The 116,417-nt window shown below is 40.8% G+C and overlaps 1 protein-coding gene across 2 annotated transcripts; it reads right to left on the bottom strand.

Annotated features, from left to right (window-relative positions):
• Positions 1 to 51,503: 51,503 nt before the first annotated feature.
• LOC117528287 (neurabin-2-like) lies at positions 51,504 to 116,144 on the bottom strand. 2 transcript variants are annotated; one of them, XM_034190902.1, is made up of 15 exons: positions 115,993 to 116,144; positions 102,101 to 102,505; positions 100,663 to 100,871; positions 100,256 to 100,579; positions 99,347 to 100,027; positions 75,746 to 75,878; positions 75,335 to 75,455; positions 74,073 to 74,177; positions 72,823 to 72,958; positions 68,358 to 68,501; positions 66,244 to 66,297; positions 65,932 to 66,063; positions 65,690 to 65,787; positions 54,236 to 54,332; positions 51,504 to 52,197 (listed from the first exon to the last, which is right to left on the bottom strand). In XM_034190902.1, the coding sequence occupies exons 2-15, from the start codon at positions 102,417 to 102,419 to the stop codon at positions 52,144 to 52,146; spliced, it is 2,607 nt and encodes an 868-aa protein (XP_034046793.1). In that variant the 5' UTR covers positions 102,420 to 102,505; positions 115,993 to 116,144; the 3' UTR covers positions 51,504 to 52,143. The 2 variants fall into 2 exon arrangements, with proteins under 2 accessions (XP_034046793.1, XP_034046792.1); XM_034190901.1 differs by having other exon boundaries at positions 100,663 to 100,895.
• Between the last annotated feature and the right edge of the window lie 273 nt (positions 116,145 to 116,417).

The raw sequence follows: 116,417 nt of genomic DNA on the forward strand, positions 1-116,417 counted from the left end.
ACACAACTGTGTTCAGCCACATAATTTCACTCTTCTTACTAAATTTTTATATGCTATTTATATTCTTGAAAATGTATGTTAACTTCATAGAGCATAAAAGATGAGGTCTAGTGGAGAAATGTCTACTTTTGTAGGACTGGCTTTTTTTTTCTTTTTTCTTTTCTAGATGTATAAAAGAGATGTAGATTTGAAAGTATTGAGAAGCTGTATAAAGAACGCTGTGAATCCCCCCCATACAAAAATGACAGACGACATTTCAGGGATTTAACACATCAACACCCCCCCCCCCCCCCCCAAAAAAAAAACATAAACTAAAAATAATAAATAAATAAATATTTCCCACATACACAACATGGCCTTTTGCACATTCTCACTGTCCGTTTCCACCCTACTTGGTGTCTGTGTAATTAGGAAAACAAACAGGTCACATTTTCATCAACATTTTGGACTCTTTATGAAACAATCCTTTTTTTTCTTTTTTGTTTTTCTGCAACAACAGGATTCTTTTTCTAAAGCTTGTGAGGTCTGAATAGCTTCAGTCTCTATAAATTAGATGTTTGTCCAATGGTACTTGTCTCCAGGTTTGAGACCCCTCTGTCCCAATCACACAACAAATAATTTTTCTCCCCACATTTAGAGCATTTTTCGTCACAATTTACAGTTATATTCGTTTGGTTTTACTGTTTTATAGTAAGAAATGTTGCCTTAAGAGTGTATGTTTTCCCTATGTGATTAATATATATATATATTTTTTAGGGGGGGTTTAACATCTAAGGACTGATTTGTCTTTCATCTGTGTGTTTTTATTATCTTCTTTTTTGTTGAGCCCTTCATCAGAGAGGTATGAAGTCATTTCACTGTCAGCTAGACACACTATAAACTTGTTTATTTCAAAAGATTCTGACAAACGTTTCGTACCAGGTCTCAATAAACTGTGTTGAAATGCATGACTGACTGGGAGAACTCAGTTTTCCGTGTTTGCAACTGCAGGGTGTAGGCGGTTTGGTTGGTTTTAATTTAATGGCTGAAGCTGAAATGATTAGTTGATTAACAGAGAAATAACCAAATATTTTGATAATCCATCAAATCAGTTTGTCATTCTAAAAAGTTAAATTATGAAAAACATGCTCATTTTATCTCATATATGAGAGGGGTGGCTTTTAAACCAGTTTGAACTTCTTTTGAACTGGTTTAAGATATATTATTGTTTTATTGAGATTAAACTGCTCTAAACCAAAAATAAAATGTTGAATGCAGTGAAATGAAAGGTATTCTAGTTTTACTGGGTTACATGACGTTCTACACCAAAGATGGGCTCCTTAAAAGTGCTTTTGATGTGCTTTAAAATGATTATTAAAACTGCACATCAGTTGGATTTAGCAGCTGTGCAACTATCTGTAAACTGTATTTAATTTTGCGATAAAATAGTTTTGACTGCATATGTTTTTTTGGAGTGTTGGTTTGAGAAAATAATTTCTGGGAAATTGTGATTACCATTTTATCCAGTTTTCTGACACTTTATACAAGCCAAATTGATTATTCATAAAAATTGATCGGTTGTGAAGTGCCAGTTACAGCCTTAGATGTGAGCTTTGAATATTTCATATATTTAATACTAATAGGTTAGTAACTCAAGTCTCCCTAGTATGGTAAGTGTCCCTTTAATCTGTGTAAATATACAAATCTTGATGGCGTTCCAAACACTACTGATGTACTTTTAAGCTTCAGCAGACATAAGTGATGTGACCCCGCATTAAATGTTTCCTGCATGAATAATTGCAGTGCCTTTGATTATGGTAGAGTGGGATAAGATTCCGAGCTACCAGTATGTGGACCTGGATTCGATTCCTTATCGTGCTACCTAACAGTTGATCTGCCTTGTCCCAGTCTACCCAGCTGTAAATGGGGAAGTACTGTATTTTCTGGAGTATAAATTGCACCTGTCAATAAAATGCCTCTTGGGGAGGTGTCACACTTTTTTCTGTATTATCAGCTCTTTAATTTGTAACTTTATTACATTGTCATAATGTATGTTTTATTGTTTATTAATTTATTATTGAGCTTATTTTGTGTAGTGCTTTGATCTCAGAAAGTCTGATAATAGTTAAGAACAAATGTGATTTTTTTTTTTTTTTTTTTTTTTTTCTTTTTGTCTCCCCCCCCCTTTGAGTTAGAAGTTGCAAGTATGGGTCTGAGCACCTCCAAATGAGCAGAAAAACCACAACTTATACTGCAGAAAATATGGTAACCTGTATTGGACTGGCCTCCCATCCAGGGGGAGTCAGATTCTAATCCACCTCGCGCTCCGCTATTGGGGCATAAGCGCCAGTACCATCTGGCCTCAGGGCCTGTATAGGAATTAAAGACAGTTACATACTGTTCAATCGACCTCAAAGGTGAGGAACGTTATGAAATTAAGGCCAGACAAACTAGTTCTACACGCAGCAATGGTATGAGTCAAAAACCAAATTAACAATTTTTCCTTCACTGAAAAAAATGCCTCAAATTCCAAACAAAACAAAAACCTGCATTTTTTTTATACCACAAATCTGTCTTTTGTTTGAACAGTTAATTTTATAGTGAAGCAATTCATGTTTAATCACCTTCCAGGATCTGCCCCACTGTTGTACTGTTTGTCTTCACTTCACTGCTTTCTGCTACGTTTAGAGCAGCAATGCACAAAAGTAGCATGTTGTCAGTATGTAGCTCAGTTGTGTTTTAACACCTGCTTCCCTCCTTTCTCCCTCTTCAATAAATTAAATGATGATGCACATGGTGACAGTGTCTGGTGGGTTTTCCTGCAAAAAGCATGAGTACCACAGGAGATTCTCAGCAGGACGGTTGTTTTGTCCTCATCACTTCCAGATTATTTTAGTCTGCCACAGTAGTACAGATCCACATTTTAGCATATTTCAGTTTAGCCAGTACAGTGCACCATGAGTGACTACTGGCTACATTTAAACTTAACACTAAAGCATTTTAAAAGCCATGCAGAATTTGCTTTGACTGGCGTTGCTAAACACAGAGCAGGCTGATTGATGAGATTAAGTATTTTTCAGTTAATTTCTCCACAATTAATATACTGATTTATTAGTTGGATTGAAGTCCAACATTCTTATTATCTATATACCTCTGGAGTTGCACAATGAAGCACATCCTGCATAAAACGTGTGCCAAATTGGTATGTGGATCCAAAGCAGATTCGCTGTGGCAACCCCAAGCAAAACTGGAGGAGCCAAGAGAAATTAATTTTAGTCATACTAATGACAATTGTGTGATAGTTGGGGGCAACGGGCTGGAGAGTAATTGCCATCTGTCTGGTAAACAATTTCCGAATTATAACTAAAGATCTGCTATAGGTATTGATCCCAAATTTGTATGATGGGTCTGGGATGAGTAGAGGAAGGCACCTATTGAAATTCAGATGTCACTCAACAAAGATGGCTGCTGTGACAACCATTTTGAATTCCGCATGGTAACTAAGGAATTGCTGGAGGAATTGGTCTGAAGTTTCTGCCGTAAATCTTTGGCGGATACAGGAAGACACCTATTGAACACCTGTGCCATCGCCCCACCACCAAGATGGCTATTGACAACCATTTAGAATTTTATAGTCCCTTAACTCAAAAATGGCATCACAGGTCATCACCACTTTTGTTGTGGATCTTTGGGCTACGTATCTACACAAACCTACCTAGGTTTGTGCCATGCATTTCCAATTCAGACATCTCTCACACACACACACACTAAAGGAGGTGCTGAGGGGTACCGGCCGGGAGAATGAGGCTATTTTATTCATCAGATCAATCTGGGAAGCTGCTGTACAGTCAAACACATTTTACTGTCAGACCAGCTAAAATTACTAGAGAGCACAAAAGAATATTCCAAACTAAAAACATTGATGTATTTTATTCTGCAATCAGAAAATAAGAACAAAAAAGCAACATAATATGTTTTTTTTAAAAAAGGTTTTATTCATAGATCTACAGTGGACTTTTCCAGTTACCATGAGGTATTATTTGGTGTGGCACCAACCCAACATATGAATACATAAATCATATTTTAAAAGAACAAACTTGACACACAGGATGTATGAGCAAATATTTAAGAGAACATCAATAATTTCCACCGTTTGCAGCAGATTGTGAATTTCAGTTGGTTAGGTCATCTCCTCTGCTCAGATTATGTCGTCCCATAAAGGCGGATCACACGGCAGGTCAGTCAAAATTTGAACTTGACATTAAACCTGTTGCTACTGATTTTAGTTTCAGATTGGATTTTTAATAAGAGTTAAACTCCTCTTCCACACCTGGAATGCAAAGGAAAGGTGCAAAACATTAAACGCACATTCAAATCAAAGAATTCTTTATCTTTGTGTTCTTGCTTTTGTTTGTGAATCCAATGAACATTTCAACACTTGAACATATCTGAGATTTGTATGTACATTGTGAGATTTGTATGTACAGTCAGCTGCTGAGCGACAGCGTTTGTGAAGATGATGCGAAGTTTTCACAAGCAAATAATGCAGAACAAATGTCTATTCCAGATGTAGCACTTTGCAGGTGGAAAACAGTATTTATTTTTTATTATACACAGTCACAGTGGTCATACTGTAAAAGAAGCAAACCAGGATGTTCTTGCAAACTGAGCTGCATTACCTTCACCTAAACTCCTTCGGCCCATGAGCCCCACAAACATCTCCCCTTTATTTCCTGATGAAAAGACATGTATTTTTATAAGCATGTGGGGCGAAAAACATCCAAACATTATTTAAAGGATCATAATCTAAACAAAAACAAGCAAAATACTCACGTTTCCTGCCCAGTCTCATTACCTGTGATGCCCCTGAATAAAAGGAGGGATAAAAGGTTTGCGATGATACTGAAAAGTGCACACTACAGCAGGAACACAATGGATACAGGAACCACAAGACACTGTAAAACTGCACAATCACTACAAAGTACAGATCGTCCATTTACCTGAACTTCTTCCCATCAGCCCATGAAACTGCTGTGCTTTGGACCTCTTGATGAGGTCTGCAAGCTGGATGGTTATTCCTCTATTCAGCGGGTAACCCTGCAGTAGACAGAACAAAGGTGGGTTGTTAAATCTCATCCTGCATCACCTCTGTCCGTGGTGCTGAAACCTAATATTTATTCCATTTATGTATTATAGTTTTGAAAAAAAAAAAATCCTCTGTAAGACCACCTGAAATTCCAATAACTTGCAGAATACCTCAGATTCCACATTAGAAGTGGGTTGGTTTCATTGTGTCACTTGTTTTAATTCATTTTATACTCTTAAGCTCAAGTTTAAAATAAATAAACCAGTAAAAAGTGTTGACATCTATCACCCAATTATTTCATTTAACACTTTAAACACTGGCTATAAGCAGCCCTTAAACATGTAAAAATGGTATAATAGTAACAGTGACCTTGTAGGTTGCATTTTTAACCACATCTGTTGGATTGTGGGCAGCACAACTAAAAATGTTTTCAGCTCATTTCCATGTTCACTGGCAGAATTATTACTTTTATAGGGTGTCTCAAAAAATGTACCCAAAAGTGTTTTGACAGCACAATATTATCAGACATTTTCAGCAGGACCATGTGGCCAAAGCATGTAATTTTTCTCCACAATGCACAGTTTTTAGTTCAGTCTATCCTTTTTGATATTTTAACCCTTTATCTTTTACACCACATGATCAGATGATTTGTTTCCCAAGAAACAAATCATCTGTCTCCAGTTTTCTGAAAACCACCGAGTAAATTCAAGTCTCCTCACCATTTGCTGGGGAGTTAGTTCGCTCTGAGACTGAATTTTGTATGGAAAGAGATGCAAGTCAGCCCTTAGGTTGCGTTACACAGAACTTGACAATTTTTGTTCTTTGAATTAGGGTCAACTGCATTTTCCCCTGGACTTTAATGTCTTGCAGACAAACTTCAGGGTTCCTGAAATTAGAAAAACAAAATTATTTCCCAGTAAAACCAATTGCTATTCATATTTCAGAGTACTTTTGGGTACTTTTTTGTTCCTGAAATTAGAAAAACAAAATTATTTCCCAGTAAAACCAATTGCTATTCATATTTCAGAGTACTTTTGGGTACTTTTTTTTTTTTTGAGACACCCTATATAATGTAGTAGATCCTGATAGATTTGGATCAGGATGTGAATTCAGTGTCCTTTTTCTTCTTTACAAAGTAAAATGGAACATTTTTCAGCACTTTAATCAATTTCTTAAAGGTTTTTCGGCTGATTAGTACAAATCTTTGTAGAATATTGGTTGGTTTTGTTATGCAGTTTTTTGCTTCTTTTTAATTTATCTTCTGTGTGATGAATTTACATCAACTGAGTGCATATTGTAATATGAACCAATCAATCAATCTGTCCATCTATCGGGATGCCATTGAGTGAGTGTTGCTCTCCATTGTGCTGAAATATTACAGTTTTACTTTTTACAGTTTGAACGTAAATCTGAGATAATTCTGAGAAAAATCAGAGAATGACAATGTTGAACAAACTGTCAGAAGACATTCAGAGTAATAACAGAATACAGAATGACAAAATAAAGAAAAATCTCTGCAAGTTTTCCAACTGAAATATTTCAAAAAAGTAGTTGAATTAGGTTGATAAAATAACAGCAAAATTCTACATCTGCATTTGAGTCTGAATATGACTTTTTTGTTATTAGCGGGAAAAGATTTTATGATGAAAGCACCAACATTTACAGACATTTGATATGATTTAAAAAATGGACATCATGTCAAGTTCTTTTCTGAAATCGATGTAACTACGGTTGGAATGAATCCAGTCCAGCCGCAATTACACTAATTACATTTTTTTGTAATTGATCTTGGCCTGAGATGTATTTATTATGTATCAAATAATGTCTTAGCAAACTGTGCTTCCTTCACCATAAAACGTGTTTTCCACATATCTGCCAATATTTCTAAAGAATCTGATAAAGTTCACACACTTGCGCAGGATTTTATTGATTCACAGACTTATTTGTTCACACATTTTAGTCGCTTTTTTGATTTTTTACCTGCCAGTTTTCCATGGTCCAAATGTCACCGCCCCCGTCTTCGTTTGAGAGCGGACCTCCCAGTGCGCAAAAAATCTGCACAAAAACGACCAGCAACAGCAAAACTACAAACTTCAGAGTTTCCATGTTGACTTCTACGAGTGCCAAAGGTAGTGATCAAGCAAAGTCTCCTATATTTGAACTGATACAGCAGCCCAAACACAAAAAAAGCCTTCTTTCCCTGCGCGCTGTCGGTGCGTAAATCCAGAGTGGAGCTCTCCGTTTGCGCTTATAAATTCCTTTCTCCTCGCTCCTCCCCGCTGCCTCCATCACGGAGTGTCTCCTGCGGCAGACTTTTTTTTTTTTTTAACATTATTTGTCTGACTCAGAGGTGAGTAAATTTCACATTATCTAACACCACCCGATGCGTTTCCCAAACTGTGAGTGATGGATGAATGGATTCGTTTGATGACGTCGTTTGATCACTCAGCCGTAATTGATCGGCTCATTAAGAAGTTTAACAGTGTGATCTTAAAAGATGACGTGTGAGACTATAGTGCGCCTTTGAGTTATGAGGTCAATGACAGAAGAGAAAAAAATGACCACAGGCCCATTTTTATATAGTTTTAGAGAAGGCAACATATCAAAAATAAATAGTAATCTGAGACTGGATGTTAATTCTCAGGCCAACGTCCTGTTTTATATCATAATAATGATTTGCATCACATTTAGTAGCATTTTAACTTTCTAAGAGAAGCCTGCGTTTGCATCGTGTTGCCTGCAGGGGCGCAATAACATGATGGTGTTGGAACAACCCAATCTCACTGCAGTTTGTGATGGGATTACGAAAAGTACATTAATGTATGGCTTTGTGATACTGTCACAAAAATGGGGCACTGTTGGTGGCGGGGGGATGAAATGAGTGGTGTTAGGGAAGGGAGATACTTATGTTAGCATTAGGAGAAGGGAGAGGATTAGAAATAGTAAAATTAAGAAAACTGCGCCATGAAAATGTGACTAATTTCATGACGGTGGCACGGAAAAAGGCATGAGACTGGGCTGTGTTGGAACTAAGAGTCCCTAGAGTGCACTACTGTGGAGTTCTGTGCTAAAATGAACAACACTAACCATGTTTACATAACCATAATCTGATAATTTGGAGTAATCTGATAACAGTAATAATCTGATCTGTCGTCCTGGCACATGGGCAGGGAGGAAATATGACGTCATGCTTTTAGCCCATGGCAATCTCCACTCAAATCCAGCATATGTGTCTATAAACTGCATAAATCACCGATAAATTAGTTCTTTAGAATGCTGGAACAACGCACAAGGGACACTGAAGCAGCCTTTGTGTAACCTGCCAAATTTTTTGAAGACACATCGGACTCTCAGAACTTTGGGATCTGATGAAGGATGAGCCTCAACAAGACATCCGACATTACCTCTGGAAATGTCCCATTAGGGGTGGCCAGAGCAGAGCAAACATTTCCATCTCACTCTGTCCTCTGTATCTTCCTCTGTCACACCAACCACCTGCATGTACATCCCTAGCTGTCTACATCACCATATCTGCAGTATATCTGTTCCAGTTGTCCAAAATTGCTTCCCCTCCATACAGTGCCTCTCTCATCTGTCCACTGAATTTCACACAACAGTCTTCCTCCTTCAGCTTCCACCATCTGATCCTTTGTGGAGCTCTCACTCTCTTCTTCTTCTTCACCTCTAAAGTCATCCTACAAACCACCATCCTATGCTGTCTGCACTCTCTCCTGCCACCACCTTACAGTCTCTGATTTCTTTTAGCTTGCATCTCCTACAAAGAATGTAGTCCACCTGTGTGCACCTTCATCCACTCTTATGTCACCCTGTGCTCCTCCTTTTTCCTAAAGTAGGTATTCACCACAGCCTTTTCTGTCTTTTTTGCAAAATCAGCTACCATCTGGTCTTCCATATTCCTGTCCTTGATACCATATCTACCCATTACTTCCTCATCATCTCTGTTCCCATCGCCAACATACCCATTGAAGTCCGTTCCTGTCACCACTCTTTCATGCTTGGGCACACTCTCCACAGACTTATCTAACTCACTCCAGAAATCTTCTTTTTCCTTCATCTCGCAACTTACTTGCGGGGCATATGCACTGATGATATTCATCATCACCCCTTCAATTTCCAACTTGACACTCATCACCCTGTCAGACAGACACTCACTTAACCTCCAACACACTCTTAACATACTCTTCCTTTAAAATGACCCCAACACCATTTCTCTTCCTGTCCTCATCATGGTAGAACAACTTGAACCCACCACCTATGCTCCTGCTCTTACTTCCCTTCCACTTGGTCTCTTGCACACACAATATGTCTACCTTTCTCCTCTCCATCATATCAGTCAGCTCTCTCCCTTTACCAGCCATACTGCCAACATTCAAAGTCCCGACTCTCACTTCCACCTTTCCTCTTCTCCTACTGTCTGTGGACACGTTCTGCTCTTCTTTTTCTTCGCTTAGCAGTAGCCCAATTTCTGCTGGCACCCTGTTGAGCAATGGTACCGGTGACAGTCGTTCTTTATGCGGGCATTGACTGGTCCGGTATGGAGATTCGATTTGTACACTACATGTTTGGGTTGGCTTGTTTTACACTGGATGCCCTTCGTGATGCAACCCTACTCATTTATCTTGGCTTGGGACCAGCACTCAGAATATATTGGCTGCACACCCCATGTGGCTGAGTTTGCTGTACCTCTGGAAATGTGAGTGGCAATTACTTTTACGCATATGCAAATGTAAAAGAACAAAATAAATCAGATTCATGGCATACATGTGTACAGACCATCTGGAAGGTATTCACAGTGCTTCACTTTGTCCACATTTTATGTTACAGCCTTATTCATAAATGGCATAAATTCAGTTTTTCCTCTCAAACCTCTACTCACAACACCCCATAATGACAATCTAAAAAAAAAAAAAAATTATATTTGCACATTTCTTAAAAATAAAAAACTAATAAATCACAAGTTCATAAGTATTCACACCCTTTGCTCAATACTTTGTTGATGCACCTTTGGCAGCAATTACAGCCTCAAGTCTTCTTGAATATGATGCCACAAGCTTGGTGCATCTATCTTTAGGCAGTTTTGTCCATTCCTCTTTGCAGCACTTCTCAAGCTCCATCAGGTTGGATGGGGAGTGTTGGTGCACAACCATTTTCAGATCTCTCCAGAGATGTTCAATCGGATTCAGGTCTGGGCTCTGGCTGGGCCACTCAAGAACATTCACAGAGTTGTCCTGAAGCCACTCCTTTGATATACTGGCTGTGTGCTTAGGGTCATTCTCCTGTTGAAAGATGAATCATTGCCGCAGTCTGAGGTGACAAGCGCTCTGGAGGAGGTTTTCATCCAGGATGTCTCTGTACATTGATGCATTCATCTTTCCCTCAATCCTGACTAGTCTCCCAGTTCCTGCCGCTGAAAAACATCCAAATAGTATGATGCTGCCACCACCATGCTTCACTATAGGGATGGTACCTCCTTTCCTCCAAACATGATATCTGGTATCCACACCAAAGAGTTCAATCTTTGACTAAGACCCTTCTCACCTGATCACTGTTTAGATGGGCGGCCAGCTCTAGGAAGAGTCCTGATGGATCCAAACATCTTCCATTTTCATAAGGGAGGCCACTGTGCTCAGTGAGACCTTCAAAGCTATTGAATCCCTGCAGAAAGCCTTTGTTGTTCAGCACAAATTATTTCAGCAGAAACTAGTTTTCAATGCAAGTAATAAGTTTATGTTGTTTTATAATTCTAAGAAGTGGCCAAATGATTCCAGCAGTGACCGCTCTTTAGGGAAATTAAATTGAGGTGGTTCTCACGTATAAATACCTGGGTGTCTTGATTGATGACTCCCTCACTTTCAAGCCACAAGTGTAGAAACTTGTGAAGAAGCTGAGGATTAAATTGGGTTTTTATTTTCAAAACAAGCAGTGTTTTTCTTTTAATTTAAAAAGCGGCTTATCGCTGCAACTTTTTTATTTGTGTTGGATTATGGAAATCTTTTATATATGAATGCTCTTGCTCAGTGTCTTCGAACAGTAGACACTGCTTACCATGCTTCTCTGAGGTTGATTACAAACTGCAAAGTGTTGACACACCACTGTGAATTATACTCTCGGGGAGGGGTGGAGGGATGTTCTGCTCTGGTCACCAGAAGGACCAGTCATTGCTATACATATAAAGTAGTATTCGGACTGTTACCTTCCTACATTTGTGCCTTAATTGTGAAGAGAAGTGCTGGTCCTTATTCTTTCCGCTCAGAAGATTACTTGTTGCTTTCTGTTCCATTTGACCGCACTGAACGTTTGTCCACTTCACACCCTTTGCTTGGCATATGATGCAAAAGTAGTGGAAATTAACAGCATTAATTTCACTGAGCATTTTTAAATCCAAATTGAGAGTATTTAAAGCCACCTTCACAACATGCACTTGTTTTGTTTATAAAATGCTTGTAATTTAATCGTTTTGTCTTTTATTTGTGTAACTGTGTTTTTGTATTTGCTGCTGTCTATCTTGGCCAGGTCTCCCTTGAAAAAGAGGTTCTTAATCTCAACAGGATTTTCCTGGTTAAATAAAGACTAGACTGATTTATGACACTGAGCCCTGGTGGATCTGAACCTCTTCCATTTAGAGATGATGGAAGCCACTGTGCTCATTGGGACCTTTCAGAGCAGCAGAAATGTTTCTGTACTCTTCCCCAGATTTGTGCCTCAAGACAATCCTGTCTGAGGTCTTAAGACAATTCCTTTGACTTCATGCTTGGTTTGTGCTCTAACATGCAGCTGTGGGACCTTATATGTAGACAGGTGTGTGTCTTTCCAAATCATATCCAATCAACTGAATTTACCCCTGGTGGACTCCAATTAAGCTTTAGAAACATCTCAAGCATGATCAGTGGAGACAGGATGCACCTGAGCTCAATTTTGTGCTTTATGGCAAAGGCTGTGAATACTTACGTACATGCGATTTCTTAGCCTTTTTATTACGTCCGACGAGGACGTTATAAAAACATCTGCATTTATTTATTTGTCTGTTAGCAATATTACATCAAACCTACTACATGGATTTTGACGAATGTTTCACCGCAGATAGATATTAGGCCAAGGAAATCTCCATTAAATTTTGGAAGTGATCTGGATCCGGATTATGGATCAAGATTTCACTTTATATAGACTACGTTGCCTTACATTTTGCCAAATCTACAGAGAGCATGTTCAGCGGTGGGTGTGGCAAAAAAGCTCTGGTGCCATGGGTGTTGACTCCTGCGGCCTGTAGGTTACAGAAAATTTAAACAGCCACACTGATATTAACACCAAAGATTTATTGTTCTGAAAAACCGTGGGTTCAACAGTCAGAATACAAATTTCTGATCAAAAATGCTCTGAATTACTGAATCATATAATCCAAAAATACACTCTGGCTGGTGTCTGAATTTATTTGTTTTTGGATCTTACAGCGTGTAACACTTCATTTTCTAACAGTGTTCCATTTGAGCGAATATAAACTTGCATCTTGCAAATAATTAGAGATTAACAGATCATGAGATATGGCAGAATGTCAATGGAAGCACAATGGAATTGCAGTAACTGTAACAAGGAAGGGTTATAGTGCACGAATAATCCTGTCTGTGTGCTGAAATGTCCTCAAGTTACACACTGAAAGTATCTTCTATAGAAGCTCCTGTCATCAGTGTGTAACTGTTATTCGTTTGAGTTAGTTGTTAGTTATCATAGCAGAACAAAATGAGAAACATAAATTTCTTTTAGGCCAAAGGCTTCATAAACAAATCCAGAACCTTTAACTTTTACATAATTTAGTTGTGAACTGCACTTCAAAACAAATATGTTAATCTTATTTGTCCATCTCTGAAACCTCATTCAGAAGATATTTCAGACAATAACTTGCTCATGGAAAAGACATGTTGTTGGACGTACATTTTGAGGAATATCTTGTGATTACATATTGTGTGAATACATTTTGAGGAAACTCTTACTTGATTATTTTCTACGTGCAAAAATGAATAAATAAGAAAGAAAGAAATAATGTTACATCATCTCCTCCATAGTGATGGGCTGTGCTTTTTATACCTAGGCTTTTAGAGCCATTTCCCCACAAAAAGTTGGATCAGTATAGAAAATGCAGAACAAACAAACCAAGCAAAAAACAAACAAACAAACAGCCCAAAACAAAACCAAACAAAAACCTCCAGCAGTTATATTACATTTACTTTGACTTCTGTTTCATTGTAGACTACATGAACACAAAATATTCCATGTTTTCTTCTAATATACATCCACTCCCATATTTCATCCCTGCAAGACATTTAAAAAAGTGGAACTTGGGGCAATTTAGAGCTAGTGATTAGATTTTTAAAAATAAATAATAATGTTTTTTCAAACTGGGGATTGAAATCATGATTTGGTCAAAAAGCAGTATCCGCAAAAAGCTGAGAAGATAAAATAGGCAGTGAATCTCCAGTCTGTCAATAAATACATGAGAGTTACTGAAAAACAATGTTCTTTAAAGAAAGATGGGAAAAGATCTCTCTCTGGTGCATAATATCATTATGATTCAAGGAATCTGGAGGAATTTCAGTGCCTACAGGGGAAGGGCACAAGCCTAAGCTGAACACCCTTGATCTCCTAACCCTTAGAAGGCACTGCATCAAGAACTACCATTCATCAATAGCTGAAATAATGACATGGGCAATGGATTACTTTGGGAAACCTTTGTCAAGCACTACAATATGGAGTTACAAATACCACTCAACCTTGTCCAGAAGCAGCATCAAGTTTTCTGGGCTCACAGGCCTCTGAGTTGGACCATCACACAGTGGAAATGTGTACTGTGGTCAAGCAAATCAGTTGGAAGAAATAAACATCGTGTGCTCTAGGCCAAAGATGTAATAGTTAAAACAGAGTTGTTATGTGCCGACGCGGGTTGAGGAGTGGACCTGCGTCTGACTGAACCCAGTGCTAAATAACCAGAAAGCGGCTCCAAAAACAAAACAGTTTTTTTCCCCCTTTTGTGCAATCTCAGTGTACAAACATAAGGCGCGTTTGTCTGGCGGAGTGAAGGACGGCGCGCTCTCCAGTGCCCAAAGGGATCGAAGCCCGGCGCTTCTGGACTCACGTTCACCGCCAAACACCCCCCAGGTGGACACGACAAACTGACTCTGTGAAGGATAGAAAAAGGTGAGGTAAGTCAGCAGCTACAACTAATATCCTTCAAAGGCACACACTATCAGCAACACATTCAGGTCTGAATTTAAGCTTTATGTAAATGAGCAGCTTCTCACAACAGGTGGAGGATCATCTGTCCGCACGCCATGGCTGTGAGAAGCGAGCTGCACAACTCTCATCAATATTCACATATACTGCGTAACAAAATACCAAATTACTGTTAACACTTATTCAGACAATTAATCACCTCTGATGTGTGCTGACAGCATGTGTCCCTCACCCGTCCTCCTTCACAGGCACGATGTGTCAAACCCAGGCGCGGTCCTCAGCGTCTCACAAACGAACATCACAAGGTCGAGTTCCCGGCAATTCTGCTCCAATCACACATGGCTTAAATGCAGAATGCCATCTCATTATCTGCCTCAGCTGAAAGTCTTTAAGGTTGCACGTGAGCATCATCCACAGGTGCTGCATATCACACTGATGAGGGTGAAGGACTCTTCTGCCAGCACCTTCTCCACAGACAAAAAACCAGTTTGCATACCACCTGGAGAGCAAAGAAAAGAAAAGAACACCAAAATGTCCAGCCAAACCCCCCCAACACACAACAGTACCCCCCCTTCAACGGGAAGCCTCCCGGCGACCGAACAGACCAGGTCCGAGAACAGCACCTCCCTCCGGGGTCCTCGTCAGGAAGCAGACAGCGTAACGCTCCCAAGGTCCACCGCAGACAGCAGGACAGGGCACCGCAGCTGGAAGGCCGGCTGGCATCAACAAAAACCCCAAAAGAGTCCCAAGTACCAACCTAACATACAAGAAAAACACAAAACCCACCCAAAACCTCCCCAGGGGACCGTCCCATCCAACCCTGGGAAGAAAAGAAAAACACCCAAACGCAAAAACCCAACACAGCCCCAACAACACAATACAAACATAAATTCACAAAGAAAAATAACAAACAACCCCCCCAGAACGACTTGCAGAGCCCAACACCCCCCAGAAGACCTTTACCGCCAGTTCCGGGAGAAACAGCCAAAGCCGGAATCCCACAGAGGTCCCCAGGTACACATGGAGCAACCGCGCCCTCCAGAGGACCGTACCATCAAACCCCAGGAGGCACCCTCCCCACAACCCAGGAACCCCAGACCCGGCCACACTTGGTTAGTCGGCCCCACAAGCCAATTCCCTCCCAGAGGACCGTCCCATCAAACCCTGGAGGTGGAACCTGGAAGGAAACAAAAGAAACACAAAAATCCAACCCCCGGTGGACTTCATTAAACTACCCCGGGGGCAAATAAAACAACCGACAAACCCTGTTACCTCCCCCAGCACCCCGAAAGACCCCAGATCACTCCCAGAGCCCTTCGTCGGCTCAATTTTGGTGAACAGCACAAAATTACTAAGCCGGGGAAGGAAACAGGAAAAACTAACCCGGCCCCAACCCCGAAGCGCAGCGGAAAACCGGAAATACGTCCGGTGCCCCAACCTGACCATACCCCCAGCCTATCGGGAGGGGTGGAACTACCGAAATGGCGAACGGCAAACAGATCGGCCCACCCCTCCGACTGAGGTATGTTCCCGCTGCACCACACCCCGGCAACACCAATGACGAACAGTCAAAGGTGTTGTATGGCTGGGGGGCCTGGCTGCCTTTTTGTTTCTGTCTTTTGTTTTTCCTTCCAGGTGGCTTGCATTTGGGACTGAGTGGCTGTGTTGCTGAGGTTATCAGGACCTCACCCTGATCACCTGCGGCTCGTCAGGACTCACAGCTGAGGTGCATCTATATGGATTGGAACATGGTGGCATTTAAGACTGGAGTATACAGTGTGTATTTGCCAGAGACTCGACCTTGTGACCAGACGGGTGAGATCGTTGTCTCGGGAGCCATCTCATCATCAGTGGATGCAGAGAACGTCCAGGGTTTGATGCACAGTCTGTGAAAGAGGAGAGGGTGAGGTCTCACGCTCGTCAGCACACTTCCTGAGGTACGTTAGATTTTATGACTAACATTTATACAGTCAGTAAATGTGGTGTCCCTCACACCTTTTTATATTGAGCTGTATGTTAGTCATGTATCGGCTTCCACTGCAGTGGAGTTTTGTGAACTGGATGTTCCATGCCTGCAGGTTGGGAAGCTGATTAGTAATCAAGCCAGGAAGTGTTTGCTGTTTGTACACCTTTAAGTGTTCTCTCTGTGTGTAGAGTGTGGACTCACATAATGGCTCCTTCTTTCACAGACTCGGTTTGTTGCGGCCACCTGGGGGGTGTCGGCGGGGTCCTTGGGTCCAAACAGCTTCTGGCTCCGGACCGTTAGCGCTGCTGGGAGCGCACCACGCCAGACCGCACTTTCTTTTGTTGTTTTTTGTATCACTGTTATGTATTAAATTCAGTCAGCCTTTGTACCGTGCTCTGCTTATTTCATACTGGGTCCTTCAAACGCTGGTCGGTTCTCCGAGCTGCGTCCGACACATAACAAAAGGCCCACCGAGGCTGGAGTGGAACCGGGCCCTAACCAAACCAAAAAAAACGCTCCACAGGTGCTGCATATCACACTGATGAGGGTAAAGGTCTCTTCTGCCAGCACCTTCTCCACAGACAAAAAACCAGTTTGCATACCACCTGGAGAGCAAAGAAAAGAAAAGAACACCAAAATGTCCAGCCAACCCCCCCAACACACAACAAGAGTTAAGAATTATTAGAATTATTATTATTTTCTCCATGGGTTGTGTACCCGTGGAGATTCATTGGTGAATGAGTGCTGTCTATGGTGACCCCTGTGTGGATGTCAGTAGTCAGGAGATGGCCAAGGTGTTTGAAGGGCAAAAACCCGGTTTGCATGACCAGGCCTGCAGTGGGCGAGTAACAGCCACAGATGCATAGCATCAAGTGTACAATGGCATAGTCCTCTCAGAATTTTTGGAACACAGCAACATTGTCAACTCTGACCAAAAGCTACAGATTAACTTGAAGCAGGTCTTTCTCAGAAAGTTTGTCAACACACAGGATGCATTGCAGTAGCTCAAATCTTACTACATCTGCTGTACAGTCTGGATCTGGCACCCTCTGACTTTTTCCATTTTCTCAAGCTGAAAGAACACCTAAAAGGGACACCATTAAACTAATGATACTGTGATGCAAACACATGTGCCTCACTGGTGCTTGTACGGCACTGGCGCAAGTGTGTGGAAAGGGAAGGTTACTATGTGGAAAAGTAATACCATTGTATATCTTGCTTTTTACTGAAATAATCGCATGGGAGGTAGAACCTTTCAGCTGACCCTTGAATTAAATTTTTAAAGTATATTTTCTCACACTGACAATATCTAAGCCAGCACAGAAGGTATTGCTGCCCCTGATGATCCATCACTGATATACTGGCATGTCAAATGAAGTTGAGCAACACTAACAGAATTAATTTAAACTATGACAGAGTTGATTTATTGCAATTTGGAATGGGACTAAATGCACTTGCTGTGGTGTTAGTGTCTTAGAGCAGAATATCTCTTGGATCCTCAAGATTTTCTTTATTGTCATTCTGAACCGAGTATAAATTCTCTAACCGCTCACATTTCCAGAGGTACAGTGAAGTCAGCCACATGGCATGTGCAGCCAACATGTTCTGACTGCCACCGGTGCTGTTGGCCAACAGGGTGCCAGCGGAAATTGGGCTACTGCTGGGAAAAGAAGAAAAGAGGTGGAAAAGGTGTCCAGAGACAGCGGGAGAAGAGGAAAATTAGAAGGGTGGAAGTGAGAGTCAGGACTTTGAATGTTGGCAGTATGACTGGTAAAGGGAGAGAGCTGGGTGATATGATGGAGAGGAGAAAGGTAGACATATTGTGTATATAACAGACCAAGTAGAAGGGAAGTAAGAGCAGGAGCACAGGTGGTGGGTTCAAGTTGTGTATCATGGTGTCATGAAGAGAAAATGGTGTTGGGGTCATTTTAAGTTAGAGTATATTAAGAGTGTGCTGGTGGTTAAGAGAGGGTCTAACAGGGTGATGAGTGTGAAGTTGAAAATTGAAGGGTTAATTATAAATATCATCATTGCATATGCACCACAGGTAGGTTGCGAGATGCAGGAGAAAGAAGATTTCTGGAGTGATTTAGATGAGGTGGTGGAAATTGTGCCCAAGCATGAAAGAGGCATCAATGGGCATGTTGGTGAAGGGAACAGAGGTGATGAGGAAGTAATGGGTAGATATGGTATCAAGAACAGGAATGTGGAAGGACAGATGGTAGTTGATTTTGCAAAAAGGATGGAAATGGCTATGGTCAACACCTACTTTAAGAAAAGGGAGGAGCACAGGGTGACATATAAGGGAAGCATAATAGCCCCTATTGATGGTCTGTCCCTTCTGGACATAGCCCACCGTTATGATGCCCTCAGCCTTCCAGAAGACAGAGGCCATGACCTTTCTTTGGCCTACTTCAGCAGGGAAGAACCCACATTTCCATTGTGTCGTCTGTTGTTTGGACTCCAGTTCGAAGTGATGGACCCAGGTTTCACCTATGGTCATAAATCGCATGAAGTTATCCGGATCTCTTTCAAAAATCCAAAGATTCTCCCTGGATATCTTGAACCTCATGCACTTTTATCGGCTGTGAGAAGCTTTTGAACCCATTGTGCTAAAAGTTTTGTCATTTCCAGTTCTGAATGAATGCTTTCCTGGGGAATGCCTACAGTACTTGCTAGGTGACCCTCACCTACTCTTCTGTCAGCGAGGACCATATCATGGATCTTCTGGATCATAGTGGTTGAGGTGACATTTCTGGGTCTTCCTGATCAGCCCCCATCTTCAGTTCTGCCCCTCTTGAATTCAACTGACCAGCTTTTAACTGTATCATAAGACGGGGCGTCTTCCCTAATGTCATTACCATGTCCTCACAGATCTCCTTTGGAGACATGCCCTTTTTCATCAGATACTGAATCACAGCACTTCCACTACCTTTGTCCATTTACCCAGTCTGACGCACCCCAACTCACTCCACTGAAATATTGTGTCTGCAACATTGCACCCGGTAAGTCAAAATTTCACACATTCTTTAGAGAAATATTGGTTGCTCAGAATGCAAAATATGGAGAACCACGTCCTACTTTTTCTGGGTCAGGCTCAAAACTTTTCAATCATTCCTCTTATAATGATTTCAGGTTTGTTTTTTCTATGAATGTTATATGTTCACCAAATTATTTAAATGTTACAATCACATCTGTGTAACTCTCTTAAACTGAAACAAGAGTCACTAAATGATCTTCCACCTTTTCAGTTTCACATTAAAAAATATATAATGAATAAAGTCACTTCTGCATCACTGCATTGTATTTCGGGATATTTACTTAAAGGTGAAGCATGAGATGAGACGAATGGGACGGTGAGACAAATAGAAGCTGATTGAATCTGCAGAATAATTACAGACTGTCTGCCTCTTGTGCACATTCTGAACCAGAGTGAAAAAACAAACCCTTTTCATAAAATAAATGTCCAATGTGCAGCATGAAAGGACTTTTGAATGTCTGTTGTTTGATTCTGAGTTCAGTAATCTGCTTCTATTCACCATCAACAAACCCCACAATTCTTAATCAATTGCTTTATTACAGCCGATGTGACAAACAGCATCACTTTGGCCTTCTTTAAGAAGACAAATCTGTCAGAGATGACATTTTCTCAAATTTTACTGAATTATTTTTGTGAAACTTGATGAAGAGACTGACCTGGAACAGATACTATTACATTTCAAAGAAGATCTCCGTGAAGCCTTGCATCCATGAAATAATATTTACCTCCACCAAGGCGATAATGCTTTTGTTGTCATCTGTGTATGTGGTTGTTTGTCAACAAAATATCTCACAAGGAGATGAACAGATTTCAATAAAATAAGGTGCAGAGGTAGAATTTGGGTCAAGAAAGAGTTGATTAAATTTTGGTCCAGATACGGGTCAAGGGGGGATCTTGAATACCTTTTGTTGCTTGAGCTTTGATCTTGAATCCTTTGATCTCTGATCCTGATTCCTTCTATTCAGAGATCTGGGTTGTTGATCAGTTTAGCAGTCAAGATCAAGGAGTGGATTCTGACCTTTGGTTTTACTGAAATCCTTTTGTTTTTTTTAGATAGCTTACTGGTAAACAAACACATAAACAAATGGTAAAGAAAACATTACCTCCATGGTGAAGTTCAAAGATTACAAATCAATTGTCAGTATCAAAGATGAGTGCTCAGGACCAAAGGTCAACAATCCAGATCAAAACTCACTAACAAGATTCAATGTTCAGCATTCAGAATCTAAGGGCCCTGTCCCACTGGCGTTGAGGAGGATTTGCTTATGGATTGCGCACAAAATTTGCCCATATTCGCCAAACATCCGCAATACCCGTGTAACATGCCTGTATGAGTCGGCCGTCATCCGAACACGCCCGTGATCATCCGCAGAGGCACGTATGTCCGCAGCCAGGATTTTTGAGCTGTTCAAAAATCTGGATGCGGATAATATCCGCCTTACATACTCCATATATACTCAAGTCATACACAATACATACTCTATGCGCTGTATATCTGCCATTAACCACTGATATCCGCAAGTGACGGGGATTTGCGGCTTGGCAGCGGACCAGGACAGTGTGTAAAACATATATATATATATCGTGCCTATCACGTCCACATCACAAACTAAAATATGTTGTAGCAAATGCATACAAACTGGCCACGAATAAAGTGTTTTATTACATCTGCTTTGCAGCTGATTTTCGGACAATCTGTGAATGCATAACAAACACGTCACGTAAACCCAAAGTACTATATGTGGCAGAAAGCGACATACCTGCCAGTCAGTGCCGGTCCGGCTGTGTAAATCCACAAAGATGTAGCTGCTGCAATCATGTCTCCTCCAGGACTTTTATGTAACACCAACAAAAGGAAGCGTTGCTGTTTAGCCACAATTCACACTGAAGTCTGTTTTCTGTGACACTCTAAAAAAAAAAAGTCTCACACCCCGAGCAGCTTCCCCCCTCCCGCTCCCCAAACTCATGAACAGTTAACCCTCGCATGACAAAATGAACATTAACTCTGTGATCAACTTGTCCAAGTCCAGCACTTGCTCCAGAGCCTGTATTGTTGGTGTGAGTAGTGATGCAGACGGCCCGAGTACGCTTATTTTATGACCGCAATGCAGATGCAGTGCACGCACAACACGTGCGCAATGCATTCATAATACACCCGCCATACTGCCATGATAATCTCAATGTGTCGGATCAGTTTCCTCACTACATGCATTATATAACCGTGATTGTTCATCATATATTTGCTATATATTATTAATATATCCGTAATTCATACTGGGACATTTGTCATTTTTGGGCATTTTTGTTGCGGACGACAACGGACGCCCGTAATGTGTGTACTCAATTCATGCGCAATTGATCCTCTCCCCAGTGGGACAGGGCCCTAAGTTAATTGATTAGGAAAAAATCTTAAGCAATTAGGATCAAACATGAGTGATGGAGGTCAAAGACCACAATCAAAAATGAGTGTTCAATGTCAAACATAAGGATTAAAGAAGAGCGTTTGCAGTCACAGATTTAGATCAAAGATGAGTGATTTGTATCAAAGGTGCGCCATCAATATCATAGCACCGTGATTAGGATAAAAGGTTAGGATTACAGATCAGGATCAAGACTAACAAGGATCAAAGTTCAGCAAACAGGATCGACATTTAGTGGTCAGGAATAAGTCTTTAGCAATCAGGATCAAAGATAAGTGTTCCAGATCTCATGATTATTTATTCACACCTGTGCTTTGGTTCAACAACAAAGAAAAGAAAGAAAATGTATTAACAGAAAGGTATACGTGTTTCGAGTGAGCATCTAGTTTGTCTAATATGAAAAGTACATTTTTCAATCTGTGTGAGGTGTGCTAATGTGTTCCTTCTATCTGACGACTCTTAGATTCCTCTGAAGTGACAGAGTTGCTCTCACGTAGCTGGAAACACTATTGAATTAGGTATAAATTGATTATAGAAATTTTATAGTGTGTCTCGACTTTAAGGCAGCACTTTGGTCTTTGTTATCCCTGGAGAAAGCTATAACAGCCAGAGTGATGCATCCTATTTTGTTCTGCAAAAACTGCTCCCTTGGAGGTTATGAGGATTCATGTTTAGTTATGTCTTTGTTTACTGCTGCTTTTGTTTTTTTCTGTCTCGCTCTTTTGTTTTGTTTCATTTCATTTGCCTTCGATGAGTATGCAAATACTCTGTCTGAAATGACTCCTTCTTTTGGTTGCCCCATCACAGCAGATCAGTCATTTCCATCTCACCCTGTCCTCTGTCACACCAACGACCTGCATGTCTTTGGCCTCCCGCTTCTCCTCCTGCCTGGTGGCTCCATCCTCAGCATCCTTCTTCCTATATACCCTGGGTCCCTCCTCAGCACATGTCCAAACCATCTCAGTCTCGCCTCTCTGACGTTTGTCTCCAAACTGTCCCACCTGAGCTGTCCCTCTGGTATGTTTATTCCTAATCCTGTCCATTCTTGTCACTCCCAAAGACAGTTGCAACATCTTCAGCTCTGCCTCTTGTCTTTTTCATAGTGCCAACATCTCTAAGCCGTACAATATAGCTGGTCTCACGACTGTCTTCTAAACGTTCCTCTTCACGCTTGTAGATATTCTTCAGTCACAAATCACTCCACCTTGCCTGTACTCTCTTCTTCACCTCTCTAACACACTCTCCATTACTTTGAACAGTTGACCCCAAGTATTTAAACTCATCTACTTTCACTACTTCCACTCTTGTAACTGCACTTTTTCACTAGGCTCTATCTCATTTACACACATGTACTTAGTCTTGCCTCTAGTGACTTTCATTCCCCTTCTCTCCAAAGCATTTCTCCACCTTTCCAGGCTAGACTCAACCTGCTCTCTACTCTCACTACAGATCACAACGTCATCTGCAAACATCAAAGTCCATAAAGACTCCAGTCTGATCTCATCTATCAACCTGTCCATCACCATTGCAAATATGAAAGGTCTCAGAGCTGATCCTTGGTGTAACCCCCCTCCACCTTGAATATGTTTGTCATTCCTATTGTGCATCTCACCACTGTCACACTATCCTTGTACATGTCTTGCACTACCCTTACATACTTCTCTGCCACTCCAGACTTGCTCATCCAATACCACAACTCTTCTGTTGGCACCCCATCATATGCTTTCTCTAAATCCACACACACACACACACACACACACACACACACACACACACACACACACACACACACACACACACACACACACACACACACACACACACACACACACACACACACACACACACACACACACACACACACACTCCTTCTAGCCTTCTCTATACTTCTCTATGACTGTTCTCAAAGCAAACATTGCCCCTGTAGTGCTCTTTCTCAGCATGAACCTATATTGCTGCTCACAGATCTTCACCTGTTTCTAAGCCTAGCTTCTACTACTCTTTCCCATACCTTCATGCTGTGGCTGATCAACTTTATGCCTCCGTAGTTACTGCAGCTCTGCACATCACCCTTGTTCTTAAAAATAGGAACCAGTACACTTAGTCTCCAGTCCTCAGGCATCCTCTCACTTTCCAAGATTTTATTAAACAATGCGGTTAGAAACTGGATTGCCATCTCTCCAAGACATTTCCATGCCTCCACTGGAATGACATCTGGACCAACTGCCTTTCCACTCTTCATCATTTTTCATACCTGCACTCACTTCATCCTTACTAATCCCTTGTACTTCTTGATTTACTCTCTCCACATCATCCAGCCTTTTCCCTCTCTCATTTTCTTCCTTCATGAGCGCCTCATAATATTCCCTCCACGTTCACAACACACTCTCCCAGCTTGTCAGCACATTGCCATCTGCATATTCTACCACCCTAACCTGCTGCACATCTGTAGTAAGGTGAAGTCCAGATTGAAAAGATGTTCCCACTAGCTTGGCTAACAGGGAATTCCCCTTTGGCTGACGTGGTAGAGTTCTGGTCTTTAGTTTGAGCAGCCTGGGGTTCGATCCCACCGCTGTCCTGGTCACAAAGGTCCTCTGGTCACACATCCTTTCCAGCTCTGTCCTTTTGTCTGGCCAATCGGTACAAGCCCTTTTCTCCTTCCTTACTATTCAACTTCTTGTACAGCTTGCTAAATGCCTTTCCTTAGCTTTTGTCACGTCTCATTTCGCCTTATGCTGCATCCCCTTGTAATCCTGTTTACTTTTTCATCACTCCGACTATCCCAATTCTTTTTGCCAACCTCTTTCTCCTTATGCTTTCCTGGACATTGTTCCACCACCAAATCTCCTCGTCTTCCTTGTGCTGTTCAGATGTCACACCCGTACCTTCCTAGCTGTCTCCCTCACCACATCTGCAGTACTTTTCCAGTTGTCCAAAATTGCTTCCCCTCCATACAGTGCTTCTCTCACCTGCTTCCTCCTTTAGCTTCCACCATCTAACCCTTTGTTGAGCTCTCACTCTCTTCTTCTTCTTCACCTCTAAAGTCATCCTACAAACCATCATCCTTTGCTAACTACACTTTCTCCTTCCACCACCTTACAGTCTCCAATTTCTTTTTGTTTGTATCTCTACACAGAAGTGGCGTGAAATAAACCATCGAGGTGTTCTGGTTCACCAGGACAATGCCCTGGTCCACACTGGATCATCACATTGGCTGCAGCATGAATGTGGCTTTGAACTTGTTCCATATCCACCTTATTCCCCTTCGGGCTTCAGTCTGTTTCAAAACATGAAAAGGCATCTAGCTGGAACTCAATATAATACTGATAATGATGCCATGTCTGCAGTGGATGACTTCCTTGAGCTCCTCCTATCATGAGAACGGTATTAAGGTACTGCAGCAACGTTGGAAAAAGTGTGTGTGGATCTACATGGGGATTATGTTGAACAATAAAGCATTACATTAATTCAGTTATGGTTTCTTTTTGGACAGGCTCAAAACTTTTCAATCACCCCTCGTATATAGAAACTCAGAAAAAATGTATTGTTCATGTTCATTAATTTTAGAAGCTCCAGTAAACAGATTATGCATTTTGTTTTTACATCCTATTGAAAGGGGAGGTGCAGTGGCTGAGAGAGAGACCACAACAATGGCACACAGAAAATACTTACATATACAACAACAAAAAATATCCACATCGATTCCAAAAAAATGTCCTACAAATTAAAAAAAAAAAAAAAACAAACTAAAATGTTTACTAACACAGAGAACACAAATACATCCTCCAGAATATCTCATGTCATCTTCAACTGCTCATCCTGGATCATGTCGTGGGGTCCTACAGAATATCCAGAAATTTAATTTGAGAATGTCTGCCACAAATTCGCAGAACAAGCTGCAAAAGTCCATGACACAACATAAATACGAACAGCACAAAAATACATTTCAAATCTTGACTAAAATCATATTTGTTCTCTGTTTCCTATAATCATTAATGGATACCAAAATCTAACCCGTCGTCTGCATTATGACACCTGGGTAATGCATCAAGTAGCAGATTGCCTGTTGGTGTGAACCTTGTGTGCCCCATGGCCACTATGGTAGCGTGAAGCTGAACATGAGACGGCTGGTGAATCAAGAAGTCCTCAACAGCGGATCAGGCAGAGGAGGTGATGGCTTGTAAACCCAACAGCTGTGAAGGCAAATGATGCCACAGCAGTTCCTCATACCCCAATCATGTGGAATTTCCCAGCCATCGGACCAGTGTAATGATCTGTTGAGGACAGTGTGTTTGCCAACGTGCAAACGCATGCCCTCGGTAAACAAACCCATGCACAGGTATCTCTAGATTGACTCAGTGTAGTCTTTCGCTGATTGGTAAAGAGTGACGGGGTGGGACTGTGAATCTGGAAGCACTTATCTCTGGCCTGACGTGGAAGTGACAGATGTGTGATTCGGTTGTCAGACTCTCAGAAGGAGCAGGAGGGTTTTTCAGTAGCTGCATCTGCGACTGAGCAGTCCTATCTAGAACTGCTCTGCTCACTCTGAACAAGGAGGCTAGAAAAGGTGCCCTAAACATAGTCTGCTTGACCTTAACCTGCCTGGATTACTGCATCTAGAGGGTCACCAGCTCTGCATTAGAAAAACGAAAACACAAGTGATGAAATTTGGTACATGGAACATACGAACCTTGATAGACAACAAATAGTCAGGTCAACCGGAAAGGCAAACAGTTTTCATCTCTCATGAACTCCAGAAACCTGATCTTGACATCATCTTCTTGATTGTAACAAGAAGAAGGCCAACTATGAGAGGAGCAAGTGGGCTACACTTTCTCACCTTCCAAAACTGACTGAATTCCTGGTGGGTGTTAGTGAATGACTGATAACAGTCCATCTCCAACATGCAAGTGAACGCCATGCCACCATCAGTGATAATGCCCCAACACTTTATGTCGACCATGAAGAGAAGGTAATGTCTATGCCAAGCTGGACACCATTCTATACTCAACAAAAATATAAACGCAACACTTTTGGTTTTGCTCCCATTTTGTATGAGATTAACTCAACGATCTAAAACTTTTTCCACATACACAATATCACTATTTCCCTCAAATACTGTGCACAAACCAGTCTAAATCTGTGATAGTGAGCACTTCTCCTTTGCTGAGATAATCCATCCCACCTCACAGGTGTGCCATACCAAGATGCTGATTAGACACCATGATTAGTGCACAGGTGTGCCTTAGACTGCCCACAATAAAAGGCCACTCTGAAAGGTGCAGTTTTGTTTTATTGGGGGGGATACCAGTCAGTATCTGGTGTGACCACCATTTGCCTCATGCAGTGCAACACATCTCCTTCACATCATCCGTGAAGAGAACACCTCTCCAACGTGCCAAACGGCAGCAAATGTGAGCATTTGCCCACTCAAGTCGGTTACGACGACGAACTGGAGTCAGGTCGAGACCCCGATGAGGACGACGAGCATGCAGATGAGCTTCCCTGAGACAGTTTCTGACAGTTTGTGCAGAAATTCTTTGGTTATGCAAACAGATTGTTTCAGCAGCTGTCCGAGTGGCTGGTCTCAGATGATCTTGGAGGTGAACATGCTGGATGTGGAGGTCCTGGGCTGGTGTGGTTACACATGGTCTGCGGTTGTGAGGCTGGTTGGATGTACTGCTAAATTCTCTGAAACGCCTTTGGAGACGGCTTGTGGTAGAGACATGAACATTCAATACACGAGCAACAGTTCTGGTTGACATTCCTGCTGTCAGCATGCCAATTGCACGCTCCTTCAAAGCTTGCGACATCTGTGGCATTGTGCTGTGTGATAAAACTGCACCTTTCAGAGTGGCCTTTTATTGTGGGCAGTCTAAGGCACACCTGTGCACTAATCATGGTGTCTAATCAGCATCTTGATATGGCACACCTGTGAGGTGGGATGGATTATCTCAACAAAGGAGAAGTGCTCACTATCACAGATTTAGAGTGGTTTGTGAACAATATTTGAGAGAAATGGTGATATTGTATATGTGGACAAAGTTTTCGGTCTTTGAGTTCATCTCATACAAAATGGGAGCAAAACCAAAAGTGTTGCGTTTATATTTTTGTTGAGTGTATGTGTTACGGCTTTGTTTTAAAGAATTGCAGACTGTCAAGAAATGAGGTGTGTGTCAAAACCTGAGTGATTTATTGGCTGAGCCAGAAGCAAACAGTTTGTGCGGTGACAGGTGAACAAAAGGAAAGTCAACAATAAGGTGATGGTACAAAACCGCAAGACTGCAGAAAGAAAGAAAAAACTAACACCAAACCTAAAACTCAATGTCCACAGATAATTCACAGAGATCATCACAATACTCACAGACAGCGTGGGGAGCAGACAAAGGACTGAATCTGCAAAGCCTGACAAACAGGTGAGAGCTTAAATACCAAATAACTGATGATAACAGGTGTACAAAATCAATGCAAGAACAAAAGATACACATGGAAATAAACAGAACACTAGGTGACTAAACACTAATCAGGCAATAGCTGCTGCAAAACAACACAACATACGCGTACATCTAAGGGTGAGTGGAACAAAATAAAATATAACCAAGAACACAGACATTCCCAACACTACACTACCCCATGCAAAAACAAAACGTGGGACTCAAACTTGTACAAACTGAACCAGTACAAAACAAACTTAAAGAAATAAGAAAACAAGCAATACAACAAGACATCCATAAACAGAAAACCAGTGTGGAACTAAAACATGTGAAGGAGTGCGACAAGAAAACAATACACATGATGGACCAGGGGAGACACACCCACACTTAGGGTGCGGGGGGGGGGGGGGGGGGGAACACACATTCACACACATACAGGAGACACGAGACAAACATGTAATGCTACACCTACAGGACAGATCTCAAGAAAACCCCAAAAATATAACCAAAGAATGAAAAACCACAGCCAAATGGGCCGAAACTGCCACACTATGTGCTATCCCAACAACTGACAAGATCATCATCCTCTGTGACTTCAATGCTGGAGTCAGAAAAGATCACCAGCACTGGAACAGAACCATCAAGAGAAATGGAGCCAGCAAGTGCAACATCAGCTGCACCCTTATTGTAGCTGCCATCAAAGGCAACTTTTATATATTGTTTTAATACTTTAAAACAATACTTAATACTTTAAGAAGACAGTAAATGCATATTATTTCATTTAAAATGTTCAAGAATAAATAAGTAATTTCAAGTAAATTCATGTAAACAAAGTTTATTCATTTTGTTAAGAACACTTTGAGAAGAAGTGGAACTTATGTTTTGTTCCGCATACACACGTTCTAATTGGTGCACATTTGGAGCCACGTGAGGTGGAGGGGTGTGTTCTGTTGAGAAGAATCTGTGTGAAGTCATCTTTATTCCTTTTCAGTAAATGCAGCCAATGAGGTAAATTTTTGTTGGTTTCTGTGGTGCTGCTTTATTCATTTGCTTATGTGAATTTCTATTTTATTTTGTGTAAATCCTCTATTTTTGTGAGCTAATTTATGTTTTTATATTTCTATCTTAGTTCTGATGGCATTATTGGGGCATGTGAAGGCATGATGGCCAAAATAAATGACTGTTAAAACCCAAGAAGGATGTTGAGCCTTGATGGAACTCAAATAGAGTAACACTTATTTTCACGAAATGTGCCAAACACGATCTTGCCACCACCAATAACATTTTCAGGCAAAAGCAAAACTGTAAAGTCTCCTGGTGTTACGCCCGGGCCTTTAAAGTATACTTAAAGTATACAACAATATATACTGTCAATGTACTTGGTATATGCCTAAAGTATACCACACGTACACCTATCAGTGTACTTGATATATGCCTCTCCTATGCTTAAAGTATACAACAAATGCAAAGTGCACTTATCGATATACTGTATACTAAAGTCCTTCCTTGTCAAAAAAGGTAAAAGAAAAGTGCGAACCTTTGGAACCAAAAATAAATAACTACATAGAAAAAAAAATCTGTACTTTTATGATTTCTTTTCAGTTACTTGAGTCAATGGCTTGACTTAGTATATCTTGCTCCAAGTGCATAAAATGTGTTAGTACTTTGTGGCAGAAAGATGTAAAAAGTATACTAAAGTATAAGTATAAGTTTTAATATAAAAGTATAAGTGTAAGTCTTAGTATTAATGTACTTAGTCTTAGACTTTGTTTATCTTTTTCAGTATAAGCCAAGTATACTTCACTACTACTACGTGAGGCAGTTTGAGTCTGTGGACATTTTTAAGTCAAGACTCAAACCTATTTTTATTCTCTTTCTTATGGATAGTTTTTATTTTTATTTGTTTTATTCTTTTACTTCTGTTTTTATTTATGTATTTGAATTTTTTATTCATTTTTAATTATTTATTCAATTTTATGTTGACTTGTTTTATGTAAGGCGCCTTGAGACAGCTTTTGCTGTGATTTGGCGCATTATAAGCTAATTAAATTAATATACTATTCTTAAGTATATAAAATATAGTTTATAAAAATTCACCTTCAAGTATACTTCCTCAATTTTAATAAAAAAATAAGTATACTCATAGTACACTTGAATAAACTTCTTTTTGCTAAGGGAAGTTTATTTTTTACTTTTTTAGTTACAGTTACTTACAGTAACTTAGTTACAGCAGATTTATGCAATTACTTTATTAGGAGCTGCCGACAACTTGCAACTACTGAGTAATGTAACTAATGATGTAACTACAAGATGCTGATTAGACACCATGATTAGTGCACAGGTGTGCCTTAGACTGCCCACAATAAAAGGCCACTCTGAAAGGTGCAGTTTTATCACACAGCACAATGCCACAGATGTCACAAGATTTGAGGGAGCGTGCAGTTGGCATGCTGACAGCAGGAAAGTCAACCAGAACTGTTGCTCGTGTATTGAATGTTCATTTCTCTACCATAAGCCGTCTCCAAAGGCATTTCAGAGAATTTGGCAGTACATCCAACCAGCCTCACAACCGCAGACCACGTGTAACCACACCAGCCCAGGACCTCCACATCCAGCATGTTCACCTCCAAGATCATCTGAGACCAGCCACTCGGACAGCTGCTGAAACAATCGGTTTGCATAACCAAAGAATTCTGCAGAAACTGTCAGAAACCGTCTCAGGGAAGCTCATCTGCATGCTCGTCGTCCTCATCGGGGTCTCGACCTGACTCCAGTTCGTCGTCGTAACCGACTTGAGTGGGCAAATGCTCACATTCGCTGGCGTTTGGCACATTGGAGAGGTGTTCTCTTCACGGATGAATCCCGGTTCACACTGTCCAGGGCAGATGGCAGACAGCGTGTGTGGCGTCGTGTGGGTGAGCGGTTTTCTGATGTCAATGTTGTGGATCGAGTGGCCCATGGTGGCGGTGGGGTTATGGTATGGGCAGGCGTCTGTTATGGATGAAGAACACAGGTGCATTTTATTGATGGCATTTTGAATGCACAGAGGTACCGTGACGAGATCCTGAGGCCCACTGTTGTGCCATACATCCAAGAACATCACCTCATGTTGCAGCAGGATAACGCACGGCCCCATGTTGCAAGGATCTGTACACAATTCTTGGAAGCTGAAAATGTCCCAGTTCTTGCATGGCCGGCATACTCACCGGACATGTCACCCATTGAGCATGTTTGGAATGTTCTGGACCGGCGTATACGACAGCGTGTACCAGTTCCTGCCAATATCCAGCAACTTCGCACAGCCATTGAAGAGGAGTGGACCAACATTCCACAGGCCACAATTGACAACCTGATCAACTCTATGCGAAGGAGATGTGTTGCACTGCATGAGGCAAATGGTGGTCACACCAGATACTGACTGGTATCCCCCCCCAATAAAACAAAACTGCACCTTTCAGAGTGGCCTTTTATTGTGGACAGTCTAAGGCACACCTGTGCACTAATCATGGTGTCTAATCAGCATCTTGATATGGCACACCTGTGAGGTGGGATGGATTATCTCAGCAAAGGAGAAGTGCTCACTATCACAGATTTAGACTGGTTTGTGAACAATATTTGAGGGAAATGGTGATATTGTGTATGTGGAAAAAGTTTTAGATCTTTGAGTTCATCTCATACAAACTGGGAGCAAAACCAAAAGTGTTGCGTTTATATTTTTGTTGAGTAACTTGGTTACTCTTAAGATTGAGTAATCAGCAAAGTAACTTAGTTACTTTTCTGAGTACTCAAGTTAGATACTTTATTAGTTACTTTATTAGTTATATTCAGCAGCTGCCGACTGATTAGATAAGACTGATCAGAACAGCGCAACAAGCCAACGTGTGTTTAGCAGCAGTATCACGCAGAATAGTGACAGACACTTGGTCTGTTTCACGACCACAGTGGCACATAACCCTGCGTAATGAAAGCTTTAAACTCATCATGAGTTTGCAGATTGTTATAGCTAAGGATGGTCCCACTGAATTGAGCCCACAACAGAAGGGATTTCTATTCCAGGTTTGTTCCTTCTTCGGTACATTGGGGCACACAGGAAAGAAATGGCCTGACTCAAGGCAGTAAAAACACGTGCGCTCACCTGCGGCCGCACCATTATGCCATGATGGTTCTGGACACGTGACTTTTTATTCTCAGGAGAAACCGGAACGTCGCGGCGCAAACGCCTTTATGTGTTAGCTCAAACTCATCTGCACACACAGCAGCCTCAGCCATTGCTGCAACTTTGCACTCATTTAAATATACAACGATGCGCTCTGGCAGACATTTCTTGAATTCCTCCAATAAGATGAGCTCCTGCAGCTGTACAAAATCCTTTACTTTACTGGCACCACTTATCAAAAAGCATACTTTTCTCACACGCAAACTCTACATAAGTCTGATTAACATTTTTCTTACAATTTCTAAAATTTGTCTGCATGCCTCAGGTGTCAACTCGTAGGCACACAGCGCTGTGGACTTAACAGTGTCATAATCTAGACTTTGATCTACAGTGACAGTGGCACACACCTTTTCATTTCCTTTCATTTTCATTTATATAGCGCCAAATCACAGCAAAGCTGTCTCAAGGCGCTTCAAATAAGTAAGGTCTAACCTTACCAACCCCTAGAGCAAGCAACAGGTGACAGTGGTAAGGAAAAACTCCCTCTGATGATTTGAGGTAGAAACCTCAAGCAGACCAGACTAAAATGTCATGGTTTGTCCCTCTCCAGGCTCCTGTTATGGTTTTGCCCTCCGTCTGTGATCCTGCCCGGTGATTTTCTGTTTGGTTGTTTTCTTTTGCCTCATAGTGAGTGCCGTTTTAGTTTTGTCTCTGCTGTTTATTTACTTTGTTTTTGTTCTGCTTTTCTGTTTCTTTTCAGTCACTGATTGTACTGTCTGTTTATATAGTAGAGAAGCTTGAATCTTCGACTGGACTGGGTTGCTTGACGTGAGGACGTTTCGCTTCAAATCACAGAAGCTTCCTCAGCTAAAATTCTTGCTCTGGCAGTCTGACTTCTGTCTTGACTCTTGTAGAGAAGAATAAACCAGAAGCCAACAAAAGCTGGAGTTTTTAACCTAACCAGACCCCTCCTACCGACAGGCCGACTGCTATAGGCTAGTGACTAAACAATAGCTCTAATTAGCACCTACTGTGCTCTAGTTAGCACTCTCCTAATGATGGGATGGAAGCCTCCCTTGATGACTCTTCTGATGACGTGAATGACTCAGTCATTCACGTCATCCTCATGCAGTCGGCCTCTCGGTAGGAGGGGTCTGGTTAGGTTAAAAACTCCAGCTTTTGTTGGCTTCTGGTTTATTCTTCTCTACAAGAGTCAAGACAGAAGTCAGACAACCAGAGCAAGAATTTTAGCTGAGGAAGCTTCTGTGATTTGAAGCGAAACGTCCTCACGTCAAGCAACCCAGTCCAGTCGAAGATTCAAGCTTCTCTACTATGGAAACCACCTGGACAACTGAGAGCCTACACAGAAACATTGAGACCGTCTGTTTATATTTTCTGTTTATATTTACCACATGTAGTTCCATTCAAGTTTAGTCTTGATCTTTTTCCTTGTTAAACTTTTTGGTCTCATTTTATTTTCTAGTTTCTGTCACTGAATTCTCTACTTCTGTTTACTCAGTTTCACTTTCCTGCACTCTCTTGCCCCAGCTTTCACTCTGCTTCTGTTTACTACTCAGTTTCACTTTCCTGCACTCTCTTGCACCTGCTGAACTCATCTTTGTCACATCTCTCTACTTCTATGCCTTCACCACACCTGACTCTTATCACGTCCTGATTACCCCAGCTGCATTTAAGCCCCGTCTTTCATGTTCTCTACTGCTAGTTCGTTGTGCTCCATGCTTTGTGCTTCTGCCCTCATCCCTTTTTTTTTTTTTTTTTTTTTTTTTTTTTTTTTTTTTTTTTTTTTTTTTCTTTTGCTCTTTTTCACATCATAGTTTTCACTTTGATCTGGTAGCCTTACTGTGCATGACCCTGCTTGTGTGTTTTGGACTCTGCTCTCATCTCTGCCTGCATACTCTGTCTCACCGTGTTTTTTTGAACATTGCTTGGTTTGACTATGCCTCAGCTCAACATCTACCTGTTACATCTGTATTGTTGCCTGCCTACATGTGTACTGAGCCACTGCTTTGCCTCCAGATAAAGGCTTTTGATAATTCCCTCATCTCTGCCTGTGGGTCTGCATTTGTGTCCTCCACCTTTTGTACCACTTGTTCAAGAATCCTGACATCAAAGGGGTGACCCTCTGCTTAGGTCATACTAATAAAAAACATTTTTAACAATACAGAGGAACATCACATTTTTGAGAATTATTAAGTCCACACAGACGTCCAGGACGGCACCATTTGGTTGGAGAGGCGAGGAGAAGGGAGTGGGGATTGGGTCTTCAGATCCAGTCTTCGAGCATAGTCTGTTTTGCAACGAGTGTAGTCAATCTTCATTTGTACTCATGGGTGTAGCTGCACAGGCGTCAGCACCACAGGCAGGAGTCATATATGCTGTCAGTGGGCCTTTCACACGAAGACTGCAGCATGCAGCACCCGCCTCAGGTCTTCCACCTCCACGTCCATCCAGGCCCTTTATTTGGAATCCATCCATCTGTCGTTCGTACCTCAGACAGAGAAAAAAAGAGCAGAATCAATCAGCCAAAAAAAAAAAAAAAAAACTACACCTAAGGTATAATTCATCAGCAGTAAATCAACAGGAAAACAGAGAAATTACTAAGGTGATCGCCGGCCGCTAGCCCTGACTGCACTCACAGACCCAAAATTTAGATAAAGGTGAGGCCAAGGCCTGTTGCATTGCTAATAAAATGACTTTTAAAAGATAGGAAGCATAATACCATGCTATGCCAGTATGCTGGCCATAGGAGTGGGAGAATAGATACGTCTTAAGTCTGGACTTGAAAGTCTCCACAGAATCTATTTGTTTTTAATGACGCGGGGAGAACATTCCACAAAACAGGTGCACAATAAGAAAGCTCAGTTAGGCACACCTCCTGAGCTTTTCCCATTAGTTTGTCCTGTAGCAGCAAAGACCACACATCTTTCAGCCAGTTTAACGTGGCTGCTATAATGCTCAAAAGCGCTAAAATATGACTCCACCTCCAACTGTCTAAATGGAGGCACTAGCACAATATGCCGACTCATATCAAAACTCTCATGGGAGGAGTGCGAGGTTTGCGGATTAACAGGTGAATGGGGAGCCACACTGGGCTGGTGCTCCAGCTTCAAAGGTGCATTGCCTCTACCTCTTTAATACGGAGTGTCAGCTGGAGCTCCTCCACTGACATTCCTGATTTAAGGGGAAGATCTGCAGGGCGTGACGGGAGACTATGTCTCACGGAGCTCTAAGGTCAGTCTCCACGTGCGTGTTGGTGCGTGATATTCTTGATATTCGTGGAGCATGTTTTTTCCTGTCAAAAAATCTTCCACGAATGTCACACACCACCCTCGTTTCGTCTCACGTCGTGGAGGTCGCAACTGAGCGTATTGATCCGTCTTGATGAGTAGTGATCCTTAACAGAACATGACAACGTTCGTAGTGGTTCCTGTGATGGTTCTCGGAGCCCAAACTGTCACGCGTTATTACGAACTGACACGGAAACTGTCAAGTTTTGACACGACTTGTAATGTGGCGTCACATTTCACTGCGCGCCACGACGAATCAATTTTCTGTCACGTGCGCATAATTAAACTCGGCTCCAAATGTCGTTCCACAGTTCCTGCTGAAACTCCTCAGGACGCTCCTGCAGGTGTTCCACCTGCTGTTGTAACCAATGAGTGGGAGAACAAGTCTGAGCAACCAGAGGAGCGAGAGGAGGCTCACGTGCAGCCAGACATCTCTGCACCTCCTCCAGTCCGGCGGAGGAAGAAGCGCGCGCACGATTAAACCCTGCTGCATCACATTCGGTTTGATTGCTGACACCAAGTCGGCTAAAAGTCTAATTTCAGTGCTCTTCAGGGCGCTCCTGCAGGTGTTCCACCTGCTGCATGTGCCTGATGTTTGGGAAAATGTGCGAGACGAGACCCGCATGAAGCCACACAGCTGGCTCTGTCCTCCTCCTCTCTACGCCACTCCATGGCACAGAGCCCAACTACGCATGCAGTCACAAAGTTCTTCTGAAAAACTGGAGCGATCTGAATTCGGTTGGATGAATATGGGTGTGTGTGGAGACAATTCACTGTTCACAATGTGACAGAAGTTAACGATGCGCAATAGCGCACAACAACACGGAACACTATTCTTGACCATGCGTAATGGTTCCTGATAATTCTCCAGCAACACGTACCATTAATCGTAACGTGTGGTAACAGGTTGCAGCAGTTCCTGAGGACACCTGATGCCTCTGCCCCGAATAATCACATTCGTGATCAGCGGCCAAGAATGTGTACTTTGTGGCATTCGTGACTTGTCATCGTTATGTGTAAACGCAGCATTAAAGCATTCGCACCTGCTCAACTTGTCCAGAAGCATGATCAAAAATTTGTCCTGTCCAGCGCAGATGACTGTTGGATGGATCACTGTCTGATCTGCTCCAGGACCTCGCTGATCATCTGCCCCAAGAGGAGGCTTGGACACCGCAAACATGTCAAAATATTCAACATTGTGAAGCTTGAAGACTCTAAATCAAAAGCAGCATTTCAACAATGTCTGATGAAAGAACTCCCCATGACGTATTCAGTCTCAGCTGCTAAACATTGGTAGGAACTCAAGACAATCCTAAGAAACATTCTCATTTGATGAGAACAACCAGGTCCTCCAACAACTCATCATCCAAAAGTGAAATGCTTTCCTCAATCTTCAGAAAGATGTGACCTCACAGGGGAAAAGTCTCGACTCAACCAAAGCAAAGTGGCTCTGCAAAGTGAAAGTTGCAGACTTAAACATTCAGTGGTGGATCAACAAGGCTGCTGAAATCCAAGCCTATCTGACAGAAATCACAGCAGATGCCTTGTCAGTGTCACCAAAGCAAGCTACAGCTTGTGCACCCGAGGAAAAATGTGTCTTCGAAACAAGGCTGGCCTGAGCCTGCTGAATACCAAATATGACATCTGTGATCAGTGTAAATAACACCTTGAAGACGTCTTGAACACCAACCTAGTCACTGAGGAGGTGACAAAGTGCCGCCATTAATTGACCTTGTGTACAGAACGGATGAAAAGCTCTTTGACCTGAGTTGACTGAGAGCCAAGAACAAAACAATGACCACTTTGCTCCTGGAATTTTAGTATGTCAATGACAGCAACATGTCATCCTTTATGCATAAAGATCTTTGGGAAATCTTGACAAAGCCTACACAAATTTTGGTCTTCACATGAACCTGAAGAAGACACAGATCTTGTATCAGCCTCGAGCCAACACTGTCAATTCAAAACTTCCCGTTGTGAGACTGCATGAATAGGCAGAATATGACCCACTTTCCATACCTTGGCTGCCATGTGACATCAAACAGCAACATGGACGACGAGATGTAACACTTTCTCAAGTATGGAGAAACTGTCTTTGGCCGGCTTCACACCCGTGTTTTCAACAACAGAGACCTTCAACATGAGTTGAAAACCCTGTCCTACAAAGCCATCATTATGCCAAGCCCACTGTACAAATTTGAGATCCGAACCACCTACCATCATCACCTGAAAACCCTTGAGTGATTCTACCAACACTGCCAGAGGAGTATCCTTCACATAAGGTGGGAAGACTACCACACCAACATCAGTGTCTTGGCTGAAGCCAAGCTCCAGAGCATCAAGTGTGTCACCATCAAGAACCAGTTGGGTGGTTCACGTTTTTAGAATGGATGACATCCAAATTCCCAAGCAGATCATCTACTCCCAGCAGAGTGAAGGAAACAGTCCAGAGGAGGGCAGACGAAATGCTACAAGGTCGTCCAGAAGCTCAACCTCAAGAACTGCTTCAATGATTGGAAGACCTGGGAAAAACACATCATGCACCAAGCCAGCTGGAGTGGAATGATCCACATGAAAATTCAGTAAGGTATATCTTATATATTATATTCCAATTCTAAGGTGGAACTATGCCAGTATACAAAGGCATATCTAAAAAGGAAGTGTAAAATAGGAGAGTAGAAAAGAGTAGAGCCACTTAGGTGCCTGGTCTTGAGAACCAGGGATGGTAGGTTGCACTTACACATGGGAGTGTAAGTCTTTGGAAAAAATGCATGCGAACAACACAGAGAAGAGGAGAAAGAAGAACGAGAGAGACAGAGAGAGAGAGAGCAAGATCCTGACCAGCAGACGCTTCCTACAGCAACCAGTGCAGCTGGTGCATCCAAGGGATGGTCCACCATCCCTTCCAGGAATCAGCCAAGAGATCATCTTCCTCACCACAGAAGGATTACCACGACAATAATCACTAATGGTGGACAATTTATCTGGTTAGTGCTTTATTTCTGTTTTTATGTACTCTTATTCTTTTTTTATTTTAAATTATGTTTTAGTTATTTGTTTGATGTTGTTTGATTGCGATTTATTCTGTGAAGCACTTTGTTTGTTTGCATGGTGTTAAAGTGCTCCATGATATATCATGTGATATTATCTTTATTTGTTCCATTATTTTTGTACCATACAGCTACAGTGGGAGTCTTGCACTTAAGTAATACCCATATATTTTTCTTTGCGTAGTTTATTTCAAAATTAAAGACTTATGGGGAGGTGATGGTCTCGTAGTTAAGTGTTGGGCTTCAGACCAGAAGATCCTTGGTTCAAGACCCAGCCAGACCGGTAAATCATTAATCCCCTAGTTGCTCGCCTTACATGGCAGCACCCTGATGTGTGTGTCTGTGTGAATGTGAGGTATAATGTAAAGCACTTTGTGCTTCTGATGCAGATGGAAAAGCGCTATATAAATGCAGTTGATTTATTTTTATAAAATGTACATTAATAAGAATTTGGGGATTGCCAAAATAAACCATATTAACAATATATAATAATTTTTTTTTCTGTTTAAATTTACTGTGGAAAAAAATGTTCATGAAGCTGCTGCGGCAAAGAAACAAGCTGCAAAGTAATGAAAGCGTACTGCTCCCACATGGCTTTGTGGCTTTATGTTTGTGATTATGTGTTTTCTTAAAAGCACTGAGAAATAATGTTCCTCTTTATCACTCCCCACTGATTTAACTCCTGTAACGCTGCACCACTGTGAGTAAAGAACATGGGAATTTACTGAATGAACATGATGGATACTTTGCTGCAGTTTGTAATTAGATGATTGCATCACTTCTTCCTGAGATGTTTGGCTGGTTAGGTGTTCTGTATGTTATGCATAAGTTGTATGTGTTGAATGGTGTGTGAGTCCAGAATGTTTTTAGAGGAAGAACCCTTTTATTTCCTGTTAATTGCGTAATTTTACAATGCTAATTTGTGTTCCAAGGTTGTTACAGCCGAGGGTGGTAGTGGGGACTATCAGGCGTGGCACAAACCAGGTGGACACAAATGCAAACTCTCACAGCGAATACAGTTAGAACAGGGTTTAATGTAAGAAACAAGCAGGTGGATTCGATACACAGGTGGTCCAGCAGTGAAGCAAAGGTACAGACAGGTGTAAGGCTCAGGTTTGGTCAAACAAATAGGCTGATGTCAAAATACACGGCGTGGTGGCAATCAGGGAGAGACAAAAATGTTGCAGAGGACAAAACAAGGTCAAATACTGGCAGGCTGATCAGAAAGCAAAACAAGACAGGATGTGAGGGCTGGAAAGTGAAATACATTCAATAATCTGGCAGTGAGCTGTGAGACAGTGTGGACTTAAATGTGGAGCAAACTAATCCAGGTGATGTGGAGCAGGTGTGTAGAAGTCTCTGGAAGGGGGCGAGGCTGGGGAAAACAAAGATTGTGCGCAGTGCAAGATAATAAGGAAGGAAAACAGAGAATGGAGTGATGTAAGACACAAAGATGTGTGAGCAGGTGTAAAGAGAGTGAGTGAAGGAAAACACAAAGCAGACAGAATCCAAGTGAGAAACAGAGACACGAGGCAGGTGCAGTGGAGTGAGAACATAATCAGATGGGCGTGAGAACAAACTAAGAACAGAGCAAAAGCAGAATATAATACTACCATGAACAGGAACTAGAATCAGGCGTAAACATGAGAACTACTCAGAGAATAAATGGAAAATAAATACTAAAACTAAACAGGAACTGACTAAGAAAACAAAGTGGTAAAACAAACTATAAGAAAGACAGAGACTACATGATAACACAAGACAAAACCCGACATTACAGCATAACTGAAAACACAAATGAAATAAGCAAAATAAACAAGTGATAGACTGAAGATCAAAACACAAACCGGCTGAATAAAAATAGAACAGAACTGAACAGCTAAAGGATGAAAAGTAACAAACAGTGACAAGGCAAGATAGACCAGAGAATAAACACATTTGGTGACTACAGAATAGTGCACTAAATAAAATGAGATAACTGAAGGTAAATAATAACAAAAACCTGTGACTAAAGCATAATACAATAAATGTGATAAGCAAAATAAACTAAGACTAAAGTGACGAAGTGTGAACAAATACAAGGATGATGAAATAGAAACAAAACCAATGATAACATAAGCATGACCATAAGGAGACATGAATAAAACCCCTGAAGATCCAGAACCTCGACATTAAAGAGAACCCACAACTAAAGATGGCGTGCATCTCAAATAACCTCTGACAACCAAGTCCAGCTCCTGGCCTAGCTTAGCTTCTAAGCCCGGTGAAACTACTTCTGCTGAGAGGAGAAGGGGCAAAGGCGGGTCTCTGCCACCACAAAACAAGTTGCTTCTGGTAGATGGAACTCATCAGCTTTGGAAGGCAGTTCATGGAGAAGGAAACTCTGATTTCAAATTGCCACTGCCTTGTGGCCATATTCAATCTTGGACAAGGCTTTCAGGAGTAAACCTCAAACAAAAATCTGGAGGTGGTCTGTTGCTGAACTTCAGCACTTTCTCAGCAACTCCTGCGATGCTGCCACTGCCAAACTGCATTGGCTTCTGCCTTTCCTTTGGACTACAGTGACAGTGTGGAGAAGGGGGACCTCCTGCATGGGCAACAGTGGATCTTTCATATTAGCCTGCCAAGGCTTTGTAGCTCTACTACAGAGGACACTCCAGCAACATCGCAAGATGCCAGCACAACACGAGAAGTGGCTGTTTACCGGTTATAAGCTTGTCCATTTGCTGAAGGTAAGGAGCACCAGGGGTCACATCTGACAGTGGGAGGGATCATCGCATCTCATTGGACAGCTACCCACCTCAAGCTGGGCAGCTCCCAGCCAGTAAGGTGCTGTCTTGCCATGGCCTGCTTGTTCCACTGGGTGCGTGAAGCTTAGAGTAAACCTCAAGGCCATAAATTGTGCACCAGGCATCAAGAACTAAAGAAGAAAGAAGATTCCAGCTCGTTGTTTTGCAAGCTGGAACATCAGAACCGTGTGCCCTGGCCTCTCTGCTGATCTGCAGCAAATTGACAATGCCCAAAAAGCTTCTGTCATTGACAGGGAACTCTCACGACTAAATGTTGACATTGCCTGCCTCCAGGAAACTCACCTGGCAGACAGCGGCACCATCAAGGAAGCAAGTTACATCTTCTTTTGGCAAAGGAAGTTGTTGTGGTAGGGACCACTAGGAGACTGGATTGCAGGCAGTTGGACACAAGAGATTAGTGCAAAAACAAAGGTGTTTTAATGTCCAGGTGACAGTTATAATAGAATGGTGACAAATTCAAAAATGACAGGGTGATCAAAAGAACAAAGAAAAGCAACAGTCAACAAACAACAGTGAGACAACACTTACAGTAGTGTTCAGAATAATAGTAGTGCTATGTGTCTAAAAAGATTAATCGAGGTTTTGAGTATATTTCTTATTGTTACATGGGAAACAAGGTACCAGTAGATTCAGTAGATTCTCACAAATCCAACAAGACCAAGCATTCATAATATGCACACTCTTAAGGCTATGAAATTGGGCTGTTAGTAAAAAAAAGTAGAAAAGCGGGTGTTCACAATAATAGTAGCATCTGCTGTTCACACTACAAACTCAAAACTATTATGTTCAAACTGCTTTTTTAGCAATCCTGTGAATCACTAAACTAGTATTTAGTTGTATAACCACAGTTTTTCATGATTTCTTCACATCTGCGAGGCATTAATTTTGTTGGTTTGGAACCAAGATTTTGCTTGTTTACTAGTGTGCTTGGGGTCATAACAAAAACAGTCATAACAAAAAACAATCACAACAGATGACAGCCAAGACTTGGATGTGTCCAGTGTCCAGACAGACAGCCCGGAAGGCCGCCCGTGGCGCCATCGACAGGCCTTATCTGTCCATCCTGGGGGGGATCCCAGTCCTGAATCAGTCCACCAGAGTCTCAAGGTCCCACAGTCAACATCTCAGGACTGGGAAGGGAGGGAGGGAGGGAGGGGAGACGAGGAGCGAGGCTATCAGGAGTGTTCCTCGGGGGGAGGATTTTATCCCAGTGGCCTTGAAGGACAGCTGGTGTTTGGAAACCAAATAGATATCCAGATTAACAGACGCCTGGCAGATTCCACAGTCTGAAACTTCAGAGTGGCTCCCAAATACATCTGAATAGAGTAGATGTGGTCTTACTGACGATCAAAGCGGTTTTCCAGTGCAGCCATTCTCCCCGAGATGGATTCCAGCGTGTGGTTGACACCCGCCGACTGAGCTGACACTGCCCTTCCGATCGAATCAATCATGTGGGGCAGCCTGGATGGGCCAATTAATGCCACCTCCACCTTCTTAATTTTCCGGTAAACCAGTGCTATGGCTGCCCCACACAGCAGAAACCCGGTCACCACAGCCAAATAAGTAAACATCTTCAACGTCCTCCACAGACAACGTGTACAGGCACATGACTTGCCACCTCCGCCAGCTGTCCATCACATAACCCGCCACATGTGTCCTGGCAGGACAGGTCGGGTCCTCCGCTCCCGAGTGTCTTGTGGAAAAAATAGTGTCAACTGCGTTCAGAGACCACTTGATCAGATCTGTTTTTTTTTTTTGTCCATTTTAAAGCATTGGAAATCATTGTAGATGAACAGCCTATAATTTTTTGCACCTGCGTATAAGTTTTCCCCTCTCCGATCAACTTTTTAATCAAACTATGCTGTTCTTCTGAACAATGTCTTGAACGTCCCCTTTTCCTCAGGCTTTCAAAGAGAAAAGCATGTTCAACAGGTGCTGGCTTCGTCCTTAAATAGGGGACACCTGATTCACACCTGTTTGTTCCACAAAATTGATGAACTCACTGACTGTATGCCACACTACTATTATTGTGAACACCCCTTTTTCTACTTTTTTTTTACTAATATCCCAATTTCATAGCCTTAAGAGTGTGCACATCATGAATGCTTGGTCTTGTTGGATTTGTGAGAATCTACTGGTACCTTGTTTCCCATGTAACAATAAGAAATATACTCAAAACCTGGATTAATGTTTTTAGTCACATAGCACTACTATTATTCTGAACACTACTGTACAACTTGCAGACAGAAGGTGACTGGCAAAGGAAAGACAAACAGGTGGCTTGAAGACAACACTCTGTAACAAACTTCTGTCTTAATTTATAGTACACTACTAGCAGCTACATTTGTCAGTTGGGTACTGTTATTCTACAGTGTTACAGATGTGTTATCCTGCAGTGTTACAGAAGTGTTATTCTGCAGTGCACCTACTGTAACATACAACAGCTTATTATTTCAAAAAAAAAAAAAAAAAACAACAAACAAAAAAACAAAAACAAATGAGTGTATTGTGCCACAGTTAAGTTATAGTAAGCAGCTGTGGAGTATTCATCACAGGACGTTTGGGATCCCCATGTTAATTTTTTACTAATAGCCCAATTTCATAGCCTTAAGAGTGTGCATATCATGAATGCTTGGTCTTGTTGGATTTGTGAGAATTTACTGAATCTACTGGTACCTTGTTTCCCATGTAACAGTAAGAAATATACTCAAAACCTGGATTAATCTTTTTAGTCACATAGCACTACTATTATTCTGAACACTACTGTAGGTGCACCAAGCTTGTGGCATCATATTCAAGAATATTTGAGGCTGCAATTGCTGCCAAAAGTGCATCAACAAAGTATTGAGCAAAGGGTATGAATACTTACATACGTGTGATTTCTTTATTTATTTTTAACAAATTTGCAGAAATTTCAAAAACCCTTTTTCATGTTGTCATTATGGAGTGTTGTGTGGAGAATATTGAGGGAAAAGATGAATATACTCCATTTATGAATAAGGCTGTAACGAAATATGGAAAAAAGTGAAGCACTGTGAATACTTTGTGGATGCATTGTGCAGCGCAATAATGCATTGTTCAGTCGAACTAATCTGATATAGCCTACTCAATTCTAAACACACATTTGTCTTAATTCTTCATATTAACATGGAGTTTTGAAAAGAACCTAATTTGCCATGTGTATCCGTGGCCTAGCCTCACCTTCTGAGATCAGCTCTTTCTTCACCGTGACAGTCTGGTACAGCATCTGCATGCCCTCAATACATTTATTGAACTCATCTTACCCCCACTTGTTAAACAAAAAAAAGACCCCAAGATACGTTAATTGGGGCAATAACTCTCCCCTAACCCAGAGGGGACAATATATATTTTTAATCTATTAAACCCGAGAGTCCCCAAATTTGGGGACTTGCCCCGTTTTGGAACATTTGAATGCTCATAACTAACCAATGCTGACACCATCATACACTTATTATACATCAAAATGTCAAGTGAAGTCTCCTCGACAAACGTATCCACTTCAATCACATATCAACTAACCACAGCTCAAACACCAAGCAAATAAAGACATAAATCGGAATTCAATTTGTGGGCAAAAAACAAAACAACAAAAAAACCTCATTTACTCCTTACTTTCATTTTTTTGCATCCACAACATCCCATTGGACCTGTCTTTTAGCTGATCCAATGTTTAGCATTTTTGACCTTGTACAAGCTGAGAAATAAATCATGTGTGGGTATGTGATTTTGGGGAAATAGGCCCTAGGGCTTAAGAGTATCCTTCTATGGCAATATTGTAGACAATATAACTCATGTTTGAGGAAATAGAATACATGCAGTGGGGGGGTGGTGAGCTGTCCCAGTGGTCATTGGGTGAGAGGTGGGGTACACCCTGGACAAGCTGCCAGTCTGTCTCGGGGAAAAGGATCAAGAAAATAATTAGGGTCATTCTTTAACTAGGGGCACTATTGGCCTTGTAAATGTAATTTCCACCACACCATTGCCTTACAATATAAAGTGCCTTGGGGCAACTGTTTGTTGTGATTTGGCGCTATATACATGTGCTCTGATGTCACTGTTTATCTCCATAGAAACTACCCAATCTTTCATACAAACTGTTTAGGGACATTACAGTGTTGTGGAAATTACGGCAATAGTGTGGGACAACTACATTTTGTTTAAAAAAAAATCACAACAGTTGTATGACATTGAATACCCCAATTATGTTTTGATTATTTTACTGATATTTTAAAACATTAGAAAAAAACGTTTCTTTACCATTCATTTTTATCATTGAAGATCAAAAGTCTGGGCGTGGGACAAGCACAAAACGGCAATATTTGCATATGATGCTGAAAAAAGGTGAAAAAGTCATCATAGACTACTAGAACAAATTTCTTAACACACTTTCATTGTAAAGATAACTATAAAAGTGTGAAATTTCCCCTTTTTTGTTTTTCATACAATATGATCGAAGGACATAAGTGCCGTAGTCTAAGAATCACCCAATAATGAAGTATTTGTATGGCACTTTCTGGTTCAGATTCGACAATTCAAGGTGCTTTCACTATGAAAAACAGCCACCATAAATAAGATCTAACTGATTTGCTAGTTTAGACATTTCTGTTTTAACAATTTCCTTTTTGTTGACTTCTCACACCTGTTTCATTATCAAACTCAGTGTTTGCCTCACAGCAGCCAGATCTTTGACTCACAGTGCCACCTGGTGGTGATATGACTTCCAGCTCTTTAGCTCATGAACAGCTGAACATTTTAAAAAGAGAGCATCACAAAATTGATTAAGAAATCCAGTTTGGTGTTCAACATGTTTATTTGGGGTCATTGCTTACAGACAAATATGGAGACAAAATGAAGTGAAGAGAAGAACCAGTTTGAAAAAAAAAAATGTTTGACAATGCTCAGTCACCACCACAGGTCCAAAGGTCATCTACAACACCCAGACACACGCGTCAAAACGTACCACATCTTGTGTTTGATGACGTAAAGCCAGACATAAAAATGAAGTTCTTCCAAATGTCATGAAACAGAATATCCAGGACGGGGAATTCCAACAGAAACATATAAGGCCTTTCTTTTTCCTTGTTTGCATGTCTGTGCAACATATTACATGATAGCACAAATTTACACTGAAAACATCACAAGTGGAAATGAAGATTGCTCAAAGCCGGTGTTTTGGTCGTTCAAATGCATGCAGAACGATTGCTCACCAACGGCTACCGGATAAGCCGGTTTTCCAGGTACGTTCTCACCCTGAGCTTGCAGAAAGTCAGAGCAGCATTTCATCATTAACCCATGAGCAAGGCACAAAAGCTACCCAGCTGCAGCTACCCAGAATGTGGTACTTAATGAAGTCAGCTCTTGTTGGGTTTGTGGGTGATGGTCTGCAGACAGACACAGCGAGCAGACGTCCAAAGGCTTCTCAAAGGCAAAAACATCATGTTGACTAACAAGCAAAATGTCTCAACAAGGCAAAGTTATTGTGTCTTTATCCCTCAAAGGCTTCACAAAACACAAGCAGGAGATTGAATTAGTGATAACACAGCAAAGCTTTTAAAAAAATACTTATGGCTGATTTTCATTCCTTTAAATATGTTGCAGATGCCATTTGGCTCAAACTGACAACATAAAAAAAAAATTCTGCAACTTCCCCACAAATATAAAATATACGAAAACCAGAGACTGTGGCTCCCAGACGTAATTACATCATGGTGATCAGTACATTGTTAAATCAGGTGTTCCAGGTGCAGAGCAGCCTAAATGATTCTGAAGTTATTCATTATTATACTGCAACGCTGCAAGGTTCAAGGTCAAAGACTGCAGCCGACTCAACCTTCAGACAGCACAATATGCATGACCTTCCCAATCATTCATTTCAGACCAAAATGAAGAATTAAAAAAAGAAAAATGGGAAAAAAAAAAAGAAAAGAAGGACACACACACACACACACACAAAAACTAAAACAAATTTCATTTGAAGCTACATCTTATGGAACTTCTTATGGAATATCACTTGAACAAAAGCCACCTTGCATTTTGGAATGATCTGGTGTATCAAATTATATGTTCTTTCTCATATTAAACTGGTGGAGGTCAACTCTTTCATAAAATGCAGCAGGTTCTCAAATTATTTGCAAGATAAACTTATGTAGGCTCAAATGGAACAATATCAGAAATTAAAGCATTACCATGGTAACAGCCAAAATCAGCAAAATTCAGCCAGTAGTCAGATGTCAGTTACCTCTGAGGTTAAGCTTAAATTACTCAGAAATCCTGAATTTCTATTTGACCTGTTTGGACGTTTGATTCTGAAATCAACCTGCTCATTCCCGATTTCAGGGACCCATAATCGTTGCACATGCAGCATAATTCCGGTCTGAGCCTGCATTCATTTAGCTGCGACCAGATGTGTGACAATCGATCTCTAAAAGATTTCTGTAGCAATGCAGGTGTTGAGGAAAAGATGGAATTCCCATTATGACCTTTGACCCTGAGAAGATGAATCCTTGGTGCATTTCAGTAACAGGTCAGCAAATTTTTTTTTTTCATTGACAAGACAAACATTGATCTGCAGGGATTCGACCAGCAATACGCGTATGTGACCTTGACACGCAGAAGTTAACGTAACTAGCATTGCTGTGAAGCCAAAAGAGGTTTTAATGGCCGTAACTGCCTGCCTGCCTATCGGCCTACTGCAATATCTCTAAAATGCAACTTGGATAAATTCAGAGAACCACAGAATTGGCAAAGGTCATAGGTCCAAGATCAAACTCACATTAAAAGTTACAGTCTAAAACACATTAATGACTATATCTCAGGAAGGAGATGAGATACTGAAAAGTGGTTTTCTGCAGACAATTCTGTCCTGGGGCTAACGAATGCATCAGGCCATCAACATCAATGATGATGCAATGATATCAAGCAAAACTGAAAAAGTAGTTGGTGGTGATGAGACACAGCGATGGTCCGGATGTCTTGTTAGTTTATTATCTGGCATAATTTTTTTAAATAAAGCTAATTATTTTAATATTGTTAAAAGCCTTTTGAAGGCTGTTCACAATAAGCTCGTAAATTTTGGACTGTTCTAAACTATATTTCAGGCAGATATTTTTTAAATGCACAAAGAAACACGAGAAGTTTATCTCACCTCATAATCTCTGTATTTTAAAAATAAGAGAAAAAAATTGTCTGGAAACAAAAATAGTTGCATTCATAGTCACCATTGGCACTTGCTGAAATTTTTTTTCTTTTCCTGTATTTTCAATCAATGCAACATAATTCGAGCTCGCCAGCAAGCTGTGTTAAAAAAAAAAATACAAAGTGTAATAAAAAATAATAAACAGCATAACATAATACACAAGCTGCCAGTTCAACTCATGTGGTGAAAAATAAAACAAACTGATTGAATATCTTATAAACCAACTATCATCAATACTAGCCAGATCAAAATACTGTAATTATGTTAGTAATATTACTGTATATAGTGGAAACACAAATACTGCATTTTGTCACACTGACACAATTTCAATCTGGAGCTTCTGAAGTGCCTTTGAACTAAAACTCCTAATCGGCTTCCTGGAGCCAAACGTGACAGCTGATACATGGGTTTATTTTTCAAATAAAAAAAAATTACCAACAATTTGAGAAACAAGAATAACAAGTTAACAAGTAAGAATGTGTGTTATTTCACAACTGATCCATTTTCAGCTGATGTTTTAATTTGCATCAGCACCTTCAGCTGCTTTTCTGATGATAGTTTCAAAACTGTGACAAAAAAAGAGAGGAAACTGCAGACTTTGCTGTTGATATATTCCACTTTGTTTCCAGTAGCCAGCAGTAAAACTGGTTTTACTGGCAGCTTCCTGTGTGAATTTGTTCAGCTGTACGAAATCTTTCAAATGAACATTCGGCTCAATCAGCCATCCATCCTTCCATCCCTGCTTCTGCTTTTTTTTTTTTTTTTTTTTTTCCCCCTTCACAGTTCCCAGTTGCTCACAGTCGCCACAGAACATTGAAACAGATCTGCACTGGGATTTGGCACAAGTTTTATATTGGATGCTCTTCCTAACAGAACTCCAGTTCTACATGGAGAAACTAGCTTGCTGCTGCTGATCTGCCCAAGTGGATTCCCAGCCAAGTACTAATCAGGATCTGCTCTGCTTCTCTTCAGAGATCTGACAGGTCCAGGTGAGCCAACATTAAAAAAAGGTGCACGTTTTCTGATCGTTTTGACGCCATCTGTACAAGAATCACCTCAAACCCACATTTTGTCCATGTCACCCACATAAATCCATTTTTTTTTTCTATCATGATAATACTGCCATAGAATTACTTTTCTCTTCACAAAGTCTATTTACAGGCACCCAGTTTTCTGAATAACACTGTGCTGCACTTTTAACACCACAGCCTACACTGGAGCATCAGCATTTTACTGTGTGGCTGCACAAATGTTTCTCAGAAGCAAAACTCTCAAATGTTGGTTAAACAAATGAATGAGCAAATTGGCAATAAAACACAAATATTAATTATATATCAATAATACTGTTTCCTATACTCTTCTTTTTTCAGTTATATTCTGCACTTTTGGCAATGGGTAAGTACACAAACCCGACAGAACAGCGAGGCTTACCACTGTATCAATACTTCTGACTGCAACGTATCTTTAAAGAGGTCACACTGTGCAAAATTAGTTTCTACGTATCTTTTCCAGTTAAATGGGGCTGCAATTTCAAGTCCAGCTCCCTCAAAGTCATACCATTCTTGACTGTGCATTTAGCATTTAACTGCCACAAGCAAAATTTAGAGCCAAAGGCAGCTTGTTTTAAATGGCTGTGACAAATGTCACATGTCATGTTTGGTTTGAATAAATCAGTGACCAAAGTCAGAGGTCAATGTCAAATTTCTCCCCTCAAGCTCACTGTGTATAGGAAAACGGTTATTTTATGGAAATGAGTTCTAATATTTTATTGCTAAAAGCCTATATAAGATTTTCTATGCATACCTGGCACTTGGAAATGTGGGTGTGGCATCACTGTGCTCTCTGTGGACTTGTGATAGAGGTCATTTTGTTTTTGTGCCCATGCTTATGGGTCGTTTACACGTTCATTCATCACTACTTCCTGAAGGGAAAAGACAGCTCATAATCAGACTTTTTCGACTCGTTCATCTTGCATGTTTACTTCCTGGTCTTGGATCAGTGTATTTAGATCGTGACTTACTTATGCAACTGTTTAGATGGTTCCTCGCATATCATGCACTTGTCAGAAACACTGTGAATAAAGAAGAAGCCAAACGACCGAACACATCATAGCCTCAGACATTTGCATTTACGGGACAAACATTTCAGAGTTGAAGCTACGCCACTTGCCATGTGAGCTGCAGGCAGCGTTTGATTTCTGGAGTGTCAGAAGTGGGATCCTGATACTTCTTGTACAACGAAAGATAATTAATGGTTATAGTATGTTGTTGCTAAATAGCTAGGACACCTGGCTTAGCCAAGTGTATATTTGGAAAATATCAGGTTATTTGACAGGATAAGACCAGTATGTCCACAAAGTTGTAACTCTGGTAAAAGCTGTTGTAAACAGAAAGTAATTTTTCCCTGCACCAACTCAAGAAAGTAACACATAACTCCTGAAAAAAAGTGTGCATGTGAACCCATGGATAGTAAAGACCAAAAAATATACACCTTATTATTCACACCCTGTTTTCCTTGGATGTTTCTAAGAAACAGGTGAACCTGGTCTATCCAGGAACTATTCCACATGCCACCATGAGACTCATTCACCACTTCAGCCATGAAAATTCAGTAAGGTAAGTCAACAATGTCAACAAAATTTAAATATATGGAAAGAATATATACAAACAAACCAACAAAACCTTTTGTTTTGGGTTCAGTATGTGACCACGGTACAACCCGGACAGCACACGTCTGCCTGAGTGTTTCATAGTCTGGGTAGAAAAGTCGATGGCTGGCCCAGGTTTTTTTTCCCCCCTCAAAGTTAGCTTTTGTTGAGTTATTACAGAGGCTGGGCCGAGCCTCTGAACGTTTTCCTAGTTTATGATGAGCTAAATGCACTCGGCCACTTCTTATGAGTCCAGTGGCTATCGATGGTTAAAAGATGTATAACGGCACCCCATCAAATGTTTTTGTTCTCGTTTTTGTATCCACATATTCTGTCACTCTATAAAGCACTTTGTGATGAACTTACTTGGTAAAAGGTCTTTTTAAATAAATCCAAATCAATGTTATGAGGACAGGAGATGTGAGACCAACCTAGATCATCCAGGAATGAAGGTTTTCAGAGGGGTTTCTATGGAGACCAGCCAGTTTCCACATTGTTTGCCAAGCCAGCTGCCAAGAAAATCCACAAGGATGATGCCAGGTTTCAGACGAGGTGCACTGTGGGATGCCCAGCAATCTAGGCTGCTGGCAAAATTTCAGAACATGAGTTGTTTGTTTTTCCCCTCTTTCTCAACCACATGCTTCATTCTCGCATGATAAAAAAACCACCAACAACCACAAAAAAAAAAAAAAAAAAATCAAAGGTCATGTTGGATAAAAGACATCCCTGGTCGTTACGAAGGCAAGGGTCCTCCCCTTCCAGTCACAGATAAGAGGAAGTCGCAGCTTCTAGGAGGGTTTGGTGGTTTTCAGGGCATCCACTTTGGTCTCCAAGGCTGTAATCTGCGAAAACAACTAGTAAATAAATGGACTAAAAGCAGCTTATTTTTCCATTTAAAGCACATGCTCAGAGTGTTTTACAGTGATGCCTTATCCACACACACTGATGTCAATGAGCCACCATGCAAGGCACTCAGCATACTCCAGGAGAAACAATATTGGCTGGTTGCAGCCCCAATGAAAATGAATACATGTGTATCTCATTTGAAAATGAAAATGATAAATTAACAGCTTTGCAAAATAGAGCCGCACCTCATAAAGTGCTTATGGTAACGGTTTGAAGACATGGTGTCGCCAAACATGACATGTCCATGGCTTCCATCGTGGCCATTAATCTAAGGGGCTTTTCTTATTAGTCTCCAAATACAACCCGAATTCCATTGAAGTTGGGATGTTGTGTAAAATGTAAATAAAAACAGAATACGATGATTTGCAAATCCTCTTCAACCTATATTCAATTGAATACACCACAAAGATAAGATATTTAATGTTCAAACTGATAAACTTTATTGTTTTTGTGCAAATATTTGCTCATTTTGAAATGGATGCCTGTAACACGTTTCAAAAAAGCTGGGACAGTGGTATGTTTACCACTGTGTTACATCACCTTTCCTTCTAACAACACTCAAGCGTTTGGGAACTGAGGACACTAATTGTTGAAGCTTTGTAGGTGGAATTCTTTCTCATTCTTGCTTGATGTACGACTTCAGTTGTTCAACAGTTCGGGGTCTCCATTGTCATATTTTGTGCTTCATAATGCGCCACACATTTTCAATGGCCGACAGGTCTGGACTGCAGGCAGGCCAGTCTAGTACCCGCACTCTTTTACTACGAAGCCACGCTGTTGTAACACCTGCAGAATGTGGCTTGGCATTGTCTTGCTGAAATAAGTAGGGACGTCCCTGAAAAAGACGTTGATTGGATGGCAGCATGTGTTGCTCCAAAACCTGGATGTACCTTTCAGCATTGATGGTGCCATCACAGATGTGTAAGTTGTCCATGCCATGGGCACTAACACACCATACCATCACGGATGCTGGCTTTTGAACTTGGCGCTGGTAACAATGTGGATGGTGATTTTTCCTTTTTTGTCCGGAGGACACGATGTCCATGATTTCCAAAAACAATTTGAAATGTGGACTCATCGGACCACAGCACACTTTTCAACTTTGCGGCTGTCCATTTCAAATGAGCTCAGGCCCACAGAAGGCGGTGGTGTTTCTGGATGTTGCTGATGTATGGCTTTTGCTTTGCATGGTAGAGTTTTAACTTGCACTTGCAAATGTAGTGACAAACTGTGTTAACTGACAATGGATTTCTGAAGTGTTCCTGAGCCCACGCAGTAAGATCCTTTACACAATGATGTCGGTTTTTAATGCAGTGCCATCTAAGAGATCAAAGGTCACAGGCATTCAATGTTGGTTTTCGGCCTTGCCGCTTACATGAAGAAAGTTTGATTATACTGATTATATTATGGACTTTAGATGATGGAATTCTTAAATTCCTTGCAACTGAATGTTGAGAAACATTGTTCTTAAACTGTTGGACTATTTTTTTTTTTTTTTTAACACAGTTGTTCACAAAGTGGTGATCTTCGCCCCATCTCTGCTTGTGAACGGCTGAGACTTTTGGGGATGCTCCTTTTATACCCAATCATGACACTCACCTGTTTTCAGTTAACCTGTTCACTTGTGGAATGTTCCAAACAGGTGTTCTTTGAGCATTCATCACCTTTCCCAGTCTTTTGTTGCCCCTGTCCCAGCTTTTTTGAAATGAGTTGCAGGCATCCATTTCAAAATGAGCAGATATTTGCACAAAAACAATAAAGTTTATCAATTTGAACATTAAATATCTTGTCTTTGTGGTGTATTCAACTGAATATAGGTTGAAGAGAATTTGCAAATCATTGTATTCTGTTTTTGTTTACATTTCACACAACATCCCAACTTCATTGGAATTGGGGTTGTACCATTCCTGCAAGACTAACCACAGATCTCGACAACCCAACACCAATGTCTCACCAACTGCGACTTTCACTAACTTTTTCATGCAGACTGTACGTCTCTTCTTTGTGTGTTGCCTCGCTCTCTTCATGCGCTTGACGCTGAGCTGTCTCCTTCTTCAGGTACTCGATCTCCCTGAAAAGCACAAACACTCTTTCACACTCACACTGAGACACGTGCATCCTCTCTGTGGTCTCATGTGAGACTAGAACACGGTGTTGCTGATATGGAAAAGTTGCAGAGCTTTTCTCACCACCCACATGCATGGATATCTGCTTCTAAGGCCAAAGTGGGAGAAAATGTGACACAATTTTGGCAGCATTCCACATTCCAGTGTATTAACATGCACTCAGATCCATAAATGTCGCCTCTGTGTACCAACGTAATGGAGCTGAAATAAAACAGTCAAGATGTGGCTGGTGTACAAACTTTGAGCTTTGACACAGGGTCAGGGCAGGGAGTATGCGCCTCATCCATCACACAACCGAACCACCTTAGGTCCTGGATGACAACTGCCTGACAACTGAGATCTGTACTCACCAAATTGGTCCCAGTGTGCAGTTGAGTGACTTGCATGACAGCACCCTGACATTAGTGTGTGTGAATGGGTGAATGCGATGCATTAATGTAAAGCGCTTTGAGCTTCTGATTGAGATGGAAAAGTGCTAAATAAATGCAGTCCATTTTCCATAAAGAACTGTGCAAAATGGATGTAGACCTGGCATGTACACTTGCTGCACTTGTACAGTTGTGTTCAAACATTTACATAAACTTGTCAGAATTTTTTTTTTTTTTTTGGCCATTTTTCAGAGAATATGAAAAACTTTTTTTCACTCATGGTTTGTGGTTGGGTAAAGCCATTTATTGTCAAACAACTGTGTTTACTCTTTTTAAGACGTTCATTCATCACTCATGACTGCACCGTATTGAAGGGAGGATGGATGGGGTCATGTATTGCGAGATTTTGGCAAACAACCTCCTTTCCTCAGTAAGAGCATTGAAGATGGGTCATGGCTGGGTCTTCCAGCATGACAATGACCCCAAACACACAGCCAGAGCAACTAAGGAGGGGCTCTGTAAGAAGCATTTCAAGGTCCTGGAGTGGCCTGGCCAGTCTCCAGACCTGAACTCACTAGAAAATCTTTGGAGGGAGCTGAAACTCCAAACCTGAAAGATTTGGAGAAGATCTGTATGGAGGAGTGGACCAAAATCCCTGCTGCAGTGTGTGTGCAAACCTGGTGAAAAACTACAGGAAACGTTTGACCTCTGTAAATGCAAACAAAGGCTACTGTACCAAATATTAACATTGATTTTCACAGGTGTTGAAATACTTATGTGCAGCAGTAACATACAAACAAATTATTAAAAAAAAATCATACATTGTGATTTCCGGATTTATTTCTTTTTAGATTATGTCTCTCACAGTGGACGTGCACCTAAGATGAAAATTTCAGACCCCTCCATGATTTCTAAGTGGGAGAACTTGCAAAGTCGCAGGGTGTTCAAATACTTATTTTCCTCACTGTAAGTACGCCTCTTTGTACAGCCCACCTTCAAACACAGCCTATTATGACCATCCATGAGAAATCTAATTAAGCTCCCAATTTTCTATAGGAATACAAACTTCCTACGGGCACTGCACTAGTTTATATCAATTATTAAGAAATACAAACAGTATGGCACTCTGTGGTAAATCTGTGTGGAGTAGACTGTGCAAGAAGGAGAAGAGTGAGGAAAGCCACCAAGACACCCAGACAACCCAGATGAAGTTATAGGGTTATATGGCTGTGACTGGAGAAATTGTGCATAGTGCAAGCTTTGCACTATGAAAAAAAACCTGTGAGGTGGGCAGGGTTGGGTAGGATTACTTTGAAAGAATACATGTGGATTACATGTATGTATGTACATACATTTGGATTGCTTGTAATCTGATTACTTTTGGATTACATTTCAAAGTAATCCTACCCAACCTTGGAGGTGGGTCATCAGGAGCTCAGTCCCAACGTGGATTTTGCAAGTGAACTCGAAAGACAAACTGCAACCCATTTCTTGATATTTGCTTGGCGAAATTACTTGGCCATTTCTTATACTGTAAATAAAACACACTCATATTTCCTTGTTTCAGTTTAACATAATGTAGTGTGTTGCAGTAGCGGAAGTTGGGATTTTCCTAGCATGCACTGGCAGTGGTGGGCACAGATAACCAAAAAATTAACTTCGATAACAGATAATCAGATAACTGAAAAGTTATCTTCGATAAAGATAAAACAATAAACCGCCCAAAAATGTATCGGAAGTTACAGATAACCGATAACAGATAAATTCCAATATTATCTCTGGCATATTTACAACAACTAGTAAGACACATTTAATAGCTTCTAGTAATATTAAAAGTAACAACATACCCAAACAATGAGATCACACTTTTTTCTTTCAACATTCTGCCCCTGCTGGAAGCTCTTACTTACTACAGCGCTCCCAGCACAGAGGCACCCCGAGAGCAGCCATAAGACCAGCTCTCTATCAATTACAATGCTCCGGTCAGACGGAGGTCTTGAAAAATAAAGTCATGCTGAGTTATGGTTTTGATTTATAAATAACATTAATACCGATAGAATAACTCAATTAATGTCAATTCTGTCATTTGTACAAAGTTAAAATATAACATATATCTTTTAATGTTGAATATGCACTAATTCTGAGGTTTTGTAACAAACAGACAGATCGCAAAGGATTCTGGGTAAAAGTGCCTCTGCTAAACACTGATCGGTTCAGTCATTCATTATGTAAACCAACACGTTAATGTGACGTCTGTCGTGTGTTGATAAATGTGCTTTTGTAAAATATTCCATTTTTTTATTTGTAAAAACAGGCATTTTTACGGAGCCCTGCAAGTGTCATCGCAAAATGTTTTGCATGCGGAGAGAATGTGCGCACTTTTTATGATGTTGTAAAACGTGCTTTACACTGTGCGAGATGATTTTTCATGCAGGAATTTTTTGGACCGAGTTTCAGGTTAATCGTGCGTCCTGCATCGTGTAGTGTACGTGGAGTATCAAGCTGCGGTCAACATCTGACGACCACCTCCTGATCGCCGATCGTATGGTCGAATGAGAATCAAACCTGTTTGATATATTATTGTGGTCGGCCATCGTGAGGGTTTCCTGCTGCTGAAAGCTACAAGCATCCAAACGCTTGCACTGTGCCTGTGCAAACACTGCAGAGCTGGCTTGTAATGTTATTATTATTATTATTATTATTATTTTGCTGTTGTTTTGTTTTGTTTTTAAACTTCATTTGTAAAAAAAAAAAAAAAAAAAAAAGCCATTTGCAAAGCCAAAAATTTGATTTGACAATAGAACACTGCCATCTACTGGTTCCCAGATGCTTAGTACTTAGGGCGAATACTGCCATGAACACTGCTGGCCAGTAGATGGCAGTAGAGGCCTTGAAAACAAAATTCCAGATAATCCCTGTCTGCTACATTTAAAATGCGTGGAATTTAACAAACGCAAATACAAAACAGTCTATAAACGCAGAGAATATATTCAAGAGAGTTTTAGGCAATTAGTTTGGTTAAAATTTGAACCATAAGTTAAAAATGTATGCCTCTGGATGGTGATATTGCCAGCATATCGGTATGGTGTTAAAGGAAATGTTTTTGTTTTTTTGGCCGTTTCTCCTTTGTCTGCAGAGGATTGAGACGCTTTTCATAGAAACAGTTCTCTTCTGTTTGCAGAGGTTATAACTGTGCATCTGTTACAAAACTTTTAACAGGTGGGTGCTGAACTGCTCCCCCTCTAGCTGCCACCTTATCGTGGTGGGGGAGTTTGCGTACCCAGATGATCCTAGGAGCTATGTTGTCGGGGGCTTTGTGCTACCTGTAGGGTCTCACAAGGCAAACAGGTCCTAGGTGATGGGTCAGACTAAGGGCAGTTCAGAACCTCCATGACCAGTAAAAGATCAAGGACCGAGACGTCGCCCAGTATGGCGGAGCCGGGGTCCCACTCTGGAGCCAGGCCTGGGGTTGGGGCTCGCGTGCGAGCGCCTGGTGGTTGGGCCTTAGCCCATGGGGCCCGGCTGGGCTCAGCCCGAAAGAGCGACGTGGGCCCGCCCTTCTGTGGGTTCACCACCTGCAGAGGGGGCCATGGGGGTCGGGTGCAGAGAGGATTGGGTGACGGTTGAGGGTGGGTGGCCCGGTCCATGCTCACAGCCCCTGGCTGTTGGGACGTGGAATGTCACCTCGCTGGGGGGGGAGGAGCCTGAGCTTGTGCGGGAGGTTGAGAGATACCGACTAGAGATAGTCGGGCTCACCTCCACACACAGCTTGGGCTCTGGACGCTTCATTTTCCTGGCGTCGCCCACGGGGAGAGGCAGAGAGCTGGGGTCGCATTGCTTATTGCTCCCCAGCTCAGTCGCCAAGTGTTGGAGTTCACTCCGGTGAACGAGAGGGTCGCGTCCCTACGCCTTCGGGTCGAGGACAGGTCTCTCACCGTTGTCTCGGCCTACGGGCCGAGCAGCAGTGCAGAGTACCCGACCTTCCTGGAGTCCCTGGGAGGGGTACTAGATAGCGCTCTGACTGGGGACTCCATTGTTCTCCTGGGGGATTTCAACGCCCACGTGGGCGGCAACAGTGAGACCTGGAGGGGGGTGGTCGGGAAGCACGGCCTCCCCGATCTGAACCCGAGTGGTGTTCAGTTGTTGGACTTCTGTGCTAGTCACAGTTTGTCCATCACGAACCCCATGTTCGAGCACAATGGTGTCCATAAGTGCACATGGCACCAGGACACCCTGAGCCGGAGGTCGATGATCGACTTTGTAGTCGTATCTTCTGACCTTCGGCCACGTGTCTCAGACACTCGAGTGAAGAGAGGGGCAGAGCTGTCGACTGATCACCACCTGGTGGTGAATTGGATCCGCTGGAAGGGGAGGAAGCCGGTCAGACCTGGCAGGCCCTAACGTATCGTGAGGGTCTGCTGGGAACGACTGGCGGAACCCTCTGTCAGCGAGGTCTTCAACTCCCACCTCCGGGAGAGCTTCTCCCAGATCCCGGGGGAGGTTGGAGACATGGAGTCCGAGTGGACCATGTTCTCCACCTCCACTGTCGATGCGGCTGCTCGTAGCTGTGGTCGCAAGGTCTCTGGTGCCTGTCGTGGCGGCAATCCCCGAATCCGGTGGTGGACACCGGAAGTAAGGGATGCCATCAAGCTGAAGAAGGAGTCCTACTTATCTATGTTGGTAGGTGGGACCCCAGAGGCAGCTGACAGGTACCGGCAGGCCAAGCATGCCGCAGCCCGTGCGGTCGCAGAGGCAAAAACTCGGGTCTGAGAGGAGTTCGGGAAGGCTATGGAGGAGGACTATCGGTCAGCCTCGAAGAGATTCTGGCAAACCGTCCGATGCCTCAGGAGGCGGAAGCAGCTCTGGGGAGGAGAGCTGTTGACCCTGACTGGGGATGTTGTCGGGCAGTGGAAGGAGTACTTTGAGGATCTCCTCAATCCCATCGTCACATCTTCTGAAGAGGAAGCAGAGACTGGGGACTCAGAGGAGGACTCATCCATTACCCAGGCCGAAGTCACCAAGGTGGTTAGAAAGCTCCTCGGTGGCAAGGCTCCTGGGGTGGATGAAATCCGTCCTGAGTACCTTAAGTCTCTGGATGTTGTGGGACTGTCTTGGCTGACACGCCTCTGCAGCATCGCGTGGCGATCGGGGACAGTGTCTCTGGACTGGCAGACCGGGGTGGTGGTTCCTCTGTTTAAGAAGGGGGACCGGAGGGTGTGTTCCAACTATAGGGGGATCACATTCCTCAGCCTCCCCGGTAAGGTCTATTCCAGAGTACTGGAGAGGAGAATTCGACCGATGGTCGAACCTCGGATTCAGGAGGAGCAGTGTGGTTTTCGTCCTGGTCGCGGCACACTGGACCAGCTCTACGTGCTCCATCGGGTGCTCGAGGGTTCATGGGAGTTCGCCCAACCAGTCCACATGTGTTTTGTGGATCTGGAGAAGGCATTCGACCATGTCCCTCGGGGCACCCTGTGGGGAGTGCTCCGGGAGTACGTGGTCCGGGGTCCTTTGCTAAGGGCTATCCAGTCCCTGTACGACCACAGCAGGAGCTTGGTTCGCATTGCCGGTAGTAAGTCAAACCTGTTTCCAGTGCACGTTGGCCTCCGCCAGGGCAGCCCTTTGTCACTGGTTCTGTTCATTATTTTTATGGACAGAATTTCTAGGCGCAGCCAGGGTGTAGAGGGGGTCTGGTTTGGGAACCACAGAATCTCGTCTCTGCTGTTTGCGGACAATGTGGTTCTGTTGGCTTCGTCAAATCAGGACCTTCAGCGTGCACTGGGGCGGTTTGCAGCCGAGTGTGAAGCGTCCGGGATGAAAATCAGCACCTCCAAATCCGAGGCCATGGTTCTCGACCGGAAAAAGGTGCTTTGCCTTCTTCAGGTCGGTGGAGTGTCCTTGCCTCAAGTGGAGGAGTTTAAGTATCTTGGGGTCTTGTTCAAGAGTGAGGGATGGATGGAGCGTGAGATCGATAGACGGATCGGTGCAGCATCTGCAGTGATGCGGTCGCTGTATCGGACCGTCGTGGTGAAGAGAGAGTTGAGTAGGGGGCAAAGCTCTCGATTTACCGATCGATCAAAATTCTGATCCTCACCTATGGTCATGAGATTTGGCTCATGACCGAAAGAACGAGATCGCGAGTACAAGCAGCCGAGATGAGTTTCCTCCGCAGGGTGGCTGGGCACTCCCTTAGAGATAGGGCGAGGAGCTCGGTCACTCGGGAGGAGCTCGGAGTCGAGCCGCTGCTCCTCCACATCGAAAGGAGTCAGTTGAGGTGGCTCGGGCATCTTTTCCAGATGCCCCCTGGACGCCTCGCTGGAGAGGTGTTCCGGGCACGTCCCACTGGGAGGAGGCCCTGGGAAGACCCAGGACACGCTGGAGGGACTACATCTCTCAGCTGGCTTGGGAACGCCTTGGGGTTCCCCCCGGAGGAGCTGGGGGAGGTGTGTGTGGATCGGGAGGTCTGGGCGGCTTTGCTTGAGCTGCTGCCCCCGCGAACCCACCTCCGGATAAAGCGGAAGAAAATGGATGGATGGATGGATGAATGGGTGCTGAACTGATTTTAAATTTTAAAAATGCTTGTCGCTGTTCAGCTTTGTTTACTTTATCGGTTTAAAAGTTATCGGACAAAAATTAATCGGAAGATAATTGATCCGATAATGGTTTTTAAAGTTATCTAAAAAGATAATCCGATAATGAAAACATTATCTTCGATAATTATCTGTTATCGGATTATCGGAAGTGTGCCCACCACTGTGCACTGGTTAGCATGTTTGCTGATAAAACTACCAGTTAATGATGTTTCTCATATGTGATGTGGTTTACCTTCATAGCTGTTACTGTTCTTTATGTCTTTTATGCAATCTTCTGAGTTACTGTTATAACCTGAAGTATTTCTTTCCCACACCATGAGTGTGAGTGTCAGCATGCCATTACGCGCTATCGCACGTAACAATGCGCAACAATGCGGAAATTCTGTCATGCTGTGAATGAGGTGAATTGTCTCCACAGACACACACCCATATTCACCCATCAGCTGCTGAACAATTCAGCTCGCTCCAGTTTGCTCCACAGAAGAACTGTGTGACTGCATGTTTAGTTGGGCTCTGTGCCATGGAGTGGCGTAGAGAGGAGGAGAAGACAGACAGCCAGATGTGTGACTCCATGCAGTTCTCGTCTCGCTCGTTTTCCCAAACATCAGGCACATGCAGCAGGTGGAACACCTGCAGGAGCGCACTGAGGAGCACTGGAACAAAACTTATAGCTGACTTGGCGTCACTGTCCTTCAGCATTACTGCACCAATGAAACTGAATGTGGTGCAGCAGGGTTTAATTGTGTGCACGTCAGAGAAGAACGCTGTCACGCTCTATTAAGAATCACCACTAATCAAGACGGATCAACACATTCAGTTGCGACCTCCACGACATGAGGCGAAATGAGGGTGGTGCGCGACATTCGTGGAAGATTTTTTTGACAGCCAAAAACATGCTCCATGAAAATCACGAATATCACGCACCAACACATGCTATTAAGAAACCTATTCAGATGCGTTAAGTCACGTTAAGAATGTCAGGAATGTGCCAAGAATGATGCAAATATGACATTTGTAACGCATCTTACCTATGTGTAAACGCACCATTAGGCTTCTTAAAAGTCTTCCTCACGACTCTTACCAGTTTGGCACCTTAAGATCCGTCTTAAGACCTAAGGTGCTTTGTGGACAACTTTCATCTTACCAAAGGAAAATTCTACAAAATGTCTAAGAATTTGAGGAATTTTAAGATTTTTCTTAGAATAACGTCACTAGGAGCTATTTTTAGCCTTCGGTTGCTTTGTGGATGCGGGCCCCGGACTTTTCAGCTCTCCTGGTATGACACAGTTAGCTGGCTGATTGGAAGTGCTGTGACAAAGAAAATGTACTGTTGGCCATGCCTCTTGATGAAACTATCTCAGGGATGTCTTGTCTGGTCAAAACTGGGGGTGGGGGATCTGTCTAACTTTGACTTCCTTCAGAACGAATTAACGCATTTCCAGACATCATCTTCCAAAACAAGGGTGTCATGTGGAGAACAGTTTTTATCTGCGATGATGAATTCTGGCAACAGGCCAAGCCCCACGTCTTCTCCATTTTTTTGTAGAAGCATTACAGCGCTACATAGAGGCCTGGCATATGTACTACAGCATTTTCATGCGGTTTCACTGGATCTGTGAGAACAGAGATATTTATTGAATGGAACACTTTTTGAAAATGACAAAGAAAAAGAATGTATAGGGGAAGTTCAGTTTCAGTGTAGACAAGGCCTTAAAACACGGGGAGATATTAAATTAAAATAATGAATGAGGAATTATTTTCTTGGGGATGCTTTTGACAGCCAAAAACATGCTCCATGAAAATCACGAATATCACGCACCAACACATGCTATTAAGAAACCTATTCAGATGCGTTAAGAATGTATAGGGGAAGTTCAGTTTCAGTGTAGACAAGGCCTTAAAACACGGGACGAAATTAAATTAAAATAATGAATGAGGAATTATTTTCTTGGGGATGCTATGACAAATCCAGGGGGAGTTCTAGCACCTCCTAGCGCTTCCCTGGCGTCGCCCATGTTCAGAATCATCCTTACAAGCACCTTTCCTGTAGTGACGATATCCGTCTCCCAGACTGAAACAAAGACTGCTTGTAATTCCAGAAGAACAGCATGTCCACCCCCTGGAGAAGCTCAGCTCCAATGACACACATATCTTTTTTAAACTCCTCGAATTTAAGATAAAAGTCCACATTACAAGTACATCTTGACTGTTTCATTTCAACTCCATTGTGGTGGTGTACAAAGTCAAAGTTAGAAAAATCGTTTCACTGTTCAAATACTTATGGACATACCTCTACATTGTGTCAGAAAGAAGTAACAATACCTCCTTGGCTGAACCAACAGCTCCTTTCCAGTTCAAACAACAGGTACAGAAACAGGTCATTTTTTAGAGACCTAAAAATTGGACTATTTCGGAAGCATCGTCTCAGCTACAGATGTTTTTAAGACACCTGGTGACTGTTATTAGCATGTTGAAAATACGTCTAATATGACCCCTTTAATCAGGCCAGTAAATGCACCTCGTCCACCCTCCCTTCCCTCAGACTGCCTTCAACTCTCATCGTTGCCTCAAACATTCATCCTGTCATTTGTTTTAAACTCCTTCTCCTTCCTGGTCATTGTGAAGTGACTGATGTCAGATTTTCTTGACAAGGCACTGAGTCACAAAAACACAGCACCCTGAATCCTCTGTGGAATAAACTTTGTGCAATTCATTGTGTGGATGTGCATGTGCGTCTGTGTCATTGTTTATTTTAATAGTCTTCCCCCATCATAATACATGTTGATAGTGTGTATCTGATTCTGTGATCCAAAGTAGCCCTGTTTTGCCTCAGTCATATAACAGGGTTCCTCCATTGGTTTAGTTTTTTTACTTTTGTACATAGTTTTTATTAAAGTGTCACTACAGCTTTGAGTGCAGAGACCAATTTGTGTTTTTGAGTTTTGTGAAAGATGTGTAATGTCATTTCTTCTTCTCAATTTTCCATTCTAATGTACGACCACTGTTAAAACGTTTTAAACAGACTTCCACAATTACAACGAACATAGTGCCTTTATCTCAGTGTGATGTTAAAATAAATGAACCTTTCTGTCATAACTGAACCTTAACTGTCCCAAAACATTAATTCAATGAAAGCTGCATTCCAGTAGATAAAACTCCACAGTTTAGGTAAGAACCAAGCGCATAGGATCTCTCCCCAAAAAAATCATTAATGACCAGTACTATTTTATGTCTTAAAAAGATTTTCTGTGACTGTCACCAAAAGGATGTGTGTATATTTGTGATTATTTATGAATACAGTATATACTGTAATGTACAGCATGGTTTTTATTTCAGTGTATTTGAAATGTACTTTTAACACTTTCCAGGTACTAAATTGCAACAAATTGTTTTGCTCTTTAATCTGTACAAACTGCTTTGTTATACACAAGTGGGAAATGGTCAATAAAGTCTAAATTGAATAAAAAAAAAACAAAACTTAGGGACCAGTTCATGCTATTCAGTGTTTCACAGTTGTGAATCTCGTGCTGTCTGGTGGTCCATGAGAGGAACTCTGCTGAAACCACAAGAGGTCGGTTTCAGCAGAGTTCCGGTTTAGGGCACAATGTAAACACACCTCGTGAAGTGTGGACAACAAGACAACATCAGGGCAGAAGTTTATCACTGGTGCTACAACCTCTTTTAGATAATCTCCTCAACTTGAGAGAACGTGTCATCATCATAATCGCCCATAAACTAGCTGAATTGGCGCCATTCACATCCTCGCTTTGCCATTGTTTACATGTGCTGTGAGATGGCTGAACTCTGCTGGAGCCGCGGTGCATTCTGGGAAGCGCAGGGGGATTATGGGAAACGTTAAAATACTGAATGGCCAAAGCAGATTCATGAAAAATTAAGAGAATACATCCGACTCCTTTGTGTCTTGTGCTCAGATGACATGCACTCTTGCACTATGTGCCATAGAATATCAAGACGTGACCCTTAATCTTAATCCTATCCTGATCTGGTCTGCTACATTTGTGGATTTATGTGCGGTATATATATATAAAACTTGTGGGATTTCCAACCAGTTTTGGAGGTCCTCTTGCCACTGTAAGGTTTGATACAGATTTACACATCGGTTTCAAATCAGATTTTTACCTCTACTGCTTTATATCGTTGATATTTCATCACAGACTGTGTCTGAAACATGGGAACATACTAATACAGAAAGTCTGTGCTGTCTGGTCGATTTTTTTTTTTTTTTTTTTTGGTTTTGGTTCTTTTTGGTTCCATTGTCAACATAACCAGTTCTGTACCAGGTTTGGTAGCTTCACTCAGATCTTTATAACCGTTACTTACTTCTGCTGGAATTCCTTGATCAACCGCTTGGCTTTACTGTATTTCCTTTCCAGGGTTTGGTACTGAGCCTGGGTCTCCTTCAGGTGTTCATCCACTGCCTGAAATCACACACACACACACACACACACACACACACACACACACACACACACACACACACTAAATAATTTCATGGAAGATTTCCAGCACAATAGTCACGGTATAAACTTGCACTATTCTTTTTACGTTCTTCATTAAATTACCTTACACAGGGTCTGCGCCTCCATCCAGTAGCTCTCCAGTTTCTCCATCCTCTCCTTACTGTCCCGGATATTTTGCTCCAACTGAGCACGCTCCATCCGCCAGCGCAACTTGTCCTGCTCTGCATGGGCCAGCTGGAGGCAGTGGGGGTGGTGTGAGAGCAAAGAGGATGAGTAGGAGGAGGAAGAGGAGGAGGTGGTATGCATGATGCAGAACAAATGTTAAGTCAGTGTTCGGCCAAGAGAAAACATTAACGCTATGGCAAAATAAATCCTCTTCACATGTTAAGAAGAGACAAAGTTGGCTGTCCTCACCTTCCTCTTTAGCAGCTGGATCTCAGCCTGGGTGACTGCATGTTTGATCTGAAGCTACAGAAAGAAAGATTAGAAAAAGCAGCTACAGTGGCGCTGTGGTGGCAATGCAACAGAATGAAACCAGAAGTCTTTTAAAAGCTCATTTCAACAGTTTGAGGAGTTGCTTGTAAATTTTAAACAGAAGTAGAGGGTTTTACAGCTTTTTAAAGTTGGCAGATGTTTATAGTTTTTTTTTTTTTTAATCTTAATTGCAAATGTTTTCATCTTGACGCCAGTTCAAAGAGTAGCTCGGCAGATAAGCAGCTGGGCTACCAATATGTAGACCTGGGTTCGAATGTGATGCACGCTACCTGTCTGTGTCTTTGGAAAACACACTGCATGTGCATTTTCTCAGTTGACCCAGCTGTAAATGGGTACCAGCCTTGGCTGGCAAAATAACTCAAACTCAAACTGACTTCCCGTCCAGAGGAAGTTGTACACTCTCATCCGCTTCACACTAGAGACTGTAGAGATAAGCACCAGCACCAATAGGTCTCAGGGTCTGTATAAGAATAGGTTACTGAAAGATGGCCATCCTTGCTAAGACAAGAATGATTGTGGCAGCTAGATGGTTACTTTTAGGTGGTATGGATGGACTGGTTGTCTGTTTGGGTGGTTGCCATCCAGGACCCAAGCTGATTCCATAGTGTGGTGATGCACAGCACCAGTGCATGCTACCAGAAGTGGCCTGAACTTAGATGACTAGCTAGCATGTTTCTCTTCATATCACAATGTATTCAACCTTTGATACAAGACTTTGAAAGTTGGAAGTAGCAAATATTCCAGAAATGTGGAAAAAAAAAAGTCTGAATTTAAAAAAAAATAAAACACATGTAATTCCAAGGTGATGTTCATTCATTTGCATTCAAAAAGGCACCCACTGAAACTTAAGATGAGCCAAAGTCTGGGCGTTCTTCAACTACCTCCAGCTAAGAAATAATTTATTGCCTGCACCTCGAGGTGGTACATAGTTAGCGACCAGACCACTTCCTGATCAGAAGACTGATCCCATCAAGAGTTAAGCTGAAGCCATTTGAAGCAGATCCAGACAATTTTACTGAAAGACGTCTAACCCAAGATAGGTGCTATGTCTGTCACTTTCTGCCTTAGGTAAGGCAACAATCCATGCAGTGGAAAACACCCATTCTCACCATCTCTGTAGAATGCAAAGGTCATGACTTCTTCTGGGAAAGTGATGGTTGTAAAGGGGTTGTGTTGATGGTCAGGCTGGTCAGGCCATAAACATAAAATACTATCCCAATTTTGTGAAACGCTCTAAGTGAAGTACCAGGGAAAGTTGACAAAAGGTTCCTGGTTAAATAGGCCAATGGCCCTCCTGAGGCTACTGTGCAAGACTTTGGTTTCAAACTCAGCAAACACAAACTGCTCTCCTAATTGGCATCAGGTATCTGGAATACACTTTCTAAATGACAATGACCACTGAGAACCATTCTGACAAACTGACCCTTGTTTTATGTAGATATATCTTATGTAGAGCAGGTAGCTCAGTGGGATAAGGAGTTGGCTACTAATATATAGACATGAGGTCGATTTTGGCTCACGCTCCCTGTCTGCTTCCCTAGAAAAGACACTTGATCTGCACTGTCCTAGTTCACCCAACTAAATAAGTACCTGCCTTGGCTGGGGAAGTAATCCCAGTTGGACTAGTGTTCCATCCAAGGGAGTCGTAGACTCTCATCCACTTCACACTACAGAATGTAGAGGTAAACAGAACTAGGCAAGACTACTTCTTCTGGTTTTGTATACTAATTTCATTTGGCTTCCCCGATATTCATCTGGGGGTTCTCACAGTGACCTCATCTTGATTCTGAACATTTTGCGTCAGATGCCTTTCCTGATACAAATCCAAATGTACAGGTAGACGGTGTAACAGGTGGACTTTGAATGCCAGACCTTGGTACTGTGAGACAAGAATGCTACCACTGCACCCTCATTCCAACCTTCATTTTATATATTCCCTTTAAAAAGCAACAACATCATACATTTGTTTACAAGGACAATTAACTGAAACCAAAACCCAAAACCTAAATCACCCAAAATACACACATATATACCTCCTTAAACTTGTGTGCCAGCTTCTCTGGATCCAGCTCCACAGGAGACAACATGTCCTGGTTCTCTGGCAGGTCAAAAACTTCGATGGAGTTGGGAAATACTGGACTCATCTCTTCCTCTTCATCGGTTGCGTACTCACCAGTCTTCAGGCAGATTAAAATACATGCGCAGATATATTAACAATTTTTTTTGTGCCAATTCTATAATAAGCCAGCAGTATACCAGGGCAATGTCCAGGTGTGACATTTTGTCAACATTTGTGATTGCTTTGCCTCCAGTGTGGGTTTGAAGATGACAGGTCCCTGGATTTGACTGTGTAGTGGTTTGAGGATAATTAACAAAAAACATTAATTCTAAGGGTGTAACGATACACTAGCTCCACAATATGATACATATCATGATACACCAATCTTTATTTGATACATGTCATGATACATAATTACATTACTGTTCCAACTATTTATGTAGAAAGTAATCTGGGGACTGTTTTAACTTTAAATAAAGAAATTATTCTCAAGTATAAATTGTAATCCTTGATATTATCTGTTTCGAAATTGCATGTTTTATAAAACTTGCATAATTATTTTTTTTCTTCCCCTGTCTGCATACATAATAATGGTAAATGCCACACTGGCAGAACCCAACCCTACGCATGACTGTAAAAGAGTACCAGCCTTGGCTGGGGAAGTAACCTGGGAAAGACTGACATTGCATTCAGGTAGAGCTGTAGACAATATTCAGGAACAGGAACTTAGATATGATTGGGTTATGTGAAACTTGGCTTAAACCTACGGCTGTCCTCCCCTTAAATGAGGCCTGCCCATCAAGCATACACAATTAGTCATGTCCCCTGTGATGCGAAGCAAGGCGAGGGTGTTTCTCTTATTTATAAATCTAGGTTTAGCTTATTAGCTGTTGGGGTCACAAATATAACTCGTTTGAGCATCTGATTCTCCGCTCTGCTCAGGATATTATGCATTGCCAAGGTCAGAAGAATAAAAATCAGCCGCATTACTTTGTCACAGTATATAGGCCTCCTGGCCCATATTCTTAGAGACCTTACCAAGATGGCGGCACGCATAGTCGCAGCGGCTGAAGGCTATCACTTTTGGTGCTTCTTAAAAGTATTTTTACTTTTATGTTTACTTGTCAGTTGCCGAGTTAGTCTGGGGCAACATTACTACAGTCGACACAAGCTGTTACAAATTGGATTACAGCACGAGCAAGCAGTCACAAGTGACTTTGAGCACCTTCATAACATACCAGACGAGATCACCAGACCACCGGGCTCTCCGTGGATTGTTATCGGCTCTAACAAGCATTCATTCATTCATTCATTCTGAATTCTTAGATGAATTTGGTGTGTTCATCTCTAACTTGACAACTAGTGCAGATAACATTCTGATTATTGGTGACTTTAACGTTCATATAAATAAGCCTTTGATCCCCTCTGCAAATAATTTATGGAAATTGTGGATGTATTGGGATTTCGGCAATGCATTTGGGACTCAACGCACATTAGTGGAGATACCCTGGATTTGGTTCTCGCATGTGGTATTGCTGTCACGAATATTGACATCATGCCTCTTACATCAGTGGTCTCTGATCACTCACTTATTAAGTTTACAGTTTTGCTGCCGTGTTTAGTGGAACAACAACCTTGTATATCACTACGGCGATGCATCATCTCCTCAACTAAGACTGAACTCGAAGCTAGACTGCCTGATGTCTTAGCTTCACATTTGGCAAATACCCAATCAGCAGACAGTCTTGTGGATAGTTTAAACTCAGTGTTCAAAACTACACTCGAAAATGATTGCGCCACCTGTGTTAAAACCGCGCTCCCCCAAAACAGTCACCTTGGTTCAATGATTACGTGCGTGACCTCAAGCATAAGGCTAGAGGTCTAGAACAGAAATGGCGGAGTTCAAAATTAGAAGTATTCTCCCTCACGTGGCGTGATGGTATCTTAGACTATAAGCATGCACTACTGGCTACAAAGCGGACCTATTACTCTGATTTGATCAACAAAAACAAGCATAACTCAAAGTTCTTGTTCAACACGGTGGCAACACTTATTCATAGACAACCACCTGTAGTTTGCTCTCCTTTTACAGCACAAGATTTCCTGGATTACTTTGAGAAGAAAATAGAAGACATTAGGTTAAACATATGCCAGCATGCCTTAACCCAGCCACTACACCCTGCTACTGAAGTGGGCGCCATTACTGAGGTATTACCTAGATTTAAAGAATTTGATAGTACGAGGGTAGGCTGAAAAGTTCTAAGGCTCACCAAGAAGGAAAAATGCCATTTCAATAAAACTTGCATGCATTAAGTTCAACTCTTCTGATGACTAACTGTGTTATTTTCTTCCAGGTTGTGAGGTAGTTTGTGGTTCATAGCCAAGTTTGAAAGTTCGTGGTGGAGGGAAACGGCAAAAATGGACAAAATCTGGCATCGCAGTGTGATTAAGTACCTGCATAAGAAGGGGTTAAAGCCCAAGAACATTCATGCGGATATGGTTGCTACATTAGGGGATGAAGCTCCCTCCATATCTACAGTGCAGAAGTGGGCAGCTGAATTTAAGAGGGGCAGAGGCAACCTTGAAGACGACCCAAGGTCTGGGTGGCCTGCAACAGCCACAATCCAGAAAAACATTGACCTTGTTCATGAAATGGTGATGGACGACAGACGATCGACGAGTAATCAGCTAGCAGATGCTGTGGGAATATCCCGTGAGAGAACTGAACACATTCTGCATGAAGAACTTGGAATGTCAAAGGTGTCAGCTCGGTGGGTGCCACGTCTTCTGACGCCTGATCAGAAACGCACCAGGCTTGTCATGTCAAAGGCAAACTTGGCGCAATTTGAAGAGGATCCAGCCAATTACATGGAACGTTTTCTTACCCAGGATGAGTGTTGGGTTCACCACTTTGAACCAGAGACAAAAAACAATAAATGCAGTGGAAACACCCAAGGTCACCACCTCCAAAGAAGGCCATGGTCTTGGTTTCAGTTTTCTGGGATGCCAAGGGCATTGTGTTCGTGGACTATCTTGAAAAAGGACAAACCATAAATGGACAGTACTATTCTAACCTACTGAGACAGTTACGCGAGGCTATCAAAAAGAAGCGACCAGGAAAGCTGACAAAAGGGGTGCGGTTCAATCAAGACAATGCCCCCACAAGTCAACAGTGGCCATGGCAACTATCCATGAGTGTGGATTCGAACTGGTAGATCACCCACCATACTCCCCTGACTTGGCGCCCTCTGACTTTCATCTGTTCCCAAACCTGAAAAAAAACTTGGCTGGGAAGCACTATCGGAGCAATGATGAGGTGATGGCTGCCGTTGAGGACTATTTTGACTCTCAAGATGAAAGCTTCTATGCCAAGGGAATCGAAGCACTCAAGCACCGCTGGAAGAAGTGTGTGGAGTTACAGGGAGACTATGTAGAAAAATAACCCTGAATTTGTTCAATTCGACAACTGCATCATAGTCAGCCTTCGAACTTTTCAGCCTACCCTCGTTTCTCACTAGGCATGCTGACAAAACTCGTAACGTCAACAAAAAGCACAACATGTTTATTTGATCCTATACCAACAAAACTGTTTAAGGACCTGTGGCCCACTCTTGGGTCGACTCTGGAAATTATTAATCTTTCTTTAACTTCTGGGTCTGTTCCTAAATGTTTCAAATCTGCAGTGATGAAACCTAATCTTGAACCTAGTTTCAGTTTTTCAATTTATTTTCATTTATATAGCGCCAAATCACAACAGAGTTACCCCAAGGTGCTTCACACAAGTAAGGTCTAACCTTACTAACCCCCAGAGCAGCAGTGGTAAGGAAAAACTCCCTCTGAGGAAGAAACCTCAGGCAGCCCAGACTCAAAGGGGTGACCCTCTGCTTGGGCCATGCTACAGACACAAATTACAGAACAATTCACAAAACAATTATACAAGAAATACTATTGGTGCACAGGACAGGAGGGTCTTCAGCACTAATACCACACCCATCTTTGGATGGAGCTGCACCTTAAACAGAGAGAAAAAACAGAATCAGGCATCAGAAAGACAAGAAATACAGTATAATTTGCCAGCATTAAACAACAAGAAAAACAGGATACTAAGGTGATCACCGGCCACTAGCCCTAAGCTTCACTAAAGACCCAGAATTTAGGTAAAGGTGAGGCCGCGGCATGCTTCGTTTCCTAATAAAATTCAAAGAGTAAAAAACGCAGAACTATACTATACCAGTATGCTAGCCATACCAAAGGGAAAATAAGTGCGTCTTAAGTCTGGACTTGAAAGTCTCCACAGAATCTGATTGTTTTACTGACGCAGGGAGATCATTCCACAGAACAGGAAAGAGAAAGCTCTATGAGCCCCAGACTTCTTATTCACCCTAGAGACACAAAGTTCACAGTGTGAATTATTTTGATACTCGTGTATTGACATGTACCTCTTCATCTTCATCCATGTACTGTTTGTATCTTTGCTCCATCATCTCTCTCTGCCACCGCTCCTGTTCCAGAGTCTGCTGGATCAGCTGAGCCACTTCACTCTGCTCCCCTGGCTTCTCTCGACCAATCACAAACCTGAAAACATGAAACAGGCACCAATTACAAAGCAGAAAACAACCTAATAACTTTACAACATACAGCTGTCATTCGACTGAAAATTCAAAGCCCATCTATTGTAAGACCAAAAATATTAAACACAAACAGCAAAGCAGAAAATGGAAAATATTTAATTCATTTAACAGAAAACAGGCACAGAAATAATCAAACATTTGGTGATCCACAGCTTGTTTGGTCAACATATGTATAATACATATAAATAAATGGTTGAATGTTGTATATGTATATCACATACAGTACTGTGCAAAACTCTTTTTGTCATAAAACAAAGACAATGCAATGTGTTAATGATTTGTTACTGCTATGGCTGCAGATTCTCCATTAATGCAGCTGTTATTGTAGCTATGTGTGATGTTTGACAGTTTAAAAATGTACTTTGTTGGAGAGAAATAAACATTATTTTGGGATTTCTGCACAGTAAGCTTTCGTCAGTGAGATCTTACCTCTCAGGTCATGACAGTGTGTTTTTTTTTTTTTATAGTCACACAGTGTCTGAATTTTCAGCGGTAAAGTATGGGGTACCTTAGGGTTCTGTTATAGGTCCACTGTTATTATCGCCCGCAAGCCTTAAAACCAGAATGTCCACGGGATGGACTAGAATGTGAGCATGATCATGTTAACACCTAGAGTCTCTAAGGACAGCCCACTTTACTGAATAGAGTATTGATTATTGTAGTTTGTCACCCCCCCACCCCCTTTCCCACATATTAACTGACTTTTATAAATCTGTACCCTAAACAATCAGCCACAAAAATGCCTACATCATTATTTGGCCTACAAAAATTATAAATCGTGCAGCTTTACATTTTGAAAGGAAAACTGACAATACTGTATTTACCCAAATCCCAATGTGGTAGTGGAATTAAGTGAGCAAACAGCGGAGTGTTTTTGTTTCCAAATACATTGGAAGACAAAATACATATGTCAGTGAGTACCTCCTACTTTATCTACCAGTGATCAAGCAACACTTTTTCCAAATTACTGTACAATACATGTGCATCACACTTTAAAAAAAATCCCAAATCTAAGATTTGCAAGTAAACTGTAAAATAAATAAAATCACAGAACAGACCTGACAATACCGGTTGTATTACGGAGGACAGAAGCTGCAAAACTCTGAGTGACGCCAACCAGACTGGTCCCATCAACCTCCACGATGAGATCATTGACCTGGATCCTACACACACACACAACACAGAAGCTATTTTCTATTTTACAAGTTATAATAGTAGACCTTTGCAAAATCCAGGGATAAGCACCGGTATAAATCAGCCTCAAGGCATTTTTAGGGCTTACTACTTCTACTTTTGCCAAACCCTAGGCATGCAATGAATGAATTAATAAATAAATCGAAAAATGAGTCCTCCCCTCCAGCTTGTTAAAACAGTAACTCAAAAACAATGATTGCTATCATGAAAGGGCATGCAATGAGGATAAACTAATCGAGACTTAGTTAATTGATACACCAGATCAATATGAAAAGCAGGTTTTGTTATTTAATATGCTGTATACCTGTCTGTGGCCTTGACATATCTGGGCTTGTTGCAGGGAAATGTGACATGCATGATGGAAATTAGGAGCAGGTGCTTCATTTATATTACATATTTGGAAATTGCTCTTCCAGAAAAGGCTGAAATACATGCACTGACTCTTTTGCACAGTTGGGAGTATAAACAACTCGCTCGCCTTAACCCATTATATTCGTGTCTGTAAGCTCAAAGATGGATGAAAACCTGCTCCAGAGCACCCTTGACATCAGACTGTGTGACAGTGCATCTTTCAGCAGGACAATAACCCTAAGCACACAGCCAAGATATCAAAGGAGTGGCTTCAGGACAACTCTGTGAATGTCCTTCAGTGACCCAGCCAAAGCCCAGACCTGAATCTGATTGAACATCTCTGGAGAGATCTGAAAGTGGCTGTGCACTGACGCTCCCCATCCAACCTGATGGAGCTTGAAAGGTGGTGCAAAGAGGAATGGCCAAAACTGCCCAAAGGTAGGTGCATCAAGCTTGTGGCATCATATTCAAGAAGACTTGAGGCTGTAATTGCTGCCAAAGGTGCAGTGAATCAAGCAAAGCGTGAGAATACGTATGTACGTGTGATTTCTTAGTTTTTATTGTCAATAAATTCGCAAAAATTTCAAAAAAAAAAAAAAAAAAACATTTTTCATGTTGTTATTATGGGGTGTTGTGAGTACAATTTCAAGGACAAAAATTTATTTACTCCATTTTGAAATAAGGCGATAAAGTGTGGGAAAAAGTGAAGTGCTGTGAATACTTTCTGGATGCACAGTACATATGAAGGACAGGTTCAGACTGGTGAACAGATTACCTGCCATCTCGCTGTGCAGCTCCGCCCTCTGTAACTGTTTTCACAAAGATCCCCAGTTTCTCCAAACCCATATCAGCTCCTGCACCCATACCAATGATACTGATCCCCAGACCGTCGCTGTCTGAGACACAGACGTGGAAAATATTACAATCACTTTAAAGACTCTGGAACACATCATGTGTGCAGGCACACCACCATTTATACCTTATACGAGATGTTACATTCTCAGTCTGGATTACAAGTAATGTGTTGTATCCGTTATCACACATGGTGGTGGGTTGAAATTCTTTACCCTGTGTGCAATTAAGCATTAATCAGGCTAACGTGGTCTGAAGTTAATCCCTTAAGTGTATAATGGAGTTGTAGCAGACAGTCGCAGTGAGTTGTGTGCATGTGTACGTACGTACACACCTTTCTCCAGTTCAACAGGGAACAGGTCCAGTTTTTCAACTCTCTTCTCCAGCTCGTACTCGGCTGAGGCGGCCATGGGGTCGACGTCATCATTACGGCGGTCATAGTCTTCATTTGAGTAGGTGGTGAAGACCTTTCAGCAGAGGACAAAGATCAGAAGACATCTTTCTTTATCCTCGCTTCACTTCACGCTGAATTAAATACTGTACATATAGAGCGCTTAAATACCCCCCAAAACATTTACGAAATGCTGGGCAGCAGATGAGCATCGGCAACAACACTAAGATCATGATGTTTAGGGTGGGCCATTCTTCTCTGGTCCACTCCATCATGATGTTGCATAACTCGTGATGTAACAGACAAAAGTTGCAGAATGCCTGGTTTCAATCACAACCACCGAAGCCTACAGAGCTCCTTCAGAGTTGTTATGGGTGTCTTTGTGGCTTCTCACACTTGTCTTGCATGGTCACTCAATTTTTGAGAGCTGTGAACTGCAGACACAGTTACTATGCTGTTTATATTTCTTAATAATGGCTGTAAATTAAGTCCAAGACATATTCAGTGACTTGGAAATGTTCATGTATCCATTTTCTGATTTTTTTTTTTTTTTTTAAGAAAACGGACTGTAAAGTGATGATTTGTCCAACCAATAATCCTTATATTTAGACTGTCTAAATACTTAAGATCTTTGAAAATGAGGGACTGCGCATAAAAATGCAGAATTTTTGTTAAACCTCTTGAATTAAAGCTGGAAGTACACACTCCAAGCACATCTTGATTGATCTATTTAACCTCCATGGTTTTTCCTCAGACATACTCATCTGGTATTCAGTCAGTTAATGATTTATGAAACTGGTTTTTATACACTGGACTTTCCATACATTTCATGCTTAGTGACCACAAGGCCACCAGTGCTTGTCAGCCAATAATGTGTGATTGGATCAAGATGTAAGAAACTGTAAGTCCTTTCTGGTTATTGTCAGTGAACAACTGGTATAATAAGCACGCAAGTTCACTAATCTGAACATTTTGATATAACAATCACACAAAGCGCATCTTGACTATCTGATGAACTCACAAAGATTAAAGCGATAATAACCTCCAACAAGGAGGTAAAGTTTTCACCATCTGTTTGTTGGATTGTGAGCAGGATTACTCAAAACATCAGAAACGGATATTCCCAAAGCCCGAGCCCACTCAGTAATAGAACTCATAGAATTTGTTACAATTTGGCAGTTTGGATCATGTTAAAAGTTGAACTTTACAGAGTGGATGTTCAGTTTGTTTTGTAAACATCAGCGAGCACCTGGTTTGATGCGGATTTCATGGTACCTCAAGAGTCTTGAGTACTTTCCAGCATGGTGCATTATCAAACAAACTCTCATGATTTGAGAATTTGAAACTGGCTCTAATTCATAATTCACCAAAACTTATTTTAATGTAGAAATTTAATAAAGAGTTGAGTTAATGTCAAAGTTGTAATCTGTATTTTGTGCCAGGGACCCAAGCAACAATATGCTTTTGGTTCCATGTTGCTATATACTCAACAAAAATGTAAATGGAACTAAGATATCTTGTATGCACACAAAAGGCCCATTCCCTTGACATTTGTTCACAATTTTGGTAAGATACAGTTGTATGCAAAAGTTTGGGCACCCCTGATAATTTTCCTGATTTTCCTTTATAAATCATATGTTGTCTGGATAAGAAATTTCAGTTAAATATATCATATAGCAGATGAACACACTGATATTTGACAGGTGAAATGAAGTTTCTAGTATTTACAGAAATTGTGCAATAATTACTTAAACAAAATTGGGCAGGTGCATAAAATTGGGCACCCATGTCATTGTATTGATTTGAATACATTTAGCACTAATTATTGGAACACAAAATTGGTTTGGTAAGCTCATTGACCCTTGACCTCCTTACACAGGTGAATCAAATCAGGAGAAAGGGTATTTAAGGTCACCATTTACAAATGTTTTCCCTCTTTGCATCTCTTCTAATGAGTGGCAACATGGGAGCCTATAAACAACTCTCAAATGACCTGAACAAAGATTGTTCAACATCATGGTTTAGGGGAAGGATACAAAAAGCTATCTGAGAGATTTCAGCTGTCAGTTTCCACTGTGAGGAACATAGTGAGGAAATGGAAGACCACAGGCAGAGTACTAGTTAAGGCCCGGAGTGGCAGGCCAAGTAAAATCTCATAAGCTGAAGCAAAGGATGGTGAGAACAGTCATAGTCAACCTGCTCCAAAGACCTACAACATGTTCTTGCTGCAGATAGTGTCTCTGTGCATCGTTCAACTATACAGTGCACTTTGCACAAAGAGATGCTGTATGATGCTGTAATGCAGAGGAAGCCTTTTCTGCGTACACGCCACAAACAGAGCCGCTTGAGGTATGCTAAAGCACATTTGGACAAGCCAGCTTCATTTTGGAATAAGGTGCTGTGGACTGATGAAATTAAAATTGAGCTATTTGGCCATAACAAGGGGCGGTATGCATGGCTGAAAAAGAACACAGCATTCCAAGAAAAACACCTGCGACCTACAGTAAAATTTGGAGGTGATTCCATCATGCTGTGTGGCCAGTGCAGGTACTGGGAATCTTGTTAAAGTTGAGGGTCACATGGATTCCAGTCAATATCACTGTGTTTGTCTGCTATAAGATACATTTAACTGAAACTGCTGATCCAAACAACCACTGATTTATAAAGGAAAATCATGGTAATCATCAGGGGTGCACAAACTTTTACATACAGCTGTTCATGTTTATGAGGACTTCACTTTTGCCAAGATAACCCATGCACCTGGCAATCAACATACTGATTAAACAACATGATTGTTGCACAGATGTGCCTTGGACTGGATAAAAGCCAACTCTATAATGTGCAGTTGATCTTGGTGCGGGGAAAACGGGCTTTATTAGGTGAAGAATCCTGATGCGATGGTCCTGGGTATGGGTGCGCATGTCAGGTATTGTAGATTAGTATCAGTACAATATTGGTCAAAATTACTGGTTTGGATATCAGAAAATAAAAACAAACTGATTGTAGGCTCTGTACAGTATGTTTTCCTTTCGCGGGAAAAGAACATTTTTCACAATTTGAATTAATGTATAGTTAGATGGCAAGGTTAGCAAAATAAACCCAGACAAATGTATTCATGAACAGATTAGTTATTGTAAGACGGCAAAATTTACCGGATTGGTACTGGTATCGGCAGATACTGAAGGTTCCAGTATTGGTATCGTATCGGACATGAATTAATGGTACTGGCCATCCCTAGTCCTCAGCTGGGGTGGTCTGTAATTGTGAAACTGATTGAAAATGATAGTCGATGCAGCTTATGGTAATAAAATGAATGTTAGAGTGGGTTTTTATTGTGACCAATCCAAAGTACATATGTTCAACAATCATGCTGTTTAACCAGCATCTTGACATGCCACAGCAGCCAAGAAGATGGACTATCTTGGCAAAGGTGAAGTACTCACTAATATGGATTTTAACAAAATTTGACAGGTCAAGCCTTTTGTGTTGGCTGATAACATTGGACAATATGAGCCTTTCGCAAACATATTGGTACTTGCGTTATTTTTGCCGACATGAAGACTTTTCACTCACCAAATAAGCAATGCAGAAAACACTTTGGCTGTGAAAACCTACATAAATTTGCCAAGAGGGCAGTGCGGCAACATTGTTTATAATGCTGTCAATGATGGCTGGGACCCCATCACTCCTTGATCACATTAGCTACAAGAGACTGAGGCAAAGAGACCAGCTACCATGTATTTTCTGACAGTTACTGTATATTTATAGGACTTTGTAACAAATTTAATTTTTAAACTGTAAACCATCAAGCCTCAGTTACCTTTCTTTGTCATAAGTGTTTGATAACAAAATGTTCTGAATCATTGCCATTTTTATGTATATACTGAATATAGACATATCTATATCATAAATTCTTTTACTCCCTAATATTAGTATCCCCCCCAAAAAAATCCATATCTGTCTGGTCCTAGTTGCATTCATATTTTTGTTGTGCATACTTAAAGGTTTTTGAAATATCTTTGTGGATGCATAAACAAACAAAACAAAATGTACAAATAAATTGTGCGATTAAATCAGCTCCGTTGGTGGAATTTGCCTAGTGGGGTGGTAATCGGGTAAAACTGGCTTTTAGTACTCTATGTTGGCACCGTATCCACTGTGTGTGTTTTGAGAGTGTGCCACATATTAATTCTGAGTGCTTTTTGACGAGTGAATGGCTGAGATATATGAACTACAAAACACTCATACAGTGACACTTCACTGGTGCTTAGTTACCACATAATCCTGATTGTTCACAATTCATTTACATGTTCCTGAAACATCACTCATTTGCTTTGATGAGTTTTGCAGCTCCTCTCTTGTTTCGGCCTTTTTAATTTGAAAGGGCAGCATCATCTGCCTCTGCAATGACCACTACCATGTTGTTACCTTGGAAACCACCGGCTTACCCAGTGTGAGTGTGGCACTGGCACTGGTTTGCTCTTTTTTTTCCCCCACCATCTCTGTCTGGTGGATATGCTAATGCTTACATGAGACAGAAAGAAATTCATGTGTAGGATGTGCTATAACAGGATTATTTATATTCTCTACCTGTAGACCACAATAACGCTGGGGACGTGGCCCTTAAACTGTTTCCTGCTATCACATTTCCTTCCTGTTGAGCAACTTTACAGCAGCCTAAGAGTGGTATCATGAACCCGCAGTCTCTACTAGTCCTCTCTGCTACAGAAAATAACTTAAAATTAGGCCTGCAACTAACGATTTTCAATGAGCAATCAGCCCATATTCAAGATTAATGCACTTATTATTTCAAATGTAAGATAAAGAAATGGGTTTCTCACACACACACACACACACACACACACACACACACACACACACACACACACACACACACACACACACACAATAATCCTAGAAACAGGAATGTAGAATTCTGCACAAAGTCCCCACTGCCAGTAATTTATATTATTACATTTAAATAGCTTGGTGCTGGTTTGATTCCTGAAAAGAACCGTTCAGCTGGAACACATACAGACTAGGGGTGGGAATTTGTCGACACCTCACAATTTAATTCAATTAAGATTCAGATGGCTGCAATTCAATACTGAATTTCTTTTTACCACCGTCAACGAAATTGGGGGAGGTTATGCTGTCGCCCCGTTTGTTTGTTTGTGAATAGCCTGGATTTTTCATATATCATTACAAAATCTTTACTAAGATTCATATCCTGATAGGTAAGAAGTGATTAAATTTTCAAGGTCATAGGTCAACAGTCAAATTCAGGAAAAATCTTGGGAAAATCACTATCTTCAACGAATATTTAAACCTTCATAACTCTGTCAAAAAAGATCACATTTCTTTCATATATGACAGCATTATGTAGGATGGTGTCCTTTATTGACTGACAAAGTTTGATCCAGATCTGATCCAGATTACACATTTGTGGCCAGCTAAATTTAACATTGAAAATCCCATTTAATGAATATTTCACATTATATCTTAATCAAATGTGCCCCAATCACCCTCATATTGAAAGTGAGGTGCAGAGTGGCACTCACTATCGCCTGACAAGGTTTGATCCAGATCTGATCCGGACTGTGGATTTTGTGGGACATTTGAATTTAATTTTGAAAAGCCCATTTTGTACATTTTGCATTATATCGCAATCAAAAGCCTCATTTGTGACAATGAGGTGCAAACTGGCACTCTCAATGAATAAGATAAGATAAAACTTTATTGATCTCACAGAGGAGAAATTCACGTTACGTCAGCTCTAAAAAAAAAACAAACAAAAAAACAAAAAACTGAGTTTGATTCGCATCTGATCCGTATTGCGGAATTAGCGGATATTCGATTTGCGCATTGAAAAGTTATTTTGATCTATATTTTGCATTATAATTTAGCTCATAAAAAGTCACTTCTAACAGGACTTTCACCTTGAAAATTTTTCCAAAGGTAAAAATTTGTGGAATTGGAAACTCGTGTTGGCAGAGGTTTATGCTCTATGAGCATGGTGCTCTAGTTTCTCGCTGTGTGACTCCATAGTACTTTTCAAAGCAAAGTATTTGCAATGATCCATAATAAATTTACTTCCAATACATCGTTGAACAGCTCAGCCATATTTGCACCCATGTGGCTCTCATTCACTGATTCTAAATTCAGATGTGCAAATAAGCACTCCGTCACATTTTTTTAAAATTTTGAATTAAAAACTGTGTACAGGGACTTCCTCTTCCGGTATGCCCGAGTAAAGACGTGTCTAAGTTGCACTCCGATTAAGAATTTGGAAAACAGCCTACAATATCGATTTAACTGTGAACAAAAAGAAAAGAACCTACAAGAATGACTACTGGACAACGAACGAGCAAGAAAGACGCTAAAACGGGGAAAAGTGAAGACACAAAGATGACGCAAAAGCAGCTAACGCTAGATGCTAGCCTAACACAAGCCGAAGCCGGGGCCGAAAACCTGTTGCTCATGGAGCTCCGTAAATTCCGAGAGGAGTCTGGAAACGCTCAACGAGATATTAAGGAGTCTCAAACACGCATGGAGATGTCAATAGGAGAAATCAACAAAAGAATCGATACACTGGAAAAAAGAATTGAAGTTGCGGAAACCAGGGTAAGCAACAATGAAGATCGAGGCATACGACAGGAAAAAGTGCTAGCATACCTGCTTAAAAAAGATGCTAAGCTAACAGCAAAACAAGATGACCTGGAGAACAGAATGTGCAGAAACAATATAAGACTTCACGGGATAAGAGAAGATTCAGAAGGAAAAGAGATGATACCGTTCATCACTCACTTTCTCAAGTCGACACTAAAGTTACCTGAAGACACTGATATTCGTATCGAACGAGCGCACAAGTCTACAGTGTCCAAGCCAAAATCGACGGCACAACCGAGGTCCATTATAGTTCAGTTTGTGGATTTCAATGTGAAACAGGCAGTGCTGCGACAGGCCTGGGAGCAACAGAATGTTGAATTCAAGGGAAAAAAGGTCTTCTTTGACCAAGATTTCTCTCCAGAGGTGCAAAGGAAAAGGAAACAAGTGCGTGAGGTGATCAAAAAACTCAAGGAGTGTAAAATAAAGGCACAATCACCATACCCAGCCCAACTGAAGCTATTACTGGAGACTGGTATCAAAATCTTTCCTTCCCTCCTGGATGCCCAACCTACTCTGAAAGAGCTGGGGATTACGGTAGAGGTGGATGAGAGGGATTTTCTAGAGAGAAAACTGTTACAGGATGACTGGCAAACCCGGGGCTGGCAGAAAAAGTCTGGACAAATGCTGAACACAGGTCTAAAATGAAGGCAAGATTTCTACATCCCCCCTGAACTATTGAAATTATAGGAGTTACAAAAAAAAAAAGGGAAAAAAAAAAAAGAAAAAAGGGGGGAAATTGTATTTGCATATATGTGAGTATGCATGTACGTACGTGTGTGTGTGTGTGTATATATATATATATATATATATGTGTGTGTATATGTATGTATGTATGCAAATTAATATAAGAATATGAGAACACGTAGGCTGAGAAACAATTAGCATTTTTCTTAAGCCATAAGTCGGAGTGTAACGAAGGGAATATCTGTCTGAACCCAGGCATTTAAAGCGGCATTAGGGTGGGAAGTAGGTGCAATGCTGCTCACACATCTTTGTGTATTTTATCGAGGGAGCCAGGCCTCCCTGCCTAGTTTACATCAGGAGTTCGTTGTCTCCTATCGGACAACAAACTGGATTTTTGGAAGTTTTCTTTATGGTTCTTTTTGAAGGTTCAACTTGTTCTGTTTTTTTTTTTTTCTTTCTTTCTTTCTTTTTTTTTTCTCTCTCTCTCTCTTGGCAAATTGAAAATGATTGTCAATGTGGTTTGGAATGGTGCTGAGGCACCCAGAAAGGGAGATGCAGCGTATGGTAAACCTACTCTTACTTCATAATGACAATGTTGAAGATAGTAAGTTATAATATACATGGTTTAAACCACATCATAAAGAGGAAGAAGATCTTGACTCAATTAAAGAGGTTAAATTGTTTAATCGCGTTACTACAAGAAACTCACTTAAATGAGGAAGAACATGCAAAATTGAAAAGGGAGTGGGTGGGACAGGTATTTAGTGCTTCATATGAAAATTACAAAAAAAGGGGTGTTATACTATGCCATAAATCTCTATGCCTGGTTTTGGAAAAAAATTATGAAGGATAAAAATGGACGCTGGATAATTATTATTGGTTCAATTGGAGGAATAACTTTAACAATTATGAACATATATGCCCCAAACGAGGACAACTGAATTTTTTTTCGACAAACAGCTCAAACTCTAGCGATGAATTCAAAAGGACCAATAATACTAGGAGGATACTTTAATTGTGTTTTAAACCACTACATAGATAAATTTCCATTAGAACAAAAATACCAACTATCTAAAGTTAAGGCTCTGAACAATATGTTGGAAGAATTGGGATTAGTTGACATATGGCAGGTAAAAAATCCAAAGGTCAGAGATTATACCTACTTTTCAAATGTTCATAAAAGTCATTCAATAATTGACTTTCTGTGTGTCTCTAAACAAATAGCTCATAATAAAAAATAGCCATATTGAACCACAAACTCTTTCAGACCATGGACCAGTTTTAATGTCCTTAAACTTGGATCAAGAAAAAACTTTTAAAATTATGGAGACTAAATGTGTCACTTTTAAATAATCCAGAGGCAGTTCAATATATAAAAGAGGAGTTGAATTATTTTCTGGAGACTAATGATAATGAGGCAACTTCACCTTCAACTCTATGGGACACAGCAAAAGCAGTCTTGAGGGGTAAAATAATCTCATTCTCCTCTAAACTTAAGAAGGAGTGTGAGAGGAACCAAAGAACAGAAGAAGAACAGATTAAAATACTACAAATGGAACATAAAAGAACAAATAAGGATATGGTTTTACAAGAATTAAAAAAATGTAGACTAAATTTGAATGACTTACTCACATATAAGGTGGAGGGGGCTTTACGCTTTTCTAATCAAATATTACGAACAAGGAAATAAAGCAAGCAGATTACTCGCATTTCAATTAAGAAAAGCACAGGCTAGTCGAATTATTCAAAAAGTAGCATGCCCCAAATCAAATATATATTTCAACCAAGGGAGATAGCAAATGCATTTTCTGAATATTATAAAGAATTGTATGATTCTACAGCTATCCCCAATAAATCAGGAAAAATTAAACAATTTCTACAGTAAATTAATCTCACTAAACTAGACAAAAATGAGGCAAAAGCATTAGTAGTTCCCATTACAAAAGAAGAAATAAAATCCTCCATAGGGAAGTTAAAAAACAATAAATCACCTGGTGTGGATGGATTCCCCGGGGAATTTTATAAATGTTTTCAAATAGAACTCGTCCTTCTCCTACAAAGGGTATTTAATTATGCCTTAAATGTCAAAAAGCCACCAAAAACGTGGGCAGAAGCAATCATCTCAGTAATATATAAGGACGGTAAAGATCCCACACAATGTGCCTCATAGAGACCAATAAGTCTCCTCTGTAATGATGTTATAATCTTAAGCTCCATTTTGTCTAAAAGACTTCAAAAAATTATTAATAAACTCATTGACCCGGACCAGACAGGATTTATACCAAAAAGATTTGGAATAAATAATATTAGACATACCCTTAATATAATATCAACAGCACAGCAAAGTTCACATCACTGGAAAGATAGGATTTTGGACGTCTACAAAATGGAGAAAATAACAGCAAGATTAAATCTCACTATGGACCTATTTAGAAAGAGATGGAAGCCACTGATAACATACTATGACTGGATATAAATTCAGATTGTGAGGTGGAGAAGAGCAGAAAAAGAAGGAAGACGGAAAGGAGGAGAGGGGAAAAAGTATAAAAAGGGAAGAAGAAGGTAAGAGGAAAGAGGGAAAAAAGGAGGAGAGGGGAAAAGGAAAGAAAAAGGGAGGAGGGAGAAGGGAAGGAGGAAGAAGGAGGAAGGAAAAAAGGGAAGAGGGGAAGAAGAGGGAGAAAAAGGAAAAGAGGGGAGTAAGGAAGAAAAAGGAAAAAAGGAAGGGGAGGAGAGAAGGAAGGAAAGGGGAGAGAGGGAGAGAGAAAAGAAAAGGAGATAAAGGAGGTTATCACGGGCTAAGGGCGCTAATGGAGAATACTTGGAGGTATTGATGTATATATATATATATATATATATATATATATATATATATATATATTCTATAAACACTATATATTTGATGCCAAAAGAAACAATTTGAAATGTACAAATTTGCCAGGTTTTCTCTGTTCTGATCTTTGTTCTGTTTTTTGTGTGTGTGTGTGTGTGTGTGTTCTGTTCTGTTATCCATCATACAAATGTAACACGATAAGAGCTGTTATTTAAGATGAATTTATTGTAACATTATACGTTGTAAAGCTTTAAAACTAAGTTGAATAATAAACTTTCGTTCAAAAAAAAAAACTGTACAGATGTAGCCAGTATTTGTCACTAGGTGCTTTTTGTTCTGTGGTGTGTCACATTTAACCATAGTCCTGATCTAAAGTGACTAGATAACCCACACATAAGGATAATAAAGAACACAACAACAAAAAGAAGAAGAGTAAGACAATCTAAAAAGAGAAGCAGCCTAAAACAATGATCTCATTACTCACAGTTAATCTGTGACTTAGCTAAAGTTGTGGATCTGTCAGTGCACCTGACCAGATGTCAAGCAGGTAATTGGATCAGGAAGACTAAGCCAAAAAGAACTAAAGCTCCTTTTCTGACAGTTGGTCTGAAACACAACCAATCAAAATCTAAAGAAGCACTGTTACAACACACAACTTCACCAAGGAGACAAGCACAGTCGAGATATCAGTCACTGAGAAAACAGAATCTATAGAAAACAACAACTACTGAACAATGTGCGGAAACCTGCTGTGCCATCTGTTTGAACAAAGCCACTACCAGCACGCCGTGTGCAGGCCACCAAGGGGGCACTGAAATCCTTCCTGTCGGTTTTACCACCATGCTGGGTTTGTGTGTATTTTCCATTTAGTGTTTTTGTTTGTTTAGCATCCAAATTATCTCAAATATTCAAATTAAACTTGACTTGCGAAAAAGAGCATATGGCTGGGTGCCTAGTCCATATCACAACTGACTAAAAAAAAGAAAAACAAACATATTATACCGTACTTTTGATCATTACAATACCTCTGAAATAAAGGCTGGACAAATTGATCAGGCGGGCCGGCTCTGTATTTGGCATCAAGCTGGACTCTCTGGTGACAGTGGCAGAGAAGAGAACACTGGACAAACTGCTGGACATTATGGACGATGCCAGTCACCCTCTGCACACCATCATCAACAACCAGAGAAGCCTCTTCAGCCACAGACTGCTCCTTCCCAAGTGCAGGACCAACAGACTGAAAAATTCCTTTGTCCCTCAGGTCATCAGACTGTTCAACTCCTCACTCAGGGGGAGGAGTAACAGGAAGACAGAGGATGGGAAGGAGAGGAACAGTAGTAGCCAGTAAACCAGTAGCGAGCAGTATTTCTGGTATTTATGTTTGTGTACTTACACTTATCTTTGCAAATTGTTTTTTTTAACTTTCACTTTTTCATTTTCTATTACAGTGGATGTTTTCCAGGATAAATTCTGCATTTGAGCATCAGCATTTTCTTTACTCTGTAATCACTGTGCTCCTCAGTTATGTCGACAAAACAAACACAAAGAGTGCATACCTCAGCCAAAGCAATCGTGGACTGTCCTTTATGCATACAGTACCCCATTTTGCACTCAGATTATGGAGCATCCAAATAACAAGGATTTTAAAAAGCCCCCCAAACCACTTGTGCTTTGCATTATCGACTACACACTATTGATTATGTAGCCCATGTGGTTTCTCACTGGGTGGATAAAGTCTAGACATTACTTGTGTATAACAATTGGCAGTAACATATGATTTGGTTCTGTATAAATAAACTGAATTGAATGCAGATGACCAGGATACATCCCAATGACATCTTCCTCTATCTTTATCATGATCAAGTTTCCACTCAGGTTTTGTGCAAGTGGGTGAGATTTTTTTTTTTTTTTAATTGTTCTGCTAACCAACTGACCAATAAACATGAGTGTGAAAGCGATCTTGCAGATTGGGGGAGCTCAAATCAGCAACCCCCCGCCCCCAAAAAGAATGGTGTTTTTTTTTTTTTGACTTTTTTGTTGCACAGTTTTTTTGTTTTTTTTTTTCTCTTCTTGATAAAGCATTCTATGATTCTTATCAAAGAGCTTCCTCTGTGTGTGTTTAAGGAAAAGAAACACACCCAACCACATTCCAGCGGCTTTTTATAGCCATACAGAGGTAGAAGCTTTGGACACAACGTGCACAGGCAAATCCAGCCAGCACATGATGACACGTGTGACACCACCTAGTAACTTTCAGCTACATTCCATGCTGGGGTAGAGAGACCCCACTATGGTATTATCTAAAAGTTGCAAAAAAAAAAAAAAATACTATGGAGTTGCTACAAGCCAGCTTTTACAAATGCTGACAAAAAAGTCTGTTTTAATCTGCACACCAGCTGGTTAAAATCTTGAAAATAAAATAACTTATTAGTTATATTCATTTTTAATTAGCCATCATCACTACAATAATTAAAATCATTAAACATTGTTTTAACAACAAGGTGTTTTGTGGGAAAATCCAACTTGAAGTGACGAGGATCACTGCAGAGACATGTCGAAGAACAGATTTTACTTCAACTGTCTGCTTAATGAAGTAATGTGTTGTTGCAACATCAGTGACAAACCACTTTTGAAATTCTATAACAACTTCCAACATGCCTGTACAAACAAGACACTGAAGCTTTTGAGGCTACGTTCCCAAAAACAAGTTGTATGTTACGTTCGTCACCTCTTCTGGGGTATGTTTAGCATGTGGGTTAGGTGTTAATATATATAAATGTATTTGCCTGTGAAGATTAAGAGTGGTTAAATTAAATCCACTAACCCATTAATCTTTTTTGTTAACCCCCCCCCCCCCCGCCTTTTTTTACTGCATAGAAAAAAAAAAGCAGGAAGTGTCTTTTTTTTTTTTTAAGGTTTCCCTATGCATAGTTTTGGGAGGGGCCACTAGTCCTAGGGTCCATTGGTCCTAACCCCTTTATGTTATTTGATAGTGTATATTACAATCCCAAACTGATTTTAAAGTTCAATTTACAAAAATAAAAGATAGGATTCTGTTGACATATACCATTAATCACCTTTAATTGTATTGTTGTCTATAAATCTGTTGAACTGAAAATCAACAAATACTAGTAATTCACCACAATTAAATGGGTTTATTTTTTTAAATCGCCACACTTATGTAACATTACTTAACCTACTTTAGTGCAACATATAGCCTACCGTAATGTTAGATATATTTGTGTGTTTATATATTGTTTTGTTATATTTTCTATTTGTTTTGGTATTACATATTTACTTAAATGGTCATACTTTTAGTTTACTTATTATACTTTTATTCTGTTATCTGCTTAAACATGCATGTGGAACTGGTTTGAACCGGTTTTACCACTTAGAACAAAGAGATTAGAACAAAGCTTAGAACAAAGAGATTCAAGTCACAATATAAATTACAATATGTCCCGTTATTGTGTGGGTTTTGGGCAGGGGCGGGACCTCCCTCTATGCCAATGGGGGACCAATAAGGGATGGTTTTGCGAAATAAGGTCCGCCTTTTGTCACGGCCATGTTGTGTTTTAGAAAACCGGTTTCAGGGTTCTGAACAAATGGATCTCCGGCGAGCGAGAAGTCCTACGGAATCCAGGCATGTTTTTCACCGTGATTTTGAATAAATTTAATCTGATAAATAGTTTGGTTTTGTACTTTGTAAGGGACAGTGTTACCAGGGTAAAACTACTAATAACAACTTCAACATGCTCTCCTTAATACTAGAACTAGTGGATCCTGGACTAGTGGGAAGTTCCCCACAGTTTCTCCAAATACATCCACAGATGCTTATAATCCTTCAGTGTTGTAATGCGTATAAAAGTGATGTTCAGTATTAAACATAATCCTGATTTAGTATGTCCAATTACCTACGGTCTCTGAAATAGGAGCAACTGGGTATAAAAATGCTTGTAATTTCTAATATTTTCATTGAAGTCCCTGAATTAAAGCTGAAAGTTGACACTACAAGCATATCCCGATTGGATCCTTTCAACTCCATTGTGGTGTAGTACAGAATTACAATAACTGTCTCAATGTCGAAATACTTATGGACCTGACTCTATGCTGTTGATGGGGCATTGTGACGCGTGAAGACATGTTTTGCAATCCAGAGCTTGGCCCTGCAGCGGTAACGCAGAGGTGTTTTGATGAAAAACAACAGTGGAACTTCTTGTGCAGAAGACTCTCTTAAATCAAGCCGTGCTTTCAAAGACAAGCACAGCTTCAACTAAAGTCAGCCGGAAGTATGACAAAATTAGACTGAAAAATTCCCCAGTGACCTCTGTATGCACAATACGTAGAAAAAGGGGGAAGTGTTTTTTTTTTTTTTTGCCTGACACTGATCTCTCCAGCGATTTTTGTCTGCAATGACGCTATGAACATGCTTCATCTTTAAGCTGATCTCTGCTCATTTTGACGCTAAAACTGCCTGCTGATGTAACACCAGACTGATTCAACAGAAAGTTCTGCAATTTATCAAATTCTAAAGTCATTTGTCAAAAGAAGACTTTACTTTTCTGTTTCACTCATTTATTTATTATTTCTTAAGATTATTAATTCTTAAGATAAACTAGCACATTGCCTGTGGGGTTCCACGGGCTCAAGATTAGTGTTTACAAAATAGATAGCTGACATTTTTAAGGGTGGTAATAAATTGTGCAATGTTTCTATAATGAGTGGTGTGTGAGTCCAGATTGTTTTTAGAGCCTTTGACCTCAACAGTTTTTTGAAGAACAACTCAGCCCTTTTTTGACCTGTTAATTACATAATTTTTTTTTATTTTAATTTACTGTCTTGATGTATTTATAAATTGTTTAGGTTGTTGTTATCATATACACACTATTATAATTATCATTATCATTGCTATTATTATTGTGATTATTATTATTTTATTATTATTTCCATTTTGTCATTTCATTTTTAAATAGACCACAATGGAAATAAGGGTTTTCACCTTCCTGTGCCATTCATGTATTTGTAAGGTATTACATTAAATACTTACAGTGAGGAAAATAAGTATTTGAACACCCTGCGATTTTGCAAGTTCTCCCATTTAGAAATCATGGAGGGGTCTGAAATTTTCATCTTAGGTGCATGTCCAGTGTGAGAGACATAATCAAAAAAAAAAGAAAAAATCTGGAAATCACAATGATTTTTTAATAATTTATTTGCATGTTACTGCTGCAAATAAGTATTTCAACGCTTGCCAATCAGCAGAAATTCTGGCCCTCAAAGAGCTGTTAGTCCACCTCTAAAAAGTCCACCTCCACTCCACTTATTATTCCAAATTAGAAGCACCTATTTGAGGTCGTTAGCTGCATAAAGACACCTGTCCACCCCACACAATCAGTAAGACTACAACTACTAACATGGCTAAGACCAAAGAGCTGTCCAAAGACACCAGAGACAAAATTGTAGACCTCCACAAGGCTGGAAAGGGCTACAGGGCAATTGCGAAGCAGCTTGGTGAAAAAAGATCAACTGTTGGAGCAATTATTAGAAAATGGAAGAAGCTAAACATGACTGTCAAGCTCCCTCGGACTGGGGCTCCATGCAAGATCCCACCTTGTGGCATATCAATGATCCTAAGAAAGGAGAGGAATCAGCCCAGAACTGCACGGGAGGAGCTGGTCAATGACCTGAAGAGAGTTGGCACCACTGTTTCCAAGGTTACTATGGGTACTACACTAAGACGTCATGGGTTAAAATCATACATGGCACAGAAGGTTCCCCTGCTTAAATCAGCACACGTCCAGGTCCGTCTTAAGTTTGCCCAGGACCATTTGGATGATCCAGAGGAGTCATAGGAGAAAGTTATGTGGTCAGATGAGACCAAAATAGAATTTTTTGGTCTTAATTCCATTCGCCGTGTTTGGAAGAAGAAGAATGCTGAGTACCATCTCAAAAACACTGTCCCTACTGTGAAGCATGGGGGTGGAAGCATCATGCTTTGGGGGTGTATTTCTGCACACGGGACAGGACAACTGCACTGTATTAAGGAGAGGATGACCGGGGCCATATATTGCGAGATTTTGGGGAACAACCTCCTTCCCTCAGTTAGAGCACTGAAGATGGGTCGTGGATGGGTCTTCCAACATGACAATGACCTGAAGCACACAGCCAGGATAACCAAGGAGGGGCTCCATAAGAAGCATATCAATATTCTGGAGTGGCCTAGCCAGTCTCCAGACCTAAACCCAGTAGAAAATCTTTGGAGGGAGCTCAAACTCCGTGTTTCTCAGCAACAGCCCAGTAACCTGACTGATCTAGAGAAGATCTGTATGGAGGAGTGGACCAGAATCCCTGCTGCAGTGTGTGCAAACCTGGTGAAAAACTACAAGAAACGTTTGACCTCTGTAATTGCAAACAAAGGCTACTGTACCAAATATTAACATTGATTTTCACAGGTGTTGAAATACTTATTTGCAGCAGTAAGATACAAATAAATTATTTAAACAAAAAAAAAAAATTCATACATTGTGATTTCCGGATTTTTTTTTAGATTATGTCTCTCACAGTGGACATGCACCTAAGATGACAATTTCAGACCCCTCCATGATTTCTAAGTGGGAGAACTTGCAAAATCGCAGGGTGTTCAAATACTTATTTTCCTCACTGTATATTGAACTTACAAAATAAGATCATGCATGCTTTTAATATATAGATGATTTACCACCCCCTACTGGAATGGCGTGTGAGTCCAGAATGTCCACTGTTCAGTATTGTTAGCTAATATCTGCAGTTTCTCCAAAAATATTACTCCAATCAATGTTTCATTTTGGTGGCGTTCATCCTTGACCCAAAAGACATAAGCATACCAAACACCAAATGTCAGCTCCCCCTCGTTTGTCCATGATCAAAGTTATACACATGCATGCACAGCTTTTCTTCTTTTCTGCATTCTGCCACAGGCAAGTGCTTCTATTTTTACACACCCACAAACAGAGGCGGTGGCGGAAGACATCAAATGTACTGCACTTCTCACTCATGGTAAAGGCAACATGACACAAAACTAAACTGACTAAACCAAATAAACTACAAAAACACAATAAATCAATAGCATTAACAACACTGTTAAACTAACATGAACAACAATAACAACATTTAAAACCCCCAAACCCTAAAATCCAATGATGCATTGCAGCACAATGCCCATTGTTCTCTGTTGTCAACTAATTTCTCAAAAAATATTAGTCCTATCAACTTTCTGTTTTTGCACCCTCATCCTTGACCCAAATAATAAGCATATCAAAACAGTAAATGTCAGCTCTCCCCAGGTTCTCCATGATCAAAGCCATACTCACGCACACAGACGCCACTTGGCTAGTGTAATATAGAATTAAGGAAGAAGAAAACAACTGAGAAATGATCACAAAGCATTTCTTTTCAAAATTCAAAGTGCCCTGTTCAACAGATAAAGGTTAAAGCCTACAACTAGCTATTTAAACTAAGTGCTCATTGAATTGGAGCTGTTCTGTATGTAGTCAGTAATGACTATAATATTACTTGCTGAAGACTCAAGAAGAAATTACTTTTAACCATAATTTTATAGTATTGTGCTAGAAAGTATCTGACCAGTAGATGTCAGTATGATGATGACCTCCTGAGGTGACAACACACGGAGAAGAAGAAGGCATTAATATGACATGGAATACTTGTAATATTTTCAAATAGCTAACAAACCATATCCAGTTTGTTCAATTTTCAAACATAAAACATGATTCTGTTGACATACACCATTAATCACCTTCAATTTCAATTTATTTTCATTCATATAGTGTCAAATCACAACAAAGTTGCCTCAAGGCAGTAAGGTCTAACCTTACCAACCCCTAGAGCTAGCACACAGGCAACAGTGGTAAGGGAAAAACTCCCTCTGATGATATGAGGAAGAAATCTCAAGCAGACCAGACTCAAAGGGGTGACCCTCTGCTTGGGCCATGCTATTGACACAATAGACAATACAGGAATTTATACAGGAAATTTTGGGAGATTTTGGGAGTCCATGCTGGTGTACAAGACGGAAGACCTGCAGAAGAAAAACACCCACTCCCATCTCTGGATGGGGCCACACCTTAAACAGAGAGAAAAAACAGAATCAGGCGGCAGAAAGACAAAAATACAATATAATTTATCAGCATTTAACAACAAGAAAAACAGAAGAAATAATAAAATGATTGCCGGGCACTAGCCCTAAGCTTCACTAAAAGACCCAGACTTTAGATAAAGTTGATGCTGCGGCCTGCTCTGTTTAATAGTAAAATGAATTTAAAAGGGTAGAAAGCATAGTAACAGTAACATACCATGCCAGTATGCTACCCATACGAAAGGGAAAATAAGTGCGTCTTAAGTCTGGAATTGAAAGTCTCTAAAGAATGTGACTGTTTTATTGATGCAGGGAGATCATTCCACAAAGCACGTGCATGATAAGAGAAAGCTCTGTGACCTGCAGAGTTTTTATTCACCCTAGGGACACAAAGTAGTCCTGCACCCTGAGAACGCAGAACCCAGGCCAGTACATAGGGTTTAAGTAGGTCAGCTAAGTAGGAAGAGCTAGTCCATGAATAATTTTATAGGTTAATAACAGAACCTTAAAATCTGATATCACAGGGACAGGAAGCCAATGAAGAGACACCAAAATGTGTAATGTGGTCAAACTTTCTGCTTCCTGTCAAAAGTCTGGCAGCAGCATTTTGAACCAACTGGAGACCCCTAATGCTGGACTGCGGTAAACCAGAAAATAGAACATTGCAGTAGTCCAGTCTAGAAGAAACAAATGCATGAATCAGTTTCTCAGCATCAGCCATAGACAGGATGGGATGAATCTTTGCTATATTTCACAGGTGGAAGAAAGCAGACCTCATAATATCTCTACTGTGGAGGTCAAAGGACAATGTAGGATCAAAAATTACCCCAAGGTTCTTCACTTTGTCAGTGTGATGTATGATACACGAGCCTAGGCTAAGCGTTAGCTGGTCAAATTGATGCAGATGTCTCAGTGGACCGAGAACCATCATTTCAGTCTTGTCAGGGTTTAAAAGTAGGAAACTGCTAGACATCTAGCTTCTCACTGATGCAAACAAAGCAATCTTCTCAGGATTTTATGTGGATGAGATTACCAGCAGTTATCGGCATGTATAACTGTGTATCATCAGCATAGCAATGAAAGGTAATCCAAAAACATCAAAATATGTGCCCAAGGGGTGCTATATGAAGGGGGAAAAGCAGGGGGCCCAAGACAGACCCCTGTGGAAGCCCAAATTTCATGTCACTATGGTTAGCGGTAGTGTTATTGTACAAAACACAGTGAGAACAACTGGTAAGGTATGACATCAACCATGCAAGGGCATTCGTAATCCTAAAATGATTCTCCAGCTGATCAAGCAGAATATGGTGATCCACAGTATCAAACGCAGCACTGAGATCTAGGGTTGTGCTGGGAACATTTTTCAGCCCGGGAGTTTTATATCCAACCGCCCCACAAACCGCCAGCGCACAGAGATTATAAGAGTTCTGCTGTGGCATTTAAATCCAGCATTTATGTGCTGACTGACTGTGAAAATTGGGTGGCTTGTAATAGAAAGTAAAAGTTAGTTAGTTAAAACAAGAACGGTATTGTTAACTCACCAGTGCACCACCTAAGACTGGGCTTACACGGTGCGATTTTTGGCCCTTTTCAGCTGATTTTTCACTCGTGCGAGAATTTTTTGGATCGCGCCAAGCTTCAGCTTAATCGTGCGTACTGCATCGTGCAGTCTACATGGAGTAATGAGCTGCGTTTAACATCTCACGACCACCTCCCGATGGGGAATCATATGGTCGGATAAAAATCAAACCTGTTTCATATTTTGGTCAGCCATCGTGACTTGTGAGGGTTCCGCGCTGTTGAAGCAGCGCTACGAGCTGATTACCTCGCGCACTGTCCATGAGCAAACACTGGAGAGAGCAAACAGTGATCTCATGTAAAGTCTTGTTTTTTTTTTTTTTTTAAATTGCGTTCCCTCGCAATAACCTAATATCATATTAAAGTTCATGCCTATCAGTGCGCACAGTGAGTGAAATCAGGTGGTGGGGAGACTGGACGTATATGCGCACGCACACACACAGACAGCAGACAACAGGATTTACGACAGGTGAGCACAGCTGTAAGACTCCGTATGAAATATAGTTTGTTTATACAACAGTGTAAGTAGCAGCACCTATTATGAATGTTTATGTTTTCTTTTTTTTACCGTCCTCTCGTGAATCATGTTGCTGTCTGCTGTGTGTGCACGCATATACGTTCAGTCTCCCCCCACCTGATTTCACTCACTGTGCGCACTGATAGGCATGAAATAAATTTTTTTTTTTTTAAAAAGAGAAAAAAAGCTTCTGTTACGTTTTACTTTTGGAAACACCAGTCCGACGTGTGGTTTTTGAACGTACAATGTGAGAAGTCAGATCGCATCAGAGCATCAGGCCGTACAGTGTGAGAACATGAATCGTGCGCTCTGAACTTTTAAACCCTGTGGTTTTGTCGCACAATTTGAGCTGGAGCCGAGTACAATGATTGAAAATATTGTACAGTGTCTGCCAGGCTTAAGTCAGTGAAGTCTGTAAGTAGCTGGAAGAGGTGGTACTGTACTACAAATGTTGATACGGCTGACATCGCGGCCCTATTTACCATTTCCCTCTTCACTCTGTCTTCTTGAAAAAAATATCTGTGAGCATTGCACACTTGGCAGCATCTTCCTCCAAAGCTTTTCTTTTTCTTAATCTAGCTTTTTCAGCTCCACCTGTCTTTATTCTGTCCATCTTTTCACTCACGGGCCACTCCTCCTATACTTGCTAGTAGCGCAAGTCCCATCTGAGCGCACAGGGCTTGACTGGACTGAACTAACTGTAATGAATGCACACGGGTGTTAAACATGTAATGGTATGTCCCTACCTTAGGCTTTGGAAAAGATAACAGCGTTGCAAATGAAGCAGTCTTAAGTTATTTTCTTGTGAATTTTCATGATTGTAAACATTTATACACACTTAATGTCTTCTCTTTAAGATACAGCAGCCCAAGTGTCTTGCTGTGTAGCCTAACAGTTAGTGGTGGTCATATATGTATGCATATATATTAACACCCCCTCACAACGGCCCCAGGTTGGACCAGCCCACCAGGAAAACTCCAGACTCTCCCGATTACCCAGCATGCGGTAGCTGAGATCTAACAGCACCAGAACCGTAGTGGTGTCCGAATCCACTGCAAGCAGAAGATCATTCACCACTTTAGTGAGAGCCGTCTCGGTGGAATGATATTTTCTAAAAGCGGGCTGCAGCGGCTCAAAAAGATTATTCTCAGTAAGGTAGTCCACAAACTGCTGTGAAACCACCTTTTCCAGAATCTTAGAGCAAAATGATAGATTTGATATTGGCCTATAGTTTTTCAATATACTAGGGTCAAGATTAGATTTCTCAAGAAATGGTTTAATCACTCAGATTTGACACATTTAGGAACACATCCAGAAGTTAATGAGAGATCAATCATTTCAAGCACAGTCGGCCTAAGAGTGGGCCACAGGTCCTTAAACAGTTTTGTTGGTATAGGATCAAATAAGCAGGTTGTGCTTTTTGCAGATGTTACGAGTTTCGTCAGCACACCCTGTGAGATACTATCAAATTCTGTAAATCTAATTAAAACTTCAGTGATGGCACCCACCTCAATAGCAGAGTGTAGTGGCTGGGTTAAGGCATGCTGGGATATGTTTAACCTAATGTCATCTATTTTCTTCTTGAAGTAATCCAAGAAATCTTGTGCTGTAAAAGGAGAGTGACTTATAGGTGGTTATCCATGAATAAATGTTGCCACCATGTCGAACAAGAACTTTGAGTTATGCTTGTTTTTGTTGATCAAGTCAGAGTAATAGGTCCACTTTGTAGCCAGTCTATGCTTATAGTCTAAGATGGTATCGCTCCACGCGAGATGGAATACTTCTAATTTTGAACTACGCCATTTGCGTTCTAGACCTCTAGCCTTATGCTTGAAGTCACACAAGTAATCATTGAAGCAAGGTGACTATGTTTTCAGGGGGCGTGGTTTTACAATAAGTGGCGCAATCATATTGAGTGTAGCTTTGAGCACTGAGTTTAAACTGTCCACAAGACTGTCTACTGATTGGGCAATCACCTTTAATTGTGCTGTTGTCTATAAATCTGTTGAACTGAAAATCAACAAATAATGGTAATTCACCATAATTAAATGTTTTTTAAACTGTCACACTTTTGTAACATATAGCCTACCATAAATGTAAAAACAACTTCAACATGCTTTCCTTACTACTAGGACTAATGGACACTAGGAGTCGTGGGAAGTTCCTGTGCATTCATTCCAGTAAAATATTTCGTTCTTGCTGTTCTGACTTTTTGTGCTGCACTACTAAATTCTGCTACCTGCATCAGCTGGCACCAGAATGATGGAGATATTCTGCCAGTGCATATACTGATCAAATAAATGTGCACGAGTGCCTGCAATGATTTTAAAGTCATGAAAGAATATAAATATCACAGAACAAGGAGGGAAACTATGGCGTTATTTGTTCCTGACCAAGCAAACATCATTCAGATATTTTTGCCCAAACCTTTGCTTTGGGCCTCACAGAAATCCCTGCATTAGGATTATTACATTCCAAAAACAAGCAAGATGGACAAATAAGTGTGTGTTGGACAACATATTGGATGTTATTTGATGTGAATCGGACTGAAGAAATCATCAGATGAATGCAGATTGCAACATGGAGTGTGAACAGTGGATTTATGCAGGAAGCCCTGTGCACACCACAGCTTGTGGTGTTGAACATAAGGATTGCTAAATTCTAAAAATAAGCAAGATGGACAAATAAACGTGCTGGGCAGCTTATTGGATGGTACTTGATGCAGTTTTAACTGAAATGTAATTTTTTTTTATCAGCTCTTTAATTTGAAATACGAGTATTTGTGCACTGTTGTAGTGTTCTAATATTATTCACATTTATTTTTTTTATTATTGGAGTTTATTTTGTTTATTTATTTTAGAAAAACCCTAAATAATAATTATTGTTATTGTTATTAGCAAACGAATGGATTTTTGGTATAAAAGTCACACAGTCACCTCAAAAGCCAGTAAAAAAAAAAAAAAAACCTTGTAACATGGGGGGGGGGGGACACACCCTAGACAGGATGCCAGTCTATCACAGCAATAAAAATGATCTACCGGTCATTGCAGAAGAAAATTAAACTTTTTGTTACTTTTATAAAACACTGTGTATACACCGAAATAATTAATTTCTACTAAGCTACCAAACACTCACCTTGATTGGCTCAGTGGTAAATCTGATTTTTCTACTGGGTGGTATGGGCTCCTCCTCCTCAGGGAGACCAGGGATCTCAGAACAGCTGGTCTCGGGCTCGTATGGCTCATCTTCATCGTCATCCTCATCTTCCAGCTGGCTCCCCCCGGAGTCCTCTTCCCCAAGCCCACTGTACGTACTGATATCCATAAGATCCCCTTCAGAGTAATCCTCCTTCCTGGAATCATCATCATTGTCCTCTTCCTCGTCTCTCCTCTCAGAGTCAGCTTCTTTTTCCTCTGAGGAGGAAGAGGAAGTTGGAGGCTCCTTTACTCCATTTTCAAGGGAGGCATGAACCTCAGCCTGCACCAGCCTAGTTCCGGCGTCAGACTCCCCGGTGGTGTTGTCCTCAGCACCTTGTGGTTCTCCCTCTGGTGCAGCAGGTGTACTGTTGCCTGGTGCCTCAGTTCCTGGCTGGGCTGATGAATCTGTTTTGGAAGAGGAGTTGGCGAACACCACTGAGGAAGATGAAGAGTTGGAGATTTGATCTCCTGACTGTCCCAATCCATCTGTCACATCACTCCTCGCTGCTTCTCCAATGTTCCTCTGTGAACAATGTTCTGGTAGTTCTGCTGTCTGGCTGCCAACAGCTGCCACTATACTATCTTCCTGATGCACCTTACCAGGAGGGAGCAGCTTCACCTGAAAGACAGAGACCTTTTTAAACAAGATAATCCAGGTTACCAGGTATCTGAAAAACACATTAAAGTTTGAAGCCAAACTCCAAAATCCTGTTGCTTTAAGTTGAAAGAAGTTGTCATTTGACATTCTTGATACATCTGTTACCAACTCAGAACTTTTTAAAGTTTTTCCTAAAAAAAAAACAAACAAAAAAAACAAACAAAAAAAAACAAAAAAAATTCCTCTCACGTTCTTCCTTGTGCCATCCAATTTGGTGGGCACGCTAGTAGGTTTGGGTTTTGGCGCTGGGATTGGGCCTGACCGACTATTGGGGAGGTAGAGATTGCTTTGCAGGTCGCCCTTCTCAAACGCGGCACTGAGCTGGCTAACGGTGGGGCTGACAGCATCACCGGGGACTGTTACAGTGGCAGAAACAGCAGTGGGAGGTTCATCCAGGTGGTCCAGAGCTTCTGTGGAACCATTAAACCGAGCTACAATGCCCAGACAGTGACCCTGGAAACCATGTGCCCGCTCCTTTTTCAGGAAGATCCGGTTGGTGGCTGCTTGCTTCTCCTTGCAAAGAGAAATCACACAGTCAGATGCTTAACCTGTAGAAAAGTTACTTTTTGATGGTCAGATATGATAAGCGCACTTACCTGTAACGTACGCTGTTCAAAGATCTTTCTGGTCTCTTGGAGCTTTGAAAAGCCAACAGAGGAAGTGCCAACCTCCATGTCTGCTTTGGCATCAAAACGGTTGACCCTTTCCGACACAGTCCCACCAAGTTTGAGCAGAGCGCTGTGGTCGACATTCTCGTTGAGACTGGATACCCGGGGTAGTGTCAGTTTTACAGCTTGATCCTTACCTGCCAACAGCAGTAAAAGGTCAACTGTGTTGAGGGAAACAAGGACAAATCTTGAGTGCATTCAAACTTTGACCTCTAACATGGATTGAGTTTTGGTCAGGAAGATACTGCTTGAGGATTGTTTCTGCTATATAGGAGTTTTATTCAAGGTTCAATCCAATCCAATCCACTTTATTTATATAGCACATTTAAACAACAGAACAGTTTCCAAAGTGCTGCACATAAAAATGATTATACAACTATACAAAACAATAAACCCACTCAGATACTAATAAATAAATAAACATAAAAACAATAAAACAATAAATAAATAAAACACTAGGCCAAAGACAAAGACAAAGGTTGGCTAGTAATATTGGCTTTGTCTTCACAAATGTATTGTGTCATTGTTATTTTTGTCAATATTAATTTTTTTTTAATTTTACATAATAAACAATGCAGAAAAACACTTTTTCTGTTGAAAATGATGTCATTACATAGTGTGGTGGTCCGATGGCATTGTTTGCAATGCTGTCAAGCAAGGCAGGAACCCCAGTCACCCCTTGGTCACATTAACTACATGAGACAGAGGCAAAGCAACCAGCTGCCATTCTTTTTCAATCAGAGTGGGTGTTTTACAGCGACAACAGACAACTCGTCTGAATGTCATCACCGAGGTGGGGCCAAAATAGATGGCTGTTTTATGCAAATGCTTAGTGATGTAACATGACAAATACCCATCTGAGTGAAGGGAGTGTGACAGCAGCATGACACATGCTGGTTGGTTGATGGTTTATATATATAATTCTTATAATAAAGTTCCATGTTTCAGCTGTAAAACATCAAGCCTCCATTGCATTTCTTTGGCATAAGGGTTAAATAATGAAATTTTAGGAATCACTGCCAATTTTTCTGTATATACTGGCAGTCACAGTATAACAGCACTGTAAATGTTTTACTCCCCAATACTGATATGGGCCCTCAAAAAAAATCCAAATCGGCCGGGCTCTAGTTTTTAAGTTGTCAATGTTTCCTTGTGCTTGCTCTTGTGGGAAATGTTGGGTCTCTGTAAATTTTATCATGCAGAGTACGCTGTAGACCTGATCTATGTGAAGTACGCCGAGTTGATGCCTTTTGTGATTTGATGTTCTATAAATCAAATCTAGTTGAAGGATGAAGCTTGTTGATAGAGCAGTATTAATAATGTACAAGCTTCTAAAGGCTTTGATCTAACTCGGGTGATGCCTCACCAATCACTTTAGCTCCATCCTCGTCATCACCAGGTGACTGCATCTGCATGAACATGTTCTTGATACGATGAACATTTGAGCCATATCGCCGACCCCTCCCCGTTGGGCGGGGCAGGAGAGCGGGCTTTGAGGTGGGGTCCGGACCTCCGTTGGCAGCATTGTTGAGATGGTCGGTGGCCTTCTTCAGCGCCGCCAGTCCTGCCTCATAGGCGTTGCGGTGAGGTGATGCACTCCGCAGGTTGGAGCTGCCACTCACCCCACTGCTCCCCCCAGGGGCTACACTGCCCCCAGTGGCTGATGGGGGCTCGGTTTTCATCATGTTTGGTAAATTAAATCCCCCCCGCTGAACAGCAGCTTTGTAGGTGTGAGGATGGAAGCATCCTGGACCCGTTTATCATTCACCTCCTGAATAACACAGGAAGAGTATAATCTATCAGTTATGTAGAGTCAGTAACAACTGTAAAAACAATAACAAATATGCAATAAGGTTACAATAAAATAAAACAATGTCTCTAAATTGTATAACAATTCAGTTTATTTTGATGCTTCAGATAATTTTTTTAACCTAGAAAATGTGTAAAAAAATTCATTACTTTCTTATCAAAGCTTGAATTTATTTGATAAGCCATTAATAAATTCATCCAATAATTATGTCCTCATCACTAGTAAGACAAAGGGGAGGAGTCACAGAGCCTCTGCTGGTAACAGCCAAGTTTATTCTTCTGAAAGAAGACGAGGGCCACAACTAACAATTTTTGTTATGATTTATTAATCTGTTGACTATTTTCACTATTAATCTGTCATTTATTTGGTCCATAAAATGTAAAAAAAAATGTTGGAAAATGTTGATCAGTGTGTCCCAAAACCTAAGATGGTGTCTCTGTCCATAGCCCAAAGATAATCAGTTTACTGTCAAACAGGAGTGAAGAAATCAGAAAATATTCACATTTCAGAAGCTAAAATCAGACAATTTGGACACTTAAAAAGAGACTCAATATGATTCATGAATTATCAAAATAGTTGCAGAATAATTTGTTAATCAGTTAATATACTGATTACACAATGAATAGTTGCAAAGAGGAATGGGCAAAACTGCCCAAAGACAGGTGCACCGAGCTCATGGCATCATATTCAAGAAGACTTGAGGCTATAATTGCTGTCAAAGGTGCATCAACAAAGTATTGAGCAAAGGGTGTGAATACTTACGTACATGTGATTTCTATTTTTTTTTATTTTTAATAAATATATAGTAATTTCCAAAAAAGTTTTTTCATGTTCTCATTATGTGGTGTTGTGAGTAGAATTTTGAGGGGAAAAAAAAATTTATTTACTCCATTTTGGAATAAGGCTGTAACATAAAATGTGGAAAAAGTGAAGCTATTAATACTTTTTGGATGTACTGTACATGTGGCCCTCCAATAGACTGGTGTTTTGTCCAAGGTATACGCCACCTCTCACCCTATAATTGCTGGGATAGGAATACTCGGCTCAATAGAGCTCTGACTCTTTGTCAGCCTGGCTACAGTGCTGAAAAGAAACCTGGGGTTTATTTTCTTCAATTAGTGATGAGATGTCCTAGCTTTACGGAGGGATTTTTTATAGAGCAACAGACTCTTTTTCCAGGCTAAGTGAAGATCTTCTAAATTAGTGAGACACCATTTCCTCTCCGACTTACGGGTTATCTGCTTTAAGATGCAAGTTTGTGAGTTATACCACAGAGTCAGGCACTTCTGATTTAAGGCTCTCTTTCTTTCAGAGGAGCTACAGCATCCAAAGTTGTGCTCAATGAGGATGTAAAACTACTGACGAGATAATCTATCTCACTCACAGAGTTTAGGTAGCTACTCTGCACTGTGTTGGTATATGGCATTGGAGAACATAAAGAAGGAATCATATCCTTAAACCTAGTTACAGCGCTTTCCGAAAGACTTCTACTGTAATGAAACTTATTCCCCACTGCTGGGTAGTCCATTAAAGTAAATGTAAATGTTATTAAGAAATGATTAGACAGAAGGGGGTTTTCAGGGAATACTGTTAAGTCTTCAATTTCCATACCATAAGTCAGAACAAGATCTAAAGTATGGTTAAAGTGGTGGGTGGACTCATTTACATTTTGAGCAAAGCCAATTGAGTCTAATAATAGATTAAATGCAGTGTTGAGGCTGTCATTCTCAGCATCTATGTGGATGTTAAAATCGCCCACTATAATTATCTTATCTGAGCTAAGCACTAAGTCAGACAAAAGGTCTGAAAATTCACAGAGAAACTCACAGTAATGACCAGGTGGATGATAGATAACAAGAAATAAAACTGATTTTTGGGACTTCCAATTTGGATGGACAAGACTAAGAGTCAAGCTTTCAAATGAATTAAAGCTCTGTCTGGGTTTTTGATTAATTAATAAGCTGGAGTGGAAGATTGCTGCTAATCCTCCCCCTCGGCCTGTGCTACGAGCATTCTGACAGTTAGTGTGACTCGGGGGTGTTGACTCATTTAAACTAACATATTCATCCTGCTGTAACCAGGTTTCTGTAAGGCAGAATAAATCAATATGTTGCTCAATTATTATATCATTTACTAACAGGGACTTAGAAGAGAGATACCTAATGTTTAATAGACCACATTTAACTGTTTTTGTCTGTGGTGCAGTTGAAGGTGCTATATTATTTTTTCTTTTTGAATTTTTATGCTTAAATAGATTTTTACTGGTTGTTGGTGGTCTGGGAGCAGGCACCGTCTCTACGGAGATGGGGTATTGGGGGGATGGCAGGGGGAGAGAAGCTGCAGAGAGGTGTGTAAGACTACAACTCTGCTTCCTGGTCCCAACCCTGGATAGTCACGGTTTGGAGGATTTAAGAAAATTGGCCAGATTTCTAGAAATGAGAGCTGCTCCATCCAAAGTGGGATGGATGCCGTCTCTCCTAACAAGACCAGGTTTTCCCCAGAAGCTTTGCCAATTATCTATGAAGCCCACCTCATTTTTTGGACACCACTCAGACAGCCAGCAATTCAAGGAGAACATGCGGCTAAACATGTCACTCCCGGTCCGATTGGGGAGGGGCCCAGAGAAAATTACAGAGTCCGACATTGTTTTTGCAAAGTTACACACCGATTCAATGTTAATTTTAGTGACCTCCGATTGGCGTAACCGGGTGTCATTACTGCCAACGTGAATTACAATCTTACCAAATTTACGCTTAGCCTTAGCCAACAGTTTCAAAGTTCCTTCAATGTCGCCTGCTCTGGCCCCTGGAAGACAATTGACTATGGTTGCTGGTGTCGTTAACTTTACATTTTTCTAAACAGAGTCGCCAATAACCAGAGTTTGTTCCTCGGCAGTTGTGTCGCTGAGTGGGGTAAAACGGTTAGACATGTGAACGGTATTCAAGAAGGACACAAGATTTACTTGAAAAATAGCTGATATTTTCTGTCCCTGTGTCACTTTTCAGATTTGAAAATGTATGTACCTCTTTCTAAGAAAAAACAAAGAAATAAAAAAAATCCACAATTCCTCATCACTTTTTTTCCTAATGGCACAGATCAATCAATCAATCAATTTTTTTATATAGCGCCAAATCACAACAAACAGTTGCCCCAAGGCGCTTTATATTGTAAGGCAAGGCCATACAATAATTATGTAAAACCCCAACGGTCAAAACGACCCCCTGTGAGCAAGCACTTGGCTACAGTGGGAAGGAAAAACTCCCTTTTAACAGGAAGAAACCTCCAGCAGAACCAGGCTCAGGGAGGGGCAGTCTTCTGCTGGGACTGGTTGGGGCTGAGGGAGAGAACCAGGAAAAAGACATGCTGTGGAGGGGAGCAGAGATCGATCACTAATGATTAAATGCAGAGTGGTGCATACAGAGCAAAAAGAAAAAGAAACAGTGCATCATGGGAACCCCCCAGCAGTCTACGTCTATAGCAGCATAACTAAGGGATGGTTCAGGGTCACCTGATCCAGCCCTAACTATAAGCTTTAGCAAAAAGGAAAGTTTTAAGCCTAATCTTAAAAGTAGAGAGGGTGTCTGTCTCCCTGATCTGAATTGGGAGCTGGTTCCACAGGAGAGGAGCCTGAAAGCTGAAGGCTCTGCCTCCCATTCTACTCTTACAAACCCTAGGAACTACAAGTAAGCCTGCAGTCTGATAGATAGTAAAACAATTTTTAAATCAGTTGATTATGACCAAAGAGCTGGCAAAAAAAACCCAAAACAGTTTATCATCTCCACCCGCATGCCGAAATCATCTGCATTATTTATTTATTTTACAATCACCACTCTGTGCTCTGAACTCTGCCAATATCATCACTGTTGTCAGACTGAAGGTTTTCTTCCAAGGTATAGTCTCCCTCATTGTGGTCTAAATAAGGCTCAAACCCATAAGGGTGTATCCTCCACAGCTTATTCAGACGTTCAGACTGGACTTAAAAAGAAGAAGAAAAAAAAAAAAAGCTCCACACTAGAAAAAAAAAAATCCTCTGAAAACAGCTCGACCTCCGCTGTGTTTACAGTTGATTTGGGCTTGAATCAGCAGGTGCCGTTCTCCCGTTCACGCAACATCTCGTCATAAATGTTCACATGAGCTGCACTGTGCTGATGCAATGACTCACACACACACACACACACACACATCTTCAACCGCTTAGTCCAATTAAGGGTCGCGGGGGGCTGAAGCCTATCCCAGCAGTCACAGAGCACGAGGCGGGGTACACCGTGGACAGGACGCCAGTCTGTGACAGGGCCACAAACAGACAAACAAACAGTCACACCCACTCGCACAACTATGGACAATTTAAAGATTCCAATCCACCTAACCCGCATGTCTTTTTGATTTGATTGCACAATGTTCACATGAAGTTCACATAATTAATGTGTGACAGACATTTTGAACATTTAAAAATTTTCTTTGTGCACTTGCACCAAACCGCGCACAGTTTACGAGTTTACTTTATGGCATGGCAGATTGCGTACCAGTGCGCGGATCAAATTCAAACAAGTGTCAAAGCACCTTTCTGATTGACTTTCCTAATTACTCACAATGTCCTACAATGCTACCTTTACCACAGATTAGTATTGAGGCCCCCAAGTGGGTATCTGATTTTTTGTTTGTTTGTTTGTTTTTGCACCAAAACTGTACACAATTTGGTGTCAAATACCAGCAATGGGAGGCCAGCTTAAAACACAAGGATCAGTCTATTCAACACTTCAAAGCTTGATGCAGAGAAGTTGGTGGATCTTTTCTGGATTTCTACTCTTTTAGGACTGTTTTCTACATCTCAAATTGAATTAGTTAAATTAATAAAATGCCTGGTCCTGTAACTGAATGTCTTAAGTCTGGACAGAGCCAAAAACAGTCTGTGCTTCCATTTTTCTCTCAGGGCCAGGCTCAGACTGCAGAATTTGTGTGAAAATTCACAGCCAATGTGTGAAGACTCATACTGTAGTTAAAGCTGCATTTGTTGCAATAACATATAATTTTTTTCTGCTAAAGAAACATTTGAACATCAAAGGGATCCAAAATATCAATTATGCCAACAGATCAGTGCTTTGAATATCATGTTAAATGGGTTTTATTTGTTATATTTGTACACGCTACAAAAATTTAATCTTATGCTTATTCAATATAGTTACAACATATCAACCAGTCCCACAAAAACTGGTTGTTTAAATGGGGGAAAAAAAAACAAACAATTTGTTGCAATTGCTTTTCTTATTTAGCCAACCAAGCCTTGTAGGTCTGGCTGACGTTACCAGATAAAATAAAAAGAACATTTCATATATATTTTTGTTTAGAGTTTAGTTTCAAAGAACAACACCAGATTTTTTTTAACATGGAGGAAAAAAAAAAACAAGTGATGCTTATTAAACATCTCAAACTGCCAGAGTATCTGCAAATTCTATGAGCAGCAGACGATGAGAAATTAAACCATGTAACTGGAAGTATGGTGTTTTTTTTTGTCTTTTTGCCATTTTAAAAAATAAAAGATCATAAACTAACTAAATAAATAAAAAAAATTCTGAAGCTCTGCACTATGTGGGAGGAGCCTGAAAATTAGAGCCCGACCGATATATTGGCCGGCCGATATTATCGGCCGATATAAGCCCTTTTCAAAGTAGTCACTATCGGATGAAATTTTGCCGATAAAACGATGATAATTTCTCATAAACAGAACAGTTACTGAAATAATGTTTGTGTCGGCAATGTAAAATGTCCTTGCACCGTTTGTCCACTAGATGGAGCTCTGACTCCATTCAACTGAGAGCTGCTTACATCCCTGCTTAAATGTGTTCATCACCGGCCCCCGTAGTTCGCCGTCACACTGCACTGATCGGCTGACAAAAGCATACAAGTAAGTTTATAAGGATGCTGTTTGTAATAACTTTGCGATTACATTCATCCCACATTTCTCCCGTTTCACTTCAACTCAGTTTGATTAACTCAGTTTATGTAGTAATTTGTCAAATGTGCTTCATTGCGTCGGTCACGCTTTTTATTAAGCCCACGTTGTGTAGACCTTATTTCTAGCATGAAAAACTTTCGTTTACTGCTAAGAGGTTGAAACATTCAGATTCACTGGTTGTCTGGAAGAGTTCTGGGAATTACTGTTGTTCGTCATTAACCCTCTGGGGCCGACGCCGTCGTATACAATGGCTGGGACCCAGCTTTACTAAATTGTAAATAATTTTTTAATGATATGAGATAGAAACTTATTTTTTTTGCTGAAAAGTTAACTCCGTGGACTTTCAATCCACCGTCGGCCATCTTGGTACTACTCATAGAAGATGTGTGATGACGTGCGCAATGTGAGTGTCCAATCAGAATTGGTTCTCCGTCACATGGTTTTCCAAAATCCAATTGTAGGGCAGATTTACCTCATGTGATATGGCAAAGATCATTTTCAGGAGTAATAACTTACTAGTTGGCCCATTTGAATAGCCCCCTAACTGCTCCAATTGCATTTTTGCATTTTTTTGAACTTGAAAATTCTTCTCTGTTATAAAGTTAATCAATATGAGGACAAAGTTTCAGCTTTTAGCTCATACCTTTTTTGTTAAGGGTCCAAAAAAGAACATTTTATTAATTTCAAAAAAATATCGGCCGATTTATCGGTTATTGGCAAATCAGCAGATTTATCGATTATCTGCATTTTTTTTTTCACCCAAATATCATTATCGGCATCGGCCTCAAAAAATCGATATTGGTCGGGTTCTACTGAAAATGTCACCGTCCTTTCACAGGAGACCTGAGCAACAATACACAGACAATTACAATTCATGAATATTTTCCTTACTAGTAATCTGTGCATTTATTTATGTATTTATACACTCAATCCATTAATTGTTGTAAATGTAAAATGTCAGTCAAAAATATCAGAAATTATGTCTGAAAACACAAATAACAGCCACAAGTCTATATAGCCGTGTTTTTGTTGGCCACCAAGGCCACTGCTGCCTGTAGTTAATTTAAACGGAAATAAATCCAATACATTAGAAGACAATATCCATTTAAAGCAAGATAAAAACAGCTGGGAGAGTTTTAACATAAAGCTGGGTACTGATTCAAATTTCAAGAATCAATATGATTCCGATTCTTAAGAATCAGAATCAATTATTTTGATTTGATTCAATTCGATTTGATACGATCTCGATTTGGGTTGGTGTTATTAAAACCGTTTTTTGAGCTTTTACATGACTGTCTAGTTATGCAACATATTAATACTACTTCACAAAATTTGGTCCTCAAAATGCAGGCAACAGTGTTTCAGAGAGTTAGAAATTTAAAAATCTTTGGGGGGTTAACAGTCCCAGCCTCCCTTACAAAACTTGGGCCTGCAGCACTCGTGCGGCATGCTACAGCAGGACAACACGGCTATTAGAAAAGTTCTCCTGCAGCAGAACGCGGATATTAGAAAAAGTAGGGGGAAGTTCTCCTAAATTCTCCTGCAGCAGGAGAACACGACTCCCACAGTAAACACTAGAGAATCTTTGTGCATTGTTCCACGGAAATGGCACATTATGAGCAAAGGTGTAAAATTCCGGCTTCATAAAGTAAAAACCCTCCCATGTGTTGCTTCTACCTGTGCACCTAAAACAGGTGATCTCAATAATTAGCTCATCCACCTGCCTGAAGAGCTCAACTAATTACAATCAGCTGGTTAATTAGGAAGATGGACCAAATATGTGGCTGGACGTTTACTTTGGGAAGCCGGAGTTTTACACCTCTGGTTATGAGGTTATAACGGGAAAAAAAATGACTGTGTGAATTAAACAGTGGACAATACAACAGTCCTGGTAGTCATGAAAACAGTGCAACGGCCCAACTGCAGCGTAATTTTTTCAGACATGCTGTTATAACGCTGGCAAAAAGTATATATATATATATATATATATATATATATATATAGTTATTTTTGAAAAAAGAATCGATCTTTGGATGTATGAATCGATCTGTGGGAATTAAAATGACAATCGAATTAAAAATAAAAATCGGCGAATCGATCTTTTCAACTCAGCACTATTTTAACAGCAGTTTGTTTGATCTCAACTACAACTGAAAAGGTGAAATTCCTCCCATTTGGGAAGCCAGAACAAGTCAAAACAAAATGTGATTTTTGTAAGGACTTAAAACAACTAACAAGATTCTCATAATTGACTTAAATGAGTGGACTTTTTAGCTCAAGGTGGAGGACTGTGACGTTAATGACAGAGCGCCAGTCGCCTCAGGTATAAAAACTATTTCGTTTATAAGGCACTACCTTGTGACACATGATTGAGATTCAACAAGGAACCATAGAATTAGTTTATTCTTTGTCCTGGCAACACACACACACACACACACACACACACACACACACACACACACACACACACACACACACACACACACACACACACACACACACACACACACACACACACACACACACAGAAATTCTCTGCAAAGCACTGCTGGGACTCTTGAACACAGAGAACCAGAAACCACAGTGTGGCCCGTGACTGTGTTCAACAACAACCAAAAAATAAAAAAAATAAAAAACTAGGAGAGACGTTCACACACCAATCATGTGAACTCATCTTATTATCAAATCAAACATAAATTGTAACTTTTACAGATGATTTTGAAATTGCTTACACACACACACACACACACACACACACACACACACACACACACACACACACACACACACACACACACACACACACACACAGAGCTAATTCAGCTCCATCTGTTTTTAAAATTATAATATGTTAACATTAATACTACAGCTGCTTGTGTCATCTGCAAATCAAATCAAGCAACTATTCAGTGACCATATTATTTGTGGGTGTGCAGCCAGTACATTCTGAGTGCCGGCGTCGCCGTCCGAATGCCCCCCACCTTCACTGCACATGCGTCATTTCTTCAGCAGCAATTCGCCAATTAAAACTTAAAACTGCACTCCAGTCATCATCTATCTCACTGACAGATATCTGAAGCTTTTGTACAACAATAATCATTTCAACATAAATTCAGCATTATTTCATCGTAAAAGACGGGGAAGGCGATCAGAGCGCCACAGCAGCACGTCTGAGTCTGACTCTCTACACCCAAAGCTATCAAAGGGAATAATGTGATTATTAACCAACAGATGAAACACTAAATCTCTTAAATCATTCTAAAGACAGTTTTAAGCAGAAACAAGGCAATAATTAGTGAATCGCTGCTGACACTCCAAAATGACATATGCACAGCCACACATCAGACTCAGGTGCAGGCTCAGATTAAAAATATTGTACATTAATTTACATTTTTCACTCTGTCTCACAGTGTTAAAGTGTCTGATCAGCTCTCTGAAGCTCAGATTAAAGCTATTGTGTGTAGATTTTTGAAGACTACAGCAAATAATTGGTAACTGGACTGCATTTATATAGTGCTTTTCCATCTGCGCTTTCCAAAAATAATGCTTCACATTCGCCCTGATGTGAGGGTGCTGCCATACAAGGCGCTCACTATACACCGGGAGAAACTAGGGGATTAAGAACCTTACCCAAGGGCCCTTAGTGATTTTCCAGTCAGGCTGGGATTTGAACCAAGGATCCTCTGGTCTCAAGCCCAACTCTTTAACCACTAGACCATCACCTCAAATGCGACATCCATCCAATATCGATTACATTTTAACATTATTTATGACTAATATATGACAAATAACATGAAATATAACAAAATAATGAAATACAAAGTGTGCAACATATTTAAATAAAATTGGCTCAAGTTGTGGCTCTAACAATGGATAAAAACATTACAGGGGTGGTGGCCAAGTGGTTAATGCGCTTGGTTTCAGTTCAGAAGGTTCCGGGTTCAAATCCCACCCCTGCCACATTTCTCCATGTAATGTGGAGTTGCGTCAGGAAGGGCATCCGGCGTAAAACTTGTGCCAATTCAAACATGCAGATCCACCTTGGATTTGCTGTGGCAACCCCAAGTGCAAACAAGGGAGCAGCCGAAGGGACTTACTATTCTGCTTTGCTGTAACAAATTTCCAGCCAATTCTGAATGTGCAAATAGAATAAGTAGATCCAACAAATATTTCATTTCAGAAGATCAGTGCCCTACAGCACTGTGGATTTACAAGAAAACCGAAAGTCTAATTGTGTCTGATGGGACGCCACATAGATTTAAAATATTGGGGAAACACCACAAACCTTCAATAATTCAACAAGTGCATTTTGTCAGGTCATGATAACGTTCGGTATCTGAGATGTGTGAAACACTATATTGACTGAATTACTAAGTCCCTTTGGCTGCTCCCTCGTTTTCCTTTGGGGTCACCACAGCAGAACCAAGGTGGACATGCATGTTGATTTGGCACAAGTTTTACACAGAATGCCCTTCCTGATGCAACTCCACATTAAATGGAGAAATGTGGCAAGGGTGGGGTCTGAACCAGGAACTTTCTGCACTGAAACTAAGTGCACTAACCACTTGGCCACCACCCCTGTCACTATATTAACTGAAATGGAAATCAGAAATAATGTAATGTGTTTTTCCGGATAAAGCGGAAGAAAATGGATGAATGGATGGATGTAATGTGTTTTCTTAATCAAAAAGACTAAAATGTTTCAACTGAAATGAGACTAAAATATATTTTAGTCTTGTTTTATTTTATAATTTTAGTCAAAAGAGAATTCAATGGTTAACTGTTTATGAACATATAATATGGAGATAAACTATGATTTATAATACTGTGATTTACTGCTTTTGATAAAGATGATGACAGTGTTTGGGGTTTTATTTTTTATAATCTATTTATTTTTCATGTGTTCGGTTTGTGTTTGTGATCCTGGGAATTTACCCAGCAGCCCCTGCAGCGCTTAGCCTAAACTCGAAACTGGCTTATCAGTAACCAACAGATGTAGCCGCAACCGAGTCCATACTAAAAGTTAAGTGGTTAGCAGTAACGTCTGCTAATTTTTTTTTTTTGCAGTTTAGCATTATAAAAGTTTACTTTTCAGTTAGCAGATTAATGGTTATCGAAGCTAACTGTGCCCACCACTGACTAATCAACACTAGATCTTGCAACACTTAAATAACTAACAAATTCAGACAAGTCAAACTAACTGCAACTTTCTCTTAAAATTCTCCAGGAAATAAATAATGAAGCAGATCATCCACTTAATTTTACTGTGATTTTGTTTTTAAATTGTGATAAAATATGTTCTCAGAAACAAGGCTATCTGTCATTACCCTCCATAAACAGAGAAATTTAAATTTTAAAAAGCTTATTATTATTTTAATGGTAAAGTTTCAGAATCACTCATTTAAACATATTTTAAAAACACCTATTAATTTCTGCTTATATTAAAAAATATAAGAAATGTATATAAAAATAGGTAATAATTGATAATTATAATTTCTCAGTGTGAACATGAAAACTGTTTAAATCTATAACACACCTTTACCACTTTTTTTTAGTGCACAGATTTAATTTTAGTTTTGTATTCTCCACTTTGGAAAGTTTTTGTGTTCTTGTCTGTGTAATTGTTGATAAGACAGTAACGCCCACTAATTTGTTGAAACAAATTAGCAATACCACCTTCCTGTTTTTGCAAAAACAGCATTTTTATAATATTGTGACACAAGCACATTTTTGTTTGTTTTTTTTAAATCAACCAAAAAAAGTTCACTAATGCTGTCACAATATATTTACAAACAAAATGTGAAAAAGGGCATAAATATAGAAAGTGATGTAAGATGTAGATGTTGAAGGAGTTGGGCATTGTACACAGTTTGGTTACTTTATCGAAAAACTACTTGAGCATTCATGAAAATTCAGTAGGGTATATCTTATATTATATTCCAGTTCTAAGGTGGAACTATGCCAGTATGCAAAGGTATATCTAAATATCTAAAAAGGAAGAGTAAAATAGGAGAGTAGAAAAGTCTAGATAAGCCTACAGCTACATGCTAACTTAACTTCATAGACATATGCTCAACTTTCTGATTCTGTCTGTCCAGCTCAGTTTGATCCTTTCCTTCATTACTTGACCCACACATAACTATTTAAAAATTATTCCTGATGAATTCAACTGTTTCACTGAGGTATAACTCACCATCAGATTTTAGCAATTGCTGCCATGTTTCAAATATCAACTAACAAATAATGAAAGACACTGCAATTATAAGAAAATTAAATTTTACCATTTTGTTGTTGCAGCCCTACAAAGTAAATCTGTGGTGCCCCCCACCCCCAACAGAAAACCCTTGCTACGCCCCTGAAATGTTTTATTCTTTCTAAATTATAATGCATGAAGTTATGCAGTGTTTGCACAGTTGTTGTCTTTGTTTTAGCACACACAAGATTTTAGTGTATATTCAGGATCCTCAAAGTCAAACTGTCACCAAATGTGAACTCTGTCTTCTGCAACATGCTGCCATGTCTGCACATTATCTCTGCATCACTGCACGCCAGTGTGCGTCACACACGCAAGTATCCGCAACAGAAGACATTATAGTAACTACAATGACCGCATCTATTCACAGAACAATTCCCACATCTGTGGAGGAAATTCCCAGGCTTGGCCTGCTGCAAAAGCTCATTTTGGCAGTGTCTCACTGCCTGCTGCTGCTGGCTGGAAACAGGCTTTGTTGGCATATCGCACATGCTACCGACTCCAAATCTCCTTTGAAAAATGCGGAAATTAATGTCGCGTTGCTTATTCTGCAAAAAGATACAAGCCAGCAAGATTATTAAAAAAAAACATCTGTCTCAGTATTTGACCTAGCTAATTCGGCAATGATATAATACACACTGAATGTATCAGTTAATGTCAAACGTCTGATTCTTGCATTCATTTCCATCAAATGGACCTGGAAAAGAAGCGGCGGGTACCGGTATGTTCGCACATTTCCTGGACTTTAATTTTAAACTAAGCGCTGCTGGGCAAATCAACAATTAACCGAATTTTCCAGAAAATTGTAAAAGTGCGAAATAGTGTCAAAATACTTCGTCGGATATGCTTATTACTGAGGTTAAGCGGATGTTAGAAATTATAGTTTTTCTTAAGAGAGTTTGGCGTTACGGTCTGAGGCTACGGAAGGCGGCAACTGATGCTGCGGTGTTCCGACTGAGGATGACTTTGTCCACCAGCTTATGTTGACGTGTTGAAAAATCAGCTCAGATCTCTGAGCGTGGGTTCGGAGCTGTGCTGTTTGGTTTGATGTATCCGGCCGGTTTAGGACCCGGAGGCGGCCGGTCGGGCCCTGCCGCTGCCTGCTGCGCTGCGTCGCTTCCTTCCTGCAGCCTCCGCTTTTAGAAACCAACCGCACATTTCAAAGCACGTAAAATGTGCTTTCAAAAGCACGTAAAATGTGCTTTGAAATGTGTCTGAGTTCTGGTGTTCGCTCAATCATACCTTATTTTCCAGTTTGTCGGAATCTGCACCGCAAGCCGTTAGGATCCGCTGTGTAAACAGTCCATTGTCCCGCGGCTGGTTCCTCCTGCTGCCGAACAGCCTGCTGCTGCCTTCTCAATGCTCCTCCCTCTCTCCTCCTCCTCCCAGCATTTCCCCGATCGCCTCCATCCCTCTTCTGCCTCCTATCCATCCTTCCGCATCTTCTTCTTCGTCAGTTGCTGCGCCTCCTCGTACCTTCATCTAATTTTTTCTCCGTCCTCCTCATCAACACTCCTCCATAGAAGCCCAGTTCCGCATGTAATAAAAAAACACACTTTTCCCATATTAATACTTTAGATTTATAATTTATTATCACAATTATTTCAAACTTACTTTATATTTATAATTTAGCATCATAATTATGCCAAACGTATACTTTATGATTT

The sequence above is a fragment of the Thalassophryne amazonica genome, chromosome 16 (assembly GCF_902500255.1).
Source record: "Thalassophryne amazonica chromosome 16, fThaAma1.1, whole genome shotgun sequence".
In the NCBI taxonomy this organism is placed as follows: domain Eukaryota; kingdom Metazoa; phylum Chordata; class Actinopteri; order Batrachoidiformes; family Batrachoididae; genus Thalassophryne; species Thalassophryne amazonica.

Bases quoted from the DNA above. Each gene is read 5' to 3' on its own strand.
- LOC117528287 (XM_034190901.1), bottom strand. From the start codon at position 102,419: ATGATGAAAACCGAGCCCCCATCAGCCACTGGGGGCAGTGTAGCCCCT. The intron at 100,896-102,100 runs GTGAGGCATCAC...CCCTCAACACAG, and splicing joins GGATGGAGCTAAAGTGATTG to TTGACCTTTTACTGCTGTTG. The intron at 75,456-75,745 runs GTGTGTACGTAC...TCTGTGTCTCAG, and splicing joins CCCTGTTGAACTGGAGAAAG to ACAGCGACGGTCTGGGGATC.